The following is a 142,380-nucleotide window of genomic DNA, read 5'->3' on the forward strand; positions in this document are numbered from 1 at the left end:
GTAATCATTCCGGTTCCATTCGCGGAAAGGGCCATAAGCAGGTTTGTGTGCACAAGGGGTTGGGGGAGTGGAACGCACAGTCGTTATTAGCGTGGCAACCATCTTCACCAACCCGCCCCAAGCATGAGCCAATTGCTGATGTCGGCGTTCAACGATTCTCGTTGCAATTGGGAAGAAGTTACATGCCAGGACAAACCCACCAGGAGCCGGACATCATGGCGGCAATAAAGGCAATATTGCACCAAACGACTAAAGGTGGAGGACCGCTTGTTGGTCGCTGTCGATAGAGTTAACATCGGAATCTAGCTGGCCGCCAGCCCGCCACCCTTCGCCGGCAAGAAGGACTGATTTATGACCGACTAATCCGGTGACAGATGGACGTCCGTAAGCCATTGCCATTTTGAACCCGCGGTGGCGCAGGGTGGTAGGGTACCTATAATTGGTACCGTTCTAATTTGAGAAAATTCCTAACACCACGAAACACTGAAAGCGGAGGTCGGCCGAGTCGTAACCACTTACCTTTGGTGTGGTTGGTTTTTCTCCACCTCAATGTGCTGCTTCGGATGTTCTCTTGTTGCTTTTCACAGGCACATTCACTTTCACGACGTTGAATTCTGATACGCCACCGATAACACGCGAACACGTGCTTCGTGCCAGAGGGCGTCCGATGACGTCTTCGGAAGTTTTAACGGAGCCTCCTAACAGCTGATCGTGGCTTCCGGAAGCGGACTTCCGGGATGCGGGAAAGGTTCTCACACGGTCGAGGTTTCAAACAGGGTGTCACAAATTTACATCCGCCTTGGACTTATCTCTTCTTTTCTTTGCCAATTTTACGCTCGATTAAGGAAGCCGTGTAGGGTTTTATCAACAACACTTTCGTTACGGGTTTTTGCACACAAAAATAAACGAACCTACTTGAGGCGCCCTTCTCCGAACACTATATACCGGTTATGGTTTGCTTGCTTGGAACTACGGTAAACAGTTCCGACCCGGCACACAACGCGCGGCACAATTAGCGACACACTTCCACCAAATGCCTCGTTCAGAGATTCACTGTTCCGGTCGGTTATCTGGATGTTGGTTGTTTTGCTTTTGGCCGACTTTTCGCCTACTATCGTTTTGTGTTCAGCCCGCCACACTTGTCGCTTCGGACGTCGGAGCGCGCGAACCGGAATCCAAGTGGATGGAACAGCAACGACGAAGAAAAAAACTATCAGAAGCAAGGGGGATGCAACCCCGAACAGCGATGTCTAGGAGGACGTGAACGCAGCTGACGGTGGTGGCAACAGCAGCAGCTGTGCAGCAGCTGGCACCGGGATGTCCGCGAACGCGCTGGGTATTATTCTGACAGCAACAAGGGGCCAACTTTCCCACCGCACAGCACAACACAACACAACACAGCGGCAAACAACAACGGCGCACTAGCAGACTCGACGTCGTCGTAGCCGTCTTCTTCGGGGCCTGGCCAGAGAGCAGAGAGGACACGCAACCGTCACCGTGGACGTCCACGAATGGAATGGCTGGCGAACGCGAACGCGCCGCGCACCGAACCCGACTGGCAAGATAAACGCCGCGCCGTCATCGGTGTTCATCCCGAGCGCTGGGACGTTCCGGAATTCAGTTCAACGGCGGTTTTGAGATTGTTTAATAAATCACGAATTAATTCGATCCTTGTGTTTTCAACAAACCTTTTCATCTTTTCCCTTAACATCTATCAAAAATTTGATAATGTTTTTGCTGTGTACGAATCAAAAACACAAGGAAATTCCAATCATCATCATCTTTGGCATTCGGATTCATTTTAAATGTCTGACACGAGATGAATCCATTTGAGTGCCCGCACTTCGCGGGTTCATCTGCAATCGGGATGAATGAACGCAGCCTCCGGTGAGATCTTCAAACGACAAACGAAAAATATTGTTCTTATGGAAGAAGGAATTGTTTAGCTTTTTGTTGAAAATTTGGTTTCGTTATCAACATGATAAAAATTAAAACAAAAGTAATTTAATTTTAATGCTTCTTCACATCCCGTGTTTTTAATTGTGAAAAGTAAAAACATTCCAAAAATTGCCATTAAAACATTTCAAAGTTTCGTAAATCCATCTACGTTAAATAGAGAACAATTTTAGACAACCTGCTGACGAATCGGCGACGATGGCACCTGCAGGTCAGCAACAACAAACTGCCCAACAGCGACGACGGACAGCCGTGGAAAGCGGGTAAGAAAAGGCGTCCTTTCGGCAAGGCTCTAGCGTTTGTTGTTGTACACCCGCATCCTCAGAACGAACTCACAAGTGCATGGTTCTTGTCTTGTTTTGCCTTTCTTCGTCCGGCGTCTTGTTCGTCGTTCGTCGGCTGGCAAACAGGCTCGTCCTCAAGGAAGACGCTACACACCAACACCCACACAAACGGGTCGAGGTAATCGCACGACTCCTTTGCGACGAGGGAATACGCCGGGCGTGGGAATGCGTGAAGAAAGCGGTACGATTGTGTCGGAACAAGCAGCATAAGCACCCTCCCGACGACGACCCATAAAGCGGTCTCGTATGCTGGCGTACAAGAGCAGGCACACAGGTAGCGTCGACAACGACGACAACGACAACGACAACGACGACGACGGCGATGATGATGGTGATGGTGGTACGATTATGTTTTGTGGGGTTGGATTTCGGTGCGGGCGTGCCCGCTGATGATTAAACATGAATGAATCGCGCAGCCCGACGACGACGACGACGGTGGGGGTGGGTGGGTTGGTGAAATGGTGGTGGTCGACAAACGATTGTGATAAATATGTTGTTATTCGTTTCTCGTTTCATTTCATTCGCCGCCCCCCCGGGTTTCCCGCACTTGGCACAGCGAATTTCATTTCATTTTCCACCCAGCTGGAAAGCGCAGGGTCATGTAAGTAGCTGGTGGGAAATTATGGGAAATATTTGGGCAAATTATCGCTCGATTTTTCTCTCACCTCAGCTCGAAACCCGAATCGAGTGCAGTGGAGTTTGGCTGCGTAGCAAACTTGTTGCATTTATGGTGATGCAAGATAGATGAAATGAACTGCCGGGAGGGTAAAAAACCACCCAAAATCATGTAAAGTAATTGTTCCGTGTTTCGGTTACATTGAAACGATTAACGGCAGTTCATTATTTACACTTTCGAGGAACGAGATTCGCAAACTTCATTCGATCAATTTATTGAACTTTAATGCAGTGCATTGAAAATCGTTTAATTTTTGTTTTTAAAATGAATTAATGGGGTCAGTTAAAACTTTGAAGTTTATTAAGTGTTAAATGATTCGTTACATTTTGGGTAGAACAAAATTTTAACAGAACACTTTGGTTTCGCGACACGCATTAAAATACATTTTTGAAGACATTAGTTAAATATTCTATTCTTAAAAAAAAACACAAATTAGAACCCAAACATTTCTCTTCTCTATCATCACTAACAAACATCACATTTAGTTATAACTAACAATTTTCAAACATCGTTGTGAGAAAACAACAGTTGTCAATCAAACCGTGCACTCCAAATCGCGCTAAAACTCAGTACGAAAACAAATTCTCCCCGAAACAGCACCCAACACACGGAAAACCTTCCGCTGCTGCGGAAACGGAAACTGGCCCACACAGACAATCGCACCCACACATGCGGAATGGCAAGAAACGCAAACGTGCGCCACACCGGCTCGGCAGAATATTCCCACGGAACTTTCGGCTGGCACCAATAAAACTTCGCCTCGCCCCCCGGCTGGAAAAGGGTTTTTCCGACCAGCCGGCCGGAACGGTATTATGATTTTTCCTTTCTCGCTATTTTGTTTTTTTTTCGTTTTTGTTTCATTAGAATTCTTATCTAACGGGTACACCCTACACCCAACCGGGCGGTTTTCGCGCATATTGAGCCAGCTCCCATCTGGGACGGGAAACATTTGGCATCACCACGAAATAAAAAGGGTTTCCACGGGATGGCCGGGAGGGTGCAGGGGGGAGGGCACATGTAAACCCGATGCGATTTCCTTTCGTCAGCCGACGAAACTATCATGTGAGCCCGACTGTTGATTTGCATGTGTACTATTTCCCACACGCGGGCGAAAAAGGGTGGAAGGAGATAATACAAATACTACCGCAAAGGAAGGGTTTCGTTTTTCTTTTACCCACCCCAACCCGGCCACCCATCGGTCCACCCACACTATCCCCTTTGCGAGTGGTTTGCCCTAGGTTATGGCCGGTCGGTGGCGTAAGGCAGAATTTCCCATACACGGGCGCGGACCGATGGGATGGGGGGGTTGAGGGTGGACATAATAATCACGGAGTTGCAGAAATGTTTCCAATGAAATATTAAAATGCCTGCGCGGTAGTTCACATGATATCCTCGCTCGATCAAGGATCCTTCAAACAGTGGAAAGGTGTAAGAAAAATACATTTTTAAAGCCACAAATGATTTACAGTGAACGGTTGGCTGTCGTGAAGATTAATATTTAGCGGTAGAGTATCCTTCTTCTTTCTGGCTACCTTTTAATTACAATACTTTTAACGATCTTTTCCTTGGACTGAAATGTTCAATTCTCTTTGAAGCTACGTTCTAAAACACTTACAAAACATTTTTAAGCTATATCTTCAAACAAACTTAAAATACATTCATCAACAAATAAGCTCGAAGAAAGTTATTATTTTATTTAAAAAAGGTTGCTTGTCTAATTTCTATTTTAAATAAAACCCTTGATTAAACCAAATATAAACCAACGAGGTGCTTGTCATCCATCCTGAAGTGTAAAAGTGAACCTCTTCGAACAACAAACAGCTCAGCCGAAACGACCAGCTGATTGCTTGCACCTGTCCCTCGGTCAGGTGGTGGTTTCCAACGAGATGGAAACGTAAAGACAGCGGAAACCAACGGTTTCCTTATTTTGCGAACCGGCACGTGCACGTGCTTTGCACAAACTAAAAGAAACCGCTTACAATTACAATTTTCAATTGCGCTCCCCATTAGGCGGTGGCAGTTGGTCATCTCCATAAGGTTTTTGACGAGTTTCCCGGCTTCCTGATGGTGGTAATGATGTTAAGTGAAGGATGAAGGGTCGTTTGTGCTTTGAAAAATGTTTCTCTAAGATAAAAGTATAGTAAAGTGAAAAGAAAACGATATTAGTCAACCTTATGCCTCCCAGCGTGTGGCAGTTTTTCAAGTGGAAAAATATATTGCTCAAAATGTGTCACTTTCCGTTGGCAAACATACAACAATTCGAACATATTGGATGCACATTTCTGCCGTCCCCGTCCGCTACTGGTTCGAGCGTTTGTAAAACATGCCTTTCAAGCACTCAGCACTCCGAGGTCGGAAATCATCGTAGCTAAAACAGTATTCCCTTTCAACGCGTTTTCCCTTTCTGCCCGACGGCTCACGGTTCACGCATCTATTTGCAAAAACAAAACCTCCCTCTCCCATCGTGATGGTTCCTCGGGGAACTAAAGGGTCCCCTTCCGGAGGCCAATGAGGTCACCAAGGTACAGATTTTCCGCAAGCGGCCAAAAACGCACCATCTGCGCTGCATCTGCTCCGATTGCTCGGTACGGCACGGATGCAGTCGGGCGCGAGTTTAGCCGTGGTTGTTTTTTTTTTCCTGTTTGTCGCTTTTCTTCGTCAACAACAAGCGATGGAACGGGAGGGGTTCCAAGAAAATATGATTGTCAATTGCCGCGCATGAAGTACGCGACATACCGATTTCCTGCGTTAATTGGCATGATTAAGACCATGTGCATGGGAGGCAGCCAGTCAGCGCCGTAGCGGATGAAGACAACCGGTTATTCTATTTTAAAATTAAAAACAAAATGATTACAAATGTATGACCACGTCGGGATGCAGAACTTCAAACTCTTGGCAAATCTGCAAAAGCAAAAATACTTGGACAAGTAGGTTTTTGTTTCACAAAAAAAGAAGAAAAAAAAACAAGAGAAGTCAAAGCTAATGAATACATTTTTGATGATAAATTATACAACTAAAACATAAGCTAGATGATTTTCGATATTACATATTCCAACACTTTGAATAATAAATAAACGTATGCAAAGTGGTAAATATTCACTTAGGCAGGCATAACCGACGACGAAATAAAAAGAAGAAGGAGAAGAAGAAAAAAAAAGAAGGAAAAAATAAGAAGAAAAAGATCAAGAACAGGAAGAAGAAGAAGAAAAATAAATCTGTAAATGTCAAAGTACTTAAAAAATGCTAATTCAAAAACAGAAGAAAGTGAAATAAGACAGAACTTGCAAATAAAATGAATTTAAATGTTACTCATACAGCCAAAACGAAAGACGCGCGATCGTCGAGTTTATTCTTACACATTACAATCCTGTCTCTAATTTTCTCAAACATGTTGGAAACAAATTGGAATCCGTTAAAACAAGCAAATTCAAATTAGGCACAAAGTTGTTTTAAGCCGACCAAAACATCAAAATTATCATTATAATTACTTAGCGAAAAAGAAAGGCACATTACAAACGATTCTCATATTCAAGTAATTTTCACAATAACATTAGCGTGTTTAAAAGGAGAAAAGAAATTACGTCGGATAAGTTTTGAGTTTTATTTTCGTTTCAAGTTCACCCCAGAATTGTTTTATCGAAACTCGTTCTGTGCTCTGCGCCTTTCATTAGTGATGTGATTTTAATTCCTTCCCAAGAAGTGTGGATATCTGTTTACGTCGGGTTAAAACCATCTCGAGACCGAACCGTGCGCAACGAAAGTGCAATGCGTTTGCAATGAACGCATATGCAGGACACATGGCACTGCCGCCTTGCTAACATCCGCCGTTCCTGAACCCGGCCAGGCCCGGCCTTTGGAGGATTGTTTCCCGTTTTCACTTGCCCTTTTTTCTCCGCATCCCTTCGCATGCGTGACGTTCGTTTCGTCGACGGCCGACGACGACCCCTCGGGTCGATTAAAAACAGCTGCGCACGGTGCGGCCAAGTGTGTTTCTGCGTGTGTGTTTATGTGTGCGCGCACGCTATACGCAGCCGTCTGCGCGTCGATCCGTCGATGGTTCGCACATGGCGGCCATGTGCACCACGTGCGTGGACCACGCTTTCGGTTCTAGATGTTGTTGCCCGCGTCGCAGCAGAACGCCGGCGGGCAGATGCTTCCGGCGGCATGTGGTGCGGGCCTTTTAGAACACCTTGCTCGATTTTTGTTTCGTAAGTACGCAGTATTGGATCAGCATTTCAATTCGCAATGCGTAATAACGCCTAATCCAGTCTTTCATTTTACGGTGTTGAGATTTTAGATTTGTATATTTAGATTGTTGTTCGATTAAAAACGAAACACAAATGGCATAACTAATGTTAAACAAATTGTTGCTTTGTTCATGTGTAACTGTTTTAGCTTACACTTAAAACCAACATGTGTTTTAGCCTTTTGAATCTGTTTTACTTAGCTATAAGTTATTTTAATAAACAATATTTTATTACAACTAGATTCTCAAATACCCAATTCCTCAACCCAACGATATATAATTTTTTCCAGACACTAATTTTCCAATCTACTCCCAAAGGACCAATGGCAAATAGAAAAGAGATCGTGAACTTCTCTCGGCAAGGCGCCGAGGGTTTTTCACTACGTTTCAAAAGATGAGAATGTGACATGTGTTTGAAATTACACCATTTTACAAGAGGAAGGCGCAAACGGCGCCAAGCGGGAATGGCAATGAGGGGGACAGGGTTCCTGTGGCCATGAAAAACGAAAAGAAAGGGGACGTGTATAATTATCGGAATAAATTAAAGGAAAAGTATGCAAATTAGGAGCAGATTTTGGCTCGTTCATGCTTCGTACCGATGCGTTTCTTTTCGTTTCGTTTGCTGAAACCGTATCATCAACATATTGACTGCTTGTTGCCGAATGTATAACAAATTGTTTTCCTCTAAAGAAACGTGTCAACACATTTGTCTAGAACACATTTGTCTACGTCTAGAATAGACAGACTTAACATTCGAAAGCGAAAGAGTTGTAAACTTTCATGCAAAACGGGTTCAGAAAATAGAGCTTTGTTCATGCGTCATAGAAATTTTCACATTTTCAATTCCAATCGTCAAATCAATTCAAACAAGCCAAACACAAACGTGTTCAGATCGGTCAAAAGTGCAACTCTTTGATAGATCTATCATCATCTAAAAAAAACTCAACGACATAGGAAAGGTATAGGCTATCCTTCAATACATCCAAAAAGACAATAGAAAACACTAGTAAGCTTCACCGAGTATCAGCACAAAGGTGAATGCGGAATGACAAGCATACACCGTTTCGGAGGCAAACAAATACACAAACAAATTCACGCACACACTGGGCCACAAACATAAAAAGGCACCCATTACATCATGCTCCCAAATCGCTCCAAAAAACCCCCCTAACCTTCCCGTGCATAAAAGCCCCGGAATGAAAATAAAAATAAACGGTGAGCGACCCTTTTCCACCAACGGAGGAACGGGGAAAAGGAGGAGCAGCGCAGGGCACAGGCTCCTGTTTCCTATTGTGGGGCGGGCTTTTTCATAACGCGATCCGCGCTGGGAAATTCGCCCGATAAAGACAGGTGCGTTTATTTATTTTGTGTTATTTGATTTGAATTGATTTCGGGATTGGCACACACTGGTTCGAAAGCGGACCAACACGGCACGTTTGTGCGCACTGGCACAGTGGGAAAGCAGGTGGAAAAGATGGTGCTTCCATCGGAATTTTTCCTTCATTTTTTTAACGTTTTGTTGGAGTAACACTTTAAAAATCCAAATATTTCATTCTCAATTAAATCAATGCAACAGTAAATACTTAACAAAATAGTTTAAGTTATTCTTGTTTGTTACCAACATTTCTTTTCTGAATCGAAAAATGGTTTCTTAAATTTATTGTTTGTTTAATTGGACCTTGCTTAAAATTTTGATTCTTATAAGATACAAATTGTAATTCTCTTTTATTGGCACAATTGTGGTAAGTTTTGAGAGACTCATTATAAATATTTTGAAATTAAATATACTAGCTGTGATGTTTGAATTTGAAAAACGTAAAACATTGGTCTTAAATTAAAAACGGAATCCAACGAAATGCAAAACCATCGGTTTCAATGGACCTTAATGTTGGTAAAATTGGTCAAACACTAGGCATTACTTTTTAGTTGATTTCATAATCAAAACGTCGCTTTTTCGAGACGAGATATAATCTGTTGATTTTGAACTTAATACTAAATCATCTTTGATCAGCTGTGAAAGCAGCATTTCAACAAAAAGCGCACCTAACTCGATACATTCAAAGCGACTGAGCAAGTTTGCCGCAAATCATTTTCACCAAATAATTCGTGAGGAAAGCCTCTGCCAGGAAAACTTCGGCTACCTAACAGACACCGGTAGAGTCTGATAAAATTACTTCCATGCGCCGAGCTTTCCAAATTCGATGTGTGCGAATGTTTGCTTTTAATATATTCATTTTCTTTTAATTATAACTGCAAACCAGCCCCCACTTCGACCGGTGGGTAGTTTTCCCTCGGCGAGGGTACGGACTTTCCCGAACCCGCCATAACACACGCCAAACCTAAACACGCACACGCAACGCACGGCAGAATAATACCTCGTTCTCCAAAACACTAGACCGACTAATCGGACAGCCCAACTCATTCGCAGGTAGTGCGAATAAAGTTTTCGTTTATTTCCACAGAAATAAGCTAGGTTGAGGTTAGGATTTGAGCTAGACTTTTTTTTGTCTTTAACTATAGAAAAACACACCAACGCAACAAATTCCGGGTGGAAATGCAAACCCATAGCGCGGCACTAGGGGAAAGCTCACCTGGGAAAACTTTTACCCCATTCCATTCGAAAAAGACAGGCCAAAAAGCAAGAACATATTAGTTTGTTTTGCAGACTGGCACAAAATGGGAGGGAAAAGGGATCTAATCATCCAACTGACAGCGAAATATAAATTCATCCGAGATCGGTTCGGAAAGTTGGGCAAAAATGCCAAACCGATTTTGGAGCATGATCGATTTTTACAGCACGTCACGTAAACTGTTCGACACAGGCGGAAAAACGGCGTAATGGCAAGGAGCGATTTCCCACGCCTGTCAAGCATACGCCGAGTAACGGATTATATCAAAGTATGAAAATGATTTTACGCAAGTTTTTTTTTTTTAAAGTTACTTTTCATTAGTCAAGCGTGTTGGCTGTGATATTGATTTTGAACGGCATCTGACAGTCTTCAATTTAAAAATTAAAGTTTTAGCTAATAGTTACATTTTAAATATATTTAAACGATGCTTAGAAATGCCATCTCGAGTGGAAAATGTTAAATGGGTATTCCTCATCAGCAATAAAGCATAATAAATAAAATTAGAACTAACGGAAGCAAGAAGTGAAAATGGAAACTATAATAAGGAATAATAAGGAATAAGGAAACTCTTGCACAAAATTTAGAATATAAAAAAGTACAGAATCAGAAAAAGCGCGGAAACATAACAATGAAGAAGTAGTACAAAACAACTTTACAAAATCCCAGATAAGTTTAAACTGAACAAAGAGAAACTAAAGATACATTTTGCTACAAATCATCGAATAACAAATAACGAATACTAACTGCCTATAGAGTGCAATTTATATGATCCTCAACACCAGGGTAAAAACATCAATACCAGCCCTTTTGATGATGCGTTCGCGAAAATGCAATCACGCCAAAACCGTTTCAAGTGACATCGAGTGGCTCGTCTTCAGGGCCGAATTTCCCTCGGAAATACATAGAGAACCCCATATCGTTGATGACAAACACACACTTGGACATAGGAAAAAAAACGGACGTCCACAGGATCATCGGTGAAATATGTTTCGTTTCAATTTCATGTGATCACCGCGAGACCGTTGACTTTTCCTCCGATGCGATGAAAGCCGTACACTGGCGGGGCTTTTCCGAACTTTCGTTTTCTTTTTCTTCCATTCGCCCCCCACAAGTCATCCTTCCGTTGTGCGAACGGAAATGACAGTAACAATAATAAACTTCCACAGGACACGAGCGCGCGCGATCTGGCAAACCGACAGTCACTCGCACTCGCAATCTGGTTTTCGGTTTATTTTCAGCTTCAGCCAGCTCGTCCCATCCGACGGAAAAGAAAACCCAAGAGACCAATAGACAGAGAGAGAGAAAGGAAGAAGGTTTGAAAGAGAGCAAGGATCACGTTCCAGGAGGCCCCCACAGGCTTCCGGGAGCTGCTCCGTTTTCGGGAATTCGGCTTTCGGGGTGATTTTCCAAACGCCAGCAACAGATTTTGTGATATCTTGTTAAAAATGTCCCCCTCGCAGTCCGTTGCGACGTGAAATCAATCTCCATCAGGTTCCGGTGAGCGCGGGGTTTACCGTTTTTCGGGCGAAAAAAGAAAACGATACTTTCCAGCGTCAAATCAGATCGTATCGAAGTAATTTAAAAATCACACAGGACAGATTCTATAACGTCGAGAGTGTAGATGAAAAAAGCTTTTCCAAGAGTTGACTTTTAGCTTCTGTGCTTGAGGACTAATCGTATCTATAAATCTTCCCGTTCGCTTGAATGCAGTTTTCGATTTTCCAAAGGCCAAACCATACACTACACGCGTGGCGAAGGTGTGTTGTAAAAAGTTCCTCTACTCACACGTAACAACTATCAACAGCCATATCGAAAAACATTTCCCCAGTGGATAAATTTCCAACTTTTCGTTGTACTACCGCAAGCCAAAAATCCGAACGTACCCGGATTTGGCGTGGCTGGTGTTGACAGAAACAAATTAACACATCACCGAGCGAAGGGCAAATCATGCGGAGTGAGGGTCCACTCGGTGATCCTTGCGCCCAACGGTGATGGCCAGACGTCCGATCAAAGGACAACAGCGGGAGGTCGCTGCATACCAGCGACATGAAAAGCATGCCGAACTTCTATCTGAATTCAGGTGTGGTTTGGAAAAGTCCCTTGAATAATGTCTTCCACTTACGGTTTATGTACAGAACAATACATTTGTTAGTATTAGTTCGCTAACTTGATAAGTTTTTGGATTTGTATTTAAACAACTTGTATCATCCTATCGAAAATAAGATTCTTTACATTCCAATGGACTTTCGAATGGTAGCCTTAAAGATTATTTGCAAGTCTAGTTCCCAAACATTTAGCAAGATTCCAAACATAACCAGCTGTGGTTCTTCTGATAATATAGAGTTGTTTATTTAAAAGACCGTTCCTCAATAGAATACATTCCATTATCGACAAGTATCTTTAACTTGAAACTAGTTAAATGTTATTCTACGACTTTTAGAAACAATCCAACCACAAGAACCTTTCATCAAGCGGTGTGTTGATTCGCTGCACAGGAAAACATGGGACTCAAATTAGTGCGCTAATTGAGAAAGGTGACCGCTGGCTACATAGTCCCAGGGTGTGAAGGTCCATGGTGGAAGGAAGCACCCTTGATGGAAGTACATCCAGTGCTGCTGCAAAGTTTTGCAGGACACCGCTAAGAAAGGCCAACCCTGCTGGAAGACGGACGATGGGCTGGGATCCTTCGCAGGAGGTCAGGAAAGCCGATGCAAAGTCAGATGAAACCGCAACCGTGTGCCTTGATCATGGCCGACAGGAAGACATGCCTTCGCCGTGTGGAACGGGAAGCTCCGGGTTGGAAGGAGATGGAACGCCAAGTACGGAACCGCCTGGTGGAGAAGTTGTTGTTTCAAGTGCTTACATTGTTGGGCCGGACGTCCCACATCTCGGGCACGGACTGCACCTTTGTTCGTTACTTTGGACGAGTCAGTTTTGATGGGTCATGCTAATGCTAATGCTGTGCTGCATCGCTCCTTTCGGTCCGGGACCTGCAAAAGCCTTGAGAATTTCAAGAGGTCGCACGCAAGCAGGCGGACGTACGCTCACACATGTCAGATATCAGTTGCAAACGGGATTAGCACTCCGGGGCCCCGACTTCTGAGGGAGGATCCCGGGTTCGGTGCGAAGACCGATGGGTGGGCGCCCTTCATTAGATGTCACTCGCAAAAGCGCATCTATGTGATTTCCGTGGACCTCGGTGAACTCCACCCCCCGTTTCTCCGTCGTCAGTCGGTCCGGATCGTCCGTTGGTTTCAGCCGTCGGGCGTGGAGCGATTGACTGACTTAAAGATGAAACAATCCCTCCGAATCGGGCCGACCATTCCTTTCAAAGACCGGGATGCACCGTCATCCCGAAAGGTAAGGCCGAAGCTACTCCACCAGGAGCTCCGGTGGATAATCAAACAGATCCGGGAACCCTCAGTCCTCACGGGCCGCGGCCTCCACGAAAACGCAACAAGACGTTCGCATTCGCCGCACAAGCTTTGCACTCTGACGGGCGAACGTCGGGCCAAGATGGCGCCCCAGCTCAAGCATAGCCCCATGGATTCGCCATGGGTTGGTTTCAATTTAAATTAGAACCCAACCAAGAGTCCCGTTTACGGATGTCGGATTCTGCTAATCGCAACTGTCAAACGGAGGACTTCCTGCGATTCCGTGTAGAGTGCAATGATCAAACGAGACTGCAATCGCTCGGTGCTGTCTTCAGCTATAAAGACACTGACGTTGCCTCGTAGCTGCAGCGCGAAGTAAATTACAAACGCCGACTGTGTCGAATCGCGAAATGCAGAAATGATGTGCGCCACCGAAGCGAACCTGCTTTCGGGCGTTCGAATCCTTTCAAGTTTCTTCAAGGCAGATTCGCTCATGTGGAGACGATGTTTCGCTTATCCCTAAATAGTGCAAGTACCACATAGATACTTGTTAAGAGCAAACATTTCATAGTCTTTTTGAAGTAATTTCACATTCCAATACTTTTTTCAAGCTGGTGTCGACCTCTACTAACTTTGGATGTTGAGAGCCTCCCAAAAATAGCCAAATATCCGGACGAATGGAGTCATGGGTGGCTCGGGTTTAAAAAAAAACAACCGGCCATAGTTGTCACAATGTCACTGGCAGAGATTTCTTCCTGTGACGACGATAAATAGAGCCATCTCATTCCCGCGAGCCACTGGCGACATGCAATCGATTTCGACGCGTCGTTTCGGAGATGAAAACGATGAAAAATATATATATATTTATTAATGGCATGCCCAAAAAACCCTGGAACCGGGCGAACCTTTTGGGGAAGAGGGAGAGAGGTCGCCCGAGTAAAACCTTCGGTCGCAACGTCACCACAAGAGTGCCCCATGCGCGGCACTGTAACGGGAATCGCCGTCGGAACATAATTACATTTCGAAATTCCAACGACTCTCGGCCTGCCGCTGATGTGTTCGGTAATTGATTTTATTGAAAATTAATAATGTCAAAAGCTTGCTTGCCGGTGCGCGCCATGGCAGCCATCAGTTTGGCTATTTTCCGGTGCGACTCTATTTTCCTCCTCCTTCCTTTCTTTCTTTTTCTTCGCCTGTCGTCCGGTTTTTCCACATGAGCTTACGGTGTTTTTTTTTCGTCCAAAAGTCAACAGGAATGAAGCTAGGAAAATACTGCACGTCTGATTGATGTCAGGCCGCGTTTGACATACGTTCGCTATATTTGACGATTCTGTCTAGCCGACAAGAAACCAGCAGGAGATTTTCCGTTGATCGAAGCTAATTTTGTCGGTCCTTTTATAAGCAATCAGTAAAACTAACCTGAGAGAAATGAACAAAACAATCATGTTAGGAATGTAAAATGAACGAAGAAAATATGTAAAACATATTGTTTTACTTAGTTACCTAATTGAAAATCAATTTGGATGGTATCTTAGTGATACTTTAGTTTATCATTCGGTACGTGTAGTTTATTTATTTTGTTGCTAGAGACAACTGGAAACGAAAATACACCGAAACTTGAACTGAAAACGAAAAGAAACTCGAAAAAGTAAATGAATTACCCGTTTAACTAACAATTACAAGTTCGCCCGTAAACAATTTAACCTGTTTCGCACTGTAAAGGCACTTGATTGATTTTGATTACTTGAAAAACGATCGAATTTCTCCTTCGGACCCAAAACCGATCCGTCTGAGTATTCGAAGCACTCCAAAATTTAAAGGACCATTACGAGTCCAAGGCGTATTTTTTCGTTTTCCCAACCTGTCTGGTCCGAAACTCTGCTAATGAAAATCTACTTGGATTCTTGCACTTACCTTCCCAGTGATGCTTGCCACGTTCCACTCTATAAGAATTTAGACGAACTCGAAACCGGTTCATACTTCACTCTCAGACCGAAATTATTCGATTTTACAACCCAACCTTTGCCAGCTCGCAGACCGTTTCGTGTCCTCAGCTGATTTTTCCACACCTGACCGAGCTTTTTCCGATTCAAATCGTCGCCCGCAGCCGGGGACAAAGGAAACTTCAAATTACTTCAAACTTTCCATCGATCGCACTCGAAAGCGGGTAGAAGGGACGCTTCCGGTCACCGTGTCGTGGCACCGGCACCACTTTTACAACGCCTTCCCGCCACCGATCGGCGCACGTGTTGTTTTCGGTTGGCGCCAGCCGAAACGCTGCACGATGGTGTGTGAAATAAATTTTCTTTAAAATTCAATTAAGTAAACTTTCCGCGCACCGTCCACCCGTGTGGGACGGTGGGTGGCTGCATCCGGTGCGCCAAATTTATTCGGCATAAACTATTCGAATGGACGACTCATTGTTTTTTTTTTTTGCAGTAGGCGTAGAAGGGATTCGACAGAGCCAGAAGGAAGAAACATTCCGGCAATGCGGAAGGAGTTACGGCCCAAACCACTCACCAACAGATGGTGTCCAATCATTTGGGTTTCAATTTACCAAACGACACATTGTGCTTACGAGTGGTTCTCTAATTATCGTCAACAATTGACATTACTATTAGTTTGACCTGTAACATTATACTAAGTTTGATCAAAGTAAAACGTTAGTAAGATGTTGAGCTGAAATCAATTCCAAAGGTGCCGATTACACATGTTTATAGAACCAAGAATGAAAGGAAATTTAAAAAGGAATGGAAAAATTTAAATAAATAAAACAGTTCATACTTTTTTCGTAATGATTCAACAATAGCCCAAAAACTACTAAAATATTTCTAAATGAAAAGGACAATGAGTAAGAAGATAAAAGTGACAGAAAATAGCAAAGATAAAGGTATTGGCAACAAAACAAAAGTTATAAAAAAAAAGCAAAGATAAAGGTATTTGGCATCCGAATAATGATATTTTGATCAGAGCATGAAAAGAATGAAAACCAATATATTAAGCTATTTAAGCCGTTTCAATTTAAATGAGACGACAATTTTCAAAACAGTATAATCAGAAAAATACACTTTTACAACATTCTGCACAACATCAAGATCCAAAACTTGATCCAAACCAAAGTTATTCTTTTTTAAATTCAAAACAAGTTCTCCCTTTTCCATTCGCTTAAATCGCAACTGTCAAGAACGGAACAAATTCCATTGAACAATCAAATTGAATAATTATCAGCGTGTCACAAAAATTGATCCCACTGCACTGCGAGGACCTTTTTCCCAACCTATGAACATTTTGGGAAAAAACAGAACTTCTTTTTCCACCGGAACGTTTCCTTCCTTTCTAACCGATTGCCAAAAAACCTTAAAGCTTCCAGTGGCGTGTATGTGTATGTGTGTGTGTGTGTGTTTGAGTGGTAAAATATATTTATGGAAATCGAAAATCATTAATTACATCTGTGCCACCGGCAACGTACCAAATGGACGAAAGAAACCGGTGGCATTCACATCGACAGCTCCTGAAGGCGGGAAGGCGTCCGCTGCAGAGTCAGTTAGTTTTATTTCCTTTTTTTCCGGTTCCGGTATTTTTGTTCGGTACGGTAAAAGACAAAAGTGGCACTGAGTGTAAAAAAACAAAAGGAAACCAACTAAACCACCCCCCAAGTGGAAAGCGAAAGCTACCACAGCTGTGTGTGGAAAAGAAAGAAAAAGCACGCTCACACACCTTTTGGAGGAAAACGCTCGTTCGTGCCTCGTGGCGCCCATCGTTACCGCGATCTTCAATTTTTGTCTCCGGAAAAGAAATTTCGCCAACCAGTTTTTCCTCGCCAATTGTTCTTCGCTGCCCCTGAAGGGGCTCGGGTTTTTCGGCACCAAAAAAAAAAAACACCCCGATGGCGCCAATATGCTACCGAGGAGTGTCAGGTGCGCCTGACATGTGCTGGGTGGAATATAAATGGTTAGCTTTTATGGATTGTTCCGATCCCGGGGCCACATCGTATCGAGGAGGTTCTGGGAGGGGGAGGGGAGGGGTGGAAAAGCAAAAGGTGAACAAGCTGAGCCTTGCCCGAGCCAGATGTGGGGCATGATGGTTGGTTAAAAACTTTCCCCCGAATATTCGAACTGCCAACGCTGGACGTTCCCAAGGTCCACCGAAAAGGCTAGACTTTTTGGAGGGGGCCGGTGGGGAGTTATCCTTAAAAATTTCTCCTCCTAGAAAAGGGGTTCGTGTCAGTTTAGTGACGTGCTCGGCGCAGAACCGCTCTCGAAACCGCAAACCGACGGCAACAAGGTAATCGGTGCAAACGATTCCTCGATTAATTTTAGCCACCGAGCGTTCAACTCACCTTTCTGGGACGGCACTAAGTGCTGCTATCGTGCTGGGTTTTCTCGCACGCACGGGGATTGATGCGAGCTGCGGAAAGCCAGAGTGGGGGAAAGAAGGGCCGCACCATGGAACCCAACTTCTCCAAATCTGTGTTATCTTATTATTTAGTTCCCGGCCAGATAAGCGAATGCCAAATGCAGGACCACTCGTTGTGCCACGGTCTTCGGCCTTTTCCCCTCTCCAATCCGTGCCTCGCTTCACGCCCTCCTTTCACCCTCCTTAAGGGGGGAGAGATCTGTGGGGAAAACCCATGTTGTCGTTACGTCAAGTTCAGCGTTTTCAAAGTTTTCACCTTCATCCAGCGACCGAAGATGCTGTGTAGAACAGGTGGAACAGTATGTGCACGGTACGGCGGCATCACTCACTCAGCGGAACCGGAAGGAAGCCAGTGAATGTGACGAGAGGAACAAACCTTTCCGGTCGCATCCGAGGACGAAGTGAGGACCATCGCTTGCTTCCTTCCATTTATAGGTGGAGGGGGGGAGTGGGGTGGAGAGGTGGTTGCTTGCCGTTGTTACCTGTTTTCGACAGAAGGAAAAATCAAAAATCTTGCCCCGTTCTCGGTACAGTGCGAGGAAATGGAAGGTTTTGGACGCCTTGTAGATTCCTCTTTCATATCAAATGATTCTAAATTAGAGAACATTTGGCAATGCTAGCTGGAAAATACTATAACAAAGTTGAAAAATGTACCATTATTGTTTCTTGTTAGAATCAAAGAGTATAATATCACTCGTTTGTAGCGATTATGACTAAAGAGAACGAAAACATGAAACAATTGTTTCACAAATAAATAATTACTGATTAACGAGCTAACTTACTGACAAATAATAAAACACATGAAATGTAAGGAAAACATGTGAGATATTTACTGTAAAGAATGCAAGAATAGGCAGAAAAATTTTAAACTCAATACTAAGAAGACGTTAAGACTTGGCTCAAATTGAAAACAACGAGAAAATAATGCTTGCTGTAATAAAACTAACATAAAATTATGAATTAATGAATGTCGAAGTTCTTAGAAAATACGGATTATGATTAAAAAGTATAATTTAAGCAAATATTGTATGATTTAAAATTAAGATAAGGATAAATTAGAAAAATATTAAACTAAAAATACGTATCTTTCCTTTTCGTTTTGTTGTACCAGAAGTATTTAGCATAGTACTGGAATAGGAATAATTCTGTTGCATGACGGTACATGACCGAACAGAAATTTGCCAACCCTAGCTTAGATCTCGCCAACTGGCGGCTGACCACTGCTTGCCCACCCCGCTCATGGACGCACATCCCTGACCGATCACGCCCCAAAGTCAAACCGTGCGGCGCCAAGAAATTCCATGTTCCGAAAACCATGTCGGCAACGGGCAATGTTTGCGTACACTTTGGCGCATATGCTGCGATTATGAGTGCGGCCGATGAAGCACGAGGTGCGTGCGGATGGTCTCGGGCGGAAGGGTAGTCATGCCATCCGTACCGGGGCCGCAGCCGATAGATAAACACTCGGTCAAACAATTTCCAATGATTATCGCATCACCCAACCGACCTAACAGCTGGCCCCGTGCGTGCCTGCGAGTCTGTGTGTGTGAGCGTTCAGCCGGTTGGCAGAAACATATTTTCCGAGCAAATATATATCGAAAGCGCTGGACCTGGACCGGTACCAGACATTTCCGCAAGCTCGCAAACGCTGCTTGGACAACTGTGCCTGTCCGGAGTTGGTGTCCCTGGTGTCCCCAGCCGATTAAGGGGGAAATTGTTTTCCGAGCGGAGTGGGAGTGCGCCAGTTGGGTGGGGAATGAAAATTTGATTAGGAAATTGATCACCGGATATGGTTAGAAATGGCGATACACGATACAGCGCTCCCTGTCCCAAAAGGATAGGTTTGAAAAATGGCACAAAAATAGATTTTCTAACTTTTCCTTATGAAAGTTATACATGATGTAATGAGTATCAATGAAGTCTTAAATTGAATTTTTCATTTATTTGTCACTAAAGAGAAGCAATTTATGATACAAAATATAAACTTTATTTAATAGTGGCTCTTGATATACTGATCCAAATTAAGAAACCGATAGTTTTTTTAATTCTTTTTATAGTTATGTTCTTCAAAGTGAGTTTTTGTTTTAAACTATCGTATTTTATTTTCTTTTTTATACCCAATTCTGTAATTAATTTGTTGTTGTTCTTTTTTCTACTAGTTTATGCTTTATGGTTATAATTAGTATCCAAAATAGTTTTCACTTGAATTGGTAAATGCCTTTATGCACTTAATGTTTTCTTTTGTAACGATAAATATTAATTTGCTTAGAGTGATGACGTTTTTTTTTTTAAACAACAATCATCATCATTTTTTTTATTTTAAGCCGTTCAAAGATAAAATGCGCGACATTTTCGGTAAGAAGTAGTAATGATCTTGTTGTAGTAGTCTTTATCCTTCAAAACAATCAACCAAAACACGTCAATGAAAGGGTACTAAAGTCTGACCATAAGTAAATTGAACCAAGGAAAGCGCGCTACTGTGGCGCTTCTAGTGGCGTCAGCCGAAAACTAATATTTTTAATAGTATTGGTAAATAGTAACAATGAAGTTGTGAAAGTTTCAGAGCTGTACTATTGTTTTTTGCAAAATGCCGTATAATGGAAATTGATCGACCAAAAATAGCTCCGCACAAAATACTATAGCACCTAGGCAACAGAGCAAATTGAATAGACCGGGAACCCATTAAAAGAAAAAACAAAAAAATGACAAGTATTTTTCTTTTGTACAGTTTTACATAAGGTTTGTTATAAAAATAGGTTTTTACTATTTACGTGTTCCCTGTTCTTATAAATTTACGTATTTTGTTTTTGGTTCTTGCATTAACGCCCGTATCGTGGAAGGGGACACCGTATTCGCAACCTCCGTTCACTTCCTCTTCCCAAGAACATCTCTAACTGTTCCAACACTTCGTCTAAAATGAAGTTTTGTGATTGCACAGAATTTTTCAATAAGGCGAAACTCTGGGAAATTTGGTTTTGGTACCAAGTGGATCTTATTGGCCCAGTACCACTCCAAGACAACCTTGGAATAATGGCAGGTCGAAAAATCAGCAAAACAAAGTACGTGAATTTATAAGAACAGGGAACACGTAAATAGTAAAAACCTGTTTTTATAACAAACCTTATGTATAACTGTACAAAGGAAAAATAATTGAAATTATTTTTTTCCTTTTTTATGGATTCCAGGCTTTGTCAATCTGTCCACCGGCGCTCCACTGATTTGTGCGGAGCTATTTTTGGTCGATCAATTTCCATTATACGGCATTTAGCGAAAACCAATAGTACAGGTCTGAAACTTTCACAACTTCATTGTTACTATTTACCAATACTATTAAAAATATTAGTTTTCGGCTGACGCCACTAGAAGCGCCACAGTAGCGCGCTTTCCTTGGTTCAATTTACTTATGGTCAGACTATAATAAAAAAGTCAAACTAACTGAAAAAAGCTCAGTGAACCACAGTTTTCACCGGAAAACATTTTTTTCGTCAACATTCAGCCAAACCACCGGGCAGACCTGTCTCCGGCACCCGAAAGTGAGCGTGGCCAATCTGTAACGCGACAATGACGATGATGGCACAAACGAACGACAGACACGCCAGCAAGTGGACGGGCCGGTTTTCGTCGTGTCGAAATTAATTTGTTACAAAATCCGTTACCAGCATGACGGGTTTGTTCGTTTGTTCGTGGAAAATGGAGCGAACTAAGGGGGCAGTATAGAGTAAGGATCGGTATTTGAAGTACGGCTCTTGTCCGACGGGCGTGCAGTGTGAGAAAGAGTGAGAAAGCGAGTTGTAAAAGTGCGTTTCATCGTCACTTCAAGTCTCACAGGCCGCATGCCACCGGGCTGCTAAAATATATTTGCGGAATATCGTCCACTTACGGCGGCTGGGTAGGTTTTTCCGTGTCCAAGCTGGCGGGCTCCCGGCTCGGTCCGCTATCTCTGGCAAGCGCCACTTCAATGTTTGCTACCGTATCGTATCGGATTCATTCGCTTCGGCAAACGCGCGTTCCGTTCCGTTCCACCAGAAGTGGATGCCGTGCTGAATACTCGGCTAGTACCGCTTGTGGTGTTATGGCCACTCCTGCCCTGCCTTCAACATACACGCACACACCCACACACCCACACACAACCACGAACGACGAGCATCACCGGCAGAGATTCAATTCCAACATCTGTCATTTTGATAAAAACATGTGTTTTTGTGTTCCATCATTTTACTTATCGCAAACTCAAATCCATTAGTGAGCAGCGTGTACCAACACACATACGGACAAGGTGCAGGGTGGCCCACTACACTGTACCACTCGCACTTTAGCATTCGTGCTGTCCCATTCCCTTCCTCCCTGGGAATTCCCTCCCCATCCTTCTCGCTAAACTCGAGCAACGAGCTTTCATTGCAAGCCATCCACTTCTCCTACTTGTCATTTGACGATCGTGTCGATCCATCCTCGTCGCCATTTCCCCCCCCCCCCCCCCGACTCCGGTTGAAATGTGTCACAAATGCATTCTTTTCTCTTTTCTTTTGCAGAAATTTGACGCTTCGATGATGGATTTCGACAATTTGCTACGTGTACCTACGATTTTGAAACCACCGATGTGCGTTCACTAGAGTGTTTTAGTTTTTAGGTACCATAAGGGTATCGAGGGGTAAAACAAACAGCGTCATTGTTATTTTATAATATTTTTACTTGGATTTTTAATTGAATTATGATTTAAAACAAATGCAACAAACATAATTTATTAATAAGTTTCTTCAAAGAAACATTTCAATGTCATGAAGAATGTAGAACAAAAGTAGTGGAGAAAAAAGTTTGGTACATGCCTTTAGGAAATAATTTTTAAGAAAACATACATTCGGAGTTGGTAATACAGTTGTATGTGGTATAAATGCATCCTTTAACATTCTATAAATTGTACTTGATAGATTAAATTTGTTCCATTGAACCTTCATTTTTAACTCTTACTGCCAAAAGACATTATTTTTGTGTTAGTTAAGAATCAGTTTTCTAGATAATTATTTTAAATTAAAAAAGTATTTTTATGTTGAGTAATACTGGCCAGGGGATGTTGCATTCGACTCCTTCGTGGATAAACCTTCGATTATACTCATGGAGGCGCCAGGTACCTCACGTGGCACAGCCGCAACTTCCATCGCTGGATAATCGCGATAATGTAAATACACATTTACCGACCGACCAATCTCATCGAAGCGCATGAATTAATAGCTGTTCAAGCGTTTATCAATGCCCGTACCAACACACGAAGCGCTAATTTGCGATCCCATGTGACCGTTATTTTTAAAAAAGCAATGGGCGCCTCCATTAATCTTTTTTGGGAGGAAGTTTTCGCCAGCTCCAGATTTTCGCTCCCACAGTCCGTGTTCCGTATTCGAGTGCGTGTGCTTTTCTTTTTCTTTTTTTTTTGGGTTGCACTTCCAATCGGCCGTAATCTGTCGATAACAGTCTGATTTGTTCAATCATTACCTCTCTCCGGTCCTCCACGTTAGTGCCGTTCCTCCACTTTGGTGCCGTGGTACTTTCGGCGCGTTTTCGAGGGAGGGGAAAAAAAGAGGCAACTATCGCCACCACCGTTGTCCATTTTAATAGCGTCGTATCGTGAATCATACATTTTGACAGCGCACCAAAACGGGAGGGAACGAAGGGTTTCGGGCCGAAAAAGGGCTGGCGTGGAGGTTGTCCATTTCGTCCGATCGAAACCACCGCGTGCATCAGTGTGCGGCTCGTGGAAAACCAATCTAATTCCCGTTATACGGAACCACCCACCTACCCATGCATCCTCCCCATCCCCTCCGCCCGTCCAGTATGCACTTGCGCCGCGCATCGCTAATTGGTTATGCGACGATAAGTATTTGTTATGACAATAGCAACACCAAATTTGCATAAACACTACAGGACACCTCGCGCTCGGGCGACGGCACACATGGCGGCACTTGTGCCTGTATGTATGTGTGTGTGTATGTGTGCGAGTATCCGCAGCGGCTTTGTCACCGGTCACTTTAGCATATCGAATGTTTGTGTATTCGCGAACCGAACCTTCTGCTTCCGCCAGACCCCCCAGTTCCAACCAGCTTCCATCTGGACGAAATTCCATCAGAGTTTCGCCGTCCCACCATTTATAACCCAAGCTTTTCCCCGTGCACCGTCCCGGGTGCAATATTTATCCGGCTTCCCTCCTGCCGGCCAAACACGCGCGACATGCATGTATATTGCAACCGCCCATCCCGCCGTGAGTCCTTCCGCTGCATTAGCGAAACCGAAATCGAAAAGTGCTAAATTGAATTTTATGGAAATTAAATCGGCGCCACGGGGTCGGGTGGGAAATGGGCCCCCTTTGCTCCGCCCGCTCCAAGCGTGCGCCACTGTGTGCGTGCGAGTGCGGTGATCGGAGTTGTCGAAAATAAATTAATACAAACATTAGCGTTTATTTTCCTCTCGGTCATCATATATAAAATGATTTCCTTTTTTTGTTTTGTTTTTTGTGTATCATCCCTCCAGTTCCAGCTCACGTTCCCTACCATCCACAATTCCGGAGCCTGTTTGGGTTTTGTTTTAGCTTTAGTAGTGGAGCCATCCAGCCCAACCCAACCGTGTGGAGGAGGGGGATGGAAAAAGGTGACTGAAAATTTGCATTCCCGTGCATCATCATCACCATCATCATCCTCACACGCCGGGTGCGACGATGCGGCATAAAAACGTATAACAAACAAGCCGGCAAATAAACAAACAAACAAACAAACAAACGGATGGGAAAAAAAGAATTCGTCACCCGGGTCGGCATGGGAAAAGCGCAGCTGAAAATGAGCCCCAAACATGGACGATGATGAGGCGTGTGTGTTAAGGTAAAATATTGAAAATTATGCATCTATTTGATAAATTTTGCGCTCGTGTTAGCGTACCGTTGTATAATTCCCCACTCTTTTTTTTAAATTTCTCACAAGAATGAACGTGTGACCATGTTTGGACGTTTTTTTCGTTCCCTCCGAGAGTATTGTTTGCTATTTTATGTTAAGTCTTTTGCTGGAACAAATCATACGAGCGTCAGTTGAATGGGGGAAAATACACATCAAGCCATGTTTGCGGAACATTGAAGTGAATCCAATTAATTGAAATGTCATTTTTCTTTGAGCCCTCTTTGCATAAAGCCTATTTTAAACCTTTTACGTAAATGTATAACTAAACCCTATCAATAACAAAAACGCACATTGATCAATTCTACAGAATAAAGGTTTATTACTACCGGTTTACTTAAGATGTTTAACAGTTTCGCTACATAATGAGAGAGTTAAAAAAAATGCAACAATCTTATCATACATATGATTAGATCAATGGTGCGCCCGACCTATCGAGCTTTTCTAACATCGACAACAGTGCGTTGGAGTGTTTTGTTTGCCTTTCTTTTAATTAGAAATTTCAGTCATTTTGCTTATTTGGTTTGGTGATCGTGAGTGGAGACGAAAACAATTATTAAACGTATTTAAAAACCTATCGCTATGAACAACCCACACAATAGCTAAATGGAATCGCACTCCGCTATGAACGGTGTGCAGCGGCACTAGTCTTTTTTTTTTGTTTTTTTTTTTTTCTGTTACTAGTCATCCGATTAAACTTTATAGCCTCGCCTTGCCACTCTTTATCAGCTCGTGGTCCGCCGTCGTGAACAACCGGTAGGTGCCGTTGCTCTGCAGGAAGTAGATCGGGTCGCGGATCTTGCCCAGGTCGTACCCATCCACCTGCAGGTCACGTTTCTTCAGCTTGAACGTCGTCGTCATCGGCACCTCCGAGAGCACACGGATGAACAGAGGTCGGGCGTAAGCGGGCAGACTGGCACGGATTCCGGCCGCCAGCTGCTCCATGTCCACCTTACCCTCCGGATCGACGATGGCTGCCATTCCGGCTTTACCCTCGGTTTCGGGGATCTAGGGAAGCAACATGTGGGAAATAATATCGTGCGTCTTTCGTGTTCGATGGATGAACGAAACGGCTCGCTCAGTATGAGATACTCACATCCACTCCGTAAACAGCGCAATCCTTCAATCCGACGATCGTTGTTATCACTCCTTCCACTTCCGACGAGGCAACGTTCTCTCCGCGCCATCTTAAACCGAAACACACGAATATAAATTAATCATCCTAGCATATCGTAAACAGAGGGCATGGGAAACACCACCCCACTCACCGGAACGTGTCACCCGTTCGGTCCTTGAAGTAATAGTTCCCAAGCAGATCCTGCACCAAGATGTCGCCCGAGTTGAAGAAGATATCGCCCTTCCGGAACACGTCATGCAGCACCTTCTTCTCCGAGGCCGCCTTGTCCGCGTATCCAACGAAGGAGTTGAGTGCCTTCTTTGGGTTTATTTTACCAACGAACACGCCGGGCTCGCCTGGTTTACACTTGATGCAGAAGCCATTGGAACCGCGGATGATTTCACCAGTTTCTTCATCACAGCTTTTATATGAAAAAAATGGCACACAATTTTGGTTAGTAACACAATACGGTCTTTGCTCATCAAAATCTTGGATTTTTAATTGTACTTACCGAATGAGCGTCACAGGGTAAATGGCCTTTGCGAAATTCGGAACAAATCCCACTGCACCCATCGTATTGTCAATGTTTACTAAAAGTAAAAAACACCATATAAGAAACATTCCACACCTGCTTTGTAAATAGATCCGAAGCACATACAAAGGTTTGAATTGCCCTCGGTCGATCCGTAGAACTCGCCAATCTGGGCAATATTAAAGCGCGCGACGAACTGGGGCCAAATCTGTGGCCGTAGACCGTTGCCAAACATCAGCCGGACGGTGTGCTGCGTGTCGGTCGGCTTCGGCGGGGTCATCAGCACGAAGCGACAGATCTCTCCAATATATTGTGCCACCTTGTGTTTCCCAAGTGAAGACAAGAAAACAAAATGAAGAAAGGACAAGTGAAAGCTCGTTCCTGTAACGAAAGATAAAGTTCACCGCGACTTACCGTGCACTTGTACCGGATACAGTCCGTCCAGAAGTTGGAAGCGGAGAACTTCTTGCGCAGGGCGGCCGTCACGCCGCAAAGGAGCACACTGCCCACCCCGATCATGCCGCCAGCCGAGTGGTACAGGGGGAGGGAATTATAAATGATATCGTCATCTCGGAAGCTCAGCATGTAGTAGCAACCCAACGCCATGAAGGTGTACCTGCAAAAGCCGGCGACCGGCAAATGGACACACATTTAACTCAGCTCCGTATTGAGGGCCGGGCGAATGATGGCAATGATGATGATGGTTGGAAAAATTACGATCATAAACCGGCACATCATAAATAAAACGATACCGCGTGCGTGAGACGAGCCAACAAGAAAGGAATAACACTTTGAAAGGTTCACACGGTTCTATTCGATAATCTCACAAATCAGAAGAAAAATAAATAAAAACATGAGAAAGGACATGACGACAAAGAAAGAGAACGAGAAGAACGTTTTTCATTTACTTTTTTGAAACAAATTGCATGTTAATGATGATAAAAATATTATCAATAAAACTAACAGTATATAAAAAATAAAAGAGTAACTAGAAAATAATACCAGCTTGACGAACACGTGAAACATGGGAACGTGTTAGATTCTCACAAGTAAATCAGTAAACTCATCTTATTAATATCCGCAATGAAGAAAGATTAATGTACACCAAAACTAAACGAATCGATGGACCGAGCGAAAGGCGTACGCATGAGTTCCCTGCCTAGACGACGACGGAATGAAAGCAACGGCTTCCGGCCGTTGGATGGATAATACTGCACACGAACCTTGCGCACCCACATACACCGCTCAGCCCCCCCGGCAGGAACGAACGACTCACTCCTACAACTCACCTTAGGTTTGTAATGACGGCCGCCTTCGGCATGCCGGTCGTGCCGGACGTATAGATGTAAACCAATTTATCTTTCGGTGATATATCATTCGGGATACTGCTTAAATCTACGCTTGAGCCACTGCTGCCACTATCCAGGCTGAGCCTTAAATCTTCCGCATCTAAAACAGAAAAATTTGCGCACGTGAGAAGATGATTTATGATTATCAATTATTTCGTATCGCATTAAAAGCGTCCACCAGAGCGCCGCTTCTCATCCTTTCATCCGTTCGCCGTTTCTCTTGCGAAAATACAAAGTCCAAGGAGTACGTATGTGTGAAGGACACCACAACCACGCAGGTGTACATGGTCACCTACCCCAACCATTGGTGCCAACAGCTGGGGCTTTGTACGAAACCTTTCTCCAGCACACATACGAAACTCATCGTCCCGGTACACAGTGGGACCATATCAGGATGCATTCGTGTTGAATGTGGAAAGTGAAAAATAGGGTAAAGACATAAACTCGAAACGTAATGCAAACATTACGTAATCTTCTTCTTTGGGATAACAACCGTCTTCGGTCATGCCCATCAAGAGGCTTATACACTAAACATACTCTCTTTGTGTAAGTGGATAGTCAGTTCTTTTTTACACGGGAGGATCCGGTCTCGGTTGCGATTCGATAATATGAAAAATAAAATAAATTGGAACAAAATAACATACATTTTCTCATGCATTCAATATTTCCTCCCATCTTTTGGTAACTAATTCGGATGGGAACAGATGATTCTTTAAATAAAGATAAATTGCTTAACTCTGTAGAAAAGGTTTCAATGCAATTCCTGAACCATCCTGGTTCGCTTCTTTTCCTATAACTATTCAACACAATTTGGACACATTTTTCGTATTAACAAAATTAAGTTCAACGCTTGTTTTACTCCTTAGATTTTAATTTCATAGTTATGATATCTACTTCCTCGCTATATTCGCCCACAGTGCACAAATTTCATCGTTAACACCCCCCGATCGTGCAAGAACCGTGTATGTGAGAAGTTTGTGTTTCTGGCGTTGGTTTTTCGCAGAAAGGTGATAAAACTTAGCGCCACGAAGAGAGGGAGACAGAAAAAAACACACACTACAAGGACGTGAACCGTCCTTAGTGAATGAGTAGAGTTGGCAGTCGTGGCAGAGAAGGATTCAGGAGTGGGATAATCGAAGGGGTGAGGGTTGAGAGCAAAAAAAAAGAACCCCAAGGCTGGGGTAAAACGCAAAGGCACGAATATACATCATCGGAGGAATCGAGATGTGTGCAATTTATGGGAAAACACCAGAGGTTTCGGACAGCCTTTGCTGCCTGTTGTTAGAAGCAACCCGGAGAACGTCGTCGTCCTTTCACTCGCTCCTGCTTTTCCCATTGGAAGGACTTGGAGATGGTTCTATCCGACACACGGCTCGTTCCCCAGCGCCAACCGTGCGAAACCGTCTGGGAAGTGATGACTGGTTGAATATTCTTAAACCGCCGCCTCGAGCGTGGGAGCTCCAGGAGACGATAGAACACCAACGTGAGGCCCACCGGGAGGCAAACCGTCGCGGGAATTGAATAGACATAAAGCAGCGGAAGAAAGCGAATCGGACGGAATTATTGGACAAAGCTTTAAAACATAACCCTTTCCCCGGGAGGTGGAGGAGAGTGTGTCGAAGGAGGCCCGCCAGACCGTTGGCAGGGGGGGGACGGGTGGCTGGGTTTCGATCGGGTGCAATTGAATAAAAACTCATTTACCTGGCAATGGGTCACTGCTGGCGCCGGCCTCGGCACCGGCATTCTCGGTGCGGAATAGATGTACCGGCAAGCCTTTTATGCCGTCCTGCTCGTTTATTTCGGCGATCGCTGCAAAAGACATTGGGAATATTAACGATTTGTGTGTGTGTGTGAGGCGGATTTTCCTAAGGGTGGGAAGGTGTTTGAGGGTTAACCCCAATCCCGACTGCTTGATGGTGAATGGGTTATGATTTCTTAATTACTTTTTCCACAAAAACCGAACCACCTTCAAAAGCGTTCCAGGTTTTCACTCTTTGCCCAAAGAGTTGGTTTTCCTTTTGCGTATAAATAAATTCAACTGCAAGTGAAGTGCTAGTAACGAGGCATGGCTCAACATGCTACACCTGGAAATAAGTTTGATTGGCATTGAATTTGGTAGCTTGGCCCACACAGCATTACGGCGAATAATATTCTTTGCAATTCTAGAAAGCAGATTAGCTTTTCAAATTGTTTTGTTTGTGATGGCATTGAATTTAGAAGTTCCTTGAATTTTATCAAAGTAGCCACAAATCAATTTCAAATCCCAGTCAGACAAAACCAACCAATACGCCCGGTACTTGAAACGAATTAATAGATTCAATTCACTTTATACTATTTTCATGATTTGTGAGTTTGCCGGAAGGATTATTTTTTAGTTCGATTTCCAATTGCAATCTAATAATCAATCAATTTGGAAATGACTCCCATTCCGAGGTGACTGACAGCTGATGTACACTCGGACTTAATTAAAAACGCCAACCAACGTTGGACGTCAAAAGTTGTGTTTTGGAAATATCCCTTCGACGAGGAAAAACTACATCGTGAAACGCAATTGAAATCCCAAACTCCTGTCAATCCTTTCTAGGAAAGTTCTTAAAAATCAATTAGGGATCCGTTCATAGGACAGAATGGAAAAACACAAAGTCCTACAAACAACACGCGTGGGCCCATTCGTGTGGTAAATCCTGCCTACCGCTTTTGCAATGAGGTGGCAATAATCAACCCAATTGCTACGGTCAGTCCGGGTCCGAGTGTTGGGGTTTTTTTCTTGCTTGCGTTTTTATTTGTTCGAGAAAGGAAGCACCCGGAACGAAGGCATTCACCGTGTTTTGAGATACTCAGGTAGCTAATCCAATTTTTTGCCCCCTCCCCCGTCTCGGGGGATCGGGGAAAATGCCCTCCGTAGTGTTCTGGCGGTCGGCGATAACCCAACTGAATGGGTGGGGAATTTTTCCGCTGAACTCCACGTTCATCTAGGAATCGGTGTGGAAGAAATACCCTGACCGCCGGATACAAGACCGAACGGGCGAATGAGTGTGTGCAGTCAGGCGGGCGAAACGAGAACCCATCGATCGTCCCCCGATGAGCCGTCCCGGTTCCGGTGTGCCGGCAACAAGACAGCAGGTTTTTCCCACCGCCCGGTTCTCGAAGGCTCAAAAGACAAGAACTAGGGCTGGGACCGTCCGGTCCGACCCCGAAATGATTGATTGACAGTTTCTATTATCACTCAACTCACCTCCGGCCAGCTCCGAGCTGACGATGATGGCCTTCGAATGGGCCACCGTTATCGAGTGACGCAGCGTTTCCTTGCGCAGGTTCGAGTTGATCAGCGCGGTTACGACGCCGATTTTGGACAGGCCGAGCCACACGCACGGATACTCCAGCCGCGTTTCCATCAGCAGCGCTATCGTGTCACCCTTCCGGAAGCCGCGGGCGTAGAAGTGGGCCGCGATGCGGTCCGCCAGCTGCTTCACCTCCGCGAACGTCAGCTGACCGTCGTCCATCAGGAAGGCGACCTTGTTCGGGTGGCGGGCGACCACGCGCTCGAAGATCTGTACCACGGTCGCGCCGGATCGCTCATGCCGGTAGAGAGACACGTTCAGCTTCAGGAATATCACCGCCGTCCTGCAATCGACACAAAGCAGATTTAATTATATGGAAGGTTCTTTGGTTTTCGCATAACACTTTTAAAATGCAATCAGTAACATTTGTCCGGTATTAATTATGCCCCAGACATCCTACCTTTAAACAATATACCGTACTTTCGCATGTATATTATCATTCTTATGCAACACTATCCCAGGATGTATGCGAAATTCGACTATTTTTCTTCTCTCTTTTAAAAGATTCTCTATTTGATAAATTTATCTCGACGTCATCACCATTTTCATTGCAATTAAATACCATTTAAAGAGTTGATACAGAATTTACAAAACTCAACTAAAGGTACAAAGAGATTGTGATTCGCTTTTTCACACTTTCGTGTCTCTTAAGTGATAAACAAAAGTCATATGTAACGCTTTCTTCAATTATAGAGAAAACAGTAAAACAAAATGCTAGTAAATTGTCATTTCAAGAAGTATAAGTACATAAATAAAATTATTTTTACAAGTAAGAACAAGTCCAAAAAAATATTTTAAAAAAATTGATTGTGAATAATAAAGCTACTTCTAAAAGCTTATTATGACCAACGATATAGAAATACTTTCTCCCGGATAAATTCTGCTTATCAGCGGACACATGCGGACAGCGCCATCCGAACAGGCGATCCAACGAAGAATTTACGACCCACTGATTGCACGTGCTACGTCATCCATCCTCTCGGGCCACGCTTGTAATGCGAATTTTCCTCCCTCCCACCCACCCACCCTATGGACCAGCTGGGTGGAGGTGTTCTCGCGTGTTTCATTGTCTCGATTGCTTGACACGCGAACCCGCGCGCGTTGTGTGTGTGTGTGTGTGTCTTTATGTGTGGATATATGTAATTTTGATTTTCTTTTTCACTTCTGTGCACCGTGACACGGGCAACGCGGCGAAAGGCCAGTTCAAGTTCATCAAAAACCACGATGATCAAGTGACAATCGTCGCTTGTGCCCGCGATGTGGATGCGCGCACGCGAAGGAAATTGTAAATAATAATCATCTGCTTCTGCTGGCAGGGCATTATCGGTCGACAACGGTGGCCACCGTTTCGGTACGAACGATAAACAAACAGTATATTACGGCACTGGAGACGTCGCGTACGTTGGCAATGCGAAGGCAACAACGGTTATTTAAGATTTCTATCGTAAAAACTTAACACCATGTAGTGCAGGAGGAATTGGATGGACACGATTTGCATCACGAATCGAGGAGGTAATTAAAGCTACTAATTGAAGGTATTTGTTATTACATTTCTTGTCGTTATAATTAACTTAGCAATGATACATACAATTTTGATCTGCACCACGAATGTTTGTGTTGTTGAATAAAAGCGATAAAATTTCAACAACCTTTAAAAAATTTAAATAAAAGTAACATATAAAACATTCGTCACCCAAAGAACATAACTTATGTGTGATTAAATGGAACAATCTCGTGGCCAAAAGGAAACAAATTCAACGAACGCCATTTAACCACAAACTAAAATGATAGGCCATCAATTCAACCAGCTTAAACCTCAAGTTGTTGAGTTTCATTTAATTCCACCCTAATGTGTGTCCCGTGCAGCAAATCGGACCAACTTTTCACCTGCCACCGGCAAACGATAACATGGCCACCCGCGTACCGGCGTAGCTGAGCAGTGTGCGATAACGCGCGCACTTGCATTGGCCGCGGGAAAGTGTAATTGAGCGTGATTTCACGAACATTATCACGGCTCTTGGATACTAATTTTCCCCGACAGTCGCCTGATGCGACCGAGCCGTACATTAAAGTATTACGTCGGTGCCACCAGCCCCACCCGTGCCGTTTCGTTCACCAGCCGCACATGTCATTAGGAATTAGGCGTGGAGCGGCTGTCTCCGGAGGATTCAATTTCGCATTCCCAGAGCGGGGCGAATTGAATCAAACTTGCATCCAGTTCCCGACCATGTCCGTCGGAGACATTGGGACGTGTGAATTGTGTGTCTACTTAGAAACAATCAGCATCATCAGCGACGAGAGGCGGTGCGCTCGCCGGTACGGTCAACATAAATCATCATCACGATGCAGGCACGGCCATCACGAAGCCCTTGCACCGAGCGTTCCACTGGGGTTTGCCACTGGAGTCTTCGCATCCGGGCCGCGGGATGGATGAGCTGCATCTTAATGCTACCGGCGACTGCTTTCCCAGCACGCATTCCCCGGCTTCCTTCTGACACCCTCACATGCTCACCGTAAGTCTCGCGGGAGCGACAGGATGCTGGCGTACACGGTCGATGGGCGATCGCCGGTGATGAGGTACAGGACGATCCCGGTCAGTATCGACTGCGGTATCAATCTCTGTCCGATCGCTAATGATGCCGCCATGCCGGCTGCCGTGATTCCGGCCAGCGTCACGAACTTCTGCCTCAGACTCAACTCGACCAGCATTTTGGTATCACTTTTCTCTGTTCCGTTTGCAAACGCTTCCGCCGCGCGTTTCCCGTCGGGTTTTGTGACAAATCCGTCACCACGCTGCTGTCCGCTGCTGATGCTACTGCAATTGGAACGTCCTGTTTGAATCGCAATGCACACCCCTACAGATTGCGAAGAAATCAAAAACGACAACAAAAAACCCCCCGTTGGCTCGGAAGCCAAACGGAACACGGTCGAACAAGGCGCGACACGCTATGGGGTGTGCCTCGTTGGTGGTATCACTTTCTGGTGTTATGAATCTGGAAAAAAATGAAAAAGGACAACAATTAGGTATTTCAATCGCTCCAAACACTGACAGGCGTGAGAAAAGTTGTTTTCTTATGCTGTCGAATTTTTAAAGGAGAACCAGCTTGATTCAATTGGGTTGGAAAAATAATAAAATATCTTTTTAAAAACTGTCGTCGTAATATATTAGTTTACCAGAAGAGTTGCAATTTTTAATTATAATAGCCAAAATCAATTTGACCATTAGAAAAAGATTTTATATTTTAAATTTCCAAAAAAGATGAATAGTTAGCACGGCAGTGACCCCGAGAAACATCTTCTGGAACTGTTAAAAAGAATAGATGAAAGTTCTTCATCAAACAAAAGTGACAAAAGTAAAAACAAGAAGCAAATGTTGTGAAGTTAGAATTTTTTTCTTTCCCTATATTAACAATCGAAATTTAACACTATAAGAAAATGACCTCAAATGAGCCTATGTGTTGTGTTAAGTTAGATAATCCGCCTCATTAGAATGAATTACATGAAGATCCTGCGATCCATTGTAGATGAGAAATGCAACAACAGTATGTTTAATCGTTGAGCACATAAAGACCTGACAAAGTTAAAACTGATAAGCGTGGACGGTTCTTATCTATAACACACATCTCATTGGGAGCTGTTTGCTGTGAAACTTTGATTATGCAATAAACGCATCTACGTTGTAAATATGCTGCGACTAGTGGAATAATTTACAAACGGTGAACGTACGAGCGTTCGCCTGTTCTGAAGAAGGGTCTATTAGGAAGAATATCAAACAAATACGGAAATTATTACACTTAATATTTTTGTGTGGTTCTTGTTGTCATTTTTTCCACACACAAATTAAATTAATTTTTTTCCTAATTTTAATTTGAAAAAAAAAAAACTGTTAATTGTATCATACTCCTACCGGTCCTTATCATTTATAATCATTACATTGAAACCCCGTAAATTGCTTAAGCAAATAAAACTATTAAAGATATCTATCGCATTACATGACTATGTATAAACACAATCTTTAAGTTACACGTGGCCCTATACCCATTACGAATCGCGCGTAGGTCATGGCTTCATCATTCTTGATATACAATTGATTTTATCAAAATGCAGTGTCACTCGTTTCTCGCACACCATTCCGGTGGTCTTACTAATCATTTTTATTTCTACCCACAACAAAACGGTACGGAGACCCTGGCTACAACATGGCCATATGTTCGACCGGTGAACGTACGACCGAATCATTAGCGTATATGCAGATGCAGACAGACCTGTGTACGAGGTTCTACTTTGCATATCTCGAGCGAATGGAGGAAGGAAGTAGGGCACAATACCGAACCTCGACGTCTTGCCACAAGCCTCGCCCGCGGTGTCAGCGTGGGGAATGTGCCGGGAATTTAATTAATCACCGACGGCACACCACCCGATGCGACAGGAAGGTTAAATGGGAGCTCCGCACAATTGATTATCGAAGCACGTTTCCGATGGAGAGCGTCAAGTTCACAGCCGGAACGTTACGACGCACACCTTTGGAAGGCACGACGAAGGAACTGCATCAATACACGTGCCTCAGAGTGGTAGAGGATACGCGCAAAGGTGTAGAACGGCAAACCAAACATCCAAACGCCTGTCCACAGACCGTCCCGGTCATTATCAGCTGATCAAAAGTGTTTCGGTGGTAGTTGTCCAGCATCCCGCACTCGGAGGTTGTATTGCGCGCAAAATGCGCGACAGAAGTTACGAGATCCCCTGAAGGAGAAGACATCTGTCCCTTCGCGTACGACAGTCGATCGACCGGTCGGGCACAAAGTCCACCGGACGCGCCTGATTGGCCAGGACAGGCCGGCACCAAACCGGTGCCTGGGGTACAGATCGCACTTATTGGACTGATCTTTCGTACCCGGGGGATCATCTGGTTCGCTGGTGGACTTTGGCACGGTGTGTCGTATAAGGCAACCTACATTGCAGTACCAGCGAGAGATAAGGACTATCGCGTTAAGAAATGTGTGTTCCACAATCAAATAGGGTTGAGTTTCGTACTGACCTCCAGAGCGACCCCTAGAGGCTGGGACTGATAACCCTACTTGACCGTTCATGCACCAATTAACACAGATCGGAATGCGCGGGCATTGGACCGTTAATTTCGCAAGGAAAAGGGAACTGGAAATGCAAATCAAATCCTCTGCTAACCGCAAGCATCTTTGCTCGCTGGGGCCGGATGCTATTTCAACCCTACACCAACGATGACGAATGCATCTCGCGTATCCATGGAAACGAGCTACCTTGGAAAACTCGTTCGACCGGAACTAGATTTCTGCGTTGCATGCCAGACAAACTCCTCCGACGGTCACCTTGACCCGGCAAATAAATGTTTCGGGTGTATTGTATTGCAGCTCGCTCGCGGTATATGAACGTGCAATACTCATTCGAAGTCCACCTACACGCGTCGAGCGGCTCCAAACGGCTTCAATTAACAAAACACACCCATCAAAGGAATGAGGAAACAATCTTAGTAGGAGCTGAGAACAGTTGTTGAAATCCAAACACTCTGAGCATCTTGCATTTTGCACTTTCAAGTTTGTTGCTTTTAGATTGTTAACGTCCTCTTTTAATGATTTTGGTCTTCTGCCACTCCAAAACTTTACACATTCATCCTCGAAAACAGGAGTTTGCAAATCAGCAAGTCTGTTCTGCCGAAGCATTAATGAATTATTCATGCATTCCCCTAAAAGAATTCTAATAAATTAATTAGGTAAACACAACCAAAACGAGAATTTTGGAGCAAACCAATGGGACATCAAGCCGCAGAGTATTGTGAAATAGAAGTTGAAGACGCTGGATTACCTTTTTTCCCACTCCTAACCGGAGGAGACCGAGAATGATGCGAGTTTGGTTTGATTCGTCACCAACAGCCACTTTGGAATGAATATTTTGGTTTGGTTTTAGGGTAGCGTTAATCTTATCGTGGAAACCATATATCATTAGATAACCGTCCGAGAAAATATCACCACGAGCACAAACTACAACGGAACGGAACCGTGGGGCAGTGAAACGACACTGCCGTCTGCCTTTGGTAAAGGCTTCGACTGAACTATATACCGCTTCGCCGTCCAACCAACGCGAGGCGGGCCAGCGCCGACGGCCTGATGCTTTACGACCCTTCGCGCACTCAACCGACAAAACCGACCGTTTGATTGTATTTGATCTGCGCAAACGATCCCCACGGTGTGGCGTGGTCCGAGAACAGCGTGCGCACCAACGAACAGGCAAAGATCAACTGTCTACGACGCGGAAATAGCGACACCGATCGCACGGTGACGATGTGGTGAATTTGTGTATAAGAACCCTCGCCTCTGTTCGCATACAGCGCACCCACGGGTTTCCGACGAGGCGGTCACATGAAACCCATGCCGCTGGTCCGAGACGGGCGTGCAACGCATCCACAATACGATCGCGCGCGCGAGGCCTTTGTGTCGTAGTTTGTGTGCCGGTTCTAGGGTGGAAAAAGATACACACATTCTTCCCCCTCTTGCCATGGTGGATGTGTTTTTAGTCTCTGGACCATGACACATCCTCCCGATACCGCCAGCAGCATCCGACATCCCTGGAGTAGCTGATGAAACCCGAGATCCATCTCCAAGCAGCACGGATAACTGCGCCGTATGATTATGCACATATGTTGTCGCCCAGCATACGTTCACCACCACCAACAGCAATCGTCGTTGGTCACAATTGGTCCGATCGGATGCGGATTAAGTTAAATTACTTTTCCCACTTTCTTTCTCGTTCGGCAGCAATGCCTGCGTGTGCTGTCCTTTACCATTTTCTATGTTATCTGTATGCGTGGCACGCATCCACCATGCTAGCCTAGGTCATAGGACGATAGGAAGCCAAAGTCTGAATTCTTGCGAATTGATAAATAGCATGCAAGTCATTGAACTGGTTATTACATACTAGACCTTAATTAGACGAGTTAAAAATTCAAATATGATTATTTTAAATTTATACAATTTAACAATATACAAAATAATTCAACGTAAAGAATCTGATCAAGACACAAGCATGAAGATAAAATGAAATATGTTTGTGCATTTATGCATAATCGATTTTACCGGGTCCAGCAATTATTTCGGATATATTATGTAACGTACGGTGGCAAGTTTGGCTACATGAGGAGTGTAACAAATCTATTTACAACAAACAACTACAACAGTCTCAGATGGCCAACTAAGGAATCAATCACGACGCTACGATCGGGCCCTATTCCGAGTACGGTTTCGGTCCCACTCGCCACTTGTGTACGACCGGCATCCCGCACGACCTCGGCAATAACACCCGCATCGGTCGCGCGCTCCGTTAGCAAATGCACCTCTTCCAAACTGTCTACCCTGAGTACTATTTTTGGCTGGCCCTGCATCAACCAGGCGTCTAGTTTAGCTTTACCGGAACCGCCGATCGCCCGCATACTGCACAGAACGGCAGCATGGGCGCATTGTGATGCAATCTTTCCCTTCCTTAAACCTAAATCTGACCGTACTATGAGGACCATTTTCATAGGACCACCGGCAAGGCCGGCAAGCAGCGTGCGGAACAGATTCATTTCCCACTGTACTTGGCCCGTTGCTTCTCCGTGTAATCTTGCATGCAGTGCTTGAATTCTTTTACTACCTCCTGACACAGCCGCCAGTCGCCGGTCTCTGCTATGCACTCCTAAGGAATACACACAATCACTATTATGCCAAGTACGACAGTGAAATGGTAGTGACCTACCTGTACTTTATGGTGAAGGTCGAGGCAGCCGGTACTTTTTAACATTTGTTCAACTGGATCCACTACATCGGACATGATAATATTAGCAAATTTGCGCAAGATACACCGAGTTTCACCGAACCTGTTGTTAACAGTTTGACAATCAAAACAAACAATAACGTTTACCAAGGTTGCGTCGACCAAGCTACTCTGCATAGCACCTCTTTGTTCTTGCTACCGTGATGACTTTCTTTTATAAATTTAAATAAACTGAAACTAAGCTAATGCTGCATCAGAATAATTTTGACGATATATTTGTATTGTGAATTGTTTTTTCCCTTCACATAACAAGAGCAAACAAATCGAAGGGTTTGTAGCACAGTGGCGTCATCTTGCGAAATTAGCTTGGAAGTTCAACATGGCTTGCTGCAAGATGACTAGAACGAAGCAGTGTTGCTTCAGAAGCAAGTACCGCTTTCTTGCAGTTACCTCGGAAAGCCAATCTGACAGTTCAAACGATTAATCTGTCAAAGGTTTGTTAGAAATTCAGTCCAAGTCTGATGCGTTCGCAAGTGGATCTCCGCGTCGCGTTCGCTCGTTGTTAAATCCCTATTTCTACAGTCTAATTTAATTTCTACCCAATAGTTTTCAAAACGTTTTACCACCTATGATTGTATTTTAAAGGTTGTGAAATTGTCATTATCAGCGGTTCAATGCTAACCCTAGGCGTGTGTTTGGTGCGGTCAAAGTTGATCCTCAGAACAGCCAAGATACGATATCTTAGTTGATAGTGGTAGAGTGAAGTTGTTCTACAAAGGAAACAGTGTACAAGCGTTCACCAGGGCTCAAGTGGATCGTTGCTAACGGCAACCTAGTTTGGGCACCCCGCGGAAACTTGGAAATGTGTTGCCAAACGATACGGTGCATTGATTTCTGTAGATGCTAGCGGCAGTCAGCAATAAGTGCGAAAGGGACGGGTTACTGCGAATTCACGAAACCGGATCGAACACCCGGTGGCAGTATTCTACGCGTAAATACTTGCGTGGAGAAACTTGCGGTGACCTAAAAACAAACGTTGCTTGTCTTGTTCGTCTTGTTCCGTGCGCCGTTGCGGGAACAACTCAACCATTCAGGACCGAGCGGTCCAACGGATATACAAGAGCAAGCACAAGGTTACAAGCTGGTTTCTGCACCCGAATGAAGGCGAAAAGAACAAACCACCACAACAGCGAGAGCGTAAAAGTCGCCGCATGACATCATCGTCGCGGTTCTTCATCACGCGAAAATAAACACTCGACAAAAACAAGACTGTAAAGTGCTGAGGATACCGAAATCGGGAATCATCATTCAATGTTGATCGCGAACCGCGAAGTGGAGGGCAAAAGCAAACTGTAGTGAATTGTATCTCGTAGAATTCTTCCCTCAAACGCGTTTCAAAAACACCATCTGTTGGATTATGACCACTTCTAGCCGACTACCAAAGTTCCTCAAACCGGGTAAGCATTCCTACAAACATATACCCATCTCAGATTGGGAGGCGTGTGGGCGTTCCGCAACCGTATGGTAATAATTATCGAGCCCCTCAGCTCATCTTGCACAGCTGTCGGGGAAAATACTTACAGGTTGCGGCCATACCATGTTCGCGCGTCTCCCGTGAGAAGCTAATTCAATTTGTTTGCCTTCAGCTTGAAAATTACCACCAACTACACACCACAGTCAGCCGAGCTTGCTACGATGGGAAACAGAAGAAAACGCGTTTCGCTTGCCAACTAGATGGGAAGAAAAAGATACACAAACTAATAACGATTGGCACATTTGAGGCGGTCGCTTGCAGCTGTCTCCTGTTATCGGGCGGCTTTAACAACCGAAGATGAGCGAATCGTTCCGTACGGACGTCATATGTCGGCTTTGGATGAAGGGCGAGCGTGGCGTTTGTTTGTTTGGATGCGGTCCAATCAACCGCGAACGACGGGGCAGTGTTCACGTATGGGTTCACTGACACCGCGGCGACAGCTTGTGCAAGCGCGTCATGGACCACAAGTCGCCGAACGCACCCTTTGCCAACACCCACCACCTAGTCATACCACGCACGCCTGGCAAGTAACACATGAACGTGCATGCGTGGTGAAGAATGTAAATTAATCGTGGAAAACAACCTTTTTTCAATGCCGGCGTTTCGCACTCCGGGTGCTACACGACCTCATCCGATCCGATGCATATCAATTTCCACTAGCAATTCGAACGTTCTCATGGACAGGTTGTAACAATCGAAAAGTTCAAACTATTTTACCACTTACAATCATGACCGTTGCAAAGAAATTGTACTCTGACCTCGATAAGATTCTATCGGTTCTTTTATTTATAAAATGAGAATTGTGTAATAGCAAACCCGCCGAGCAGAGAATGTAACCCTCAGCATGAGTTTGCACAATATTAGGATAAGCAAACAGTTGATAAAGCCTCTTCGTGAGGTTAAATTCCACACGTCACCTATCTTAGCAATCGATTTAAGCCTCGCAGCTCGGTGGTGCGATGATGTGGCAGCGTTATCAAACTTCAAACACACACGACTCACGAAAAATGGGCGTTCGTCACCTGTTCCAGGTGGTTATTTTAATCAATTTGTCCCGTCGTCCGAGAACATCACCACCTCGGCGGAATGGAAGTCCGCGGTGTCTCGTTCAGAAAAAAAAATCCTATTGGCCAATAGAAGCGGCAGTCTCCCGCTTATCGCGTGCCGTTCACTATCGTGCCACCAGCAGCAGCAAAATGGTCCGTTGACGGTATTGGTGGGTTCGCGCACGGTGCGATGTTCCGCTCGCCATCAGTGCTACGGCCGACAGCGAACCGCGCGCGGTTTTCCATCGGCCATCGGAATCGTAATTGAATTAGTTTTGCCTGGTTCGCACTTCGTCGTGTAGGATGTTGACCGATGGTGTTGTGATGTGATGACTTTCCGGTGATTTGTAGCATAAACCGGGTTGCTGCGACCATATCGGAACGATAAATACGGGCTGCTGGTTGTGTACGTTGTAGTAGTGACTGATCATTATTTACTACGTGTTAAAATAACACCGGTTTTATCGCCTGTGGACTATCTTTTGTAATGTAATCGTTTCTTTAATGCACACAGATGACGAATCGTTTGCGTCGGAACGGGACGCCGCACCAACGGATGACCACGTAACGTCGTTCGTCTTCAACGCTCATCAATCGCTGAACTTAGCCGCGCAGCGTGAACGCCTCCCGATACGCCAGTACCGCGATCAGATCCTGCACTGTCTCGAGAACCACCAGACGCTCGTACTGGTCGGCGAAACCGGATCCGGCAAAAGCACCCAAGTACCGCAGGTAAGGCAACGAGCCGGGCACCGGCACCGGGGAACATGGCAAGGACACGGCATGCGGTATCAACCGGAAACAAATGAACAGTGAAGCAGTCGGCGTTTTTTTAGTTCGAGCTATGATTCACAATCCTGATAGCTTATCGGAAACGGACCACTCGTTCGACCTCCGGTCGGAATTACTTGTTGCGCTTTCGTCCGTTGTCTACGTTGTTTGAACTCCAGCGCGGCCGGCAGCGGGAGGACGTGGCATTCGCTACTCCCGCTCTTCGGCGGCGTTATCGTTCCGCAGAATGACGCCATTAAGTTCACACTCTCAGATATTGGCCAATTTCCGGGGGGCGTAATTTGTTTACGTTCCTTTTTTTTATTTCAATTCCCCGCCACCGAATGTGTTAGGCGAGATGATGATTTGCACAATCGAAATAATCGCTGCTCGCGGGAGGTCGTACCCTTGAGGAGAAAATATGTTTTAACAATTTTGTCATGTGAAATTTGAAATATGACTACATGAATTACAAAGGTTACAAAATTGTGATTTTTACATCAAATTTAAACAATTCTTTTATGGATAACAATGAAGACCTGGACGATCCTCTAACCTCGGATCATTCTGATCGGTTTAAGACGAACGTTCCGTAGCTGCATAACTCACAGCGTAATGCAAATCATATGCACACGCGCGCACAAAAGTACGTGCCTTCCCTCTTCGTGTCTTCAACGTGGGCCTATCGTTTCGGTAGTTAACTGGTAAATGGCCAATTAGTGTAGTTATCGTGTAATTGCTGGTAGGCAGCAAAACTAGCAGCGCTTAAAACTACTAGCGCTCTTAGTACTTACACACTCGGTTTTGTTTTATCATAAACTGAAAACGATTCTGTACTGTTTTGAAACTAATTTTTGTTATGAAAGTAATGTTCAGTAGAGGAGTGTAAAACGACAATTCAAACAACATTCGATGGAAAATAGTACACAAAATACATCCAATCTTTGAAGTAATAATAAACCTTTTTTATAAAGATTAATGACCTCTGTACATTAATTATTGCTTTCCACACTGTACAAACCAGGACTCGCGAGCTGCCAGTGGAAAATTAGGGACAAAGTGACAGTGTGGACACCTGCACACTCAATCATCTTTCTATCAATTCCAAATAACACCGGGACCCAACCAGCGTAAAATGGCTACTAATGAGGCCAGAAGCTATTTTTAGGGTTTTATTTATCTACCTTCCATGGCGTCGAAAATGACCGATAGCTCTAGTCGCTCGTTTTCATTCACCCAAGGGACCCTGGTTCCACCCTTCCGGAAGCAGACAGTTCAAAACAGCCACCAAAAACGGTGGTAGGGTTTGGAAAAAAGGATGGTATACGCAACTCCCCTTCCCCCAGCGGATGTGTGTTCTATCGATAGATCTAAACTATTTATGGTGCGACTATCAACAGTTTATGACGCTTGCGTTTATTCGGAAATAGTGTCCGAGGACGCATGGGCTCGTCTGATTCACGCAAGCACGTTTTATGTATATTTTGGTGGCCCCCAGACGTGGGGCATTTCTCACGGCTTTAGTTTGCAGTATTTATGAGGATAGAAACCCCCTAAAGCGAAGGATATCCGTTCGTTTCAGACAGCTCGCGACGGACGGGAACATATTCTAGTCGGCTTCGAATCCGTGCGGCCGGCTTGGCCCATTGCCATGTTGTGTGCCGTGTTTCAAGTTCGTGCAATCCTTATTCATATGCATGCGGGAATGACATCCCGACATCACGACGCAATAGAACGGCTTGGCATTATCCGCCCGAAAGAAGAAAAAGAGCGGCTACCAGACGGAAAAGGTGTGCTCCACTTCGTTCGAAGCTGTTCCCTTCGATGGAGTATCTCATACGTCTGCCAATTGCAGCGTTAGAAAGGAGGTGGCTCTACTCTGCTCCGGGTGCTGCTATTCCAACCCCCTTTTACTCTACGCATTTGGGAAATCAACAACAACAACAGGGCCGCCTCCACCAACTCGTACTGTTCACGTGGAACGGCGAAACCAAAATCGCATCAATGAGTCCGAAGACTCTGAAGCGCCCTAATGCCTTAACGATACACGGCTCCTTTGGCACGCACGTTTGGCTTTTTCCAAGCACCATCAGTCATCGCTGAGCTGTGCACCGCGAAGTGAAAGTGATACGTTATCGCTCCTCTGCGAGGAAAAGCATTTGGAGGAATTATAAATTATAAATGGTTTGGTATTGTTGCTGCCGATTCATGATTTGTTCGTGTGTAGAGATCGTTTACAATTAATACGGTGTGACCTAATAAGCGAGGTGATCTTGCTTTTCTCATCACTTATGGGTTTAAGTTTTCCTGTTATAGTTGTTTTTTATATACATTTCATTTGTTTGTGCGTTAAACCGTCTTATTTGTTGTTGATTTGCAGTTTGTTCGTTGACATAAATGGCAGAAAATATTTAACTCAAAAAAAATGTTTAATTTAATATCAAACATACGCTTTTGAATTTAAATTTATATTATTTTTTAAATCACAGCGACTAGTTAAATTTACAAATTCAATTGTATTTTTGTAAACCATTTTTGGTGAATAACTCTAGTGAAAGGATTCTTTGGAGAAGTTTTACATTTCTATAAATCATTTCGCGGTCACATTTGGAAAACAAACATCAAGTCCACCAACGGCAAAATGTATCGTTATTGTCTTGTGCGTGCCTGTGAAAATAGCCTCGGTTGTATGGAACTGGAAACATGACCACCCCGAACCGTAAATCTTACCCGGGTCCCGGGAAGTTGTAAATTATTCAAAACCCTGACCGGGGAAAGGATTCCGCAACGGTTGAATGGTTGTGTTGAACGAATGAATGGCGATGGGCGGCACGGAAACGTTGAAATGCAGCGGACTATCGTGCCGTGTGGTGGTGATTCTGTCCATTTCCATTCACACACGGATGACGGTCTTATATTTTGCCTTGGTTTTTTAGCCGTCGCGGAAAGCTAGTGGCTGGAAGTTGTTTAACCACTCCTGGAAAATTCTTGCCATACCTACGAGACGTGAAAAAAGCTGGACTGAAGGACACTTCAATAAAAACGATTGACCGCGGGGGCAAAAGGAGGGGCTGCGAGTGTGAACCTGTGCGGTGAAAGCATTGGCACTTGACTGATATTACCTTGATAATGTGACATTTTCCAACCGAACTCCCCCATTCCTCCGCACTTGGCCCGTGGTGGCGTTTGTGGTCTACTTCAATTCTCTTTTTATGCTCTACTTTTTTTATCGTCCATCCATCCAAGGACTCGTGCCGGCGTCAATCGGATACCGGGAGGGGGATCAGGTCAGCTAGAGCGAACCGTGTATTTTTTGTATTATTATTTTGTCTCTTCAAAACGACCTGTCTGCTTGTAGCGCCCAGGTGAAATGACGCCATCCCTGGTGATGATTTTTTATTCATCGTTGACCCATTGCTCGTGTCTAACCGAATGCAAATAGCCTTACGGGCAAAAGCTACACGTGGAATGCAGATCGTATCTGAAAACACCGGCCGGAAAAGGTCGCAAGGGTTTAAATTGGTTAAAATATGGGTTTCGAGCCGTTGCCACACGGAACGTTGAATTATAGATCGAAACGTGTTTGTGGTCTTGTGTGCGGTGGAATGTTTCTACAATGTGAGACTTTAACTTTGAATTCTATATTTGAGAGATTGAGAGAAAACACAATAATTCTTTAAAATCGTTGAAATGGAATCCTGAAAAACCTGAACTGGAATAAATATCAAATTATAATAAACGATCATTCTTTCACTAAACAGGAGTTGTTTACGGGACGTAATTTTACTGTTGAGTTTTTTTTAATACATTTTGAATCTTATCGTACTTTTAATAAATATATTTTTAACAAATTGAGCTTTGTTTCGCACTAACGTGTAGATAAAAAATTTTAAAATTTTATAAAATGTCCTAAAATAAATTTTCAAAATTTAAATTTGACTAAATTTGTTTGGTTTTTAATTAACTAAGATGAAAGCAGCAAGGAGTATAACAGAAGCGAAATCAACCATTGTACAGATAGCAATGGGTTGAAAATTAAGCTAATGAAATAGAATAATTGAAGCTAATTAAAACACATGGTTTAAGCTTAATAGGTCAAAATACTGAGTTAATGTAATGCAAAAATAATTTTATACACTCAAACACAATAAAAATAGATTTGAATTGTATTTTTAAGATTAGTTAAAGAAGCTAATTCATATCCTTAAAAGCGGCAAAGTTTGCACGTTTTACAAATAATGGATGGATTAAAAACGGAGATGAATTGAATAACCGTATTTGTCACGATTGATGATGATGGTGATGATGATTGGTTCTGAGTAAGCAATATTCTCCGTACCATCAACTATCCATTAATTACGACCAGTTGAGGAATACACTTACACTAGTTCTAGCACATCCGTTGGCGGGAATATGTCTGGCGATAACATTTCGAATCCGCATTTTATTGTCTTCCCGTCGCCGTCATTTCAGTTCTCGTCAATAGCACAATCTTCCCGAACCATTCGCGCACCAGGTCCACCAGGTGCCGGGATCGATGAACTCGGAAAGGATTCAACCCGCTCGCGTGTACCCCTGCTTTACGGCACCAACGTCCTTTCAACCCCCGCAAAACAAATCCTTATCTGATGAATGTCTACTGTATTCCCTTCCTTTCTCTGTTTCGTTTCAGTCCGTGGCTGAGGCTGTGTAGAACAGAGCCCCCCTCCTCGCTCGCATCCCACAACACGCGCGGGGAGCGAACGGAACGAACGGAGCTTATCAAGCCCACGTGTGCGCGTGTGTATAATCAATCCTAGTGCGAGAGTGTTGGAAGTGAAGTGAGAGAGAGAGCGAGAGCCCGGACGAAGAAGGACGACAGTGCTTTGGGGTAGTGTACGCACCCTCGGATTGTCATCACCGGAGGACGCGAAGGATAGTTGGCGTTTCGTTGTCACAAGTGACGGACATCCGTGCGGAACTCTGGTGGAAGTTGTTATAGGGAAAGTTTAAAACAAAACCGTTCCATCTGCAAAGGAAGCGGTAGGCGTAGTTGTTAAGGATATAGTGTGAACCCGCCCCCCTCACCCTCCTTCAGAATGGTGGGGCCAAGCTCGCAGGTGAGCAAAATTCTGCTCGCCCTGCTGTTCGCGCTGATCGTGTTCTTCCTGTGGATGGACGTGAACCTGTACATCCGCATCCAGGATTATCCGATCCGCGATACCGATCCCTTCCTGGTTGCGGCCAACAGTACCCTCCTGCTGGCCAAGCCGGCCCTCGGCGGTAGCCATCCAAGTACGGTCACATCGCCCCTGCTCACACCGTCCTCTTCGATGCCACATCAGCTGAACCGGCACATCGTGCGGTACGAGGACGTTGCGTGGGTCAGCTGTGACCTCAACCCGCTCTGTGACGTCACGGTGAAGGCCATGATGTTGGACCACACGAACCACTATCTGTTCGCCCCGATCGCCACGATCGTCGACAATGTGGCCGGCTTCTCCAAGGGTGACCTAGTGACACCGAACATGATATCGTTTTTCCACGTATTCGTGGCGATCGCTGCCGGCCGAATGGTGGCATCCGACTCGCTCGGGTACCGTCGGATCGGTGTGGTGCTGTTCCAGTTCCGCACGTTCCTGGACGATCTCGATGGGCATGTGGCGCGGGCGAAGAAAAACATCCGTGGCGAACGGTCCGACATTGGGTCGGCCGGATACTACATCGATGGCATCTGCGATGGGCTCGGGTGCATCGCACTGATGGTGGGCGCGTTCGTCTACCTCAAAAACAACCCACCCCGGCGGGGCTACACCCAGCTGCAGTCGATCATTCCGGTTTCGGAGTCGAAGAGCAACGGCGAGTCGGGTGTCATCTACAAGGTAAAGGTGACGACGAAGAAGGTGGCCCGGAAGGTGCTCTGCTATACCGGCATGCTGATGCTTAGCTCTACCGGCTGGAACCGGTACATCGCCATCTACCAGGATATGCTCGAGCGCGAGAACGTCACGCCGACGCAGTACCTGCACCAGGAGTCGGTGTTCCGCTCGACCGGATTCTTCTGCATCGCCTGGCTCTGGCGCATCTTTAACGTGCACGCGCTGCTCCACTTCCTGCTGCTCAGCATCTTCTGTGATAAACTGTGGGAGTACCTGCGGATGGTCCAGTACGCCGGCTACGTCGCGCTACTGATCGTCATCAGTGTCGCCGAGATGCATCTGCTCGGTGTGCAGAACTTCATCTACAAGTCGCTAACGGTTAACAATACGTCGTTGTGATTCCACTAAACACACACACACACAAACACATGATCACCATCTGTTTTATCAATCCTTCCCCCTTCTCTTTCCTCGTTTTAAACCGTCTTGCTAGGATCCTTGTTGTCTTGTCATCGTTGTAAAGTCTAGCACTCACTAGGTATGTTTAGAGAACGGATCAACGAAGAAGTGATCAACCCTTGTAGCTGTAACATGTTGTAGCCACTGTGTGTCCATTAAGGGTCCGCTGTGTTTGCCCCCTTTTCCCACTCCTCCCAGAGTGGTCATCGGGGAGCCACTTGCCTGGCAGGACGCGGACAGACGCATGCAAACACATGATGCGCTCCCGTACAACTCAAACCTACTACAGGCCTTATAGAAAACGTTCCCGATTGATGGACGGTTGTGGATAGATTCAGATAGTAAAAGTGCAGATGTAAGTGAAGGGTAATAGAGTTTATATATGAGATGAAATCGTCGTTGTATATCTATTATATATATAGTGTATAATTATAGGTGCTAATGTGTATTAGAAAACAAACGGTATGAAAAGGTGAAGAAGCACGTTTCCTTTATGTCTATAGAAAGTGCTATAAAGCGAGAGAAAGTAGTAAACGTTGGGATACAAAAAGAACCCTACCCTTCTAACGCAATGTTAGGCAAAAGTGCAAAGATTTGAAGACACAAACAAAAACAAAAACAAGAAAGATCCATAACCGCCTTCATATTGTATTTACGATCATAATGTATGCTTTAGTCTCTAACATCGTGTTATTTGTAATTATTCCCAAACTGGTGACGTGAAGTGAAGAGGGCAGAAATAGAAAGAGATTACAAAAAAAAACAAGAGATCCATATATCGTAGCGCAAATGCGGAAAATCAGTGGACAATTTTTCTGTTGTGCTAGGCAAGTGTTCTTCAAAGGAAAAACAAAAGTGTACGCAACTATCTCTAGTTATCCGTTTTAGAAGTAGCGATATATGGTACTGAAGACACGGAGGAGGCAATGGGATGATTGATATTTTTTATACATAAACCATTAACACATGACGGTACACACCGACAACGCAAAGGATAGCGGGAGGTGGGTTGTGGTATGAGTGGGAGGAAAAAAGAATCTTTAATACTGCTAGGCGAAAGTAAAGCAAAAACACATCAAACGGCGTGCTGTTATCCGATTCAGTTTGACCTCGGGATTTTTTCCTCTCCCCCATCCACCCAGTGCGGTGTCCTTTTTTTTCCTTACACACAAACACCTAACTGAAAAACACTACCCAGCTGCCGCGTACACTCTTACACGATTTTATCTTGCCACGGAGTGCGCTTAAAAGAAGCACACATACACATTTACATGTAACCCTTCCGCGTACGACGTTCGCACGGAATGACCCCGGCACAAGGCTATAGTTTTGTCCGGTAGAGCGTTTTTACTTTATAACTATCGTTAATCGGTTGATACTGTTGCCACTGATCGTTTTCATTGATGTTATCATCATCATGCCAGAGAAAGAGAGAGAGGGATAGAATAAAGTATCCTGTGAAACTAACACAAGGGTGCACTAATTCATCGGGGGTTAAGTTGGGTAAAACTATATCCGAAGCATTGGGAAAAGTTAGCATCTTAACTTTAGAACTTAAGTGCTCGATGAGAGTAAAGCCGTGCCGTGTTCCGTGCCATGTTCCGATTGTTCAAGGGGTAGCCAATATAGTAAATATCCTCAATAATCACGCTGGATTTGTCACTTCCTCTTTTAGTATCTGTACGAGTTCGGATGGCATACGAAAGGCCTGATCGGCATTACCGAGCCGCGCCGCATATCGGCCATTACGCTGGCCGATCGCGTCGCTACGGAGCGGGGCGAACTGTTCGGCGAAACGGTGGGCGTCTCGATCCGCTTCATCTCCAAGTGTGACCCCGAGCGGACGAAAATCAAATACATGACCGAGGGCATCCTGTTGCGCGAGATGCTGGCCGACCCGCTGCTCACGCAGTACGGTGTGATCATGCTGGACGAGGCGCACGAGCGCAGCACACTTACCGACACGGCGCTCGGCCTACTGAAGAAGATCGCCCGTAAGCGACCGAACCTGCGGATCATCATCTCGTCGGCGACGGTCGATGCGGAGATGTTTCGTGACTTTTTCAACCTGAAATCGAAGGGCGGCAAGGACACGTCCGTCATTCTCACCGTCGAGGGGCGCATGTATGCGCAGGAGATCTTCTACCTTCAGGAACCGTGTGCGGATTATGTGAAGGAAACGGTCGCGACGGTCATGAAAATTCATCGCACCGAACCACGGGGTGATGTGCTGGCGTTTCTGACCGGCCAGGAGGAGGTGCTGAGAGCGGTCGATCTGTTGCGGGAACACCTGGAGATGGGCGGCAAGGATGACATGCAGATTCTGCCCATGTACGGCACGCTGGCGAACTCGGACCAGCTGAAGGTGTTCTTCACGGCGCCGAAGGGCGTGCGGAAGGTGGTGCTGGCAACGAACATTGCGGAGACGTCCGTAACCATCCCGGGGATTGTGTACGGTACGGAATGGGATTAACATAAACATGATCCATTGTTCTAATTCATCTCATCTCTTTGTAGTGATCGATTGTGGGTTCGTGAAACTTAAATGGTACTCGGCCGACAGCACGACCGATAGTCTGGTAGTGGTTCCGGTGAGCAAGGCCGCCGCGGAACAACGTGCCGGAAGGGCGGGACGCATCCGCAGCGGTAAAGTGTACCGGCTCTACACGGAAGAGGGGTGGGAAAAGTTACCCGATCACACGCCACCCGAGATGCGTCGATCGGATCTCTGCAGTACGGTGCTGTTCCTGAAAGCGCTCGGTATCGATAATATCCTGCGGTTTACCTTTCCCTCACCCCCGCCGGCAAAAAACTTACTCGCCTGCCTAGAGACACTGTACGCCCTCGAGGCGCTCGATGAGGACGGCTCACTGACATCACCGATCGGGTACTTTCTCGCCGAAATGGCCATCCCTCCGATGATGGCGAAAATGCTGTACAAGGCGGGTGAGATGGGCTGCTCGGAGGAGATCGTGATCATCATTGCGATGATGCAGGTGCAGTCGGTTTTCTCGAAACCGGCCGGTGGACAGGCGGCGATTAGGGGGCGCATTGCCAAGCGCAACTTTGAAGTGGCCGAGGGTGACCTGATCACGCTGTTGAATGTGTACTGTGCCTTTGTGGAGGCAGGCCGCACGAAGGAGTTCTGCGGACGTAACTTTCTCATCTACCGCAACCTGAAGCGAGCGCATGAGATCAAAACGCAGCTAACGGGCTCGCTCGAGAGGGAGCTGAATGTTCCGCTACTATCGTGCCATGGGAATGTCGAGACAATCTGTCGGTGTATCGTGGCCGGGTTTTTCCCGTACGCTGCGTACCTTCATCATTCCGGCGTGTATCGGACGGTGCGAGGTAACACCGAGTTAAGCATCCATCCGTTGTCCGCCCTGTACACCGAGCAGCAGCCCCAATGGGTCATCTTCTGTGAGTTGATTCATACGACCAAGCTGTTCATGAAGGATATCACCGTGATCCAACAACATTGGTTGACGGAGATTGCGCCCCATTACTACCACAAAGTGACTGTACACGACAGATTTTGAGAAATGTTTCGTGACTTGGACCTTAAACAGCCCAATAAAACTACTACTAATGACGAATTATGACTTACAAATTTATTTTAACACTGTGATCGTTACTCCCCTCCTACTGTCGTCAGTGTCCCGACGATCTTTCGTAGCACCTCGCTTGTGGTACAGTCCGGAAGCTCCCGTACGCACGCCTTTCCCGTGCCCGCTAACTCACCCACGCGTGGGTCGATCGGAAGTGTCCCGAGATGCGGCACCGAAGCCAACTCCGCCAGTGATTGGCCTCCGCCGGAAGAGAAAATGTTCGTACACTCGGAACAGTTCGGACATACGAACCCACTCATGTTTTCCACAATACCTAGGATGGGGATGCCCGTCTTTTTGCAGAAGGTTACCTCTTTGCGCACGTCCTCAAGGGCCATTTCCTGCGGGGTGGTGACAATGATCGCTCCGTCCGCATTAACTACCCCCTTGAGGCATTCCATCACCGTGATGTGCTCGTCGGAAGTCCCGGGCGGTGTGTCGACGATGAGATAGTCCAGCTCTCCCCAGCTGACATCCTCCAGGAACTGTCGGATCATTGCGGTCTTCTTTGGTCCTCGCCAAATGACAGCGTCGGAACGATTCTTGAGCAGAAAACCAATAGACATGACGGCCAGTTTCTTCTCCGCGCTAGCGTACACCGGTACCCAACCTTCGTCGCACTGGTGTACATCCTGATCCTCAAGTCCTAACAGGTACGGAACGGATGGCCCACAAAGATCGATATCAAGTAAACCAACCTGTTCGTTGAACAAAAAACACCGGAAACATGCCGATAAGAACACCAGATTTACGTTCAGTCAAATTCGCGTCTCACCTTGTGCCCGTCTTCTGCCAATGTTAGCGCAAGCTGTGTACTAACGGTTGATTTGCCGACACCACCCTTTCCGGACAGCACCAAAATAATGTGTTTCACATGATCCAACATAATGAGCGCGAGCAAAAACTAACTTTTAAACCGAATGGAATGGAAAACCTGTGCAGGGAAATAGAAACACAACATAAACACGGCTGCCTCGTGAACAGCTGATTACTCATTTGACAGCCGTGCGTTACGGCGCGTTACCGAGGAACGTAACGCTCCATGAGTTTTAAATTTGAGTAGAAAAATAACAATTTAATTTATTTTCAAATTTTACTATTTCCTATTCTGAGAATTATTGGAACGAATCACAAAAGTCTTTTTCGCATTTAAAGAAGGGCATTTCATTCATTTGTATTGCAATTTGTGAGTTTAACGTCAGGGCATCCTTCCCAGTTTCTCCGAACTGCAGTTCTTTGCGTGGAAAACAACAGTTAGTGAAGAAAGCAAGATAACGTGGTAATCGTTTAGTAGTGGTTGGTATATTTACAATTTTCGTTACAAAATACCTGTATGTTCCCTTTCACAACTCACTCGATCAAAGCCAATAAGAGTTTAAATGGTATCTATGTTTAATAAAAATACTACAGTTTCTTTATTTACACTCCCTACAAACTAAGCTATCCTACAATACTCTAATCGAATAACTTTTGTAGATTCGTTTCATTCAGTGCGATCAGCAGCATAATGCTCGCGCCCAGTGTCAACCCGACCAGTTGTATGAGGATCACTTTTACCTTCTGGTCACTTCGCGCCAGATCGTTGCGCATCTCCGGCACCAGGTCCGCTAACGCGATGTACAGGAAGGTACCGGCCGTGCCAGCGTAAATCCAGCTCACGATCGACTCGTGCATGCCCGTCAACAGCAGTCCCAGTGCCATTCCTAAAAGGTAAGTAACAAATGGCGATGTAAATAGTGGGTAAAGTCGTATCATTTCCGCTTCGTTTTCAACTTACCAATAAAGCTGAGCACTGACGAAACAATGTTGAGGAAAATGGCCCTCCTAATACTGACGCCGGTTTGCAGCAGAAGCGCAAAGTCGCCCAACTCGTGTGGCAGCTCGTGGCAGAGAATGGCAAACGAGATCGCCAGTCCGGTGACCGGATCGGCCGCGAATGCCGCCCCGATCGCAAGCCCATCGGTGATGTTGTGCAAACCATCCCCAAGCACCACCATAAAGGCGACTGCTGCCATCGGTTTGCTTTTGGTGCTCTTCTTCTCCAGCATTGCACCCTCTTCCTTGTCCTTACGGGCCGCCGATCGCGGTTCAGACATGTCCAGCTCGATATCGTCCCCACGATGAGCGGTTCCGTTGCCGGCAGTGTGTATCGGCTCGACACGATTGCTTGGCGGATGGCCCCCACCGTGCGAGTGGCCATGGTGGCTATGTCCATCTCCCCCTCGGAAGAGCGGTAGTATCATCTCGAGACTGTACATGAAGAACGCCGTCCCGAAGGCGCATAAGCATAACCACATGGCGCGTGTTTCCGCCGAGTGTCCGTCGTGATGATGATGGTCTGACCCGACAGAACCATGCTCGTGACCGTGATCGTGATCGTCGTCGTCGTCGTGTGACGAATCATCGTGTGGGAACAGCGCGTGTGGTAACAGATGCATCAGTGCATCGCCGCTCAATGTCCCCACACCGAGGGCAATCAGAAAGCGCAGTATGTCGTCGTACGCGATGGACTTTGTCAGCGGAACTATCGCCACTCCCACCAGGCCGCAAAGTGAGATGATCAGCACACAGGCGGAGGCGTATATCCAAGCTGGAAGATATTAAACACGTCCATTATTAACGAGCGTTTAATAACGATATAACGACCAAAATTGCCGCTTACGTACCTTGCGCAAATAGTTGTTTCTTCTCCCGGCGCGGGTTTGCTTCCGCCTGCAGCTTCTGTGAACAGGCTCGCTGATCGAGCTGCACTAGAAACGCCGGACAGAGGTCCTTAAACTCGGACGGTGTAATTTCAATTCGTGCGTCACCGTGGTCATGATCCTCGTCCTCATCGTCATCATCATCGTGCGCATCGTGGTGTCCCACTGGGCCGTGAGCATGCTTGTGTGCGAGGGAACGCGCTCGTCGAAAACTGTCCTGCTTGGCGGCTAGCATCGGCTCTTCCATCACCAGATGCACAATGGACCTCGGCGACAGGCAGTACGGGACATCTGTAGGAATGGATTGAAACGCTAGGTAAGATTTATAAACATGCAGTATGGTGCAACAATGTTGTCGGCGGGGACTGTAAGAAAAAAATTAAGTTGTGCTACGTGCCGGAAAGTAATAGCTTAGCTTTGGGTTATCACCACCCACCACCCCTTATCGGGGGCCATAAAATTTTGCAACACATTACGGAATGTTAGCAAAACGATCTTTTGAATTATTTTTTATCTCTTACCAAAACAACTTCCAAGTAGAATGTCAGATAAATTCTTGCCTGCAAATCGCTGGCTACCATCTTCGTTCCACGTGTTCATTTACATAACAGAATTTATTGTGCTGCTAAGTAAACCACAACACATAAAATAACCTGTTTCGACTACTGGAAGACCTCGTGTGGCCAAAAGTATGAATTCCATTGAACGTTTCCGGTTTCGTGGCGAACCGTTTTTCCAAACGCGGAAGACGCATCGCATCGTATCCTAAAAAGCACTAAATGGAACTTCCGCTCCCTCACGACGCTGCAGAGGTGTAATTTTAAATGTTTTGTAGAAGCTGCTTTTGAATCACATGCTCTCTAGTTTGGAAAAAATGTCATGAATATCTTCCCAAAATATCGAACACTTTGAATATCGCCATTGCGTACGTTTTGTCCATTTATTTTATAGCCCGAGATAGGAATGATTATCGCATATTTTGAGTCCCTTTTCTTTTTTCCTGTTTAATGTTGAAATTTTTTTCTTAATTTGTGGTTGTTTTATTCTTCATTTCCATGCCAAATATGATGGTTTTTTATAATTACATCACCATGGTTTCAATGCATGGTTATTTCGATCACAATAGCATAGCTAAAAAGCCTTTCACGATCTCTTTTTATTGGCCGTTTATGGAACAAATGTTCCAGCATTCTCCCGCAGTCTATCTCGTTGAATTAATATTTTTCTCGAGAAATTAATCATATTTTAAACAGGAAATCGAATTGATTCTGATTTACCGCAAGTGATCTTTACTTTCATCGGGAGAGCTTGGCCATGGCTTAGGCATACTAGACCTTTTTCCTTTTAAGTACGTAGATAGTCAGTCCTCTCGTACCGGGGAAAGGTTCCGTCTCGGTTGGGAGTCGAACCCACGCCGTCAAGGTGGTGAGAGCCCCAGCCAGCGCTCATGGGACGATTTTCTAACCGGCGCGACCGCTCGGCTATCGCGGAACCCCCAGTTTGGATCATTATTTCTTACCACTTCCCCATAACTCCATCACGCGGCTATATATTTTTGCATTTGCTGCAAAACGGTTCTGGCACCAAGCCGGGCGGATCTTCTCAAACCGGTCTGTCGAGATCGAACGGTAAACCCACTCGCAATCCCACTTATAGCAGATTATTATTCATCTTCTCCACCGGTGCTAGAGTGGCTAGACGAATATGTGTGTTATTCGATTTTGTTTTCCTTACAACCGCGCCATGAATGGGGTTGGTTGGAATGCTGGATGGAAGCTGTTCATAAACACATCACCTTCCTGGGGCTGGAGCCAATGTCAGTCGTGGAGGGAGATTATTCTTTTATGTCTCCATGTGATTTTGTTTATATTGTTTTCACGTTGGGATTTTGTTCGTTTCAAATTAATCACTCTGTCACGGCCTAGCGAGGAGGTGCAGCGTGACCAAAGCGTACGCGATCGCAATTACATTGAGAGACTTGAACGATAGCGTTAAAGGTTAAACAACGAGCCGGTAAACAAAACGCGATAATCAGATAAGTAGCGAGTCTTCCCAAACTGGGAGGGAAAAAACAGATAAACGGATCTCCACACTTGCGCAAATTCCTGGGCGGTTTCCATGCCGTTAACGACCATTCCGGCAATTTCCGTCAGAGTAAGCCCACGGTTAATGGAGGGATTTTTTCGTTGTCTGTAATAAAAGAACCAACTGGTTATAAAAAAAATCCCCATTCCTTGCATTCAGCGTGCAAACTCCCTCGCGGGAAGATGACACGAGATGTGCATACTAATAAGCAAACCCTTCGCTCAACTTGATTAGGGGGTGGACCGGCGTTTAACTTCATCCTAACCTAACGAAAACTTCAATGCGATGGTCATAAATGATTTAAAATTCTTTCCGCACGTTTCCCACAGGAATGCGCGCGTGCCTTTTCGCAAACTTGCGATGAGAGGGGCATAGAATCCGATCAATCTCCGAACCGGTGGCAAAGACCCTGCGGTCGGCAAATCCCGTCTAGGGTGGTCGAATCTGCATTTCTGATGCTTTCTGGTCATAATTTATCCGACCACACCGGTAATAGAAGATCGAAATACTGCTTTTTCGCATACAAGAAGCCAGAAGAAAGACAAAAAATACCCACCCGATGCCAAAAGAGAAAGCCAAAGGCCAGAAAAGAAAGCCGAATCACACCGGCCATGCAATCAGCATCAGGTTCAGTTCAGGGAAATGACGAAAACGAAACCGATCGATCTGCACGCGCATGCGTTCACTGAACCTGGAGTTGAGTTTTTGAGCTTTTGGTAAAGGTTGATGCATGCGCCAATGATCGCAGCACCCATAGGAAATGCCATTATTTCATCATCACCATCATCTGTTTATCGTCTCGGTTTTGTATTTGCCTGAGAAGGTTGTGCAAACATCACCGGTGTTGACTAATAAACATTTGCGCAGCGGATAGAGCTTAAAATATAATTAACGATATTATACGACATACGTAATCCTTTTACTTTTGTCTCATCTGCAGACTTTCTATCCGTACTTGCATCGCTCGGTGTCGGGAGTTCTGGTCCATTGTAGCAAATCTCTCGCCATAATTAAGATACCAGATCGAAATGAAGATACATTGTAACCGAAATAAAACTGCTCCAGCCTTTTCTTCAGAGCGCAACGAAATGCGCGCTAATCAAATGGGTACACATCAACCACCAAGATATGCCAGGGCACGTCGAAGAATGACACACGGCGAACCACAACAACAACCGAGAGCTGGCTTCATCCCACTCTCAACACAATTGAGTACGGGTCGCGCTTATCGGTGGTCTCACAAGACAAAAGTCCAAGCGACGCAAGAGGGGAACGCAAGGAAATCCCTTCATCTCGCCCAGCGTATGTCAACAATGATCTGGCCGCGTTTGTCAGATTAGTGAAGATCTCGTCTTCATCAAATGGCACGTTGTTGCGCGTGGGTGTACAGGAATTGCCCGAAGGAACGTCACCGGCGTTCGTGAGATAAGTAGCGTCAATTGGCAGCAGGTCCTCTTTGGCTGCGATGAACAACGTTTTCGAGCCAACAAGATTGTATGTATGCAGGACAGACACGTTACAGAACATGCCCGCTGTTTGACCTAAATAGTGCACCTCATTAAAGGTGTATCCAGTCATCCCGTGCCTGTCCGTGGAAACTGTGGAATTTGTCCTAGTTGACACACTTCGACTTGACTGCTGTTTGTACAGCTAGTCGCTGGTCTATAAAATGCACACTTCAGGGCGATACAAGATGCGTCCGGGTTCCAGGTAGGCGTCTCTAATCCGCTTCACCTAATTGCGCATCAGAGTTCCCCGCGGGGCCAAGGGAAGATGATGTGGGGTGGTCGTTCGGTCTTTTACTCTATCATATCCCCCTGCACTTACTCTTGTTGCGCGGATGACGATGCCGCGGGTCGTGCATGTCTTTGAAGATAATTTCCTGCCACACGTGGTCATCGGACGGGTTGGCCTCACGGAACGCTGTGACCGACCTCGGAGGAACCTCGGTCCGGGTGGGGGTAGTACTGCCGTCGGTGGCCGTACTGTTCCTGCTGTTCACGGTACTCGTGGGCCGTTCGTCGACCTCTGGGTGTCCGTGATTATGCTCGTGATCTTCGTCCGAATGGACGTGCTCGTAGTGCGTCGCATGGTGATGCTGGTCGCCGCTAGATGAAGAGGTGGGCGCACTGGCGAACGTTATCACCGGTGGTTCCGCTGTCGCACCGGTCTCGTGCTGGTGTGGGTGTATGCGACCCGTTGGATCTTGCTGATTCACTCCATCGAAGACGTCGTAATCTCCGAAGTCGTACCCTTCCGGACGGTGCTCCTTGAGCGTATGCGAACCAGGAAAATCCAACCCGCCCAAGCCGAGGCTGTGCATCAGATGCTCCAAACCCTGGTCGAAAAGAAAACAAAAATGGAGGATTATATGCGCTGCTATAAAGACAAAACCAGCCGACCACTGTTTACAGTTATTACGAAGATGGGTGCTGTTTTTGGAACCATAAACCATCTTGACAACATAGAGTACATGAGGACACGATGAGGTTGTGCACAACATTTTGAAATAGCTCGCACTAGTTCCGAAGTGCGTAAGAGTCGTGAGAAACGATTATGTTTACCGGTATATTAAGATGGATGTTGACCAACATTCGTCGCGACGCGTGGTGGTTGCCAAATAGAGCTAATCTTTTCTGGGCTTTTCGAGATTTCATCTCAAGTCAAAAAATGATTCATTAGTAGAAAACAGGGATAAGCTCTTGATTAAAAGGATTGCAAATTAAAGTCCTTGGGAAATGTCCTTACCTAAAAAGCAAGGCGAAGCAATTTGTAATTTAAATTTCTTAAAACATATTTAAATCAACTTGTTGAATGATTGTTTTTTAAATCGAAAATTGTTTTTAAAAGAACAGATCTTCGAACAAAACTTTTCTTCTGTTCTCCATTCCACAACCGATGGTGTCATGGTTTGCTATGTTCACCTCCTGCTACATATGTGCCTCTAAGCGAAACCGCTCCAAGCCCTAATTGTACCCTTCGCCAAGGGCAACCGCAGACAAAAATCTCCTTTCCATTTTGCCACTACTGTTGCCTGTCCCTCAAGCATCAGCTCACCTCGAAGGAGATCACTCCCTTGCTGCCGTACTTGTTGAACAGATATTTCAGAAACTTGTTCTCGCTGTCGACCGTTGCCGGCTCTGCTGCCGCTGGTGTTGGTGGTGACGATGGTTGTGCTGGCATTGACGAGGCTGTCTCCAGTCCCGGTCCCATCGTGGTGGTGGTCGTCGTGATCTGCACGTCGACGCCTGAGGCAGTTCCAGCCGCGCAGATTCCTCCGGCAACCAGCGTCAACATCACGAGCCTTAAGAATTTCGGCAACCGTGCCATGTCTCGAGCTTTCGCGCGTCCGCTTCGCCTCCCTGAATGGGTCTCACATAAATTGAACGGCAACAGGTTGCCTTGGTCGGCGTCACCACTCCTCTAGAAGGCGCTCTCAGTTGCTTGGAATGTTTCCGAAGTGCGTTTGAATTTATTTTCTTCTATCTTTTTTCCGACGTATTCGGTGTGCCACTTCACTTGTGTTTAAAGCTACGGTTTTTCCACTTCACTCTCACTGGCGATTCATTAAGTCGCTTTTTTATTTCGCACTCTTGGTGACAAACTCCCGAGGCCGTATTTGGTTGTTTAGTCCGATGTTTATCTGTGCTACCTTCAATCCTCGGACAACCGAGACGACGGAATTGTGGGAGTGGAGTGGTAGCAAGTGCTCTGCTCTCGTGCCAATCCCGTACCAAACCGTCTGGTGCTGTGGTTCTGAACGCTAGTTCCGCACGCTAGGTAAATATTTTACATACTTTTTGTTACACTTTATTTCACTTTTCCCCTCGGCTGGCGATCCGGAAGGGAGACCGTCGTAATATCGAATTGTGGACGGTTAAACGGTCGGGAGGGTGTGCGCGTGCAAAAAGGAAAAAAAATACTACCATTACACCATGTGCTCGGTTCAAACAGTTTTACCGCGCGGAATGGAACGGAAATGGCGAAAACGGTTGGCGGGCGGAATGGGAACGCAAAATACTGGCAATACTGGTACACATAAACGACCGTAACTGGCACACGGGGCGGAACACACTGCCCACAACGACACCGTTTGGGGCTTCCTCGCGTACGCGTCTATATTATTGATAAACAAATAAACTCAAATCGAGCGAGCGGACGAAATCAAAAGCTCCTCACACTTCTCAGCAACGACGACGATGGAGTTCCGGCGGCAAAGGAAAAATCAAATAAAGCCAACCGAAGCTAACAGTCGGGAGAGGCTACACCGATCCACTAGACCGATCCGGACCACACGACGCGTCCCAAGGCACCACACCACAGGAAGACGGATCGACGTTACGACCGGGCTGACAACATGATTGCTACTGTCGCATCAGGCCCCGGTCGGATTCGGTGCCATACAAGCGAGCGACACAAAAGGCAATCTCCCCCCTTCCACCGTTTGTGTGCGCGCGCGAAGACTGAGAGATTTACGCCAGCGGCCGCGACGCGACAAAAAGCGCGGCGCGCGGATTCCTCACAGCCGGTGGGGCAGTGGTAGGGCTCCGTTAAAGGGCACACCTGTGGGAGCGGAACGGCACCATTGTGTGACATTCAGCTCGGGAGGAAGCCGGGGCGGGCGGCCACTCGGGATCTCTTGTGGTGCCAGATCAGCATCCGATGCCGTCCACCAAAAAGAGTGAGAGAGCTTCTCGCGATCGCGGAGAGCTTTGCAAGCTCGATTGTTCCCAACGCGCACAGGTATCCATTGGCAACGCGCGACCAAATCTCCGTGGTTCGTTGATTTCTGCGAGCGTGCGAGTGAGTGACCGCGTGATGCTGCACAGTGGAGCAGCGCTATAGGTTTCCTGGTTACGGATCCTCACGGTCACTAGATGGAATTATTGGTTCGCGTAATACTCACACCGGTTGCCGTTGGAAGGGAACGAACACTGCTTTGGGCTTTTTGATCAACTTTCCAGCGCGATGGAGCTGCTGTTGCAGAAAAAAAACGAACCCCTTTTTTGGTTGTGAAATTATGTTCGATACTTGAAACAGAGTTTTGCTGTAATTTAATCACCGATTCGTTGATCAGCTACCATAATTTTATCGCGCCTTTTTTTTCTTTATAAAGTCATGCGTCGCAATGTGAGTTTTCTCTTTTCCATCATGACACAACACCGCGAGACGCACAATTAACGTAATCGTAGCATCTGATGAGTTGAAATGATATGGAAAAGCAGGGTATTTTTATTTATTAATTTGAAAATTAGGCTACCGGTTGAGTGATATGACATAAAAAAACACTGACGTTAAAAATTGTTTATAAAATTAGACAAAAAAAAATATTACAAAAGAACATACTAAAGAAAAAAAATAAATAATTTGCACACTCTTTTAACAACAATACTAATAGGCAATTTTGGTTTTCCAACAAAAGAAGTGCCGACGGAATGCACGAGGCCGGTTAAACGATGCACTCAACTGAGGCGCTATTCAGAGGCGAGGTAGATATTTACGTGGCACTGAAACCTCCAAACCAGCGTAATTTCTTGCCGGTTGATTTACATCTAAACAACTGAATTCTCGGAACCCACTAGGAAAAGATCCGGCTCACTGTTCCCAGTAGTATTACATGTCCAACACCATTGCGAATGCAATTCCAAAGAAGATAATACTACTACTAAATGTTCAATTGGTGATACTAAAACAACTACAAACAATCTCAGTTGTATCAGAAATTGTAGAAAGGTGAGCTTAAGTTATCTCGTGGTACTAATACCGCCACTGGTGGCAGCTTCCGAGTCGAGATAACGCCTTTCAGTCAGTCACCGGACTTTCGGAGGTGAAGGTTTCGTTGTTATTCAATTGCTTTCCCGTGGCTGAAACCGGACCGGATCATTTTGTTGTCGGACTGTTGCGCGCGGCTAAGCTTTGGAAGGGTTGAAGGATTTCAAGATGGAAGCTTGATTCATGGTCGTCGTTGTCGTCGGCGGCGGCAGAAGAGTTGCGAGTTTGCAACGGATTGGCACGAGCATGATCCGCGCACCGTGACTCAGGATTCGCCGGAAGTTTCTCACGCTCCTCGTTGCCGCCCCTTGCATAAGTGGAGCAATTACGGTGCTCAAGAGAGTGGCCGCCCGGCGTTCGTGACACTGAACATGAAAATTGCGGTGAAGGTTGATTGCCGGGCGTTAGTCAGCAAACTCCCCTGCTCTTGCAAAGATTACCACCAGTTCGTTAGCCGTCCTGAAGAAACGTTGCGGTTCCACCGGGCTTGCAATCCTTTCCGTTTACCGTCACTGGACAACGAACGGTAGGCGCGAAAGGGGTGTGATTTGATTAAGGCAATTTGATATCGTTTTATGAATTCTCTCCCGACGCGCCATGGAGGACGGGCACGCGCAAATCGCGCCCGGTGACGTATGCACGCACATTTTATCATCGATCGTTTCTTGTGGCACCCTTTATTCACGCTGCACGGCGTACCGGAGCGAGGGCATGCTGGACACAAAGAAAATTAATATGTACCTCCAACAGCGTCCGGCTGACCAAAAATAAAAAAACGACTCACCAGAAGATCGATCTGCTATAAACTTATTAATGAAATCCTAAACTTAATCAGGGGTCGCCAAATTCCAGCTGGCGAGAATGCCTATAGCAACTGAAAGTACAAAAAAGATGGTTGTAGTCAAATTGTGTTTACAATAGAAAAGATTGGTGAAATTAAAATAAATTTTCCAAATTTAGCAGTTTAATACTGAAGCTACTAAAATTGGCAGGAAACCTATTTTCTTTGTTTAAAATTAGTAAACTGATTTAAGTTAGTTTCTTTTCGCTTATACCTGAAGTTCTGATATCGCAAGCATGAAATTTGCCCTAAATCTTCAAAAACGTGTACCGACCCCTGGCATTAGGAGCCTGCTTCACTTTAAGGGGTAAATCCACTCTATGCCATAAAGCCATAAAGCCTACTATTTAACCCTGGAAAATAATTCACCTTATTCTCGTTACAATCCGCATTTATTCGCGACAATCCGCATTTTTTGTCGCCGGCCACGCGCATACAACAAAGTTGTGGAATAACAAACGTCCAACGGTCACAATGTGCGGTTCCCGCCCGGGGGTTGGTTTCGCCCGGTTGGAACGCCCGGAATGGTGGTGTGGCAGCAGGCGTGAATACCAACCAATCTCGCGTGCCCCGGATGGATTCAATTAGTATTCGTACGGTGGTGGTGCCACTGTACCGGTTCTGCGCAGGCGACAGAATAGTCCCTGCATAAATCTGACACTGGACGGGCCCCGGGCAGATTGATGCTGAGTTAATTATGGTTCGATGGTACGAATTCGCACCGTGGACGTTGCATTATTACAAATTAGTGACGCAGATACAGTTTGTGACTTCACAATTATAATGCTGATCACAAAGGTGGCATTTCAAAATTGGATTAAATTCCGTTTATTTTCGGCTTTAAAAATTTGTTTAGCGTGAATCGTTTAAAAAAATAGGAAGAAATTTGAATGTGCCCTAAACATGCAATTAAGTATATTTTTCATTTTATGGAGGAACGGTTGCAAAGAAAGCTGAAGGTAGCTGTTACTTAACTTAGAAACCAACGACACTCAAGTTATTCTTATCGGTAATATCGACCCGATAAGCATTCAATTCCTGATTGCCACGAGATTTATTCAATTGTGGTAGTACATACAGACAAAGAAATCGCGATTGCAACCTAGCTTCTAGTACGGTAACAGGTACTGCATGAATTATTTGTTAAAGAACACTCCCTGAAGGTGCAACGCGCTCCGTCTTTTTGAGTTCTTTCCCTCCGTTGACCGTGATGGAAAATGGAAAAGAGTTACACCATCTCCAAAATGGTGCAGTACGAGCACACGTGGATCATCGAGCCCAGTTTGCTGGAGCCACACTGTCCCCGGTGTGAAGTTGTGACCGGTCCTGCAAAGTGGGAGATTAACGGTTGTTTGGGTGAAAGTCAGGGAACACCCGGTTGTACCAGCTGCAGTGGCCCCTATGTGCAGCTGGTGACTAACCAAGCCCAGGCTGCCATGATAGGGATCCGTGAAGAAGGATTCGATCGGAAGATCTACCTTCCGTGCGATCAGTACTCTCTACAGTCGGATCAAAAGTTACCCTTAATAGTGATGGATGCGTCGAGTGTTAGCTGCACAGGTCGGAAAAAACGACGAAAAATAGTGAGCACATTTTCTATGTACGTTAACATTTCCGTGGACCCGAAGGAGGTCAAAAGTTAACCCGAACGGTGGCGTGTTCCTTTGCAAAACTAATACTATTTTTAACGTTACATGGGGTACCTCTTTTACGTATTTATTTCAACTGCTAATAAATTGTTCAAAAGTGTTTAACTGATAACATAGTTTTGTCATCGAGTTCCACTTCATATTTCTCACTCTATCAACTGTTGCCCGATAACGAATGCATTAAACGATGGTTTATTATAAGAAGTAAATTACAAATCACTTACAGTCGAAAAATATTCTTAAAAAAATCCCCTGTTTCAAAATAGTGGACGACAGTCTTCGAAACGCTCGCACTGTGTGGTTCTGCTGTGTTGCACGAGGGTGGTGCATATACTTGGCTTTTGTTTGTAATGTCTCACTCCTTTCCCCTATCTGGTTTTCCAATTGTCTAGCTAAGATTCCTGTTGAGCTTTTTAATAGCGTATTACAAAAGCGTTAGCGATACAGCCTGTAACAATCAGGCAACACTTATTTTCTTCCTCATACATTGTGCAGCCCTACGGTGACTTTTGTGCCTGCGCTCCCGTCGTTTTGTTTTCTGTTCACTTTACTTAATAGTTATGAAATCTTCACACGAAACTGTCGTCTCCCATACCTGACTCACTTATGCTATGCTTGAGAGCTTTAACGCGCGGAGAAGCGTTTTTAACAAGGCCTTAATTGGTCACACAGGTTGTCGGTTTTGTTTGCCCTACACTGTGCCTATAGTATTTCGCTTTAAGCATAAAGCTACCCTTCCACGTTAACGCACTAGAATCTAGCTTTATGATTTCATGCCCTCCCCACGGAATACGGAGATACTGAGTTTATGTACAGTGGTTCAGTGGTGATATGTTGACAAAACGGCAGCGAAATGGATGAGATTTTTTAAACGCTCAGAGCAAACGATACCTTGTCTCGAGCGTTGGACAAATAATGTGGTTCCGCAGGGATGGATTGCAACGCTGTTGCTGCTGGACACAGAATTTGCCGACATTTGGTGATGCATTTACGATCAAAATTTAACCGAAACCGACTTAAATCCAAAGATCAAACTTTTCCCACTAGAGAGCACTGATTTTGGTAAAAAACGGCGGGTTAAACTTTTAAGTATGTGGTGTATGCAATTATCCACACCTCGGCAGACGAGTTCTGTAACCAATATAGGCAAACAAATTCCAATCCATCCCCTGCGACTGACCGTTGGAAGCAAAACACATCTCTAGTCGATCTTCTCGCTGTTCGGCATGCACAGGAACAATTTGCAGCAGAATGTGTTGAACGCTTGCGATTTCTGCGTCAACCAGCTCCAGGGTTTGCCAATGGTGATGTAGTACACGGGAATGCCCAGAAGTATGACCAGCGTGCCAATGCCAACCTCCATCGGTGACTCAAACACGGAGAATATGACCAAAAATCCGGCCGTCAGCAGAAATACGATGGGTGCTACCAGGGAAACCTAAAATAGATAGAAGAACATTGTTCAATGAAATTTCCCTTAGATTAAACTTCAAACTGGTTCAACAGGGTAATATACTATTGAAAACCGTGTTCACCATTGAAAAACATTTTCACGGTGCATTAAAGCCAATACTAACCTTAATGGGTCGATGTTGATCGGGCGCCGTCTGTCGTAAGCGGAGCAAACCGGCCACCGAGATGAAGATGAACAGAATCTCCACGTAGCTCACGTAGTTGATAATCGCAAACACGTCCCGGATGAACAGGAGAATTAACGTAAGGGCACACTGTCGAAGGAAGAAAGTGAGAAAACCGGTCAGAATGATTGAATTTCGACATCTTTTTTCTCTTATTCGAAAGTACCAGAAACAGCAGCGAAGGGATTGGCGTGAGACAATTGATGTTAATCAGCGAAAGTGCCGCTGGCAGGTGTCCATTTCGGGCCCCGACGAAAAACAGTCGTGACGAGGCGAAGATGGCACCGTTCAGAGAGCCGAAGGTGGAACAAGCGACAAACAGTGGCATCGTCCAGGCCATGAAGCTGAGCATCTTTTCCGCGAATGTCACCTGGAATGCAATAGGTTGGAAATCAAGTTGTCACTGATTGCTATGCCTACTGTGGCGTACAGCATATCGCCACTGCTTACTACTTACCGCAACGGCTTGAGATGAAAGCATCTCGTCGGGAGGCAACACGGCAAAGTAAGCGATGTTCGTAACCACGTAGATGATCGTAACGACGGGCATGCTGATGCAGATCGCTCGTGGAAGATTTCTGAGCAGGAAAGAATAGGAAACAAATTATCGAAATTCATACTCTTCCTGGGACATTTCTTCCCCTACCGGTAAGGATCTTTCAGTTCTTCGGTGACAAAGTTGAGATAGTTCCAGCCGGAGTACGAAAACAACCCGTTGTAGAACGCAACCGCGATGAATCCTGGCTGCAGCTTCGAATTGGCAAAGGGCGTTTCCAGTAGTTCCGTGTTGCCACTCATCAGATGCCACGCACCAGCGCCGGTGATAACCAGCAACGCCAGCACCTTCATGCCGGTGAACGTCTCCGTAACTCGGGTGACCCATTTCACGTTACGACAATTGATGGCGGTAAGCAAGCCTACCAAAAAGAAGGAAAACTTTTGCATTAAAGTATCCTTCATGAGGATAGTTGAATCGGTCTTACATGTGATAATGGCGGCGAGCAGACGAACCGACTCATACGGTGGCTCGCAGGTGGGCCACAGTGGCTGCAGCAAATACTGCGCGAACGTGATCGCCGTAATGGCGTTGCCAGCGGGGACGAGGATCAGCAGGGCTACCCAGAGGTACAGAAATGCCGGTAGCGGCCCAAACGCTTCCCCAATGTACGCGTAATCTCCACCCGACTTGGGAATCATCGTTCCTGCGAAAAGGAAAAGAAAGAAAGGAAAACATTAAAGAAACTGCACAATGTGATGCGCGAAAGGCTGCAGAAGGGGCAGATAAAAACCGGTTCCTGGAGGATGATTTAAAGCATGCTTTTCTTTTCGGCACTCCGGTGAAGGATTGCAGTTGAATTTGGAGGTTTGCTAAAAAGGAAGAGGTTATTGTATGCTTTTCGTTTTCTGTTCCTTTTCGAATGGACCTACTAGCGAGACGTTTCGCAGCATGATGTCTCGAAAAAGGTACAAAATTCCCGAACATGGTAAAAGAGGAACAAGTAATTTTTGGCATTTTTGCACGCAATTTTGCTCATCTGAATTTATCGTTCCGAGACAAAGTTATTGGAATAGCGTTTGTCGAAGAGGAATTTAAATGATCTTTATAACGCATAATTTATAAGATTTCTATGAACTCAGTGGGTTGTCCTATGCCGAGATTTAAGTAGGTTTTAGTGTGTTTTATATAAGCAACATAACACTAACAACACTAACATTGTATAAATGAAATTGAAAAGCTATTTTTTATTTTCCAAGAAATTTATGTAAGAATTTCCTCACTCAAGAGATTGTTTCATTTGTACACTCCGTTCTTTTCCTTATGACAAATAAATTTTCCCAGAAGCCTTATCTCCGGTGGGATTTTAATGCCATAAAACTGTTGGTTATATGAATGGTTCTAGCAGGAGGACATGTGTTATCGGACGATGGGTTATGACCAACTTATTTACGAACTTTATTCAACTTCGTTCAGGGCCACCACGCATAGAGATTTAGTAGCGCAATATGAATGGTAGCAATTGAACCGGAAACAAACAAAAAACAAGTACCACAACCAAGTTCCGGTTTCGGAACTGATAACATGTGAGTTTGACATGTGGCGTAGGACTCTGATTTGAAAGCAACAAATATCACATATTTCATCATTTTTTCTTCCCCCCTTCGTTGAAGATAAGGGCGTATTTTTTTTTCTAATTACATAATTTTATCTATACCATTTGCCTCTCTCTTTTGGCATGTTTTTTTTAGCATTGAAGATTATTATCGTACATGGGGGTTTTGATACACGAAGCCTATTTCATGGCCATTTGGCGCCACCTAGGAAATGTATGTGAGCATGTGGCGATTGTAATTTGCTTTCACTCGCTGAAAGAAAACATGGAATGCTTCCTGGAACTGATTGTCACAGCTTAGCTTGGCGCTACTTACCGAGTTCGGCGTAACATAGTGCACCGACCATACTGAGCACCCCGGACAGTATCCACACGATGATGGCCTGCCCAATGGAGCCCGAGTACAGCAGGACGCCCTTGGGAGAGACGAAAATGCCGGCCCCAACGATGACACCGACAATGATCGCGACGCCATCCATCAGGCCCAGCTCCTTCTTCATTTTAATCCCGCCACTACTGCTGTCCCCTCCATCGGCTGAGGTTCCTTCGACGGCCTTGCCCTCATCGCTTTCCCGCCGGAAGCCCTGCTGGGCTGGCCGGATCTCCACGTCACCAACTTTCGCCATCACTGTTCCGTACCAATATTACTTCTCCTGGGATACTAGCACAAACTGCACACACTGGCACTTCAGTTTATTGTCGTTGTCAGCTGGCGCCGTTCACTACGTCGTGTACGTGTTGTTTTACACTAAAATACACCGGGCACAGTAATTGAGCAAATGCGGAAGGCACCACGTAGCAGTCACTTAGTATAAAGGCACCGAGGCAGCCGGAACCGTCGATAAATGCACACTATTAGCCATTAACTGACAACTATCAGCGTGTTTCTATTGAGCAGATGTAAAGTTTCTATGATCGTCGCTGCCATTGCTGCCGGTCGTCGTCGGCCGAGTTGAACGATCGTGTTGGTGGTAACACCCAAAAATAAAAACTGCGGCGATCCGACGTTGCACCTGCAAGTACTCTGCTGCTGATGTAATATTCAGTTTTAAGTGTTCACAGGCTAAAAAGAGAGAGAGTGAGATAGCGAATGAATAGATAAACTCGATAAGAAAAACCGGGCTAAACAAACACCGACGCAGTTGCGTGGGATTAGAACAAATTAGGCACAACACGCATGTGATGGAGCAATAATATCACATCGAACCCCCGGTATAACCCAAATCCCATCGCCAAAAACGAGTCCACCATGTGGTCTCAGCAGTGAATTGGAGAGAAAATGGAAAACATATTGCAAATAGGAAAAAGCGACCAGTCGAGATTTGGAGCGAAGGCAACTGAAAAACGTGGTTACTTCTTCCCGATCGGGTCATGCCGTCGTTCTACTGATCCGTTCGAAGACCCCGAAACGAGGGCTAGGCAAAAAGCCCGAAACGATCCGTGTCGGGCCGGCAGATGAATCGAATTGGTAGCGTGATCATCACGCACACGATCGACGTCAAACAAGTGGATTGATAAGCGAAGCGGATACGGTTCAAAACCTGAACGGCTGGGCCAAAAAATTGGTTCGGGAGAAAAAAAAGGTATAATGGTACGATGGTACAGAGGTTCATGTTTACAGCCACAAAAAAAAAATCTAAAAAAAAAACAAAAAGCTCAGATGGACAAGAAAACCAACGACCAACGAGTCCCAAATCCCGCGATCTGCACCAGTGATCAACGCTCATGAATGGAGCTGCAAGAAGAAGGAGCAAATAAACCACCGCGGATAGGAAGGGAAACGTCTGCTTCGAAACAACACGCTGTAGCTGCATTATCGCGGCTCGCTTGACCTACGCCGGCTCCCCCCAGGGACCCCAAGCAAACACAATCTGTGACCGCTTTCCGGCAGCGCGGAAGTGCGATCGTCGGCGTAAGTACGAGTGTCGAGCTCTCCTCCACTAATGTGACATCAGTTTTGGGTGGACACGAATAAGGTTTCACATAAACAAAATTTATGCAAGTACACACACTCACACAATGCTGACAGAAGTGCTTGTTGAGCAGATTCTACATTATGCCATGCGTTGGCACGAGGGAATTAGTGTTTTCATTAACGGTAAAATTTATTATTATGCCAGACAGGAATGTGCGATTCTCTGTACCGGAAGCATGCACGAGGATGGAATGTTTTGGAATTTTAAATTCCAAAATATAAAACGATGAGCACGCAACGTTGAGCAACAAATGCTATCCTGAATTGGCCGGGCACTTCACATGCAACACGTGTTTGGCCCTAAGGCACCTGCAGGAAAATGGATTACCCAATTTTGATTATTATTTGTTTGTTTTTGGAATATATAAAACATCAGAACATCCCGAATTCCATATGCCCTTGGCCTGAGCTCAAGCTTTACCACGTCGTACCTAAGACGTAGAACATTGCTTAATACTCGACCAGCCACCGGTCGCGCCAAGCACATAAAGCCCCAAGAAATCATGACAAAATAACCACACAAACGCCATCCATTAGGCGGGATAATTCAATCAAAATCACATCCACTTGTGACCACACAATAAATCATCCATGCCTTTCATCCTCGTACGTGTGTGCGATTTGCACATGGTGCTCCGGGACCTCTCGGAGTTTTGGTACGTAGAGTCAACAGGGACACCCATTTGAGAAATCTAGCCGGACAGATTATACCCTCCAACGCGACACCTCTGGTGGACGGGATCCGTGCTTTGGAGGTGCAAGGGCTCGGCGAAATGGACCAAGAAGCAGTGTTGGCAACGTCATGGTCTCCAACGCGCAATTCCTTTTATAGAAATTGCCTGCCTCCATACTTGGACCAGAAATGTGTGAATATCCAAGCAGCCTGCTCTGCGGTTTCTTAAGCTTTAATCTAGTTAGAATAGGAGGCTGTGAAGATGAATTGGACCGAAATATCTCCTCTTTCAAACGCAATTGCCGCTCTGCTAGAGCCGCGTGGAGAAGGGCGCAATCTGACGTGTACCGAAAATACCTTCCTCCAAACCTACCGCCCACTACCACCCCCTCTGCTCCAATGATCAACGATAGGAGGATGGCGCAAAGTGCGATTTTGCTAGGGCACCGGACGAAATCGATGAAACGGAACCTCCGTAGCCGAGCACTACTGGCACTGTGCGAACGTATAGCAACGCTGTTTCCTACCCTATACACGTACCCACTTCAATCTATTAGTGGAGCAAATGGGACTTGATTAGAAGACACGGTGTTCACATCGCGGTGTCGTCCCAAACCGGGACGGAGGATGTTGACGACGGAATTCGGAACGCACATGCCGTAGTCCGTTAGCTCTAACCGGGTTTTATAGAACACCTTTGGTACGGATATTGCGGACCAGGATCATTTCGTAGTACGTTAACTCTAACCGGGTTTAGAGAACACCTTTGGTACGGATATTGCGGACGAGGATCATGTCGTCATCAACAGGTAAACACTCTGAACGCAAGGGAAGAATGTCGGCTGTACGCTTTCGCGCAGTACTTCGTTTGCATAAACTTTTACCCCTTTGAACTTCAAGTGTACCCTCTCTCCGCATTTGCCGTTAGGTATGAATCAGATTTCAGAAAAATCGATTCTGAAACTGCTCCTCGATTGGTTCCAGAGCTGTTGCAGTTACGCTGTGTGTGATTTTACCATGGTTTTTCGAGGGGATTTTTTCTGAAAGGCATCTCCAACGAAGCATCTGATATTGCATCATCCTAAATTAAACAACCAACGACTCAGAACAAGTCAGAATAAATATAAAACCTAGATCTGGTATTTGCTTTATGATTCTTTTGCAATGAAATCACGTCTGAAGAACATAACTACCGATATTGTTAAGATAAAAAAGATAAGGAGACAGCCAACATGCTTTGCACTCTACTATGATTGCTTTCCACCGCGTCGCGGCCTACTTCTTTTGGAGAACTACAGAGAATTTCAATCGCTCCACGTGGAGGTAGACAAAAAAAAATATCACCAACGCCAACTACTCCACGATGCACTGACGGTGTGCAATATGTAACTACCAACTTTTCCTCCAATCGATTGCAGTCCCATCCACGTGGATCAAGACGAAAGGGGGATTTCACTTTATTTTTCTCTGTGCAAATTTTTACCATGCGTTGTTGTATGGTGTTTATCCGTCGCTTGTTGCAGCTGTGGCAACCAACAGTGGGGGGGGGGGAGCAGTTTGTTTTTCGCTTCACCCTTTCGCGCTCCTGTTGCCCGCCGGCTACACTGTTTCCTAGCGGTCTTGTTATTCCAACGACGTTAGCGAAAGGCACGGTTCTTGGAAAAAAGTGCTAACGTTTATGTTAGTTAGCGCAGTCTACAGAAAAAAAGCCCCTCAATGAACACACATGTCTGGGCACGACATCAATGGAACGAAACGCCGGAACTAAAGCGAACCCGCTAGTACGGTGCGGTACGGGAACGCGCGGTAGAACTCATTCTCGAAACCGGAACAAACTAAATGGTAGCGACCGGTCGGACCGCATAACCGGGGAACTAAAAAACGTGCGTCCTTTCCACACTCGCGGCGTACAACGACTCCTAACGAACGCCGGCAGTTTGCTTGTCTGAACCATTTTACTGCACATGTGGCTCGATACTAATGTTGTGTGCGTGAAGCATGCGCCTTCACATAAAAAATATGTTGATTATGCTGCCGTCTTTGTCGTCGTTCGGTGCGCGTTGCGAGACTACAGTAAATTTCAGTTAATGCCAAAATGGCAAAAGAAATCATGATTTTGGTTTCATCGGAATTGTACCAGAAATAATAACATAGTTGCAAAAAGACCGATACAAATTTACTGCTATTTAGAAATTACTTTTATGATATGCAAAGAAATGCCGTTTATGTTTTGTGATGTGAGTTTTGAAATGAAATATACTGTAAATGATGCACCAGAGCGAGAAAGCACTAGCGGAGCAACATAATCATGCTAAGAGACCAAGCTGTGAAAGGGCAAGAGAGAGAGAGAGAGAGAGAGAGAGAGAGCAATAGTCGGAAAACGAAAGGACTCTTTTCCCGCTCTAGACGCAAAAGAGACAGAGCTAAGATGCACCGGAGTGCATCGATCTCCGAGCATCACATTATGTTAAATATTTTGGAGAAACAAAAAGTTTGCCAAAGATCATACCTGAAATATATTTCAATCCAGGTGTTAGTTGTCTGTTGTCGGTTTTCTCCAGCACACTCCATGAACGGTTTTGTTTTCTAACTGAAAATTCGAAATTGTATCTTTATTTTAACTTTTTTCGTTTTATGTAGAACGGTATGATTTAATTACAAACTCCGAATATGATTTGATTTAACGAACAGTGCCACGTGGTTGATCACTTTATCATTTCCATGGTTCCTTGACATGATTGTATTTAGCCAAATCTGGAAAGAGAAGAATTACGAACCTTAATCATGATAATTCATATTTTCCTTTCAGAACAGTACGGAAAGCTTACAATAAAGCAGAACCCAAGAGAGCGGCTCCTGCTGCTGCTGGCCGTATGATCTGCTGTGCGAGAGTTCCTGTCCCAGTCAAAGATGTCAGTCCCAGAGGATCTAAAAATATCAAAATAATAATAAGGCGCGTGGCAAGCACATGCGAAATCGAGGTGAAAGTGTGATTTTGGACGTAAGAAATGTTGACGAACCGCTACGACGAACCGCTTAACCGATTCGGTGGAACCTGTTTTGCGATAGCAAATGGCTCGGTGTGACGCACAAGTGGCCGCGCCTTAGCCTTCCGAAATATAATTTGTCATCGAAATCAACACTTCCTTACCAGAATACGATGGACGGTTTGCGTATGGTTGGTATTGGCCCGGTCGAACCGCTGCTGGGCCTGGGTAGGAACCGTACTGTGAAGGTTGTTGGTATGGTGGTAGCTGTTGTTGAGGTTCGGGATATTGCGGTTGATAATACTGTGGTTGTTGTGGGGCTTGTGGTTGTTGTGGAGCTTGTGGTTGTTGCAGAACTTGTGGAGCCTGATTCTGGGGTTGTTGGTTAACGATCGCGGGTTGGTTATTTCCCTGTGATTGGTTTTCTAAGGCACCTGTAAGAAAAGGGATTGAAGTATGAGTATAAGTTTTTTTTATTGACCGTCTTTTAACATCCGGGTGGAGAAAAGCTAAACAAATTCCTAGATGTAACGATGATCGATTTTTGGACCCGAAAAAAAGCAATCTAGATACTTTAGCGATTTACAGAGACTAACACTTTTGACTTACCTACTCGCTCTCCAACAACTAAGTAGTCCAGTTTTCCATCCGTAGCAAATGCTAATACAAAAGAAGAAAAAATTTGTTCAACTATTAATTAACAACTCATTCCTAATCTACGCACACCCTTTTACCTGCCGGTTGTATCTCAATGCCCGGCCCAGAATCAGGCACCGGTGAACCTTGGCACATCGTAACGAAAAGGGCCAAAACCAATCGATTGACCAAAATTACACGTCCATTTGCGCGTGACATCATAATCTGGCTTCGAGCACCGTTTGCGAACAACACCTGTAGCGAACTGATCAACAACCGAAGTGACTGTGGGATGATCACGCCAAATTGTTGGTGACCCAAGACCATAGATATGTTGGACGGTTTGTCACGATGAGTCATTTCTTAAAATAGTGGAGGCTTCTTCGTTTCTTGATTATATATTCAACAAACAAAACGGTTTTAGAAAAATAAACCTTTTCCAGTGCATTATTTGCGCCACGTGCGCCTAGTTCGGCACACCTGGCATCCAGTTGATGATGAAAATGAAAATATTTTTATCACAAAATTAACCAAAAATGTTGTACAACAATGCAGAAAACAGTGACAAGATGTTCTCATAGTATTTGATCACACTTTTAAATCAAATTAAAAAAAAAACAAATTTTAAAAATTTTGAAATCGAAGTGACTTTAGAATTTGGCTCTAATAACCTTGTTCGGTTTCGTGCTGTCAATCTGACATGTTTTGTATGAAGCAACCCTGACTACGACGAAAGAAAAACATTAGCGTAGTGCAAAGCGATAGTTTTACATGAAAAACGGATGAAAAGGGACTATTTGTAGCTGTAAAACGTTGAATTTATGTGTGTTGAATGTACTAAACGTAACACCGTATGTGATAAGAAGATAACCCGTATGGTTTAAGGTCTCTTTTAGTGGACGCAAAAGTGTTCCGTGTGCTTCCGTGTTTGTTTTGGTAACGTTGGTCGTGGGAAAACGGAAACAGGAAAACCCAATGCGATCGTGATTCACCAACGTCGCTGGGAGATATATTCTATTCTGCTGAAACTCAAACGGTTACCAGGACGGAACCATGATCACATTGGCCCGGAAGAAGAAAGAATCCAACAGTGGCGGTGGCGGAGGTAACGGTGGATCCGCCACGGGTCCGAACGGTGCGGGGACACTGTCGGACGCCCCGAAGCGGATATCCATCCGCGAGTTTCTGCTGGTAAAGGAGGTGCAGGAGCTGGAACAGAACCTACCGACCACCTGCAAAGTCACGTTTCACGATCCGAACGTGCTGAGCGAGTTCACACTAGTCATCACGCCGAGCGAAGGGTTCTGGTGTGGCGGTCGCTTTAAATTCAGCGTGCTCGTACCCGAGGAGTACAACATGGCGGTAAGCGCAGGGCATTAAACTAACCCACCGGGGGGACATTTTGTTCACTCACTATCGCACACGTTTTTAGCCACCGAAAGTCAAATGTCTTACCAAACTCTGGCACCCGAACATTTCCGTCGACGGTGACATCTGCCTCTCGCTACTCAGACTGAACTCGATCGATGGGCTCGGGTGGGCCCCAACGCGCCGTCTAAAGGACGTTATCTGGGGCCTCAATTCACTATTCACCGTAAGTGTTCCGTATATCGGACGGAAGGACATTTCCGTGCCCCGGCTCCTCGATGTAACGGCCGTCTTTCCATTCCGCTTTAGGATCTGCTTAACTTCGACGACCCGCTCAACATCGAGGCGGCAGAACAGTATTCCAAAGACAAGGAACGCTTCCAGGCGAAGGTGCGCGAATATGTTTCTGCGTACGCGCGGAGATAATGAATCGAGTCATGCTGCCCAGAAGAATGAACACCCTCCGGACTGGGCCTCAAGAAGCGACGAGAGACATCGATAGACTGAGGACGATATTTGTTTGACCAGAGTTTCCTTGATTAGACTTGTATTGTTGGTGAACCAAATCGAAGGACATGGAAAAACTTAGGGAAGATCACACTGCTGCTGGACATTTAACTAATTGACGAAACCAGCGAGCGCGAAGCACTGCACACTATCGACTATCTTCATTTTTATGTTGAAGAAAAGAACATGCCGCTCGTTTCCAGTTGTTATTTTTTTTAATCCTCCAATTTCTTAAAGCGTTGTTAAGTATTTTTGATTCTTTTCTGTATTATTTAGTGATAACTTTTTTTGAAAATTTTAATTCTTATCCTATCCGTAAAATTGAAAAGGGAATGATGATCGCTGCGCACCGTTTATCGTCCTCGTCGTAGTCTCTCAAGCACCAAAAATGAGGCCCCAGAGTGCAACTGTAATTGTAATATACTGGTAATACTGATAATCGAATTTTGGTTTGTAAGGTTAGCAATGTCTAGAACGTAAAATACAATCTAAAGTTAATAAAAACCAAGCTGTGAATAAACCCATGAGTTTACCATTTTTCCAGTTCACAAATGTGATATCGTTTCGGGGCTGTTTTTCAAACTAAGTAGTCTGTAGAAACGGTCTCTAAGGAAGCACAAACACGATACACTGGGATTAGTCAACGTACTTCAACGCGCAAATGTTGGAAATTTGTTATATTGTTCATCTGATTTTGGTTTTCACTTGGCTGAAGAGGTTTATGTTCTCCCCCGCAGTGCTGCTGTTTTACTTGATTATAGGTTAACTTGTTCGTGTACAGTAAAGGGTTTATTTTGATCTGCAGATTTTGGTTTATCTTCTATCGGTTCTACTACTCTATTGTAACCGCTAACGCGTATGCTTGTTAGCTTGCTTGTTTGTTAGCGATAGTTAATGCATTCCTTTGCATCGCAAACACATGCCGTGTTACCGAAAACCATCTCAAGGATATTTTTATACAAGTACACAAAATTACGATCAATCGAGTCATACTGCGGGAATGTTTCTTTTTGTTTTACTTTTGCGTTTCCTACGTTTCGATCTTTAGGGTACGGAAACAGAATACTTTTTCCTCTCATTTCATCGATATTTAACATCGTCGTTCTGATTTTCTTATTCACTTTACAACTAAAGATTACTTTAAATTCTCCTACTGCACATATTTACTTCTCATGGTGCTTCTGCCCCCTCGTTTTTTGTCAATATAAACATTCAACTGTTTATGGATTACTACTTGGTATAATTTGTTCGTATTATTTAAAAATCCTTCCTTCTAGAACCTCGACCACGCCGTTGCCTGCCCAACACATGGTGTATATAATATACTCGGCAAGGCCCTTACCAGCGGAAACGAATGCAAAAACCTAAAAGGAAAAATATAACTCTTCGAAACAAAATCATACACACACACACGTACACACAGAAGAAGATATAATGGGCTAACTTTTTTATATTTTCATTTCTAGCCTTGGCGCCAACCCGCCATTCTTTCAGACGCGGCCACTACATTAGTTTAGTTCATACTTACAAAATAGGCGAAATCCTAATCCGACGTGCACTTAAAAACGAAATACACAACAAATAGTAGTAAGTGAAAATATTTTACAGTACCGCCCGATGGAAGGAAAGGAAAAACACCGCACCGTTTGCGTTGGTGTTTTTCGGCCTCTTCTCGTTCGTGTTAGCGGATTGGGGATTATGAGAGATGCTGCGATCGCCATCTAACAGAAAAATACTACAAAACGAACTCAACATATCTCTTTTTCCGGCAGTCACGTAAAGGTAAAGCAGATTTATTTTTACTGTCCTCCACGCCCTTTCTCTCTCTCTTTCTGTTTTCCTTTTTCTTCTAGCATCGCCTGTTAACTCTACCTCCAAAAAATGGGCTTTTTATCAGCTTGTGTTTCATTGGTCGCTAGTTACCATCCGTCGGATCTTTGACTTGGCGTAGAGCTTGCCTAAACATTTCCTCACACTACTAAATTCAGCTTTTATTAGTTCCATTTTTTAAATTCTGTATCATTTCTGCTTTGCTACTAGTTTTGCAGCGTGTCTCTAGTGCTGGTTTTCATGGGCAAGCTGGATAAATCAGTGGTTTCCAATCGTGTCACGCGTTTTGAGCTTATTTGAAGAGTGGAAAACATGGTTCGCAAACTCAATTCATGGTACTGAATATTTGATTAATTTTTGTGAAAACTGAAAACACTAATTCATACAATAAAAATGGTTGAGGTTGACGGTAGCCAAGCGCGTAGGCCGGTCTGAACACGAGCCACGTGCGATGGAACAAAGTCTTGAATCCGTCGAGGGGAGAATCTCGACTGAAACTCTTCCTTGTAGCCAACCAGGGTAGGAATGAGGCAGATAAAAAAAATAATTCGAATACACAACCGCTACTTTCCCTCCAGTTGTCCTCACGACTTTCCTCACCAGCAGACATCCTAAGTACCAGTCTCCAATCGTAGTTTCTTATCATTTTCTTCTCTGCTTCCTTTAAACGAAGCCGTGTTTTCCACCTCGGCCACATTTGATTTCCTTCTCTTTCGCGATCCCTCATAAATTATTCGTAGAGCGTTTTCCTACCTTTTGTAGTTGAATTAATATTATTATTTGTATTACTAAACCTACGTTCGGTAGCTATACGAAAATAATTGTTTGTTTAATTCACTGCCGCCTCCTCCCTCGACTTTTCCCCATCACTTCTTCATTCGCTTGTCATCCATCATCTTCATCTTCGTCCTTCGGCCAGCATTCGAGAGGGACACCGCTCTAATATAGTTCCGAGTGAATTAATGGTTGTATGGTATAGCTTGAGCGACCCCATTGACAGTCTTTGATTTTAGTACATCGTTCTCGTAGGACATAACCGTTTCCGTACCGTTCTCGTACACCCTAGAAGAGTGGAGAGGAATGAAGAGAAGGTGAGCAAAAGGGGGTAAGAATCTTAAGTGTGCTAACCGATAATACGATATGTGTACCTTTTCGTCATCATCTTCTTGCCGTTGATGAACGTGGTGGAGGTTGAGGTACGCTTGACAGGGCCGCCGCCGCCCATGGTGATTTCCGAGATGGAACTGATGCCACCGCCTCGGTGTCCGACGTGGCCGGCGTTGAAGAAATCATCCATCAGATTGATGCTCATGAACGGTGACATGAACGGCGACGAGATGATGTTCTGCGGGTGCGAGTGTCGCTGATGGTGGTGGTGATGATGACCGTTCGCTCCGTTCGCTCGGCGGCCATTGTGATGTGCGGGCTGACTAACTGAAAGGTTTGAAAAGAGAAGGACAAACAATTACGGTCAGTAAGTTAATTCACAGCAATCAGAACCGTCCCCACGCGTACTCACTTCTAAAAAGCTCATCGAACGGTGATCCGCCGAAGAATTCCCGGAACACCTCCTCCGGGTCACGGAATGTGAACGGGAAGCCAAAGAACTCGAAGTCATCCATGCCGGCTCCATTGCTGCCGTTGTGTCGCCGGTGCCGTGTGCTCTGATGATACCGATCGGAGGAGCCGTTGTTAACCAGTCCTTCCTTGCCGTACTGATCGTAGATGCGTCTTTTCTTTTCTGCATGTAGAGAGGGGGGAAAAACATTAGCTTACCATTAGCGGGGGACAGGCAGACAGGCGGCGGTAAGTAGGTACATATAAAAACGCACAGCACTTGTGCAAATCACTCCGGGTTAGTCAAATTAGTCCACAAGAAAGGACTGAAAAGGCAAGTCGAATGTTTTTTCAGGTTCTGTTTTAGAAAGCATCAACCAGATTAAAAGCCGAAAGAAAACGGTCTTGTTCGTGTATCACAAACGCAACTTTGATTTTCCTTCCAAAATTACCCACTTCTGTTAACCACAAACATACAAATTTTAACCCATTTTTAGTGAGAAATCAAATTATAGAAAAATGCGGATTTTATGGTATGCCTTTAGCGCCGTAAAGTATGCAACTGTAGGCACAACTCTGGAAAATTTGTCCGAATTTTCGTTTTTTAACGAATTTGAATTCAGATTTTCCTAAAGAAATTCCACAAGCGTTAAAAACAGTACTTAGTACGATACAAAATTAAAAATAGAAACAAAGCCTGAGTTAGTCACTGGAAGCATTTTCAATTCATCACTTTCGTTTCGCTTTCAAACACATTAGAATTATGAGTAAGAGAAGAAGACTAATTGAAAATCCAAATCAAAAACATTATTCAGTTAAAAAACGAACAACATAGGGATTTTCTTTATGCCCTTTCTTTGGGTTGTGAATATTGAGATAAAAAAAGCTTTTAAAACCTAAAAAAAACTCGGTGACCATAGTCCAGAGCACATTTTTAGTTACGACAAAATAGTTTCTACCAGTTAGTCAAAAGGGAGAGCAGCAAGCTCTGCTCTGCTTTCAAGTCAAGTCAAACGAAACAAAAAAAACCATGCCACTGCGAACATGGACGAGCAATGAAATAAAAAAAAAAGAAAAACTAAGCGGGCTCGAAAATGTACATCAAACTCTACCAAAGAAGCGGAAAAACGGCGTCGTCTCAAAAAATCCCTTAAACGAAAACGTACGACTACTGCCATTCTCCCGGCCACCGGCGGAAGAGCCGTAGCGGCTGCCGCCAGTGCCGTAGCGATGGTGATGGAAATGGTCATAGCCCCCATTGCGACTGTAGTCGCGGTTGGTGTAGGCTGAGTAGCTGCCAGTGCCGCTGCCGAATCCGCCACCGGTGCCAGCACCGGTCCCAGCGCCGGCCGCACCCTTCCTGGTGCCCCGGTTGTCGTAGATGTGTCGTTTGTAGGCTACGACGAAAGACCATATCATGGGTGGGTTAAACAGTTTTGAGAAACCTCTCCCGGTAACTACGGTAATAATGATGAATGGGAACCTCTTTCGTGTGATTTCAAACCTGAAACCCTCCGGATTCTACGTTGAAACCCAATCCTTAAACATCATTCCACCAGATTTTGCATCATCTTCAAGTCACCAAAATTTAGTACGCACGGCGCTCAGATTCTTCAACGCAACAACTTACCATCGGACAACACTTCGTAGGCTTCCGAAATTTCCTTAAACCGCTTATTGGATTCTTCCGGGTTGTCGGGGTTTTTGTCTGGATGCCATCGTAGGGCTAATTTTTTGTACCTAAAAGCAAACACAAAACAAAAGTGATGATGCAATACGGTTGCAATAGCCGGTCTCCACCACTCGTTTCTTGATATACACTTACGCTTTCTTTATCTCGGCTTCTGTGGCCGTTCTGGACACATCCAGAACTTTGTAGTAATCCACCATTTTGGCTGTCGTGTGTGCTTACTGTTGTGCTGCGGTTAAAACTTCCAACCGGCAGAGATCGTGTTACGTTTAAAACTGGCACCGAACGCAGGGGGTTTCTTCCTCGACGAATGCTGTTCTACACCCCGAATTTTACCCTCTCTCCTCCTTCGTGCAAATGCTGGCTCCTCAACAGCGGAATTCAACGATAATGATGCATGTCTTCCGACCGCTTGTAGCGAGAGATTTTTGCACACGCAGAGGGTTTTATTACGCGCGTCTGGAAAGAGAACCGAAAAAAATGTAAAACATGTTACTACACGGCCTACTAGATGCGCTCTGGAAAGTACCGATAAACGTCATATGAAAGCAAATGAATCATTGATATAAGTTACTAGGCAACCACCCTCGAAAGAAAGAGTGAGAGTGTTCGATACATTTGTGAAAATACGGTAGTCACGGTAGGCGCGGTTCTTCTTGTCGTTGTACTGATTTCTACGTTACAATCCGTGTTGTAATCTTCTTCGTGTTGGCAAAACAGATCACGACAATTGATGTCCAAAAACTATAGATTCTCCTACACCAAAGTCGATCCTACGGCGAATACCGTCCAACATGAGTCACTCGATACCGTCATTTTCGCACGTTTCATCCTGCATCGTCGTGCACCAGCCAAACACATGTAATCCAACCATACGGTTGCGTACTACCGTCTATATCGAGGTTAGTGACATTTGTTGTTTCCCCTTACCGCTCCTTCATCAAGCTTTTTATTCAGGGAAGAAGTGGTCTAACTGCGAGGGTGGAACACAACCGAAAGGTAACTTTTTTTTTAAATCGCCATCATTTTTGTCTCCGCCACAACTCCCACACGTGATCGAGTAGGCCAGAGTGCCAGCCAACGTGACCCGCAAACGTTGGATGCAATCCAGCTGGCATTGTTACCATTTTCCTCTTTCCGAGGAGCAAGAGGACCTTCTTCAAGATCATTAACCCAGTCTTTCCCAGTTCCGTAAACGACTGTCACATGCCAGGGAGAAACACGTGAGATATACGTCTGCAGTATAAACAACGATGGAGACGATGGTTAGTTGCCTCGACAAAGTTGGTCATTTTCAGTAAAATTTTCAGGGAGCCATGCATATCAGGATGAACGGCAGCTTCCATCTGCGAGCATAATTGAATGCGAGGGATGGTGATGTCTGACACGTGTTGATGGGAACAAAAGAAAGCTGTTCACTAGCCCCCACCCAGGCTCGATGGCACGTGTCTAGATCATCTTACGGAAACCAATAAACTTGGGATATTATTCACCTCTAGGCGTTTGACTGGTTTCACATCAAAGTGATTCAACGGGCATATGCTGATACTTAAAGTAGATTCAGCGGGAAGACGACAACCTCTTGAGAGATTAAATACTTCACGCGCCGTCTGTCAGCTGTATTTGTCTTTTTGGTAGCAAATATTTCGACAGGCATTCAGGACCTGTTTCGGATACAGTCCAGTTTCTCGGGTCAGCATGATCACGATTGGCATTTACGGACCAATCCGACTGACTGCAGACTTCGCTCTTCAGATGCAATTTCCTCCAAGTCGTGATTTCGTCATCAAATCTGCCATTGGCACCTCGTTGTTTGCGATGTATCACGCCCAAAGCTACTGTTTGGGGGGGTTTGTAAAACGGTACACCACCAACCGGTGGTAGTCGCATCTCAAAAGCCTCACTTACCACCGAACCCTTGCCTCCTCCACCTGAGGCTCATGATCATTGGTTTTCGTAATAAAATAAACAAGAAGGACTTCCACCACTACCGTGTGCGTGCACGTCAGTCACGTTGTGACGTGCTCACTCCTCACCCCTCACGGGGGGTAGGGTGAGACTGACGACATTCAGCAACACTGCCGTACCGAGCAAACAACACACACCACATCGGTCGAGCGGCTGGAGTTTAAGTAAAACCGGTATTTACAACGGTACCACCAGAAATCGAGCGAGCTAAAGTTGGCGCCAACCTCCAAAGGGACCGGTTGTGATCTGTGTTCTGCTTGGTGTGCTATCACACCGACACATACAGCACCCGCGGTTCTGGAGGAACACACTGTGTGGCCACACCGAGTACACAGATTTTACTTTCGTTTGCCGATAAAGTGTTGTTTGCTGATGGTCTGGGTCTGGGGGTGTAGTTGTGGCACGGTATGTGTCATCGCCCGTGAGATGTTAATTAATGGGTGATGATGAGATATTTTGGGGATTTCACAGAATAACCACTAGTGTTTTAAAAACCTCTCCAAAGTTCCACCAACGACGTACTTTACTATCGAGATTTGATTACAGACAACCATATGAGTCACGATGGGGGCCTCTTTTCGAACGTTTGGTTTGTCACAGCACCTTTAGTCACGAAATACGACGCCCTACTTACTCGGTCAATCGAACGGCGGTCAGAACCTCAGCACCAGCTGAAACCACCGGGAGGTGATGCTAACGGGGCACCCTGAAACGAACTACAAAAGCAACGCTAAAAGCGCTAAATGCTCTCCTGATATTTAATATAGACGACCTTCTCCCCATCATGCGCGATTCGAGCTTTGCTTTGGCAATTGGCCCTTATCAGCCGTCGTACCCACGCAAATAGGCATCGAAGCATACTGCTTGCTTTCCAACACTACAGAATACTGCGTTGGCTTGATAACGAAAACCACACCACTTCCGAATTGCGGCCGTGTGCGAGTTTGTTTGGTTCGTGTCGTTGTGACGGCAGAGTTTTGTATCGGGGATACACCACGTGTATGCCCACAGCGAAGTATGACATATGACGTTGAGTTCCTGTTCCATCGATGACATTCGATGAAGTTTAGTTGGAACTAATAAAGCAACCAATAAACAGTTATGAAGTTTACTGTGACCTAGACCTAGTACTAATCATACACGAGGCGGATGCTCTGGACAGAGCTTCCGTAGAGAAAGATCACACGCAATGATAAGAAGGGGTTTCGTGAGCAATTTCCAAGACGGTCTCCTCTGTTGCCTTTTGGACTCCCCCGATGCGAAACCGCGCGGAGATGTTATGTTCCGAGATCTCATCTCCATTAACGTGATAAATCGTACACGGCGACGCTGGGAAGTTGCCCTGCCATATGCTGATGCCGGCTGGGCACTTACACAACATTTACCGAGTCCAGTCCCGGTTAAAAACAAACTCCTCCTACACTTGTGCTTCGACATTGAAACAAACCCGGTGCAAGAAACTCTCTCATCAGTTGCAAACCGATAGCATCGAACAACGGTCCGTCAAGGGCATCGTAAAGTAAACGAGGTAGAGTGTAGTGATGGCGTGCGAGAGCCGGCTAATAATGCTATCGGAACAGCGAAATGATAGTTCACGACCGGTTGCGCACGGTTGTGCGAGTGGGAATCACTTGCCTGGGATAAACACTTGCCGTTGGAAACTACATTCACTACACTTCAACGATGAAAATGGTCCCACCAGGTGCATGACGCTGCTTCCGACACTCGATAAGAAGATGATCAGGTTACCCACTGGATGCAACCCCGGCGTCGGACAGTCAACACCAGATGGCATTGGATGAATCATCGGCGGCATCTGAGAATCATTAAACGTCCAACAGCCTCGATAAACTCCACCACAATGCCGGTCGGTTGTGCCGAATATCGGATGGGGGTTTCCTTCCACCTTTTAAAACCCAGGCAGTTGCTTAGTATGTTTTCCAGAATTGGACGAATATCGTCTGCAAGTACTTGATGTTTGAAAATTGGAAATGTCTGATTCATAAACGTTTGCTGACTAAAGTGTAAGTCCAATCATACGAATGGTTGAATGGGTAATTATTTTCAAAAGATTTGTTACTTTCAGTGACTCAACTGTTGTTTAGAAAGTTGATACCATATTACGCAGCTTTGCCATTAATAAAGAACAAAATGAGCAAACATTTTTACAACCGATCTCATTCTTTTTCAGCAAAAGTGCAACTTTAAATTACCGAAAATAAATTATGTTTCAGTGGCGTTTTGAAAAAACACAATTGATTTATAAATTGCGTCATGTATACTACTTTTAGTATGGACCCGCTTGAGGCAACCAGTGAACTTTTCGCGATCAAAACTTAGAAACTGCTGAAGGCATTTCAATTCCGACAAGTGAATGGAGTTCACTGTTTGGGTCGCAATCAGTTTCCATGTCTATACACACTGTAGTTTAGACGCGTACAAATGGAAGTTCAAGTGTCGCCAGCCACAATCAACCGACTCTCCAGGGCCAGAAGTGTTTCCTTTCTTCGCGAATGATTAAGTTGTGGTACACACACACACATAATGCCGCACCACGGATTAGGACTTGGAGCCACAATTCCGCAAGCCTCAGCTCTCACGTGGAGGGTTAGAGGGTTCCGCGCTTTGACCACATAGTTTTTCGCCGACCGCCTTAAATTCCCACACCGTGTGCATGAGGCACGATTTCCATGGATGATCGTGCCGAGTTGCATATGTTTTAGACACTGCCTTCCTGTTCCGCGAGTCAGGCCAGGCCTCTGCTGTGCCTTCGTTCATAAATGCCTGTAATGAGGAATTACTAAATAGCCATGTGCGAAACAAATGCGAATGCTCTTTCACCCCATCCCCGCCACTTTATCGAAAAAAAGGGTTGCCTTTGCGCAAGATGGTGTAGTGCAAAACTGCACATGCACTAGGGTTTATCTTTTGTGCACCACGAACCTTGCAGACACGCCGGTGCCACACTGGTGCTGCGAGGGCTAATGTGGAATTCGTTCCGTTTGGCCCGTTGCACAGTCACAAACTCTGGCTAAAGGAGGATATTAACAGTTTCTTAGCAGCTCCAAGCAACTGCAGAAAACTTGGGAGAAGCAAAACCGAATGAAAATCGACTGCATTTTGCCAGAGGTACGTGCGGCGCACAGGCGGGAGAAGGGAAATTGAATTGACGTTAAATTGTTGTTTTATTTTACAGTTAGTGCGATTTCGATGGAAAATACAAGCACCACGGGGCGGCCCGTCCGAAACTGCCGATCTTATCTATTCACCATATAGTGCCGTTGGAGAGCTTTCTCTTTTCGGTATAGAAAAGCTAGGAAACGCCCGTTGATGTACTGACGACCAGCAGGCTTTGAAGCAATTAAATAAAATAACCTGTTAAAAAATACGATTGTTTTATTGGATTGGCTAAGCACCTTCCGTGATTAGAAATTGATTGTAACGGAAAGTGGCAAACAAATTACAGGCACCGTAAATTGTGTAACCATTTCTTTAGCTTTTACATTTCGTGTGCAAATTTATGACACATAAACGTTTCTTTTGAATTGTAATGTCGCTACTATTAACGGCAAAGATCAGGTCGATGCAACTCGAACGCCAACGATGTGGCACCAAAACCATTCTTGAGGCACATAATTTGGTTTCCAACATTTTCGTAGGCACCATTACAACACACCGTTCAATTATGCTGTCACCGTTCGCCTGCAACACTTTCGGCGCGAATAAAAAGCTCCTAAATTGTGCGTTGCCGAACATGCAGACACAGCGCGCCTCAAACAAAATAAACCCACGAAAAGGGTGAACGTTGGCGTGCAGAAGAACGGGCTAGAAATTATGTATCCATCCAACAACCCACCACCCAAGATGATGAAGACAATTTGGTGTCAAACAATGCACACAGCCGGGCGGCGGCGGCAGTGCAGCACCGATCGTTTGAGCTCCTAAGCCTTTAAGCCTTCCTCGTGTGCTTTCGTCGTGTTCCGCGATTGAATTCTTATGCGACCGTGCGCTGCGCTTATGCTGTGACCTACTGAAGCGCTTGCGTCTTGCCTTATTATTTTCATTTTCGATGATGGGAGTACGAGGTGCGCGCGCCCGGTAATGCCGTTCTCCATTTTGCTGGATTGAAACTTTTGTAAAGTCTGTCCCGCCGACCGCCCGTTTAGGGGTTTCACGTTGGACCTCGCGTAAATCGTTTCCCAATTTTAAAAAACCTCACACGCCCAACACCGCGGCCTATTGACACTCTATTGACGGCCTCTGTCTGGAAGGAAAATAATGCGGGAACCCTTCCCAAAAGGTAGGCGGGGAGCGATGGATAGAGCGGTTCGCGGGGCGTAAATGGAAAATGAAAACAATCTCCCTCCCCCGAATGGTGTCTGTGTATCTGTACCGTTATCACTGTTACGCACCATTATGATGATGGCCACAATTCAAATAAACGATAGGGAGGAGACTGGGAACACTTTGCAACCTTCCACCCACGGAGAGGGTTGGTTTCGTGGGTGTTCCCCACGCGCCTACCGACTACCGTTGGCTTTTCTTTAGCGTTTTCCATTGTTTTCCCACCATCAGGCCGCAGGTAGCAAGGGTTATCATCCGATTCTCCCAGTCACGCTCTCCGGCCTGCTGCGTGCACGCGTTGCTAACCGCAGAAGCAATCTTTTCACTCCTTCGAATGTTATCCAATGTTGAAAACTGGGTGTTTTTCACTTCAGTCCCCTTGGCATTATGAAACGAAACAGCAGCAGCAACCTGACAGCCGCCGCGCACACACACCCCAACGTAGACACAACGTTTTGTTTTCACCCTTAAATCAGAATTTCACTTCTCCACTTTAAAATTCAAGGGCTACCGGGTTGTATGGTCCCCCCCGGCTGCTTTGATGCAATTTTTGCTGACGGCAAGATCGGGGCCACTTTCCGACCGGGGGACACAACGACGCCATCGTCGGTATGTGTGTTACATGCAATGCGAGGGAAACCTTCGACATTTCCGGTGACCGTAGGCAACATTTTTAACGTACTGCGGAGGGTTTCTTTTTAGAATGAACGCTTCTATGAGCTTCATGCACGATTAGACACTTCCACCGGATGTCCGATAGGTATAAGTGCGATTCTACTATGCTGTCCATCCGAAGGCAAACACGTACGCGATTCGCCGCTCCACCCGTGCGTGAACGTTCTGCTAAGCTCTAGGGGTAGAGTCCACACAAATGGTTGTTGAATTACTGGCAATGCAGTATCGTACGTTGACAAACTGGTGATCTAAAATTATAGACATAAAATTGAAATTAAATCGCTCTCCCAAATTTAATAACATATTTTACGACTGTTTTTACATGACCTAGCCTTGTAACTGGATGCCATTTCGATCGAGATCTAATTGTAAAGGTAGTCCTAGGAGTGGAATAACCGCTCGAATCAAGAATTGAACTCCAGTCGTGTTTGGCAAACCGCAAAGAACCTCGACGCGTATTTAGCGTCGATGTTGAACCCGAAGAATTTTCTACGAAATCAGCATTATTTATTATTATGTTACCAGGACAGAATACGGTAGAAATCAGCGTTGTAAAGGACCAAACAGCAAGCAGAGTAACAAAAGAGCCTACCACTTCTTGGAATAAATGCTAACCAATATAATCCGGAAAAGAATCTGCCGCAAAGATTGTGGTTCAATAAGCTTCCACAACTCCATCAAGAGAGCGCGGCTTTCCTGCTGAGAGCATGCGGCATGTCTTTCTAAAGAAGACATTACTCGGAAGAGACATTAGAAAGGTAATCAATGAGCCCACAGGGATTAAAGGATGTCTGTGAGATTGCATCAATTGAGGTGGTTGAACTAATCGGGTTTTGGTATTCTGGGAAGCGAACGAACAAACCAGGGGATGGAATAATAATGGAATAATATCCATCGATGCGGAAGTAGTTCAAAAGATTCTCCCCTCGGGACGTAATTAAAGTCTACAAAGCTGCTTGTAAGGAACCCATTCTTTCCATTGTCCGTCTGGACGTTACGCATAATCGCATCAGAGTAGTAAACCTTGATCGTGACAGACGATACGTAACACTGACCAGGACTGGTGCTATGACAACAATTAAAAACTAAATCCCTGTTCCACGAACCCGACAGACAGGATCTTCTTTCAGCCATCGTTCCATTACACTATTAATAGCAAACTCACGAACTTGACCGTCCGGCCCCTGCAATCTCTCGTCGTTTTGCCACCGGAACGGCACAAAAAGAACCGGGAGCGCGATACTTTCACAATTTAGCAATCATAATTTCATTTCATTTCACTTCATTCCGCTTCCGGGAGGTTCCCATGGCAAGCAAATTGTTGCACCAAAACGGATCCGTCCGAGGGAAATTAAATTTAATTTCCAAAAGCGCCGCCACTCTTCCGCCTCCGTAAGTTGCGAAAAAGAAGATCGTGCACAGTCGATTGGGGGAGATGGTTATCGATCCATCCATCTATCGACAAGACTATTAGCAATTGTCTGCCCCAAGGGTTCCCATATTAGGGATGGGGACGCAGACGGGTTCCCTCTTTTCCCTTTGCTAGGGGAGATGATGGTTTAGGGAAGCCTGATACCATCGCTAGGTAGTAGGTCTCACTTCGACACGATCGATGATGTGTCTGTAAATCCATCGTGGCCATCTTCGCTCGAACGGGACGACGCGATCGACGATCAAGAGATCGTTACAATGCAGACAAATGGGCCATTGTGTTCGTTCGGGTCCGTCACGTGTTGGTGGTTGAAGGCAGGACACTTCGCGTCAACCATGGATGAACTTTGTTCAGGGGATTAACGGAGATGGGTTTATTGAGTCCCTTGCGTCGTGATGTCTTAACCCAAACAAAGCAACGATTATCAAATAACCGATGTGTCATGATGTTCCCTTGTCATGCAACCAACCAGAATTCTAAAATGATAACAATAAAAAGAAATAAATCAAAATAGTTGTAATAGATATACCTAAACAAATCTAGTCGAGGTCTAGCCGAGACAATCCCTGCTCTATTGAGCTTGTTTTCATTGCCGTGTTTAACAAAAAAAGAGATAAAGACCAATTATCACCAAGCGGAACAATCCGAGACACCCCCACGCCTTGCCTTTTACTACACACCTTAAATCGATCAACTGTCAATTGTCCAAAACCAAATGTGACCAACTAAGTGGCGTCTTTCCGATGGGCACATCGGATGGTTCGGGCAAACAAACGAACGGCATCGGCCGTAAAACAACGCCTGCGCCGGCGACAACGAAACAAACGGCCAGTTTTACAATTCGCAGTGCGCATCTATTTATTTAAACAAATCAAGGCCAATAATCGAGAGCTGGGCGGGTGCGCATTGCAAAACCGCGCTCGCCGGCGCAAACGAGTTTAATTTCATGACCATTTCCGAACCGAAACGGGGCTAAAGTGATCGCTTCTCTATCTCGCGTACCCAACACGACACGCTCCCGAAGCGCGATGGTGTGAATTGATTTAACGCTCATGGGCACCTTGGGCTTTTCCATTTCGGGGTACCAAAAAAAAGGGGGTGTTTACGGGTCTCTTTTTCCCCCCCCGAGAAGGCCACGTGGAGTACAGAATTTAAAATTTTGAAAACAGTTAGACGGTGAGTGAGTGTTTGGAAAAAATACTCAACTCAAGTCGATAACTGATTGTAGACTGAATTAAAAATGGTTCATGGTCGAGTGGCTCATGTTTGCAGCCACATGTTGTGCAATTTCAAGAGACGAAAAAACACACTTTAAGAAAGAACAGACCTGTCAACAATAGAAATAAACTCAAGTCGTGTCGCGACCGATAATGGAACAGTTTCTTCTTTTTTTCGCTTTTCCATGCGTAGAAAACACTCTTCCAGAACGCAAACGGCACTGGTATTAAGTCATCGCTCGGTACAGCTGATTACGACGGCCCAACCTAAAAGGTTCGGGAATTTCTAGCACCACGTTGACATTTTCTAGTGCTTTATCAGCAGCGAACGGAACACCGCAAAACAACGAAAGCAATGTGCGGTCGCTACGTACGGAGGTTGATAATTTTTTCAAATTCCACATTCTCAGCCAAGAACTTGGCAACACATTATGAAATGATTTATTTTATTGCTTACATTTGAAAAATCCCATGAAGAAATACGGTCTTATGAGTAACTCAAAGCCTCCGACGCCATCACGCCAATTATTGCGAAACACATAAAGAAAACGATTTACCTTGTGTCGCCATCTGCACACGGTGGTAAGATCTGCACCGATCCCGAACCGGAGAGCATTTGTCCAAGGGGTCGTAATTCGTTCCAAGCAATCGATCTTCTGACGTTCAACCGATGCCGATCTCTTAAGCTCTAGAGCGCGAAAGTAAACACGTGTGTTCGCTAGAGTTACTTAGCGGATTGAAAAAAAAAGGAACGCATTTATAGTGGCCGAGAGCTCGGTAGTTTGTTAAACCATTTGCGCAATCCAGTAGAACCATTCATTAGGCCGTAACAACAACGGGCTCTAGAGACCTTCCTCTCTGTAGTAGCTGGTTGCTGACTCATTCGCAAGTCTCGACTCGAGCAAAAGCAAAAATTCTTCGACACAAGGGAATCGTTTGCATTCTTTTCCATTCAGCTGGAAACGGCAATTTTATGGTCTTCTTAAGTAAAATCCTTATGGAACACTCTTTTATTGCGTGCGGGAAGAAATCAACAGCAATCCTTTTAGTGCGCATCGACACAAAGACACAATAGAAATCTTAAAGTTTATACTTTCCAGTGTGCCAAAATAAATTGACAGTGATTTTTATTTCTGAATGAGAAATACTTCAACTGTATTGCCACGGAAACATTTTGTAAATCTCCATCCGACTCTCCCGCGGTTTATATACGAAGCAATTAATTGAACTTTATTTCCCCGCAGAACCACCACCCTCTTAACATCCATTTATCATTCCGATTGTGGCTCCGATACTCTGCGCGTCGCTTGCAAAAGATTAATTAAAATCGTTCGAATTCGAACCAACTGAACCGTTTCTCCAAGCTGCAATCGAGGCATATATCTGTACCTAAGGCATTCCGATAACCATCGAACGGGCACTAGAGAAAAGTACAAGCTCAGTGCTGAAGAGAAGGCTTGGGGGTAAGGAAAGAAAATGGGAAAGCAAAAGAAAAACTAAATCGCTACCGTATATCCCATTGCCTCAGGTATTCCATCATCCTCCTGTGCGCCATCGGATCGCCGAGGAAAGCCGCGTGCTTGTCGTGACTGGCGACGCGTGCCGCGGGAAATAAATAATCGCCAACTTCACCACCGATGAGAGGGGGTGAGGGTACACAGGACGAAGCTTTTCGCGAGTCTTTTTTCCCCGGGATGATGCGGCGGTGAAGTATTGCCGATGGGAAGAGGAACGACGTTAAGCGATTGAAGAACGCGATTCGCTGGTTTTGCTTCCCGGGTTTGATGGACGGTATAGGCTTACGGTGTATTTTATGTTTAATGTTTGTTTATACCTTCCGGAACCCTTGAAGAGAATCATCATCCGATAAACTTTGCCCGTAATTCTTGGATTAAGATTAACAGATCAATGTTTTTTTTTGTGCATATCTGTGTTGCCATGTAGATTCGTGATGGAGTATAACACACTTTCTAAATAATTTCAATTCCTACATCAAAAGAAGATTCATTTAATTTCGCATATACCAGCAGGCAGTTTGTTTTCGTGTTTTGCCCCGAGCGTGCGTTTATCTTACCCACCCACCCGGGGGTTAATTTCCGGCCGATTGATGAAATCTATTAAAGAGTGTGGGCTACCATAATCAGCACACCACCACCTCCCCTCCCCTCTCCCACACAACCTTTCGCGCGGATGCTTAGCTACTGGCGCTACTTACACTCCATTAGCTCTGCCCTAGGGCACCATCTCCAAAAGCGCCCTACTATATCCATCTATCGTTTTCATCCATCTTTCCGCTGATTGCTTCTTCTTCTATTTTCCGAGAGCTCGCGCCGAGACGCTGGAGAAAAATGTACGTCCAACGGCCGATCGTGGGTGGGGACCATTGAGAAAGTTGTGGACGAACTTTCCCATGCATTTATCGCGCGATGATGCTGGGGAGGACGGCACGAACGCGATAAGTCGCAGTGCAAAGTTCGGTTCTCGGCTGGTCGGCTGTCCGTTTTGTTTGTGGTTTTGCTTGAGATGGAATGACGGACTGGAGCGGACACAGCTTGGCGGGGGAATGTTTTTCCTCTAAAGTGCAGTTTTGCCAAACAGGCTCAACTAATGCACATTTTAATGCCCCTTGCGAGACGGGAATAGGCCTTCCAAACCAGTGGCAAACGTTCGAGCGACAAAAAAAAGATGGAACGATAAGGAGCTGTAAGACATTTTTTGGTTCGTTAGGAGACGAAAGGAACATGAGGAGCATTAAAAATAAAGGTTTCTGCCATCCATCAAGCAAATTCTAGGAAACGTGAAACCATTAAAACATCTAAAACGAGGACTTTACCTTGTAAGACATGTTTTGATTTTTTGTGTGAACAAAATTCTGAGGTTTTGAAGGATAGTTGTATATTACGAAAAATAAATAAAATATTCATACTGTATCCCAAACAGATTCTTGTACAAGAAAAGTTGCCGTAGCCCAATGGTAGTATGTGGTTTGCTCAAACTACACCTCGTTGGTTCAACTCCGATACTGAAACTCAGTTTTATAACCCAAAGAAGCTTTTAGGTATACTGAGCTATAAGCTGTGTTAACAATTCTCCCAAATACTATTCTCTATGATGATAAGTATTTAATTTCATAATCTTTCGGGAAAAAAAAATCTCCTATTTTCTTATTGTTGAGAATTCCTGTAACATTAATCTTCGGCTCAATAAAGCAATATATATTTTGCCGCACAGTAAACAAATAAAAAGATTTCACCAATAACTCAATCAGCGGGAATCTGATTCTCTTTCCCATTGATTGCATGTGTCTATTTCGTTCACCGTTTGTTTGTTGTCTTCAGCCCCTTCGGCTCGCGCTCGCGGAGAAAGTGAGTGCCAATTATTTTTTCTAATGAAACATAATTCCATTCTACCTCCAATTCCAATCGCATGCGATCGTCATCGATCATCAGTTGACGTTCGTGCCTGCGGCCAATTCCGCGGCTCCCGTTGGGCAACCTCGAACGAACGTATAATTTTATAATCGATGAAAAAGGGAAGAAAAGCGGAGGGGGAGGAGGGAGGCAATTCCAAAGGGCCCGAGGAGCATAAAACAATGACCCACATAAAGGTGACGGGCGCATGTGCATGGTGGGACACAGCATGGATCGCGAAATAATGGCACCGCAAGTGTGATCTCAGGTGCTGTGTTTCACTCACTGTCGTCTTTCTAATGTCATACCCACCACTCCCCCCCCCCCCCCCCCCCCCCCTGCCATTCTCTATCTACGTCTCATTACCATTTCCGGTGGCAATTTTAAAGCGCACCCATTATTATTACACCCCATAAATAAGGAATGGTTGCCCCTCTTTTCGTCTTCGGCGATCAAAATGGAACAAAGGAAAGGTTGATTCAATGAGGGGAAGGGGGGAAGGGGAGCGCCTTGTGACACTTTTGGGATGGAAAATTGTCGCCACCCACCCAGACGTGACAAAAACAAAATGGAGATGCCTGCAATTGAAGACTATCAACATTATTTATTGATCTTTTTTTTTTTTTTAAGTGGCACGACATCCCCTAGTGGGACAAGGCCTCCCTCCGAAGAGAGTTTGTGTGACCGAAAGACGGTATATTATAGATCGGTGGTCAGCCGTTCGTAATACCGGAGGGTGCCAGACTCGAGATTCGATCCCACACCTGTGGTGTGGTGTTTCCTCGCGCTACCGCTGCGCCATGGGCACCCCCAAATTATTGATCTTTTAGTTACAGTTAAAATGTGAGTAATATAAGACAGTTGAAACTATGACCGATCGTTTGAATATTAATTGCGTCAAGCGTGGAACAAATTCCCCGCATAAGACGATCCGCTTTTCCAGTCTCGGACATCATCTGACGATCATGACACGCTTACACTAATTTGGCTGAGGAGTTGGGCACCCCGAGAGACTTTTCTGTCCTAAGCTGGCGAGTCTAATCGTAGCAAAACGATAAAAAAAAAAAACAAGAAAAAGTCTATCGCACAGACCACAGGGAAAAAGTGACAGCTTTCTCCCAGCACACTGTGTGAGGATGAAAAATTGACCATGAAATTAGGTGTGTAGTTCCCGGGCAGATCCCGAAGCCGGCCGATGGAGTTGTTTGCCGCACTAATGGGCGTCGAGGGCGTCCCCGTTCCTAATCATCATTATGATCATCATAATTTTGCTGATTCGTCGGGGGTCGTCTTCCTTAATTCATCCATTAAAGGGTGCCCCAGAGAGTAATGTATTCTCCATTTTACTAAGAAACCAAGCACTAGAGAGAAGGGAGAGGGAGCGCACTTAGGAAAGATGCGGCTGTCGTTTTGGAGGTATTGAGACGATAATAAACAAAGCGTCGTTTGTTAGTTATAAACATTTGTAAAAAAAAGGGAAAAAAAAGCTAGATTACTTTTGGCGACGAGCATCAGCGGGTTCCGTGTTTCCACTTTTGTTCATTTTATTTATGACCGACCGCCCCTGAACGTCTATATTCGGTGGCTGTTAACGGGCGAGTCGTAAAAGCTGCCACAAACATATGCTCGGAAGATTGTTTGGATCATATTCCACACTCCTTTTTGGATTGTGTCGTTGGCAAATAACATCATAAATTTGCAAAAGAGGGAGGACGTGGAAAGAACCGACGTGCCAATTCGTGCTAATCGATTTAACCATGGAAAATTTGTGGAAACGGAAGAGACATTCTATCAAATTTCCAAGTGGAAATTTTTGTACACAAGAGGGAATAAAAACAAAAAAGGTAAATATATGATCAAGACGTGTTAAGAATAACGAAAATGCATCGACTTTTTTCTCCTTTAAAATCATCTTTATCCTTTCACGTAAATAACTAAGAGGGAACACCATCTCTTTAACAACACCTTTAATGTTTGACAGCACGCAACAGAAGAGTAAACCAAGGCCTTCGTTTGCCCTCCTGCTTGAGAATGCTATGCTTCTCAAGTGACGAGGCGTAACATACTTCAATTATGATCGATCAGGTCAGGTTCTCCTCTCAACCAGTGTGGTTAATTGTTTTATCCTCGCTTCGCCACACGACAAACTTCTACCGACACCGGACCACGTGTGGTTCCAGCAGTAAAACTATCGAAAGCTAGAGCTCGTACGAGAGGTGCCGAAACCTGCCACTTGGAGTTGCAGCGACCGTTGCGTGGTTTTTGCGGTTCAATTCCCGTGGTTTCGCATGGAGCACAAATTCATACCTCCCTCGAAGCATGAATGACACTCTCTTACCATACCAAAATGGGCTTGATTTTATGGCAGAAGTTTTCGGTCACGATACCGCATCAAACGCGTACTCGATTGATGACGATATTCAATGACGAACGCACATCGAAGCACGATAAACGAACGTGTAGGCTAGGGAAAACCCTTTCTGTTTCACAAAAAGAAAGAAAAACAAAAATCAAAGCAATGTTTTTTTTGCAAACAATCAACTGCAACAATGCATCATTATGTATGTGCAAGTTTTACTAGTAGAGTTCACCAGCGCATTGATTAATGTATTACCGAGCACCCGTCCCCCCGGGGCCGTTTCGAAATCAAGAAACATAAAGATTAGAAATGAAATGCTGGTACGAATGCGGTGCAAAAGAAGTAGCTCCAACAAGAAAGATACATGATAACGAAAGCAAAAAACGCACGCAGGGGAAAAACAGACAAATAACTCATGCTCATCCTCATCCTCATGCCTTCGTTTCGCACCCAGATGCCTTCCTAACCGACCGACCCAATGACTGAGTGAACCGGGAGCCAGCCTTCCATCCGGTTTTTCCTATTGCAAAATAAATTGCATTCAATCTCAACATCATCATCAACCGAACCGGGCGCAGCATCTTTCCACTTTCATCGGATCACGGTGGAAAAGGAGAACCGTTGGGGAAAATGTACCAAGCAAGGGGAACTCGGAGCAAAAAAAATACACGCAAGGTCACTCTCTATCGGCGTATCTTCACGGCACAATGGCGAAGGAAAATGAAAGCGGAAAAACAAAGTGCCCCGCATGCAGAGCAAGGCCACGCGGAGGGAAAACAACAACAAGCAAGCAAGGGAAAAACAAGAAACGGCACAGATCGAGTGATGTGCAATGTTGCCGGTCGTGCCAACCATGAGAGCAGAAGAAGCAACAAACGGCAAAGCCATGAGCGCAGAGCAAGGCCGTAATAATTAATTAATGATGCATCCCACCCGACGGCCAGGCACGTGTAGTATGTTGTGGCTGTGCACAACAAGCGATGAGCAATGTTCGAGTGGAAAACGAAAACACACTGATTGTTTTGTTTGAAGTGATTCACTTTTTTTTTCTCCTCGCTGGTGAAGATTGTATTCCCCGTTGTGCATTTATTTGTCACGAGCAAGAGAAAAAAAAAGTGCCCAGAAGGAACCTTTGGAATGAACAACAAAATTATTGCATGAACGTCATTCACAACATTCTAGACAAGAAAACAAAATACGTTTTATCTAAAAATATTTGCTAAGACATATATAAATCATGTGTTGTGTAAAATAAACAATTAAATGTTCCTTTCCTTTGAAACAAAACAAGTTCCATTGGAAAAGGACATCATATTACACTAGAACCAACTAATAAACTCATTCAAATTCAACAATCCTTATCCCTCGTTCCTTTAAAATTGGCGCTGCAAGGATGCACAATCAATGAAAGGTGCGCACGTCCCTTGTGAAGTAAAAGGACGATTCAAAAATTCCGACCAGCAGGATCGGCTGTTCGAAAGCGATCCACCGGCCGGGGGGTTAACGAACGGGGCGCAAAGGATGCGCCACCGCCCGTGTAATGGGTTTATTGTCAGCAGCAATGCCCTCACTATACGCTCATTGGACATTCTGCTCCCCAAGACAAGGAAGAAAGAGCGAGACCGCAACAGTCCATCTTGTCGATAGGACGCCATGTTACGTTAGCGATGCGTAAAATTATGCCACAAGGTCGATGTCATGTTTGGCAGGGACGTTTGAAATGGCAGATGCAGATGTCGAAGGAAATGCATTTTAGGAATCTAATATGATACTGGGGCAGTAGTTTTCGACATACATTTAGTTATCCTCGTTTTAAGCAGAGAGTTGTCGTTATTACCTGCAACGAAAAGAAAATGAAAAATGTGATTAATTTTTCGAAATATAAACTTATTATAAATTGATGATATGTCTTTCCATCATTTAAATGTTTATACTTCGTACTTCGTATCCTTTACATTTATTGGAGCAATTTCTACGAAAGTTTGTCTCAGGTTGTAACTCCCGGTTATTTTCTTCTTATTTTTATTTATTCCTTCATTTTAATAGTGTGTTGATATTAAAGTGAATATACAATTAGCATAATTAACGATCCGATAAAGCCAATAATCGGTGAAATCTTTCAAATACTCTTTGTACAATTTATTGACATTCATTATCCTGATTGTGTTCATTTCTCGGAACCACGGAAATGAAGTGTAGCGCGAAAAGCTTCTCTCCCGCTTCCCCGTTAGTTTTCCCAGCATGGGATGACAAAACGGATGACAATCAGGCCTGCAATGACTAAACGATTGCAAAACGGCAGCATCAACGGGGAGGGAATGTCAATTCGCGCCATTACTAAACGACAGCGCTCCTCCCGGGTGCTGTCTCATTAAAAAACATCTCACTTTCCACGGGAGGCTGGCATCAAGCCGTCGAGCCGTTTTCTTGAACAATTTAAAGCAAATTCTTGCTTCGCTTTCCTCTCTTATGATGCTATTCGTACCATTCAACCCTTCAACTACTTTTTTCAAGTTGTTCAAACTAAAAATATGAAATCAAAAATGCAAAACTGTGTGCTCTTGTAGTATTTTCTTTGAATTTCTCTTCTTAAAAGAGTGTGCACAACAAATAATTTTAATAAAACCGATTTTTTACTCCATCCCGAAGGGTTAATTCAGCTTTTCTTGACGACCCGATCTGAGACCCGAGGGTCTTCACCTATCCGTTTAATTGACGTTGACTGAAGAGAAAGACCCATTGAATCAACACGACCGGGGAGACCGGGGATATCGCGTAGTTCCGCGGGCATAAGGGGTCCTCCGGAAAAACGAACGATAGCAGTTCCCCTCCCTAGCGATTTACGGATTCGCGCCGGTTCGTCTTCTAGCGTGAAGCTGCGAAGATACCTCATCTAGCTAAGAGGAGGGTACCGACCCAGACGCGATGGCACCATGGTGGAGATGGTCTGGCAAAAGGAGGGTGATTGATGTTGGCCGGGCTCGCTGGAACAACAGACCGTCGAGGTGTAAACCTTTTAACACCTCAACGGTGGAGAGGTTTCTGCGGAAGGATAGGACGTTCACAAGAGCCCCAATGTCCCTCGTAGGGACTTCAAAATCGAGTTTCTCGAGCACGACGACAGCTTTCCCGATCTCTGTCGTGGTTTTCGGGCTGAGTTGATCCAAGCGATCCAAGGCTCGTGGTCCGTTGGGAAACCAAAAGTCACACTAATGATCTCCGACATTCCCATTTTGAGGCGATCCTAACGAACGTTAGTACTACCAGTGACTCACAAGAACTGGAAACCAAATGTGGTATCACTATGCAATTAATCAGGCTGGACGCGAGGGAAACATTTTTAAACATACAACATCGGACGTTGTTTGCGAAAATCGCGAAACATATTCGACACCCGATGCCACTGTTTATCCAAAGGTAAACCGGTTTCGGTGTACGCCACGATGAAGCCATTCTGTCACTAAATTGTTGCGTTACCGGCTAGGCTGACAGCAGCGCACTCGCCAAACAAATAAACAAACTTTCTTTTAATCGCCGCTATGGAGTTTAAGGCAAGGGGTTACTGTTTTTTGCACTTTCGCACATCGTAAAAAGAAACACCACCTTCTCCTTATGTCCGAAACTGGATTTTTGCCTTTTTGTAGAGCTTTAGAGCGCCGTGTCTAGGGTCACCCGTTTTGGTTTCCCGTACGACCTAAAAATAAACCTCATTTGCAAGGGTTTCCCCGGCCTGTTTTCACAAACAATATTTTGGATTGCTTGTGCAAACATTAAACCGAAGGCACGGGGGGTTTGCAAAATCAAACCAAAAAATCGTCTCGTCGGCAACAACATAACGACCGTCTGCCACCATCGTTAGCCCAAACACAAACAACACTTGAATCAACGCGCGATCGACGACGCTGCTCTGCTTTCCGCGAAACGGATCTTTCCTAGACCTAGACAACCTAATTTGCGTTCCCATCATCGAAACGGGGTCTCAAGTGTCTCGTCGAGTTAGATAAAAAGGGAATTGATAAAAGGAGTGAGGAAGAGGCCTCATTAGCCGTACGGTGCGAGACCAGAAGCAACGCCAAACGCTTAGTCACACTGAGCAGCAGACACTTCTCGGGGAGGATCCACCAAATGAGAACGACGATCGGCGGGAAAATCGGCAGGAAGCATAATTTATCGTTCGCTATAAATAACGCTATTAATAGTCGCCTACCGCTCCTAAGCCGGCACACGCAGCGGATGTTCATAAGTATCGCACCAAGACTTTCAAACCCAAACATCGTACGTATTTCTTCAACCCTTTGCTGCCCACTCCGGGGGGTGTATGAATGGTGGTCTAGAGGGTTTCAGGAGGGGATGTGTCGAATTTACGAAACCTAATACTCGGTGATCACTTTCCGTACCGAACTCCCCGCTCCACAGGTTCAACCCGTTTTCCGTCCCATCCAAGTGCTTTGGGGAAGTATATCCGATGAGCGTTATGGGATATAGGAGGGTTCGAGTGGTATAAACCTCGGATCTGCCGGCGCTGTCTCGAGGGGCAGCATCGCAGGCCGACAAAGAGACGATGAACGGCGTAACGCAATACCTTTGACACATACACAGGGGGCGAACGAATGGTGAGGCAATTTAGCTTGACCTTCACACCGGATCTCGGAAGCCGGTCTCTTTCTAAGGCACTGGTCTCGCTCCACCAAAATAAACTGCTGCCCATTACTCATCGAAGGGCAGACACAAAGCGAACCATGCTTTTTAAGTAGCACCCGTTGTTGTTCGCATGGAACGAGAAGCCTTTCCAGATGATCAGGTAATGCCGGCTATTCTTGTTTCTTCAGCTCTTCAATTTCCCCTAAACGAACATGAACATTACTTAAGAGAAACAGCACGCGAGACGGTTAGGAAGCTCGATGGGGCTTTCGTTTCGTTGCTGCTAACATAATCTTTATCAGCTCTCAAGTGTTTACCAACACCAACCGGCGAAAGACTTAGGAGCAGAAACATTTCTTAAAATCTGAAGAACCGTGAGAATCTCCGCGAGTCAATATTTGATTATGCAAATCACGGCGCGTTTGGACTGTGAGTAGCACTTGCGATCAATCTACTTAAGTCCAGTTGAAGTGTTGTTGTTGCCCATAAGCAGTTAGCATAGTACCGACACCACAGTCCAATTACTGACGAAAGACGAAATTAATTAGAGCAGAGGATAACCTCAACCACAAACGAATTCGCTTGTATCTTGGGGTTCAAAATGGGTTCAGAAGATTTTTACGTAAGACGTATGTCTGTCAGATATCAAGAAACATCTACATGGCTTATTATTTAAACTCCTGGAAACTTTGGCGCCAGAGCTAAGTAGACCAAGTGCTAACATTCAGACTTTGGAACATACCCTTTTACTTAGGGCACCTGAGGTGTACAATTAGTTGGAATTTGACAAAACATATACTTTAGAGCTTTCGTTTTCTTAAAGTTGTCATTTCGTCATCATCTTCTTTCTTTCCGGAATATTTTCAGAAAATACGAACGCAACGGCCCTACCCCTTCTGGCAATCGGCGCGAATCTTTCGGCTTTCTTTCAGCCACTCGATATGCGACTTTCACCTTCGTAGTCCAAAAAGATATTAATAAGATCGAGCCCTCGGAAAAGGAACGATGGACCGATGGATTTCGCTGTCTTTTACTACCCGCGCCGTGCTGTGCGAAAAGCCCTCCGGCTAACCGTATGATACGGTGCGCTCCAGACTAGGTCCTATACCATGGCTTTAACTTTCTTCCCAACATTCTTCGACTGTTGACCGCCATTGCAAACCCATGCCGCGGGGATAACAGTGATAAAGGGTAGTAAGGGGGAAGTATTTCGCATTCGATTTCGAAGTGCCCGTTTCGATAGCGATATAACTTCTTCCCCGATGCGATGCGCCTTGCTTTCCGATTCCTTTCCGCTTCCAAAGTCAAGCTAAGGCCTGTCATTTATTGGCCTTCGGACGATATCTGTGATGGCGCGGTGTGCGGCAAACAGCTTTAACCGGACGATCTAAAACACTAATCTGACAGCGACAGATAAGTGGAGGTCTCGAAGCCCATGGAGCGCGCCCCGTTTCGTTGGAATTCGCCGAAACGTAACGCATTTCGCAAGGGAAAGTGATAGAAAGGTTTCCCATTCTCCAAAGATATGAAATTATCGAACTAGTTCATAGGCAGGTCAGGATGATCAGACTGAAGAATTTGATAAAACTAACTATCCCAGAAGTGCAAGATAATTTAAAATAAGGTTGGATATGATATTTCTATATTGTATTGGAGTACTTGCTTTTGATCTTCGTGGAAGTTTTCCATTCCTCATAAGTTATCACCAAAGGTGATCCCTTTAATATCCCTTAGTTTCTATTTCCTACACTGAAGCTCATGAAAAAAGTCATACCATTAGTCTGGGTTCCGTTACACGGGATAGTCATTAGTTTTCTTTTTACCCAATTCCATTATCCCAACGACCAGAAAGAGGTCTCATATCATATGTACACAGGAGGCTCGAACGCCTCCTTCTCGGAACCCGTATGTCCGTACATTTTAGTACACTGTCAGTCAGTGCCATCTCCACGGCCATAACAACTTGACCCTAATTACCGGCGTTAGTAGTAGCCTTAGCTGTTGTGGCCGTTCACCAAGCACGTACACCACACGGCATATCTGGAGGTGTTTCCTAAGTGTTGCCTATGATAAGACACAACAAAAAACGGCCAACGGACGGTTAAGAGCTTGCCGCAATTTTCCATCGCAAACAAATTTATCTTTTATGCCATCGGTTGGGGGGGGGCTTGGGGAAGGAAAAAAGAAACCTTCCACAAGATGACGTTAAGCAAGATTTTTCATCTCCTCCGGTGACGGTCTGGAAACAAGTAAGGATCTTCTGGAGATACTGGAAGCACCAAGTTTCCGCAATGCCATGATTGTGCAGTTTTCTAACACTTCCACCAACACTTCGGGAAGGGCGGGCAGCTCTTGAACCTGGTCGACGTTCTTAACGTGACGAGATGGCGAAATGATAATATTTCACATTCAGTCGAGTCGCGTTTGCACGGTTGGTCATCAGAAAACCATTAGCTTTTGGGACTTAAGGGATGCACGCCGAGGTGGTAAAAAGAAACACTTTTCTGTGTCAAAGATGTACTAGCATTTAACAGATAGTGCCCGATGCAAACATGGGTAGCAGGAGACCGAAAGGAAAAAAAACATTCCCAGCACAAACACAAAACTTCAGCGAAACGTATATCTCACGATCCCTGCGAAATAAAAATTTACCCATAAACCCACCAAACTTGGTACGACGATCGATACATAGTAGTAAGACAAGGCGGCATCTTCTCATCCAGCCCGCACCACATATCGCTGGACTTTTCCTGCCAGGCAGAGCCCACTCTCTCACGCAAATTATACTCCACCATCTTCGGACCGAGGCGATGAGGGCGAGTTCACGAAACGTGCTGAAAACGGTTCGATTAAATCGAGCCACCGTCGACGATGCGGGCTTACTCACAAGCAGCGTACGCGAAAACGTGGGGAAAATATGTTTCCCGATCCGATGCAATGTTTAAGACGCAGAAAGACAAGCTGGCGACAGGGAGGCACAACACACATGGGGTGGTGGGGAAGAAAAAAAAAGCGCCTTCCCTGGATGGAATTGTAGATCGTCAATTGATTGGGAGGGAAAACTTTCCATTTTGTGACCATTTTGGCATGCCGGTATCTTCTCACGTTGCAGATTGCGTGGCGCATGTATGGTCCGGTAAGAAACAAAAACAAGCAGACGGGTTCTATTAGCCCGAAGATGGCCAGACAGACACTGTTCGAACCTTTTCTTTTTCACTGGGTGGCGACAGATTTTTATCGCAAGAAATTAATATGTTGCCGTTTATCGCTTATCATATTTTCTATTTTAACATTCCTTCAAAATCATTTTGAACAATCAGCACGATAATCAACGTTTTTTCGATACGGAAGATATTAAAAACACATTCCCGATACCTTAACCTTAGTCCTTAAATTAACTCGTTCAAATCGTCGAGGACAGTTGACATCGCTAATAAATTGAACCGAATTTACTGTTCCAACTTGGGCGTGAACCAGATCATGATTGAGACAAAAGCCATCCGGAGGCATTTGGGACCTTTTTATCTTCGCCTTTGCCTTCCTCTCAAACATGGTCAGTTCGGGTACGCATGGCTATGTGTCGGCTTTTTTTTTGTCGTAAGTTTTCCTTCACCACCAAGAAATTCACTTTATCGACATATCTCTATCGGTGGGCGGGCATTTTTTTCCCCCTTTCATCCTTTCTTCCGCTTCGGTCGGTTCACTTTGATCACTTTCATCGCATCAACTGTAGCCCCAACAATCATCTCCCGTACCGGCGTTCGTGGGTTCGAATGGTAGCACCAAACCGAGCCCCGATTGAACCGATCGATGAACCGGTTGTCGTGCGAACGATGACGAGTCGGAGCGTGCAGACAATTACCATCAACGGGAGGACCGTCACCATCGTCGTCGATGAACATCGTTGCGTTGGGTCCACATTCGGGCCTCGCATCGACACAACCCCGTATATATAAAACATCTCACATCTCCAACAGTGCACCCGGCGACACGGAACACGGTTTTTTTTTACGGTCGACGGCGTTGATTAAAGTGCGATTCGCGATTGATTTATGGCCACGATTGTGTCCGTTCGAAGTTTGCCTTCCCCTACGGCCAAGCGTGAACACGCGTGAATTTCTCAAACGCACGGTGGTGGTGGATGCAACAAGTCGGCGAAAAAGGATACTTCTCGATTTTCTTTTCCACTATCGAACTTGCACGAGCAGAAGTATCCGGGTACATGGATCGATTAATTTAGCGAAGTCATGATACTGTTCGCTGTTGTAGATTGTTATTTGGGAACGGTTTTTTCTTATCGCAGTTGCCGAAACCAATGTGACAGTTCCTGGAACGATATTAGATATTAGGAACGCAGCAATGTGTTTATCTAAAATTAGAGAACAAGAAACAAACGTCCATTATTTCTTCAAAAAACGTAAAAAATATAAAAATGAAGGAACTTTTAATACATTTTATTCTTAAAGTTAAAAGTGTGTGCATAACACATATAGTAGGTTGTTTAGTCTAATCCTAAAACTGAGGAATCAAAACAAAACCATAAAAAAACAAACTGTTCAATTTTGATCTATAAAAATAACAAAACACAAGATCGATGATGACGTCGAACGCCCAAGGTTAAAGCGCGCTAAAAATTGATTGGCCCTGAACGAGAACCACCAAATAAGTGCAAAACCACACCACCCCACCATATGGAATCGATGATAGTTTCCACTTTCTCTGCCGCTAATGAGACGCCAAATGGGGCGACCATTAATGGGGCTGGGAAATCTACACCCGAAAGGCAAGGCGTGCGCGGGCAAACATAACCATCTGTCACCCGAATGATCGCTTCCACCCAGGGGAGCTCCGGTGGTGGTGTTAGGTGTTGGATGCCCGGTGAAGTCATTAGTGGTTGGAGAAGGATTTAAAATAATATTAAGTGGATCATTTTGCGCCTTCTTTTTCGGGTTTATAATTTTTTCTCTTCCTCTCTTGCCAGTTACGATCAACCAATTTTTTTTGTTCGTTAAAGGGCACCACCTCCCATACACACTGGGACTCGGTGTGCGTTCGTTTGAGGTTCATGGTCAAGTTGAGAGCAAAACGGTTCCGCCGGTTGAGCGATCGCGTTCGCGCCGTTTTCTTTTCCATTTCGCGGTGCGCGCTCTCGTCTTTGGATTCGTAACAAAAACTAAGACGAGGTAAAAAAACGAAGAAGAAAACAAATGCTCACTTAATGGCTCACTTCCCAGCCGAAGTGAAAATGTGCGTCCCGGCCATTTGTTCCAGCTTCCGTGGTGGGTGTAGGCGCCTTGCCATTTGCAATCCACTCGGGGGGAGCGTGCTGTTTGAAAGCCGGCTCTAGGGAAGCGAGTCAAATAGATTCTGGTCGCGTCTGATCTGTCACATGTTGGTTGGTAAAGAAAATATACAAAAACGCGCACAGCATATCACAAAGGAAGGTGGTAAGGAAACGATTTCCATCTGCTTTGGATTCGGTTTTTTTCTACGCGTCTCCACATACACACACACACGCGCGCGCTCGCGGGAATAACCTCACACCATCCTTCTCTTCCGTTTGCCCATTGGGAAGTCTATTTTAAGCCCGCCACGCGGTAACGAGGGTGTGGAAAAGTTATATTTTTGGAAAAATTTCGAATATGCGCTCCGCACTCACACACAAACCATCCAACAACACCCGGTGTTCTGGCGCCGTTTCGTTTTCTTTTCCCTGCGAAACATTCGCGCCGGCAAATTTCAGAAACGTAGACAAACCAAAGTGCAACGCAGCGCGTGGCGACTGAACAAGGGTGGCGCGTAAAGTGAAGATCATCATCAGCATCATCAACATCATCATCGTCAGCTTCGCACACACGCGCCCGTGATCTCTATCAACAATTGCCGCCCCCTTTCGACGGGAGGGCAGGACACAGGGCAGTGGAGGTTAAAAATAGAACCGCCGCTTATTTTTGGCCACCACTACACGGAGCGGAAAACCTGTCGAAACAGCCGGTGAAAATGGGACGAAACCCAGAAACGGAAGGGCGGGCGAGCGGAACCGCCGGCGTAAGGGTTTTCGGGTCGGATTTGTTGCGTTCAGGTGTGCGAGGACAGGCTTCACCGTCGTTTTTTAGTAATTTAATTTATCAAAACATTCTATTTCGAACTAATCTACTTAAACTTACGAACATATCTAACTAAATAAACCAAAATAACTTGTTTTGATTTAAAAATGCATAAAAGTTAGGAATGCACAAAATGTATCCGCTTTCTGAGCAACAGTTGCTTTTTCGATTCGCTTTCAACGACGAGGAGTACGCAAATTCCAACCAAGTTCAGTGGATTCGTTACAAACCGAACAACGGTTTCTGTCGGATTGCATTGGAAGAATAATTTAAATATTCATTACTCGCCATCACACGGTCAACAAGGTCTATGGGTGATATAGTTAGGAAGGTAAAACACAAAAGACAAAACAGAAATTCCGCTAAATTAGAGCGAGAGAAAACAAAGGTAAATGCGCAATGAAAGTATCAATCATGTGCTATTTATCATAAACACAATTTTTCCTCAACACCCAATCACATTTTAATTGATTATAATTCACGCAAATATTTGCGAATAGTTCTACTGCCTACCAATTAAAAAAAAAGTATTCTGGCGCCCATCATCAATTCCCTAATTCAACCAATGTCAGCAAACACAGGGAATGAGGTAGGAAACGAGTGAAAGCTGAGCAAATTTAATCAACATCAATTAAAGCCACTAAACCATTTCACCGACCGATATACGCCGTGTCCCGAATGTTCCCCACAGGCGGCTCCGTTTACTGTTGATGTGTAGGAAAAAAAGGTCTAATGGATAAAATTTAATCAAACATCATTTGCAAATGGCGTGTAGAACCAGAAACAACCCCGTCACGTATCACGTCATCCCTGAAAAAAGGAGGAACATGCGTGTCCAAAGAGTTCCAAATTCCACAACAACCGAATTGCATTTGCCAAATAAGCAGAAATATTCATTAATTTATTCCACGCGTAATGCAACCGTATAATTCAGTTATTCATGTTCATATGAGTGCGATTGAATTTGTGCCAAGTATCGATCTCGAGTGGAACGCGTGAGGCTCGAGCACCAACATTGTGACGATATTGGCTGCCTTTATCTGATAACGTCAACCGACGATAATGCAGTCGTCGTTGGATCACGGTGAAGGAGAAAGGGACGTTGGGAAACGCGACGAAAGACGAACGAAGTCAGCAACCAGCACTCAGTGACGTCCACGAAGGGCAAAAATATGCAAATGACAGAAGCGAGAAACTGACGCCACTGCCAAGGTGTGTGTGTCTTGTGTTGCGTTTTCACATTGGTTGGCGCCACAAGTTTCTTCCTTTTTGCTCGTACATCTCCTCTATTGGCAAACCAGTAGCGGCGCCCCATCATTTCGTTGTTTACGCAAGGTTCCCAGCGGCAAAACCGTCAGCAAAACACCGCAAATGGCAGCTTCGGATGCTTCCGAAGTGCATTTGACACATTTAACAAATCCGTCCCCATTTTACCACCAACGCGAATGAATGTGCGTGCCTGTGGAAAGAAATGACAGTTATTAAAAGTGGCATGTGTAAAACACGGTGCGGGCCGAATTATCATGCGCCAATTTTCCTTTCATTCGCGAGGAAGTAGAGCTTTCATTCACGTTTCACTTTCCTTGCCGATACCGTCTTGTAGGAGTGTTCGGCGGAGGATGGGATAAGGTTGTCTGCGATTTTCCATCCTCCCACGCCCGCACTAGCCTCACCGATCCCTATTATATGCAAATTACGCCCGGCCGCTTGTGGGTACGAATTAAATTAATTACTTCATTATCTCTACCGACAAACAGCATTAGCGGCCCGCGCTCCTCAAAGGATTGTGCTGGTGTGGTTTCCCCCCGCAACACGCAGTATTTTAGTTTCATTCGAGCGCCGTGCACAACAACATTTCTAGCACAAAAGGAAAAGTTTCTATTCGATTCTGCACATTCGATATCCAAGCCGCCATCCGAAAGGGAACCGGATAAGCGAAGACGGGTTCTCTTTTATCTCCTCATTGTGGCCGGCTGCTTATCGAAGCTGCGGAAGTAAATATCTTAACAAACTTAAAATTGCACCCCTCCCTTTTCGCTAAGGTCTTTTTTGATAAAATCGAATTAACTTTATCGTCGATATCGATCGATACTCAAGGTATGGGACTCGCTTAGCAGCTGTGATTGCAAGAGTTATTTCAAACCCCATATGTATGTAAACGGAACTTTTGCAATCGTTATGATAGTCTTATCGTTACTGTGGTATGCTGTTGTGCGTTTTAGGGCTTGCCTTACCTTTTATCACTCGGAACGCCACTACCGCCGCTTCCACTAAAAAGATAAACTACGGAAATGTTGATATGCAGCTCAGCAAAGCAGGAGACGTGGTCAGGCGCACTGCAAAAGAGAGAGAAAAAAACATGAAATTAGATATAACACACAAGAAACATTTGAAAATTTAAACCAATGAGTAAACAATATAACAAAATCCTGGGAGATATACAAATCACATAAAAGATCCTGAAATAATTTAAAATGTGAATGACAGATCGAGTTTTCACCTTTAAAATAACCGAACAGGAAATTCGTTAGCCAATGTAAAGGGAAGGATACATCATCTAATGATGGAGGAATGTTGCAATAAAACAGTATTATCCAACAAAAATAGGTTAAGAAGAAACCTGACATCTTCCCCTTGCGGGATGATCACGTCTAACAAAATGACAAAGCAACACACAGCAGCGTTCCAATCATGCACCGCCGCCTCAAAAGTATTCTTCCGTAAGCCACACCTTGACATCCTCCGGCACCGACAATGGTGAGAAGAATGTAATTTGCATATGCATTCGAAAGCATCCCATTCGTTGCGCCTTCACACTGGAAATTCGTTTGCAACGGTGCGGAAATGACATTCCTTTTTCACTCGGTGTGGGCTTTCGGTAAGAAGGGTTTTATATTGATCCTCACAGGAGATTGGTGAAAAAATATATACAAAACCGGGAGGCGGGAAAATAGAAAGGGGTAGCAAATCAAGGCTTGGGTACGAACATCAAATGCGAACATCAAACGTGTGACGGCGACACACATTTTCTTCGTACGAGGCGGTGAAATGGCGACAGTCATTTCTTTTCCCCTGCTGGACCACTCACATTTTTCCTCCCTTTAAGCGTCGATTGAAGGGTGGCATCTCTAGGAGAAACACATTCGCTGCATTCGTCTCCCTTTCGAGTGATTGCAAGCAAACATTAACCTTTTATCCTCGCTTAGACCCTTTCCGAGATTCACATGGAAACCACATCAAACGGTACCGACTCTTACACACACATAATAATGATTCAACCAAAAAAAAAAAATGCCGACAAGCGAAAAACTTTACAGGTGGCAATATTTTTAATGCAAAACACAAAAGATCTTGAACATTAACATCATTACATCACCTAAGTTCTGTTCTGTTTTCTTTTTCCTGCTGATTAAATTTCCAAGACAAAACGAAGGCTCTAAAGCCAGTGAAGGATGTAAGCATGCTGATTATGATTGCACACGTAAATCATTCTCCTTCGCCGCGAAGGAGTTATTGACTCCATTATTTTCTGGTGGATGCCCACCGCATCCTCCCCCCCCCCATCCAGCCTGTTTCCTGTACCGCGCACGCTCGTTGGACGAAAAAATGTTTGGAAAAATGGTGGGAATTTCAGTTCGAGCGGAAAGTCAAAACAAAAAAGTTAAAGATTTACTTTGTCCCCGCGTAAGGTAAAAGGCCCCGGGGACCGTGGTGGATGGAAGGGTGTATTATATTCTTAGACGAAATTTTAAATACACCACTCGACCAAACATAACCTCATAATGGAGAGGAGAAGCGGGGAAAGGGCGTTCAGGGTGCTTTCGAGTTTGGTTGGCCGAAGAACCACCGTTTTCCCAGCCAGCAGGGCGAGTGAACATGAATAATTTTCAATTTATTATCCGTGCGTCGGTGTCGAAGAGCGGACCAGGCACCAAAAAGAAAAAATCATAAACTAAGGGAAAAGGAAACTCCCATCACAACAGACCCCATGCTGAGACTGCCCGGTGTTTCGTCTGTTAGCGACGATGGAAGCCACTCATGTTACGTCGTCGTCGTCGTAGTTGTCTTCGTGACAGGAAGCGTGGCCCTAGAGAATTAATTTATATTTATGCTGGTCGTGTGAAGCTTGAGGACCGAGGAACTGGATCCCCTTTGAAAGCCATCCCAAAAACAAATAACAAAAAAATAAGGAAGGCATAAAACATACACAATTTGAACATTTAGACGATAAAAACAAAAACATTTTTATATAAATTCTATTTTTTAACAAATAAATCTTATTCTCAGCTCCACAAAATAATGTTTTGACAAAGAAATACTGAGCGACTTTCGCTGCGTTTTTAAGATGAATGTTATGTGAGTGTGTGCTTGCGCAAATATTGTAAATAAATAGAACAATATTTGATTGACACACTTCTTTTTGCAGGGGAAAAAGGTAAACAATATAAATCCTGATATCGTTCGCTATTTGGTATTAATATCCTTTACTTTGTTTTCAATTTACTTCCTTAGTTCAGTTCACAACACCTTCCGTAACACTCTGAGAGGAATATTTTACAGCAAAATAAACAGCTGAAAATAGGTTTAACGATACAGGGATAAGTTCCGACGTGTGAAGCAAAGCGTTTCAAACGTCAACGCAGCTCGAAAATTGTTTCCTTAACCATCTGACAACTGATGTGTGGACGGAAATAAAGCCTGTCTCATAGTAAATTGAGCCAAAGAAAGCGCGCTACTGTGGCGCCTCTAGGGGCGTCAGCCGGAAACTAATATTTTTAGTAGTATTAGTAACTAGTAACAATGAAGTTGTGAAAGTTTCAGACCTGTACTATTTTTTTTCGCGAAATGCCGTACAATGGAAGTTGAACGACCAAAAAATAATCCGCACAAATAACTGGAGCGCCGGTGGATAGATTGGCAAGGCCTGGAATCCATAATAAAAGCAAAGAAAAATTTACAGGTATTTTTCTTTTGTACAGTTATACTTAAGGTTTGTTATAAAAATAGGTTTTTACTTTTTGCGTGTTCCCTGTTCTTATAAATTCACGTACTTTTTTTAGCCGATTTTTCAACCTGCCATTATTCCAAGGTTGTCTTGGAGTGGTACTGGGCCAATAAGATCACTTGGTACCAAAACCAAATTTCCCAGAGTTTCACCCCATCGAAAAAATCTGGGCAATCACAAAACTTCGTCTTAGACAAAGTGGTGAAATAGTTACAGATGTTCTTGGCAAGAGGAAGTTAACGGAGGTTGCGAAAACGGTGTCCCATTCCACGACATGGGTGTTAATGCAGGAAACAAAAACAAAATACGTGAATTTAAAAGAACAGGGAACACGTAAATAGTAAAAACATATTTTTAAAACAATCCTTAGGTAAAACTGTACAAAAGAAAAATACTTGTTATTTTTTGTTTTTTATTTTAATGGGTTCCTGGTATATTCAATTTGCTCAGTTGCCTTGGTGCTATAGTATTTTGTGCGGATTTATTTTAGGTCGTTCAATTTCCATTATACGGCATTTAGCGAAAAACAATAGTACAGGTCTGAAACTTTCACAACTTCATTGTTACTATTCACTAATACTACTAAAAATATTAGTTTCCGGCTGACGCCACTAGAGGCGCCACAGTAGCGCGCTTTCTTTGGCTTAATTTACTATGAGACAGGCTTTACTACATAACCAGAATGAAAAAAATCATCACTCAAGACAAATCGGTAGGAAAATATTAATAATAGAATCAAGTAAGCATAACGCACAATGTTACTTTTTTTTAGACAACGACACCATCCTTTACACAATATTGAGATGACCCCTCCCTCCCGTGCTCATTTATACCATCATCAAAAGCGTGCAAAAGGTTTAACAGCAAGGCTATGTTTCTTGTTTCTCTTGTGCCGCGGATCTCACATTTACACGTGGCCATACGGTGATTGAAGGCCCAAAGGTGATGTCTAGCACGCTTTCTTCTCTGCTTAATTTTTCGCCTTTCCTCAGAAGAAGCGCCCCGATTGAATACGCGTATTTTTAGAACACCCGGTATGCGTATATCACAAGTAAAAATATGTCCTACCTCTACACTCGTCGCGTGTTGTGACGCCGAGGAAAACATGTCGATACTTGAGGTGTATTTTTCTTTCACGCCCGTGGTGGTGTTTATAAAACAACATCGCACGAAAGGTCCCAAACATCGTTGACCGTGTTCTGCTTTTTCATTTATTTAAGGCGCCCCCAACTGAACTATAAAGAAAGTATGTAAAGGGACTACGGAAAAGCGAGCACAAAAGCCACCGCAGGATCCTCACGCGAAAGGAAAGAAATCAATATACCAAATTCTTGAAGAACGCCAAATTGTGGTTCATTAATTTGGGAACTGTAGAGTGAGGTTAGAACAACCTACTTCCAACGATGCAAGAGCTGGAGAAGACCCAGATTTCTTTGACCCGAATGCCTCCCTTTCCCGTGGTCTTTAACTTAGTAACCCGTTTATCCCCTCATTGAGGTCACACGATAAATAGTTTAACCCACACACGGACTACGCTAACCTCCAATGCGGTTACTGGGTTACTACTGTTTACATAACCCACCAAAGCTTCGGATTAGATTCGATTCTTTATGAGCTCGAGTACACACAGCCATGGTGAAGTTGAACTGTTCCACCGCTCGAAAGGTTGTTCAACTTCGAGTGGACTGTACCTTGGTCCAGCACGAGGCACGCAGATCGCCATGGTGGTATCACACTGTTCATTATCCAATCAATTAACGACCTAAGATTCGGGCATAAAGGAACCGTTCCGCTGTATGTAAGGAAGAGAGAGATACGACATCGACGACGGCCAGTTATCGGACAACGACCGAAGCGCGATGGCTAGTTAATTGAATCCGGTGTCTCCGGCGGAGTGCTCACCACGGGGCTGTCTTCTTCCCAGAAATCCGGTGCGCCTATCGAACGCCACATAGGCACGCCACAGCAAACGTACAACCGTAAACGACTAATTAATATTTATCAACATACGACCACACAACCGGGTGAACACACATCGAAGCATGGAAGAGTTGGTACAATTGAATTATCCTCGAAATGACCCTCTCTGTTAACGACCGGGAACTAACTAGAGTTCGTTCCCGAACGGTGTGTTGTTCCATGGAACACGCAGAACAAGTGGTAAATTACTTTAATGGAACTTCAACTGCCGGGTGCGATGCACCGACCACAGAGTCCAACCCTATCCTAAGGATCTGCATCCTGCAGAATCGTGCGTACTACACCAATGCTAGGAAACAAGTTGCAAAACTTGAAAAGCCCCCTTAGGCTCAATGTTGCAATGCTTACAGCAGCACAGGGTAGGTAAGTTATAATCCAATTAAAATCCTACAGAAAACTCTCCACCCTTCTGCTGAATCATTGACCGCCCAGCCAACGGCAACTAGTGACGACAAGTAACATTGTAGCCACATTTTGCATCTTTTATCCGATCTCACATCAGATTTGCGATGTTCGTTAGGAGACGGTGTCATGCAAAAATTTAGATCACAATCAATGTCAAACTATGCGACTCATAAATCTCTCGGTCGAAACCGCAGGATCTTCACGACTGCGGACACTCTTGGCGCGCGTACTCAAGCTAGAGGAACCAGACAACGACATTCCTCGTTAGGAGAAAGAAAATAATTGACCACCTTGCAAAAGTCCGCTCCGTCCCCATACCCCATAGGTCCGAGCAGTTGTACCATATTCTAGCGTACTTTTCATTTCCACTTCGATGAGTTGCCTCCAGGGTGTATGGGTATCCTCTATGTACGCTTGTGTATGCCAGCGCTTTCGGAGAGCCCCCTTCGGGCAACGTCCGTCAGTCACACTTCGATGATTCATTGGACAAGTGAAGCACTTACCCCCGTCGACGACCTGTGCACACCTTGTATACCGCCGCCACCGCCTCGACTCTAACCACAAGATTTAGCTTCGTTTGATGTGCAGAGGCTAATCATAGTGTGCGCTCGCAAGCACCAAAGTCTCACCTTCGGCGTTGTGCTGCAGTGGTATGGTGGGTTTGTATCTTCTGGCCCGCGGGCTCTGGCCAAAGAAGTACAAAAAAAGGCTGCGGAGGATGGATGGCGAGAGATTTATTTTTCCCGCTTCTGCAAACATCCCATCCATCGTGTCATCACAACGCAAACGCTCTTACATCTGGCTCGATCCTAAACGGCTCCGAGCCTTTGATCCATTGGTTGTTCAATGAAAGCATGGCTTGTGCATGTGCTTACCACCTTACCATCACTCAGAGGATAGGTTTGAGGCGAATGAATGTCGTAAAAATTAACCCAAGCAGATTGATAGTATTATTTTAATTAAATCTGAAGTAATGAAATGATTTTGGGGCTCAGGTCTGGTCAGGTGTTTCACAGATTTATTTGGCAAGCCTTTTTCGTGAAATCCTTCAATCACATGGGCGGAAGTAGATGCTAACGGTGTCTTTTTCTACTTCCATTAAACATTGAACCATATTGTCTTTAATTAAAGCTAATTGCTTGAAGCTACCCTATAATGATTATCATCATGATATACACTTCTTCGGTACAGATTAGTAATTTCTTCCTTATAACTTTCTTTCCCGATGCGTACCAACTTCGTAAAGCAATCCCACAATCTCAATGTCCACCGATCCCACAACGCAATACCATCGATGTCCCCGCATCACTGCATATGCGATGGTGTTGTGTGCTTTGACACCAATAAAAAACACTCCAACGATCCCACCACCTCCGTTGACGACTCCACGGAACCGTGTTGCTACTATAACGGCTAATGATACTGCTTTAGGGTGGGTTGTAGGAGAGGAAGGCATAGGAATGGGGGATGGGTTCCACCACGGCTAATACTCACAAAATGCGAGGGCAAATTAGTTTCAAATTACTTTTGCTCCCGATTGGCGTTAGTTTCCAGCACGAAGGGAAAGGAACGAACGAGCGGAGATATCTAAGACGCTAGAAGGTGAGCGAATAAAAAATAAAAGGTACATGGAAATGGTAGCAAGGAACACCACACCGGACGAAACAGGCTCGCTAACCGCAACAACCACAGAACGGGGAGCAACTAATGATAGTTATACAAGACATAATAGTGCACATCGAACGTGTCTGCTAAACCGAACTGAAACCAACGGCTCCGGCGGAAAAAGCTGCCGACGTTGAGTTGATGGTTCGTCGTTTCGAAAGGTTTGTAATGTTTAAAATAAAAATTCAATTTGCTCCGTATTGTTTCAATCCAATTACGGTTCCGCTTCATTCGATCTGCAAAATATGATGAACGTTGTGTTTCTTCCTATTCCCCGCTCGTGATCCTTTCTTTTGCTCTTTCCTTGCTTCATTACTGTCAACCCAACAACACTCATGGTGCCGGGCTGCTATCGGCGACTTCCCCAACGAACGCTGAGTCAGAGAAACTCCGTCTGCCCAGTCGGTCTTGTCCGCAAAACCAATGTACATTATCTGTAACGCGTGAACACCTTTTCCCCGGGGCGAACGATGCGGTTGCCTGGCTCGGGACCACGACCACCACCTTCGCTGTGTGGTAATTCAGTGCAATTTACACCAACTAACCTTACCGCTTCTCCGTTGCGACTTCAATCTTCCAGCCCGACCGTCCGATCCACAGCGAAACGATGCGTAACTTAAGCTTCCCAGCGGCATATGGATAGATAAATCAATCATGCAACAACCTCCGCCGAGGTAGCTCGCTTCCTCCTTTTCCCCGCGAGAAGACCTCAATGCAACTGCAAGGGGGTTTTGCTTGCCCAAGCGGGTTGTGCCGCATGGTAACCGAGGAGCATGCCATCGGGTTATATGAAACCGCTTGCGAGCTTCAAAAGGAAGGAAGTTAAAAGCATAGGCGCACACACACTCTCATTGAACCACCTTCGGTACTCCGCTATAGATCTGCTACTGTACGCTGACCACCGGAACATTGTCGTGAGATCCTGCAAACAGCAGCGGTATCGGTAAGCAGATTGAATGCGCGTCCGGTCGCATGCACATCGAACACCCTTTTGTAGCACTTCTTCTGTTGCCTTGGAGTGTGTTGATGGTGTACGTAGTCATCGATGGTGTCCGTCGGTCGGTGTCGACCAAGCCAAACCACATCTGCAAATCTAGGTCAATGCACAATGCTGGTATCGCGGTGGCGGTAAGCGAGCAAATACGAACAGCACACACACCGGTGGGCCAAAGCCAACGAAACGCGAGACACCGCACCCATCATCCTCGGAAGAGATTCGAGTACAAACTTCTCCCCGCTCTTATATCGGCGTAGCCAAACATCACCGTCATCATTCATTCTGGTCTTCAAAGTGCCTTATGAGTACATATCGTAATGCGCTAATCGATGGCGAGGCCAGGCACCACCGGATCGTAGAAGAGAAGGCGTGCATTACAAATTTATGATTACAAGCGCCAAGGGGTTTCAACGTTCCATAACGCTCCGTCACACCTTCGATCGGGCTAACCAGTTGGTCATCCGGGATAGAAGGCGTCTGCAAGCGGGTTGATACTGACACATCGAACACGGGCTCACACCGCACTGCACACCTACACGGACATCATCATCAACATCGGGGTCTGGCCGGATGCAAATGCAATTGAAACTGTTTCCAAATGTTTTGCTGCACCGGACCGGGGGGTTTGGTTCCCTAGAGGAAACTTAGGCGGTGGCGGGTGCGGCACAACAGGAAGCAAAATTATTGATGGTGGCGATGTTACCCCTACAATGAAAGATACGGTGGGAAAAGTATTATTTATGCATCAACAATCGAATGTCTGTTGTGAGTGCACGCAAGAGGCTTGCGTATTCATGTTATTCAGTATTATTCAAATGTCGAAACCAGTGTGTTTCCAAACCGATGACGAAGTGTATCACTGGCAAAGCTAGCCACGCACATATCTATGCTGACCGGAGCGGATTGTGGAACGTTAACGATGAGAGTTTCATATATGCTAATATTTTCATTAAAGTGTAACGTGATTCGAAAAAGTAGAGCATGGAGTAAAATGAACACATGCACAGATGAAAGAGCTTAGTTCGACCAAGCGGAATAGGTTTTGCAAAGCGATGAAGTCAGACGAGCCCCTTTTTCTTTGCTACAAATACAACTAGTTCAAAGGTGCCGAATGAAACAAAAAAAATCAACAAATGATGTACACTAACAAATGATGTACACCTCCACATCAAAGACATCTGCCTAAACACTCGGAGTTTCCTAAAAGGCAATTTAAAATCCAATCCGATGCTTCTTTTGTGCTTCATCGTAGAAAAGTCGACTGCTTGCAAACCATCATAATCTGCGCGATTAAATCTCATAAATAATGTTAGGGTGTGAGCCGCCGCCATCAGCCGTCCGAGATACGGTTCCGGTGCATAATGCGAACAGGAATTAGAAGGCATGTACACAAACACGTACGAGGCACGCTAGTGACGGGCCGGAAACGAACAAACGCACCTCTAAATGGACACTTCTTTCGCTTCATATGACGCCCCCGATGCGGTGTTGGTTGTTCATGTTTTTTGGTACCGACGACGATGTGTGCCGCCATATAGCTTTCTGCCGTTCGGCACGCAAACACCGAACTGAATTTATGATTTATGCATTGGTGAACGCACCACGAGAGGTGGGAGGAGAATTATGTGAAACATTCAGGATAATGCACTCCCCGACTTTGCTGGAGCTGCTCGCGTGAAGTCGATGAGACTCGGTCGAGTGTGATGTGCATGTTTGGTTCGCGATTCAAATCACGATAATAACCTACCATCCATATACATCTTCTGCGTGAGACGGTGAAGAATGGCAAAAAGTGCCATCGACACGACGGTGACCCTTTTAACATCAGCCAAGGTGTCTAGACCAAGGTGTGTCCCGGTTCAGAAACGCAAAAAACTAATGACACGATAGATCGCCTGACGAAACCCGACCAACACCCAACCCAACGCACCTTTCTCCAAGTCGTCGGATGTTGCTTCCTACCTGTCGGCGGTGTGCACCTGGCCATACGCCACGGTGAAGGCCATCATAATGTGAGGGCGTACGTCGGTCGTAGACCCAAACCACACCGCAGTTGTTCGTCGACCTCTAGCGGGCACAGCAGTGTCACTAAAACGCGCCCAGTCCCGGTTGCAAAAATAAACCGACCGAACTATCGGAAGTATAAGCATGCCTGGGCCATCCCGGTCATTCGCGGCTCGGTCGCGGTTGGCGGTCATTACCAGCACCCCCCCATATGCCTTCTCACTTACGCTTTCTTATAACCCCCATCGCCAAACGGCCAGAAATGGAGTCATTCTTCTTCTCTCCACCGGCTTTTGCTTACGCGTCATGCTTAATTGGAAAGTTTAACGTCGTTATTTTGCCCTAGCCGCCTCTAGGAGAAACTGCACGGCCGGGGGGAGGGATGATCGAAGGAAATTTGGCGCAAGTTCCACTTAGACCTTCCATGCCACCCCCTCACATACACATACAACTAACCTGAGACTCACTCAATCGCGGGTGGTGTTATTACGTGCCATATGCGGTAAGTTCCGCGTGTGTCCCCTGGCGAGAGGGATGCCCACGCACCTCCGACTTGATGATCCAACCAGCCTGGGTGATGAAGATCGTATGAAAACTGTGTGAATTTTACACCCATTTCTGCGTCCGAGTAAAGCCGGCGGAACAGCGTCGCGTCACGGTCGCATGTCAGCCACGTTTGGTACCGGTAGGTGTCCAACTTTAGGGCAAAGACATTGACCGTCACAACCCCGGCCGCAAAACAGAAAAGCGGGTCTACGTTTAATCCCGGAAGACGTACGCTTCGTCGGGACGGTAACAATATTAATCGATTTCAGTTCAACTGGGAATGATTTTCAATGCCACCGAAGTCGGTGCACTTTACTTGTTCGATTCTCGATGGTGGTGATGACTAACGGAACGGAACTCCCAATGCGGACTTCCCACCCCCTTTGCCGAAACAGGTTTCACGGGCATAAAGTTCATTGCTTCACAGCCTGATGCCGCGCCGTTTAACCTCAAGATCACGCACACATCTGGGATTGCCTTTTTATTCCTCTCCGCCGTGTTGTCAATAGTCACAAGATCCGCAGATGTTATTAGCATCAGATGTTCTACACCACGGCTTCTTCTGATCGATGGATCATTCAACAGACTTCTTCCGTTTGTATTTTCGCAAAAATCCAATGCGGTCTCTGCTCGCACAGCGATGATTGAGATGGTTTCTGTGACTGAAGCCCCTTCTTAAATGTCGTCGCGGAATGTCTATTCCAACCAAACCAAACAAACAACAGCACTGTTGTCGGATGGATTTAGTCTCCTCAAATCGATCGCGACCGTGCGTGGGTGGTTGCAGGGGTAGGGTGACACACGAGTCTCACTGTCTCTTTCGAGTGAACTGGGATTGTGGGCCGTGATTAATACGGATGACTCACACACATCTCGCACACACGATTGGAGAATTGGAGGTTCAAAGTCTACCGCGCATTGGTCGCCGATTCGATCGAATCGTGTTGCAAAACCGAAATCTAACCCAGTTTCTTGCGTACCGTTAGGAAGAGAGATGACGAAGACACTTCAGGTCTTTGGAATAACTTTCTAAAGATTGTGTTCTTTGCGCAATTTCATCAACACAATCGTTTTTTTACAATCATTCCATACAATCATAAACGGTATGCTTCTTCTGCCTTCGTTTCACCATAATAACATTTAACAAATAAAGGAAAACAGTGGAAATCATCAAAGTGGAATCATTGAGGAAATGAAAAGATCAATGACTAATGTAACGTGGACGCCAAACCAAAAACCGAGCGCGCGGGCAACAAGGGAAAGAAATTAACCGTGGTTAAGCCTACCTACAAGCCGAGGTAAAAATGAAATAAATTAATTTCTCCGCAATAACTGTAATTCGTTACGGCCTCCGGTGGGCCCAAGCCCCAACCTCGTCCTCCTCCTATGGTCTTTGTAATTGTGATGTTTTGCCCCGTTGAAAACCGCACCTAATCCTACCGCACATTTGAAGGCAATCGAGAGAAAAGTGGTTAAGCAAAATCGCACTTCTTCATCTTGTTCACTGGCGATCATAACAAAAAAAAATTGGCTCGACTCCGTGATTCGTGATGATTAAATCTCAATCTCGATTTCGGCAGGCATGCATACGATCGCACCATTTATATCTCAATTGCTTCATACGTGCGCGGATCAGCCCGAAAGAAAAGAGCGCCCGACTCGATGGAATAAACGTCCGTGTGTTTGATTCGAATCTAGATCATCCGCTGGACCACAACAAAAAAAAACGCAGGACCGGGGACTGGGCAAACAAACAAACAGAAAATGAACAAGACGCGCCCGAAACAACGGGAACGAAAGCGAACGCGAAAACGCAATGGGCACCCATGACGAAACAGTCCGAACAGTAACAGATTAACGATTATTAGGCAGCATAATGCGACCGTTACATATGCCCAAAGAGAGTTGGAGTCCGTCTGTACTAATTTTCATCTCAAGTCGCGACAGGCAGTCATCAGCGATCGCTTCTTACTCCACCGTTCGGCGGTGGTATGTGTAGCAATAATACTGAACATCGAACGACGAAGAACGCGAAGATGGAAAAGTGAGATTACAGCATCGGTAGGATTTTTATTTTCGTATGTTGATACTATAACGGGGAACAAATGTTTGCCAATTAGTCATCGTCGTAGTTGGAAGACACGGACGAGTTTTGCATCATACTGCGTGGAACGTAATTCAATCCGCTTCATAACAAACATAACCAAATTGTGACCGAGGCGTTGTGTCGTTCTGTTTCAGCAATCTCGGCACAACAGCGTACGCATTTAACGCCGCCCTGTCTTCATATGTGCGTGTATGCAAATTCTGCTAATTCGTATAAGGCACACTTCCGCGGAATTTGAACGCCATCCGTCGCCACCCAGGCACGCCAAATGTGGATAAACACGTGCGTTACCCAATCGGTTCCATAGGGCACACAAATAGGGACATCCCTAAACCTTCCCCGCCGGCGACCGGTTCGATGACTGAGAGCTTGGCCGGTACACAGCCATGGAAGACAACCATTAAATATAATTGGATAAAAGTGTTACAGCTTGCAGTGGAGAGAACAACTAGCGCATTGCCCCCGCTCCTTCCTGTGTTTGAATAATCTATATGAAACGAACCAGCTCTACTCTCCACGTATGGTGGGGCGCTGTTGAGGCTAGGCGTGATGTAACGCTTTGAATGCCGGATGCTACAACCACCGCGGCGGCGTCAACCAACAGCGACACCTTCCTCCAGCCTGGGAGACTTGTAACAATATTGTTTTCCAAGTTCCACGCCTGCCCTACTGTTTCGCGACACTCCAGGACACTTCGTTTACTATTTGAAAGTGCTGCAAATGTAACACAAAATTACTTGCTCCACAACCCCATACCGAAGTCTAGGCGAAAAGAATGTTTCATACTTCTCCCGATACGCTCACTGTGTAAGCAACCCCCATCGTCACAAGTTTCCAACCGGTAACGACCCCGTAGAATGCGAGCTAACCCGGGGCTCCTATTTACGCCTGCCATTACGAAGCATTCAAGTGCCATTTTCCTACCATTCTACTTCGCTTGCCGGATAAAGTGCCGTGCTTTTCGTAGCGTTACGTGGAAACTTTTCGCTGGAAAATGCACAACTCGCAGCCGCGCCACCGGGAAAGTTGGGTTAAGAAACATTTTCAGCCAGCAGTTTCCACAATAGAACGATGCAAACGGAAGCTTTTGATCGTAGCCACTTTGAAGTTAGGGTTGCCACCTGAAAGCGAATGGTTCGTCCACGCGAGGATCGTTAAAAAGGTTAACCCACGGCTGTAGCCAAAATCGCTGCTAACCTAAAGTTTTCTACTTTGATAATTTGATAAAAGGGGGGAAAAATACAACGAGAAGCAACTAACAAAGTTACCGTTAAAGTATAGCACCGCTGCCTACACCATCCTATCCCGGTGTAGACAAATTAAAAACTACTTCCTGCTTTTCCTGGTCGGTGATTTCAAACAGAAGAGGAAACGGCGAGTGAGAGTGCGCGCGCATGAGTCTACTCGCCATGCCACGGATGGTGTTCGTTCCATGTTTAATCGATTCCTCCCGTCCCCGAATGCATAGCAATTACAGTGCTCAAGGGACAACCTCAACCAACCAATCGAGGGAGCTGTCGGTTCCAGGCCGAGCGGCAAATCAATCCAAACTGCAACGAAAAACGACCGTTCAAAATGTGGTCTCGTTCCGATGGATTGATAAAAAGGCATGCGGGAAAAAAATGCATGTATAGCAACAAGCCTTCGTAACGGTCAGATACGCTAGGCAAACGACAGCTGAAATAGGAGCGGACTCGATTGATGTCAGCCGCCTCTGGGGGCGTCTATCAAAAGACAAGTTTTTCTAGTGCAAAATCTTTGATCTAAAAACACCAGTTTCACGCACCCACGGGTTTTATCGCTTTCCACTTGAACTTCACGCCACAATCGATTAACTTGATGTGGTTCGTCAATTCGCTATTCGAGCATTTTGAGCAACAACATAAATGAAACCATTTCTCCTAACTTCCATCCATCGACAAGAAAGCAACATAAACGAACTTCCTCCATTGCACGAGCCGACGTTCCCCGAACGGAAGGTCAACGATGCCCCCCTCCCGGGAGGCTCCAGTTTGCTTATCTCGTGATTAAAAGCAGATCCGTACGCGACACGCATCGTCCCAAATGATTGCAATTGAGTGTTTCCTGTGCTGATTTGCCGAAACAAATGATAGGTTCCCATCGCCGTCGTCGTGTTGTTGTCGCCACAGCCGTTACCTTCTCGGAGGAAAGCTGAGGCTTACTGCGGAGCGGCCTATCGTTCACCGAAAAAGCTAACGAAACTTGCCGCATGGCGTGACACCGGCACTGGGCACGGCCGTTCGTTGGGGACCACGATTTCAAGCACAGCAATCTTCGGGGAGCGGGAGATTTCATAGAATCGTGCCGTGATAGCTGCATGTTGTCCTCGCACACGGCACCGGAAATGTTCATACCAGCCCAACAGCCAGTTCTCGCTGGTGAAAATCTCGCCGGCAAAGTACACACTAACCTTTTTCCGCTCCTAAAACGAGAGAAACCGAGAGAAGGGAAAACAAATAATTAGTTTAAAATTCATTCCACCTCGTAATGTTCGTTCTGTCACGCACGATTGGTTCAATTGAATGAGGATGAGTTTGAAGAAGAGTGGTAAGGGGAAGGGGGGAACTAGCACAACAAACGTACAACATTTTAAATTACACAGTTTGTTGAAAGTGGCCCACCAACCAATGCGTATTGGAGATGCGTAATCACACACATGACAAAACCATGAAAAAAGAGCACGTTAGAGGTTTTGAAAGTAGATCGGTTGTAGAAGAGCACTAGTTCCAACATTAAAACCCCGTAGCACGCACCGAAATCAATCTGTTTGTTAATGTAACCCACTTTTGCATGCATCGAAGATACCACCAACCTGCCGTTTTTCCTTTTTTACCAAGCTAAAAAGCGGAAGAACTAGCAACACACGATTAAAGAAGCCAGTTTTGTTGCGCTCTTATTGTCGCTTGTTGTTATCTAAACTAATTTTTAACAGTTTGTTCTAAAATAAGGAGTAAAGCAATAGCCCATTACGAAGTTCTGCTGGAAAGACACCCCAAATGCCAACATCCCCTAAAGGAACTTAGAAAGGAACTTATGGACCTTCTAACCGGCGGTAATGGCCGACAAAGATCAAGATCAAAATGGACCGATTGGTTCTCCGCTCTATTGGCAGTAATTACGCGCTTGTTGTGCGAAAGATATACACTCCGGTCCTAAAGAACCCCTACACCTCCTCCCTCCTCAAACACACCGGAGAAGCGTGTGCGAAGAAAATGCGCAGGAAAAACCACTTCGGACCGCACATCTGGTGCGCCATTCAAGGCGAACGCTAATCGCTTGGAAACTGTACTAACCTACAAGAACGGCGCGACCAACCAACGATTGTATTTGGCGAGCGGCTTCGAACCAATTCGCAGCTCCCAACCTAACCAGAAGATGGAGGGAAAACAGAAACATCACTCTGGTAGGTAATTGGACTTAAGAGTTAACCGGGTGGATGGGGAGGGGCGAGGTCCCATAGCCACCCCACATTCCCTGCATGTATCTCCTGAAGTCGTCCGTTAATTTGGTGTAAATTGTTTGCACTTCCTTCGTCTCAAGTACGCGCTGCTTCCACAGCTGGTGTGAGTTACACGATGCCAAGAGGAGTTAACCCCTTTAGCCAGAGAGACCTATCTGCTGTCGTACATCCTCAGCTTCTACCGAACAGAACTTTTATTTGGCCCGTCACCGAGGGGCTGAGAGCATGGTTCTGGCCGATGTCTAATCCGCCAGCGGAAAAGCGATTGCCAATCAGTTTCAAGTATCGTTTTTGTTTTGTTCTCAGTCACAGCAAGCTGTGTATGACCAGCAGAACAACCTCAACAGCTCTTCTTCAGATAGTAATGATACACCGAAGCGCTTCCGTCGAGAGTGTGCCAATAATGGCTGCCTGATCTACTACTCAACAAACCAGAGGACCAAAGGTCACAAGTACTTTGCAACATCGCGTACCCAACAACTCCACAGCAGCTCAATGGTGGTTGTCGCGTCTCGGCAATGATTAAACATCGTTACCGACCACCTGAGTGTGTACGTCCGGAAGGTCCTCCAATGTCTACGGGGGCAACAATTGAGACGTAAACAAATTGGTTTTGGAATGAAGTGATCAGCTCGAGCTGCACCCGACTAACACACTTTCGCCATTGGACCCCCGCGGGGGGACGATGTTCCGCGTTGTCTGTACGCGGAAACAATTAATACTACGCCACCTTATGCGAGATGACCTTCCAGAAGCAGGTGTATCAGCTAACCCAGGAAGAGGAGTTACACTTTGTAATATTTCCAATCGAAAATCGAGGAAAGGGACCTCAATTGGGCGGAATAAAAATTGATCGATCTCCGCGAGTTGGAAATCGAAAGTCTAGTTCCTGGCATCGCCCATCGTGAGATAACGTCCCTTTCACTTTCGATGGAGCACAACTTCTTCCTAAATCTTCTCCGACGTCGACTGCCCTTTGTTGACGTTGGTGGTTTTATCCTATACACGCCTATACCACCCGTCAGCATCCACAGTGCTTGGAGGAAAGTTAATTAACATTTTAATGTCTTTTTAATTAATACCGCACCGAAAACCACCTGCGTTCGATGACCGGAAGCTCGAGCCCGGGAGGAGATCCCGACGGAAAGATTTGAACAAGCGTAAAGATGAAAGCGCTCGATTTCACTGCTTCTCGCTCTCGGTCTGAGCCCGAATGTGGTTTTGATTTGATATCTATCCGAGAAAGCCACAGGACAGGGATAGCATACCACAAACCATAGGTCCGTCCGGCAGTCCGGTTAAGCCACAGCATCAACGCTAACGAGGACCTTGTGAACCGCGCACGTCCGTCGTTATCTACAAACGAACTCTTGACCATCGAGCTTTTACATAGTTCCAAACTCAACTCAGCGCTAATTAATTCCATTTCGTATCCAATGAAAAGAAGTTCTCCTCGAAAATTGAGCGAACTAGAAAAGTTAGATCCCCACGTTAGCTCCCGCCCAAAATTTACAACTATGCTAAACAAGTTTTCTTACCAACTTCTCCTCCCCCGTGGCATAAGGTGCAGTTTTCACACGTTCCGAACGCACAGTTATCTCAATCCCATTTCCGAGAATCCGGGACACATTTATTAGACACCTCGGGCATTGTTGGGTGTGAGATTAGTTTGCAGAGTGTCGTTTTACCATCAACGTCAACCCGGTCTTTCACTATTCCTACGCCCATAATCCAGCTCATTTCCTCTTCGCTTTCCACTTTTCCCATGCAGTTTTGGGGTGAGGGCTTGACCGATCACCAACTTCCTTTTGCCCGAAACAAAAAGGTGTCCGGGCTGCTCGAAAATCGATAATATATGACTTTATTATACCTTCGGCTGGTAAAGGTAATTTCCCCCGTCCGGGGCATAAACCTGCGGTGCGGATGCGGATTAATTTTTGACAGCTCGCAGCATCGGCACACCATAAGCATTTTATTTCCCGCCGTGGACCCACGTACTATAAATCTGTCGCCGCCTGTTTGGCCGGACAAGGAAAATTACATGTGGATACCATATCCAACGTTATCCTATCCTAAGGGCTCAAAGTTGTGACTAGCAAGGTTAAATCAGTGTTTATAATTGAAGGAAGTTCAACAGAAGTATGACATCAATTTCCCTGTCTCATGCATCTTCGCGTGTCTAAATTGTGCACCTCATGACGTCCCATAAATCTTCCGTTGAATAACCGAACCCCGCATATGCCTTCAAACTCTCAGTTTTGCGCAATAATTTGACAAGTATATTGTTTTACCATAGACACTCGATGCACCTACGCTACATTGCGTTGGTTTCTGATCCTCCTTCACTTGATGCAAATGATCGACGAAACGAGCAGATATTGAGTTGAGCAGTAGGACCTTAAATGTAGGAGTTCCTAGCGATTTTGATGTGTAAGAGAGTACCCTACGAGTCACCTATTACAAACAGAATTCAAAATATTGTATGTGGGCAATCGCAATTTGATGTCGGACATACTTCTTTAAAGGAACAGAGGAGCTTAAAGACAACTTTTTCATCTCAAATGAAGAAGCCACGGAACATATTTCAATTCGATTAAGCTTGTCAACACGGTTACCCTTTTTTTTCTAAGGAGAAGTAAACCCCATCAATTATTTTCTATCGACCAATCACCCTTTGTATCTGTTTGTAGAGTTCCTCTCGTGATATACCCTCTTTCCTCTTCAGACCAAAGTTCCCGGCTAAAATTCAATTTTATCAGGCGCCAAAGTTTTTATGATGTCCGCGTAGTACTTCACCCGATCCGTCCCGTGATTGGGACGACCCAAAAAAGAAAAGTTAGCCATACGCCTACCACACGAACCACGTACTAAGTATTTCCATCCAATGACATAATCCATCGATTCCAATCAGAGCGGGTATGATGTAATGGCCGACGAGAGCTCAACAGGGTGGCAGTAACGTCGCCGTTCGTTCTGGTCGCCTTTTCGCATCCATCTAATCGGTCTAAGAGCTAGTGTGCCGAGGCAGGGAGAATAAGTACACGCAACAAAAAAAAACCACGCAAATCGAGCTCGATTGAAGGCCAGGGAGAAGATCAATTTTTCTTCGTCCCGGTTGTGGTGTGTGTAGGGTCCAGCTGCGAGACAAACTTATGACAGCCGTCACTCGACACTTTTTTCCTTCCAAGACTCTTTTTGTAAAGGAGAAGTAGACAAAAAATGCCTTCTCTTGCCAATCGGTTCATTTGATTGAACTGGACAAGATAGAAAAAAAAGGCCCAACACGATGAAGAAGCCTCGCGCTGCCACGTTCATTTCGATTTATATCAATTTTATTGATGAAACCGTCGGGCAATTACTGGTCGATAATAAATTGACCAGTCCGCGGGGATTTCACCGTTGATGAATAGAGATTTCGTTTGGCCACGTTTGATTTGTTTGCTTCTAGGAGGTGAGGAGGTAAAAGAAGTGTGGAAAAGAAAACTACTAACATGCGATACGAATTTTGCTAACAAACACAATGACTTTTGATATTTCCCTCTCGGAACAACTAGCAAAGGGGTTACAGTACATAATGCTGCGATGTGTTTTATGCGCAATTTATGTACCCAAAATGAAAGAAATTATCTCGCACTGTTGCTGGCGAAAGTCGTCGTTAAAAGAGTCGCTGCATCGAGAGAGTTTGGACAGTCGAACTCAACACACACTACGGGTAATAAAAGGAAAAACTACATGAAAACAACCTCCCAACGACACGACGAAATCATCCGTAGAAGGCAATCCCGGTCAGTTTTACGACCACGCCTTGGCCGAACCCCCGACCGACAGCATGCACGGGTCCATCTCCTCCGCTGACCTCTGCGGCCGCCGGAGTCGGTGATAGTTCGGAGAAAGTTTTTGGATGCACCTTGACAACAACAACGAAAAAAAAAGTATAATACGACACAAGCAAAAAATGGGGAGAAACCACGCGCGGCTTTAGTAAGCAAAGGCAACCGAACCGAAGGAAGAACTGCATTGGACAAAAAAGTTGAATACACACCACAGCATAAAGAAAGCATATTTTTACGGCGGTGCCCATTCTTCAGTCGTTTAACACCGCTTGCGACCACCCGGTGCAGTTTTTGGGGAGTGAAAAATAGCCGATCCCTTGAAGAAGCCTATCAGAGCTATTCCGAGATCCGTTTCGAAACGGTCTCGAATGCGAGCGCTCGTCTCGAATCGAGATTTTTTCGATATTCTAACATTCGAATCGAGCATCTGTTCGGCAGTTGTCAAAATCAAATGGTCAACACAGATTTGGACGTTGAATGTGGAAAAATCGGTTGTTATTAGTAGGGTTTCGTGAAAAAATCTATGTAAAATGATATTATCTTCTTTTAATGGTACGCATGTATCAATCACCGCCCCAAAAGTAATAATAACAATCAAATCGAATTATCGTACATCACCAAAGGTTTATTCAAACCATTAAGCGGTAACCCTTAATACACTTTTGCATACACCTTGATAAATCTCGAATTCGAAGTTGGTAATGCCGAATATCGAATCTCGAACGTAAATCTCGAACGTTCGGATCTCGGAATAGCTCTGTATACCCGCCGATGTTTTTACTTCTAAAAGCTTCCTAAACCGAACGACCAGTGAAATCGGCCAGAATGGAATAGTGTAAACAAAAGTGACCCACATTCATCCCTCGGTTGACATACTACTCCAATTATACCTTCGTCTTTTCGTACCTCCAGGTGTGGCCTCGCCCATCCAGGGCTGAACAACACAGTGGCCCAGCAAAAGATTAATGTACCTTCTTCTTGTCCACCATAAGCATCGGATATCTAAGGTCCCCGCCCGAAAAAAAAATTGGTTAGTCCGGAGAGACTCGCCCCGCATCTCAGAGAAGATGCTTCACTCCACCAGAGATGAGGAGAACAGAGAAACGCAAAGAAAGCCCTCGTAAGCGATCCAACCTCTCAACGGCTGATGGAGGAATTCTGTTTTACGATCCCCGCGCGAGGCGGGGGCATATCAGGCACACTTTTAAGCACTTTATTTAAACAGTCGTTTATCTCGCGTCACCTCCGTGCTTCTCCCGACCGAGGGTGACGAAACCTGGGGAGCCAGGCCCAAATTCGGGCACCATCGCCGGAATTAGATGTTTATCAGAAGGTGAAATAGGTAGGTAAAATAAACCCGCTGGACAGTGAACATTAAAGCGAGATCAATCTGATATCACCTGATACCTGATGAGAAAGGAAAGAAGAAAAAAAAGGTTGAATTAACAATGGATGAAAACCGTATACACAACAGTACGCTAACGTCCAACGATAGAGGAAGAAAAGGCTTCCTTCAATTAATTGATAGGAAGTGGTATTTGATCTCTTTCTCCACGAACAACAAATTGCCCCAAATGTCAAGCATACGAAGGAGATGACATTTCGTCTTATTTCAGATGTAAGATGTATGAGCGAGTGTGCTCTGGGGAAACGTGGAAGAAGAAAAGCTGAAGGAAACACCACAATGCACATCACGCGGTTTAGAGCATAGAAAAGAGAAAATGCGTGCAAGAGAAAGAAGAAAAGAGATAAATTTAACTTCATAAACATTAATCTTCTAATCATTGAACATTTCTTTTTATGGACGATTTGATTTACAAAAAAAAGAGCACAGCATCGGATGTGTGCTTTTGTTTGCGGACGCACACACGGCCGCGCTTTCTACTCCCGTGCAAGGCATCGTCGTCGTCCGTCGTGGGCAGGCGGCGCGGGGTGGTGGTTTTATCAGTTCGAACAAATCTACCACAAAATACCGCCCCGACGGAGCCGAAGTCATAAAGCAATTTAATTCCCATTTTCCAACGTTGCCCTCCCATCATCTCATCGAAATGGTGCGTTCGGAATGATAAAAGACCGTTTCGTTTGGTTTTGGGTAGGCGATGGAAAGTGTTTGGTTTGCTTACTTACTTCGGACTGTATTTCTATCATGGGTAACAGAGGTTTCAAGAAATAAGATCTTGAAAAGGATAAACAAATTACGAAAAAATGAAAAAACAAGCACAACTATTTTCATAAGTGGTTTAACCTATCAGCATTCGATTCGACTGTAGACCTGTTTTAAAAACAAAGTCAAATAACGACACCGAAGGCCGACTAACACCTTCTGGAGGAATGGTGTAAAGATTGTGAACTATTTCCAAACAACAACCGTCAAAGGCGATAAAGTATCTGCATCTTATGAACCTGCCGCGAAACCTACAAGCAATAATCAGCGATTAAGATGCGATCTTATGCATTCCCCCGCTGATCTCCCTCCTTTCACACAAACCTCCCCTCGACTGGCTGCATCAAAACCAACCGACGGTGTGACCAAAGCGATTAAATTGTGCGCGACAAACAGTAGGAAAAAGAAGAAAAAAAACAGTTTCTCGTCATTCACTTGAACAGCGAGCAAGATTTCGCGCTCAGCGTCCATCGCCACCTTTACACGATGGGAGGTGGTAGTCAATTTCTGACACTACTGTGTATTACTTGTGTCTGTGTGTGGGGCTTAGCTCAGATCCCTCGCTCCTATGATGCAACATCAGCGCAAAGCGCGACTTCGCAGACAAACGCACACCGAGACAAATTGCACCAAGTGGGTTCAATATTTCAACATAAATGCTTTCTGAATCAATTGTAAATCCATCAAAAGAGTGTCAGAGGTACAGTGCTCGTAATTGAAAAATCATAGAAATATGTCATAAGGTACCAATACGAATCAAATCATTTGCAAGAACGAGAAGAAAAAGCCAAAAAGGGGGGAAAAAAGTCGACCCTTCAGCTTAGTCCGTTATTTCTTAATACTTCCTCGGCTTCTAGAGGGGTCTCGGTCCGCGTAACAGTAAGGTGACGCCTTATAATCACAATAATGCACGTGGCACCATTTTTCAAACACAAATCGTTGGCAACGCAGGCCTAAGCTATCCCTTAAGTCACCTTTCGCGTAGAAGCGGTAGGAAATTTATGTTGCGTGAAGTTCGCGTGTTTGTCTTCTAAAGAGACCAAAAAAACTCTCCAAGGCGCCAGCAGTTGCCACCTGATGACACACATTTCGATTCAGGCTTGAACATTCGTGCCAGTGTTTGAAATTAATTTGACCACTAATAGCGCTCTCCATCTAAACGTGGCTTTTTATTGTGGTGTGCTATTGTGTTCTACTTCACATTACGAAAATGCACTCCCCGCGGTCTGTTTGCAACGTTCGGCACCATTTTTTGTGGTGAAGGTTAAACAAGAAAGGAAACGAGACTGTTGCACCCTTCAAAAACTGTGAAAGCACTTTCAGTAAACACTACGATCGTGTATGTTAAAAACAAGCTTATTGATTCGCAGGTGATAGATTACACATACAATAGTTGGTGTGCTGATGTTAATTTTCGAGTTTGTTAGCAATTATCGCATGAACATAAATAGGAACACTGGTGCATAAATATAAACGAATGAAAACGAACCATTTCTCACAGCAAATATTAATGTTCGGCGCGAGGTCATAATTTTCGTATCCTCACCCAAGCAGAGCCGCGGTGTGGGCTTCCACCAAAACGGAAAATCGATTACAACATCACCCGCCGAAGTGAGTGCAAACAAATTCATCTCTTCCCGGGCTCATTAAATCACTTTAAACCATCGTTTTCCTACCTTAATCGCTCGCCATCCCTCACCGTTACCCAGGCCAGGCTTGGAAGCTGTTGGCGGGGAAAAGGTTAAACATCTCTTTAGGCACAAGATGATTTTTTAACACAGACCTTTCCATCAGGGCGCGCGCACACACACGCTTGCCTTTTCCTCCCATTCCCATTTCGTGCGGTTCGCGGGGGGCAATACCGAGACCCAGGCCAGTATTCTCCCTTCGATCCGGATAATGTTGGCTCCCACTTTCGATGTCCATCCGCGCCGGACCGAACGCGTCAAATTATAGGTTCAAAAACTTTGTTTGTAGGCCACATCGGGTTGTTTAACGCCCCTGGACGGTAGGGTTCGGCGGTCGTTGATTACGGAACGAATAACGTTGTGTTATGTAAAATTTGACTCCCAAACGATCCTCAAATTATGTTGTTGATCATTTTTCTAACACGTGGCGTCGTATAACATAATAATTGGGTTTTCAGTTGCATATTTTCCACGTCATTTTTGTGTTGAATGAAACCACCTGAAAACATTAAATTAATGAAGCAGATAAACAAACAATAAGAGGCGATCATGATTACTTTCCATTCGTAAACTAAAATCTGAATATATTAATGAAACTGTCTCCTCGATCATTTAATTCAAAATCCAAATAAAACATAACATCGCATAAACTAACATGTATTTTCCTTATTAAGGCTTTCTTTTGTTATTGACATAACAAAACGCCAACGTGACATAACATCGTAAACAAGAAGCAAGAAAATAGAGCCACTGACACTGACATTCAACTGTATAACGTTAGAGGTCGCCATAAAAATGTGGAAAAAACAGTGGAAGATATAGTTAAAAAATAAAACACCCTCCATTATCACTGTCATCGACATTCAAACGGTGCCCCAGGTGAGTTCTCCAACTGACCGAAACAGGTGAGTGTTGGCAACTACATAGCACAGAATCACCACACCGCCCATTCCCATCCGGAACCGGCTCTGACGTTTGGTTCATGTCACTATCACTACCTCCCGGGGGGAGGAAGGAAAAAAGGAGTCTCCCCACCCGGGGGTCATGTTACCTCCCCACAGGGGGTGGTGGGAGGATGTGCAGAGTGACGCTTAAATTGACATCCATTCGGAGCTATCGAGTAGCACCGGCTTTTTGCTGGAAAGGTGTTGGAGAAGGCCTGATGGGATCCGACGACTCGTAGCCACCAAGCCCACACACCCTCCCTCCCTCCCCCCGCCGGTAAGCAGCGTCGGCGCTCGGGTAACCGTCTCGCTGACAGCTGACAGCCGATGATTTGGAGGTTATGTACACACGCAAAGAGTTCGCAATCGCGCATTGTTGGCGCGCGAGTGCAGCCCGACTCATGGTTCGTTTGCGCGTTTGTTGTTCACTTCATGCTGTGTCTCTGTTAACCCTCCCCTCACCCCCCAAACCCTTCCTCATCCCTCGCTTTGTTCCTTTTTCCCAATCATCAATCGTTAACGAGCAAATGTGTTTTGATAGGAGCGAAAACAATCCGCCAGAGATACCGTTTGTTTGCTTCATCGCCCTCTCTCTGTTTCAGGTAAATCCCCACGCCATGATATACTTGAAACAAGATTTTTTAAAAATTTCAGGATTGACGAAGAAAATAAGTCATTTTTAGAAGAAAAATAAAATATAAACAAAACATTAAATGAAATTTACAAAAAAAATGCATCACTGGCTCCTCAACATGTTTAAATGGGAATTTGATCCTGTTGTTCTTTGCTCCAGGAAAGATATGCGTTATTTATACCTTACGAACTAATTAAGGAGCCCCAACCAAATTTGGACGCCCATCTATCTAAGCACTATTGGAACACCCTCAAATGTTATGTTTCGATTTCTATCACGGACGAATTCAATTTGGCAGTTGTATGCTGTCCGTCTGGCGGTAGACGAAAGCAAAAGCAAAAAGAAACCTACACCTCACACCGTGGTTATTTTTAGCACTATTCGAAAGGAACAACTTTTGAAGTTCTAAAAAAAGCGCCGATGTTGGTGTTGGTGGGTAGTTTAGAAGAAAAAAAAAAGATCATTGACGATGCCAGCTACAGACACCAACCGGGGGGCAGAGGGCAGCATCATCCTCAAAGCCAAACCCTTCCTTTTTGCCCGGTGGGTGGAGTAGTGGGGTGTTGCCAAACATATTGGCAATGGAAAATCTCGCTCGAAAATTCGAGATTTCCGCACCGTGCGCCAAAAGGCAACGGAATGGCAAGCGTGAGAACAGAACAACCACAGTATCACTCGAAAAAAGAAGAAAAACAAGGTGGAATCCCGCTGTGGAAAATTTCGGAAAATATTTGTTTGTTTTCCTTATGTCCAAACACTTTTCTAGTTTCTTTTTTTTTTAAGCATCCACCTTCCCCTGGTTTGATCAATATTTGTGTCCGGAATAACAAAAGGGATTTTTTGCGCTTTTCGGACCCCTTTTGGCGCACAGGGACAAGGAAAATTAAACCGAGCGAGTCGATCGGGAAATGTTAGGATGCAAAAGATGCAAAGGAAACAGAAAAAAAACACCAAACCAGTTTTCCACCAGGTGCTCGAAATGAACGATGGTAAAGGAAAAAAAAAAGGAAACTGTGGGAAAAAGACCTGTCGCCATCTGCTATCTCTCTGCGTCCTTGTGTGTGGTCCTTCCAATCCAATTCGATCGAAGCGGCCTCAGGACGTCGCGCTGCTGCTTCTCTTTTCAAGGCCCATTTCCGGTTCGATCGGTCCCGGAAAATTCGCTCCCCGTCGGACGAGAAGGGCCATAAATAATAAATAGCTTCCGTGTAACACACGGTACAGCAGGCACTACATACAAAATGGCAGATGGAATACTTTTCGAGGCGCTTTTATGTTGCCATTCCGCGGAGAATAAAAAGTAATAAAGTACGGAAAGGGAACGCTCGGGCACATTGAATGGAAACTGTATCGAACTCCGGTCGTGCGGAAATATTTTTCCGAGGGATTGGGAATACGGTATCCTGTGCACGAAGGACACACTCCCTGCTTCTTGCCCGTCGATTGTAAATTTACCGGTGATGCATTAGACCGGATATTGTTTTTGAAAGTCGCTGTAGAACACAACCACCAACTCCCAAGGTCCGAGGGATCGTAAAATCGAATGATTGAACGTGAACGTCACCGTTTGCCCATTGGACCATGCGATTAGGTTATGTAGCACACTCTTGGGGCCATCGAAGAATTAGTCATTAGTTTCAAAATCGAAAGTGCACGAACAGGCGAGGTATATTGACCTCCCAGCTGTCGGTGGTATATGGCGGCGGGCGCTAGTCGTGCGGAACAATGGGGCAAGTTTGGTCATTAGAACAGAACCAACCAAGACCCGAAACCATCTTGCAACAACAGTTGGGCTTGCACGATCCGCAACAGAAAACCTACGGTAGACAAACCTGCTTGAGGGAGTCATCGGGTTGCACAACTGCCAAGCGACGATTTGAAAATTCATAATTGTCCGTTACACAGTCACGTCACGGTTTCGAAAAAAGTAGAAAAAAAAGGAAATTTGAGCCGCAGTTCGTCCCCAGGTAAGCGGTGAGGCAAAAACCCTTACTCACGCAAAGACAATACACACACTCGGGCACATTGAATTGGATGCGAAAAAAGGTTTTTAGCAGAACGCGAACGCGAGCAACAACAACAACAACAACGGCTTGAGCAAACGGTCGGAGGAGTGAGAAAAAAAAATCGAAAGTTAAGGTCACCAGCACACACCGCCGGCGCAAGGGTGGTAAAACCGGTTCCCATCCTCAAAAACGGATCGATCCTCCACGCAACAGCACAAGTCAATGGACACAACAACACCAAAACGAACAGCAGCAGACGGTTGGGCATGAGGGAGCCGCCGGGCGAATCTTCGGAAACCCGTTCTCGAAATTGAGGCTTGTAGAATTGGATAAAATTACTATTTGGAGGTTAGGACTGCTTCGAGCTCGAGGAACAGAAGGCAATCGGTTAGAAACCGTGACCAAATTTTAATAGTACCAAAGTTTCCATCGTTTGCATACGCGACCAATCAAGAACTAACCAATCTGAGAAATTGGTATGTTGAATACCGTAACATCAAACCTTGTTTTAGCAAATAATCAACATTAAATCATCATCCTATCACTTCACCTAAGTCCTGGAATCTATTCTGGACCTGATTGGAACTCCTGATCTTCAACAATACGAGTTAAGTGTACCCGTTTAACACCGACGAAGAATCTCTTGCCGGTTGTTTATCGATTTCTCGACTAATAACAAAATGCGCTTGCGAAAACAATGCATCCTAGAGACATTCCCCGGATACCTTCCCCCTTCTTCCAACAGTTGTCTGCAATCGTCCCCTCCGATATCCCGGCGAAACGAAAGTTTAAAATTGGGCAATGGAATGTTGGAAGTCAATCATCCGGACATTGCCGGACGGGGCAGCAGGCGTAGAACAACGCCGTCGGATATCACATCATTTCACGCTTCATTAGCTCGCACAGCATCGTGTGGCCGATGTGGATTTTCGCATTCGCAAACGCGCCGGACACCCACCCACCGCCGAAGGGGTTTGAGAGGCGATGCAAGGCAAGGAGTAAAGGGAAAGAGCGCGCGTGCAATTGGCATTTTTGTGCTTCAGTGAGCCGCCTTGCGCCCGGAAAAAAAAGTGCGGCCAGAGTGGACGTACGCAGTCTTCCGTGAAGTCCTTTCACTTCACCGATTCTTCTTGTATGTACGCCAGCTTCGATAAAACTTCCGCGGGGCCAAACAACGCCTCGAGTCACAGGTTCGATCACCTCCGCGCGAAATGGAAGTTGGTCGGGTAATTGGAATGATTGGTTTTGTCCGGAGAAGTTAAAGGTGGCAGTTTCCGTGAGCTTAAAGTTGCCAAAGGAAATTTGGGGAATGAAGCAACTACTCCAAGCGACATTTTTGTACTGACGTAAGAGCCTAAAGTGTCACAGGAGATGGTAGAATCATAAGTTTCATTTTATACTAGACCCTTAGTCAGCCGTTGCTATCAACCCCAAAACTAACAGCTCTAACCCATCCATAAACAGCGAGTCAAGAGTTACCAAACGGCAGTAGGAGGCGGCATCCTCGGAGTATCGGGGCTGGAACTCCTTTTACATAACAATCGTTTATACCTTTTTGGAGACACCGGTGCCTACTAGCCGAGTCGAGCCGTTTCGAGCAGATGTTGGTCCGCACGGGTGGGTTGGTTCTATATACCCTCCTCCTCTACAACTATCGGCGGCATCGAGCGCGCATTAAGAAGTCTCGTAGGTTGGAAGGCCTACCCGGGGGCGAGAGAGCTTTCGCGAGCAGAGCAATGACGGGATGATGCAAGAGACCTATAAACACATCGGTTTAATCGTGCGTCGTTGGTTTGGTGAGGTTAGGTGTGAAGGAATTCGTTAGAGAATCGTACCAATACCGCAGCGAGCAAGCCGAGGGTTTCTAACGCAAAACCTTGGTAACCCCTTCACGTCGTCAGGAATATGGGCAGAATGGAACAGAAACCACAAAATAAAGTTCCATAAAAATCCTTCCTTCATGGAAGTCCCGATATTTCATTCCGTGAGGGTTCAACTGGAAGACCCCGACAGCGTACGATCCCTGTTGTACGGAATAAAAGCCTTTGAGGAATAACTTCCTTCAACGTTGTACGTGACGAACCTGCACACACCGACGACACACGCTGTAGGTATCTCCTTCTACCTTCATTCCGTGGGCTCGTCCCGGCAGAAGATGACGTTGCCGGTGAACTTAATATTCCGTGAGCAGGATGGTAATTGATGGCGGTTTCCAACCAGTGCCACGCCGGTCGGTTCCCGGCAGCCCAAGTTAGCAGTCAAAAACCGCGTCCAACCCTACGCCATATATTCCTTCTAAAGACGAACACACATATCTTAGCCGTGAGGTACTCTCACCCCCGTTTTTCTTCAACCATATTCCATCCTAGGTAAAACTATAAATGCGCGTATGAGGCAAGAAAAAAATACCTTTTTGGGAAAACGCCATAAAACGTGCGGACAGTTTGTGGTTAAATTTATGCTCGCACCTCCAGAAAGCCGTTTCTGTCCAGATGTTCGCTTTTTTTACTTACACCTGCAACTCCGACTGTCCACGAGATGAAGGAAAAATCTTCGCCAAAGGTCTAGCGAGTATATATGTCTCTTCTATTTCTTCCAAGCCAGCCTGTCAAAGGTATTCCTTCTCGGGAGGATTTATAAACCATCTTTAGTATTCACCATACCATGCCAGCAACTACGGTTTGATTCTCGGAAGAAGAAGCATTTGCACTTCTGAACATCTGGAAGTTGCTCCAACGTCGTCGAACAGGAAGCAGGATGTAAGAAAGTCGGTATGACAAATCGTTGTCCAGAATAACATAAAGCATCGATTGGAATTCGAAAGGTTGCCCAACTTAGAATCGGTAATGAATACAACTTCCCAGATTAAAGGCACCAAAGGTATTAGATTTCGAACATATTTCCGCCGGACGGAACACGTAATGAACATCAAAGATTCTGCTCACATGTTGAGATACAGAAGTAAAACCAAAGAGATGCACCTCTCCTGAGCCCCGAGATTTCAAATGCAGACGACGGCGGACTAGCGCGGGTTTAACGACACCCATTTGGACATCATAAACCGTGTAACCGCTCATTTATATTGCCCGTATCAGTGTCAGGTTGCCTCGACGCACCCACCTTTCACGCTGATTTTCGTTTGTTTTGCGGTCGCATGCCACCTAGGGTGAGATTGCTTGCTTTTCGGGTGCTGTTGTTGCAACGCAACGGGCATGATTTGCATTCCAATCGATACGGCTCATCTGTGCGAAATACCAAGGACAGCGCGACGCAGACACCACTGTTGTGTACAGAATTGTGGGCGGCGATGAGTTATTGCCATTGGTTTGTTTGTTTTTTTTTAACTCCCATTTCGGGCAGAACTTCCGCGTCTTAATGATGCGCCGTCATCGTCGTCCGAAACAAAGCTTCCTCCTGTTTTTACAGTACAGTGTGCGGCGGCGGTGCACCTATCGATCGGAGCCCAGAACTTATGGCGGAAAACGGTGGCGTGACGACGGTGGTGGAAGGACAAATTGCCCGAACACTCTGAACCGCTCCAAAGCGTTCAGAAATAATACAGTTTTAACTGACGAACATGCATGGATGTTGCCACCATCGTCTGGTAGAACAAATGCAGAGTACATATTATGCTTGATCGATCGATAAAAACAAGGGTTTGGGGGCCTATTTTCAGGCTTTCCGTTTGAGCGTTCCTTGAAATGCTACGTCTGACATTGTACAACGTGATTCATTTGGTTCGTTTTCGCGCTTCTCTCTCGGGAACGTTGTAGATTTTTCCAGAACTCGAGGAATTTTATCGATTTGAGCTTTCACATTTTCCTATTTCTTATTGACAACCTTCTTTCTAAAACGATATGTTAGTTTTACTGATCTTTGGGTGATAGAATGTGAAGCAAAGACTTTTAAAGTACATCAATAAATGGCCTTAATATATTTTTCTTTCTGTATGACCCTCGCCTCCAACGTTACTACAGAACAGTGCCCTACTAAAAGCACAGACCTCGTTATCTTAAGTGGCCTAAATTTGCGTCTTAAATCCTTCCTACTGTCGCCCAAGTGTTGGCGAAAGGGAATTGAGCTACGAGGAAGGTCTTAAGGTCGCTCACTACTACGGAAGGGTAGGTGTTGTTGGTCTTTTTAAACTTTAACGTTCTTTTTATTCCATCGCAACGTGTCGGTAAGCGCAAAACGCGTAACTTCGGTACCAGCTTGCACTTGCTTGCTGCTTTTCTCTCTTGCGAGACTGCCTCCTACACACGCAACTGCAATGTTTCCCGCCCGCCAGTCAGGGGCCAGGCAACGTGCGGCGGCGGGCGCTGTTGTTCGGGCTCAGCAAAACGAATAATGAAAGACATTGCAGAAATCTTTCCGCCACGAACGGGGGACGGGAAGAACCGGGTGGCAACAGCGCGGTATTAATATTTTACGTCACCCTTAAGGCTAGAATGTATCCAGCGCTCCAAAACGATGGGGCTCGTGGGACTTGAAAAAACCATATCTGAAGAGAAAGTCAGAATCATGTAGCCCAATCCCTCTGCAAAGATGGAGGTCGAAAATGGGTTATAGAGTTTACCTTCATAATCCACCAATTCCCACAGAAGTTTCAAAAGTATTATGTAGCGATAATTCGATCAAAATATTAACTTAGTGTTTTCCTTGACATTAACTCACCTTTTCAATGGTGTCGTTTATCCCTATAAGGAACAGCTAAACACTCCACCGATCACAATCAAAAACACACACTAGCTGGTCACTGGATCAACGCTCCAAAAAC

General features: G+C 45.2%; 11 protein-coding genes and 1 non-coding gene across 13 annotated transcripts; 4 read left to right on the forward strand and 8 right to left on the reverse strand.

The window, feature by feature from the left end:
• Positions 1-24,865: 24,865 nt before the first annotated feature.
• Positions 24,866-37,120, reverse strand: LOC131260733 (long-chain fatty acid transport protein 4). The gene is made up of 11 exons (XM_058262533.1): positions 36,749-37,120; positions 33,423-33,903; positions 30,805-31,193; positions 29,271-29,378; positions 27,510-27,669; positions 26,635-26,836; positions 26,347-26,539; positions 26,200-26,278; positions 25,840-26,109; positions 25,668-25,758; positions 24,866-25,579 (listed from the first exon to the last, which is right to left on the reverse strand). Exons 2-11 carry the CDS (start codon positions 33,617-33,619, stop codon positions 25,271-25,273), a joined length of 1,998 nt encoding a protein of 665 aa, XP_058118516.1. The 5' UTR covers positions 33,620-33,903; positions 36,749-37,120; the 3' UTR covers positions 24,866-25,270.
• Positions 37,121-38,070: 950 nt separating this feature from the next.
• Positions 38,071-38,504, reverse strand: LOC131272859 (uncharacterized). The gene has a single exon (XM_058274729.1). The coding sequence runs from the start codon at positions 38,502-38,504 to the stop codon at positions 38,109-38,111; it is 396 nt and encodes a 131-aa protein (XP_058130712.1). The 3' UTR covers positions 38,071-38,108.
• On the reverse strand, positions 38,474-38,809 carry LOC131272860 (cytochrome c oxidase assembly factor 4 homolog, mitochondrial). The gene is made up of 2 exons (XM_058274730.1): positions 38,675-38,809; positions 38,474-38,614 (listed from the first exon to the last, which is right to left on the reverse strand). The coding sequence occupies exons 1-2, from the start codon at positions 38,747-38,749 to the stop codon at positions 38,501-38,503; spliced, it is 189 nt and encodes a 62-aa protein (XP_058130713.1). The 5' UTR covers positions 38,750-38,809; the 3' UTR covers positions 38,474-38,500.
• A 438-nt stretch (positions 38,810-39,247) lies between these two features.
• Positions 39,248-51,940, forward strand: LOC131261427 (probable ATP-dependent RNA helicase DHX35). Its single transcript, XM_058263459.1, has 4 exons — positions 39,248-40,149; positions 41,787-42,004; positions 50,036-50,816; positions 50,878-51,940. Exons 1-4 carry the CDS (start codon positions 40,110-40,112, stop codon positions 51,900-51,902), a joined length of 2,064 nt encoding a protein of 687 aa, XP_058119442.1. The 5' UTR covers positions 39,248-40,109; the 3' UTR covers positions 51,903-51,940.
• Positions 46,891-49,159, forward strand: LOC131261429 (ceramide phosphoethanolamine synthase). Its single transcript, XM_058263461.1, has one exon. It carries the CDS (start codon positions 47,122-47,124, stop codon positions 48,298-48,300), a length of 1,179 nt encoding a protein of 392 aa, XP_058119444.1. The 5' UTR covers positions 46,891-47,121; the 3' UTR covers positions 48,301-49,159.
• Positions 51,941-51,959: 19 nt separating the features above from the next.
• LOC131261430 (cytosolic Fe-S cluster assembly factor NUBP2 homolog) lies at positions 51,960-52,941 on the reverse strand. Its single transcript, XM_058263462.1, has 2 exons — positions 52,747-52,941; positions 51,960-52,669 (listed from the first exon to the last, which is right to left on the reverse strand). Exons 1-2 carry the CDS (start codon positions 52,855-52,857, stop codon positions 51,995-51,997), a joined length of 786 nt encoding a protein of 261 aa, XP_058119445.1. The 5' UTR covers positions 52,858-52,941; the 3' UTR covers positions 51,960-51,994.
• A 417-nt stretch (positions 52,942-53,358) lies between these two features.
• On the reverse strand, positions 53,359-60,088 carry LOC131258708 (protein catecholamines up). The gene is made up of 6 exons (XM_058260078.1): positions 59,999-60,088; positions 59,816-59,953; positions 58,586-59,096; positions 54,638-54,964; positions 53,749-54,561; positions 53,359-53,674 (listed from the first exon to the last, which is right to left on the reverse strand). Exons 1-6 carry the CDS (start codon positions 60,086-60,088, stop codon positions 53,427-53,429), a joined length of 2,127 nt encoding a protein of 708 aa, XP_058116061.1. The 3' UTR covers positions 53,359-53,426.
• A 4,500-nt stretch (positions 60,089-64,588) lies between these two features.
• Positions 64,589-65,014, forward strand: LOC131269395 (uncharacterized). The gene has a single exon (XM_058271744.1). The coding sequence runs from the start codon at positions 64,589-64,591 to the stop codon at positions 65,012-65,014; it is 426 nt and encodes a 141-aa protein (XP_058127727.1).
• A 182-nt stretch (positions 65,015-65,196) lies between these two features.
• LOC131272308 (Y+L amino acid transporter 2) lies at positions 65,197-72,966 on the reverse strand. The gene is made up of 8 exons (XM_058273991.1): positions 72,900-72,966; positions 69,085-69,831; positions 67,641-67,859; positions 67,304-67,574; positions 67,115-67,235; positions 66,824-67,027; positions 66,598-66,747; positions 65,197-66,458 (listed from the first exon to the last, which is right to left on the reverse strand). The coding sequence occupies exons 2-8, from the start codon at positions 69,392-69,394 to the stop codon at positions 66,222-66,224; spliced, it is 1,512 nt and encodes a 503-aa protein (XP_058129974.1). The 5' UTR covers positions 69,395-69,831; positions 72,900-72,966; the 3' UTR covers positions 65,197-66,221.
• A 2,806-nt stretch (positions 72,967-75,772) lies between these two features.
• LOC131272464 (NEDD8-conjugating enzyme UBE2F-like) lies at positions 75,773-77,219 on the forward strand. The gene is made up of 3 exons (XM_058274203.1): positions 75,773-76,401; positions 76,472-76,633; positions 76,717-77,219. The coding sequence occupies exons 1-3, from the start codon at positions 76,093-76,095 to the stop codon at positions 76,831-76,833; spliced, it is 588 nt and encodes a 195-aa protein (XP_058130186.1). The 5' UTR covers positions 75,773-76,092; the 3' UTR covers positions 76,834-77,219.
• A 1,127-nt stretch (positions 77,220-78,346) lies between these two features.
• LOC131260655 (dnaJ homolog subfamily B member 6) lies at positions 78,347-110,482 on the reverse strand. 2 transcript variants are annotated; one of them, XM_058262441.1, is made up of 7 exons: positions 110,379-110,482; positions 82,127-82,450; positions 81,932-82,041; positions 81,414-81,698; positions 80,264-80,485; positions 79,893-80,178; positions 78,347-79,806 (listed from the first exon to the last, which is right to left on the reverse strand). In XM_058262441.1, the coding sequence occupies exons 2-7, from the start codon at positions 82,189-82,191 to the stop codon at positions 79,704-79,706; spliced, it is 1,071 nt and encodes a 356-aa protein (XP_058118424.1). In that variant the 5' UTR covers positions 82,192-82,450; positions 110,379-110,482; the 3' UTR covers positions 78,347-79,703. The 2 variants fall into 2 exon arrangements, with proteins under 2 accessions (XP_058118424.1, XP_058118425.1); XM_058262442.1 differs by lacking the exon at positions 81,414-81,698.
• LOC131261578 (U4atac minor spliceosomal RNA) lies at positions 98,837-99,009 on the reverse strand. The gene has a single exon (XR_009178195.1). It is a non-coding gene; the product is annotated as a U4atac minor spliceosomal RNA (small nuclear RNA).
• Positions 110,483-142,380: the final 31,898 nt, after the last annotated feature.

Source organism: Anopheles coustani, chromosome 3, assembly GCF_943734705.1.
Source record: "Anopheles coustani chromosome 3, idAnoCousDA_361_x.2, whole genome shotgun sequence".
NCBI classification, from domain to species: Eukaryota; Metazoa; Arthropoda; class Insecta; order Diptera; family Culicidae; genus Anopheles; species Anopheles coustani.

Excerpts from the sequence above, each read along its gene's own strand:
- LOC131260733 (XM_058262533.1), bottom strand. The coding sequence starts at position 33,619 with ATGCTGGTCGAGTTGAGTCTGAGGCAGAAGTTCGTGACGCTGGCCGGA. Across the intron at positions 26,540-26,634 it reads GTATCCGGTACAAGTGCACG|GTGGCACAATATATTGGAGA; the intron begins GTAAGTCGCGGT and ends GGGAAACACAAG. Across the intron at positions 26,110-26,199 it reads TACCCTGTGACGCTCATTCG|CTGTGATGAAGAAACTGGTG; the intron begins GTAAGTACAATT and ends TTCATATAAAAG.
- LOC131272859 (XM_058274729.1), bottom strand. The coding sequence starts at position 38,504 with ATGAATCTGTTCCGCACGCTGCTTGCCGGCCTTGCCGGTGGTCCTATG.
- LOC131272860 (XM_058274730.1), bottom strand. The coding sequence starts at position 38,749 with ATGTCCGATGTAGTGGATCCAGTTGAACAAATGTTAAAAAGTACCGGC. Across the intron at positions 38,615-38,674 it reads ACCTTCACCATAAAGTACAG|GAGTGCATAGCAGAGACCGG; the intron begins GTAGGTCACTAC and ends TGTATTCCTTAG.
- LOC131261427 (XM_058263459.1), top strand. The coding sequence starts at position 40,110 with ATGACCACTTCTAGCCGACTACCAAAGTTCCTCAAACCGG. Across the intron at positions 40,150-41,786 it reads ACCAAAGTTCCTCAAACCGG|ATGACGAATCGTTTGCGTCG; the intron begins GTAAGCATTCCT and ends TAATGCACACAG. Across the intron at positions 42,005-50,035 it reads AAAGCACCCAAGTACCGCAG|TATCTGTACGAGTTCGGATG; the intron begins GTAAGGCAACGA and ends TTCCTCTTTTAG.
- LOC131261429 (XM_058263461.1), top strand. The coding sequence starts at position 47,122 with ATGGTGGGGCCAAGCTCGCAGGTGAGCAAAATTCTGCTCGCCCTGCTG.
- LOC131261430 (XM_058263462.1), bottom strand. The coding sequence starts at position 52,857 with ATGTTGGATCATGTGAAACACATTATTTTGGTGCTGTCCGGAAAGGGT. Across the intron at positions 52,670-52,746 it reads TGGCAGAAGACGGGCACAAG|GTTGGTTTACTTGATATCGA; the intron begins GTGAGACGCGAA and ends TTCAACGAACAG.
- LOC131258708 (XM_058260078.1), bottom strand. The coding sequence starts at position 60,088 with ATGGCACGGTTGCCGAAATTCTTAAGGCTCGTGATGTTGACGCTGGTT. Across the intron at positions 59,954-59,998 it reads GAACTGCCTCAGGCGTCGAC|ACAGCCTCGTCAATGCCAGC; the intron begins GTGCAGATCACG and ends CCGGGACTGGAG. Across the intron at positions 54,965-58,585 it reads TCGTCATCCGCGCAACAAGA|ATGTCCCGTACTGCCTGTCG; the intron begins GTAAGTGCAGGG and ends CCATTCCTACAG.
- LOC131269395 (XM_058271744.1), top strand. The coding sequence starts at position 64,589 with ATGGAAAAGAGTTACACCATCTCCAAAATGGTGCAGTACGAGCACACG.
- LOC131272308 (XM_058273991.1), bottom strand. The coding sequence starts at position 69,394 with ATGGCGAAAGTTGGTGACGTGGAGATCCGGCCAGCCCAGCAGGGCTTC. Across the intron at positions 67,860-69,084 it reads ACTATGTTACGCCGAACTCG|GAACGATGATTCCCAAGTCG; the intron begins GTAAGTAGCGCC and ends TCCTTTTCGCAG. Across the intron at positions 67,028-67,114 it reads TTTCATCTCAAGCCGTTGCG|GTGACATTCGCGGAAAAGAT; the intron begins GTAAGTAGTAAG and ends ATTGCATTCCAG.
- LOC131272464 (XM_058274203.1), top strand. The coding sequence starts at position 76,093 with ATGATCACATTGGCCCGGAAGAAGAAAGAATCCAACAGTGGCGGTGGC. Across the intron at positions 76,402-76,471 it reads CCGAGGAGTACAACATGGCG|CCACCGAAAGTCAAATGTCT; the intron begins GTAAGCGCAGGG and ends ACACGTTTTTAG. Across the intron at positions 76,634-76,716 it reads GCCTCAATTCACTATTCACC|GATCTGCTTAACTTCGACGA; the intron begins GTAAGTGTTCCG and ends ATTCCGCTTTAG.
- LOC131260655 (XM_058262441.1), bottom strand. The coding sequence starts at position 82,191 with ATGGTGGATTACTACAAAGTTCTGGATGTGTCCAGAACGGCCACAGAA. Across the intron at positions 81,699-81,931 it reads CTACGAAGTGTTGTCCGATG|CCTACAAACGACACATCTAC; the intron begins GTAAGTTGTTGC and ends CTTTCGTCGTAG. Across the intron at positions 79,807-79,892 it reads AAGAAGATGATGACGAAAAG|GGTGTACGAGAACGGTACGG; the intron begins GTACACATATCG and ends CCACTCTTCTAG.